Source organism: Aspergillus ruber (genome assembly GCF_000600275.1).
Source record: "Aspergillus ruber CBS 135680 unplaced genomic scaffold scaffold00014, whole genome shotgun sequence".
NCBI classification, from domain to species: Eukaryota; Fungi; Ascomycota; class Eurotiomycetes; order Eurotiales; family Aspergillaceae; genus Aspergillus; species Aspergillus ruber.
The window spans coordinates 1-128,493 of NW_024467310.1; the positions used below are offsets into that span (position 1 = coordinate 1).

General features: G+C 49.7%; 47 protein-coding genes across 47 annotated transcripts in view; 22 read left to right on the top strand and 25 right to left on the bottom strand.

Annotated features, from left to right (window-relative positions):
• Positions 1–1,732: 1,732 nt before the first annotated feature.
• EURHEDRAFT_412584 (uncharacterized protein) lies at positions 1,733–3,062 on the bottom strand. The gene is made up of 3 exons (XM_040781941.1): positions 2,722–3,062; positions 1,996–2,667; positions 1,733–1,942 (listed from the first exon to the last, which is right to left on the bottom strand). Exons 1-3 carry the CDS (start codon positions 2,928–2,930, stop codon positions 1,810–1,812), a joined length of 1,014 nt encoding a protein of 337 aa, XP_040638453.1. The 5' UTR covers positions 2,931–3,062; the 3' UTR covers positions 1,733–1,809.
• Positions 3,063–5,395: 2,333 nt separating this feature from the next.
• EURHEDRAFT_377780 (MFS general substrate transporter) lies at positions 5,396–7,027 on the top strand (the record flags this gene model as incomplete). The annotated part of the gene is made up of 1 exon (XM_040778999.1): positions 5,396–7,027. One exon carries the CDS (start codon positions 5,396–5,398, stop codon positions 7,025–7,027), a length of 1,632 nt encoding a protein of 543 aa, XP_040638454.1.
• Positions 7,028–9,069: 2,042 nt separating this feature from the next.
• EURHEDRAFT_515537 (GNAT family N-acetyltransferase) lies at positions 9,070–9,576 on the bottom strand (the record flags this gene model as incomplete). Its single annotated transcript, XM_040786390.1, has 1 exon — positions 9,070–9,576. One exon carries the CDS (start codon positions 9,574–9,576, stop codon positions 9,070–9,072), a length of 507 nt encoding a protein of 168 aa, XP_040638455.1.
• Positions 9,577–9,588: 12 nt separating this feature from the next.
• EURHEDRAFT_479185 (putative extracellular lipase) lies at positions 9,589–11,596 on the bottom strand. Its single transcript, XM_040785463.1, has 5 exons — positions 11,252–11,596; positions 11,054–11,205; positions 10,936–11,008; positions 10,718–10,889; positions 9,589–10,674 (listed from the first exon to the last, which is right to left on the bottom strand). Exons 1-5 carry the CDS (start codon positions 11,584–11,586, stop codon positions 9,640–9,642), a joined length of 1,767 nt encoding a protein of 588 aa, XP_040638456.1. The 5' UTR covers positions 11,587–11,596; the 3' UTR covers positions 9,589–9,639.
• A 368-nt stretch (positions 11,597–11,964) lies between these two features.
• Positions 11,965–14,341, top strand: EURHEDRAFT_537881 (putative MFS transporter; the record flags this gene model as incomplete). The annotated part of the gene is made up of 9 exons (XM_040787346.1): positions 11,965–12,225; positions 12,268–12,361; positions 12,408–12,483; positions 12,533–12,731; positions 12,778–12,978; positions 13,024–13,143; positions 13,198–13,440; positions 13,492–13,815; positions 13,873–14,341. The coding sequence occupies 9 exons, from the start codon at positions 11,965–11,967 to the stop codon at positions 13,897–13,899; spliced, it is 1,545 nt and encodes a 514-aa protein (XP_040638457.1). The 3' UTR covers positions 13,900–14,341.
• Positions 14,342–14,695: 354 nt separating this feature from the next.
• EURHEDRAFT_420232 (uncharacterized protein) lies at positions 14,696–15,140 on the top strand (the record flags this gene model as incomplete). Its single annotated transcript, XM_040783334.1, has 2 exons — positions 14,696–14,836; positions 14,889–15,140. Coding segments are annotated over 2 exons (393 nt in total), but the record flags the coding sequence as incomplete, so codon positions are not given.
• Positions 15,141–15,317: 177 nt separating this feature from the next.
• Positions 15,318–16,133, bottom strand: EURHEDRAFT_456526 (A4/G1 family peptidase; the record flags this gene model as incomplete). The annotated part of the gene is made up of 1 exon (XM_040784358.1): positions 15,318–16,133. The coding sequence occupies one exon, from the start codon at positions 16,131–16,133 to the stop codon at positions 15,318–15,320; it is 816 nt and encodes a 271-aa protein (XP_040638459.1).
• A 978-nt stretch (positions 16,134–17,111) lies between these two features.
• Positions 17,112–17,704, bottom strand: EURHEDRAFT_456627 (hemerythrin domain-containing protein; the record flags this gene model as incomplete). Its single annotated transcript, XM_040784363.1, has 2 exons — positions 17,112–17,534; positions 17,585–17,704. 2 exons carry the CDS (start codon positions 17,702–17,704, stop codon positions 17,112–17,114), a joined length of 543 nt encoding a protein of 180 aa, XP_040638460.1.
• Positions 17,705–18,433: 729 nt separating this feature from the next.
• erg9 (bifunctional farnesyl-diphosphate farnesyltransferase/squalene synthase) lies at positions 18,434–20,382 on the bottom strand. The gene is made up of 4 exons (XM_040781942.1): positions 19,992–20,382; positions 18,846–19,905; positions 18,612–18,794; positions 18,434–18,561 (listed from the first exon to the last, which is right to left on the bottom strand). Exons 1-4 carry the CDS (start codon positions 20,057–20,059, stop codon positions 18,442–18,444), a joined length of 1,431 nt encoding a protein of 476 aa, XP_040638461.1. The 5' UTR covers positions 20,060–20,382; the 3' UTR covers positions 18,434–18,441.
• Positions 20,383–20,753: 371 nt separating this feature from the next.
• Positions 20,754–22,406, top strand: EURHEDRAFT_456467 (DnaJ domain protein; the record flags this gene model as incomplete). Its single annotated transcript, XM_040784353.1, has 5 exons — positions 20,754–20,859; positions 20,918–20,961; positions 21,019–21,112; positions 21,171–22,207; positions 22,260–22,406. 5 exons carry the CDS (start codon positions 20,754–20,756, stop codon positions 22,404–22,406), a joined length of 1,428 nt encoding a protein of 475 aa, XP_040638462.1.
• Positions 22,407–23,560: 1,154 nt separating this feature from the next.
• EURHEDRAFT_456687 (putative zinc metalloprotease) lies at positions 23,561–26,803 on the top strand (the record flags this gene model as incomplete). Its single annotated transcript, XM_040784373.1, has 3 exons — positions 23,561–24,449; positions 24,500–26,571; positions 26,630–26,803. 3 exons carry the CDS (start codon positions 23,561–23,563, stop codon positions 26,801–26,803), a joined length of 3,135 nt encoding a protein of 1,044 aa, XP_040638463.1.
• Positions 26,804–26,979: 176 nt separating this feature from the next.
• EURHEDRAFT_377789 (mitochondrial 54S ribosomal protein bL34m) lies at positions 26,980–27,392 on the bottom strand (the record flags this gene model as incomplete). Its single annotated transcript, XM_040779000.1, has 2 exons — positions 26,980–27,289; positions 27,340–27,392. 2 exons carry the CDS (start codon positions 27,390–27,392, stop codon positions 26,980–26,982), a joined length of 363 nt encoding a protein of 120 aa, XP_040638464.1.
• Positions 27,393–27,574: 182 nt separating this feature from the next.
• EURHEDRAFT_412591 (uncharacterized protein) lies at positions 27,575–28,624 on the top strand. Its single transcript, XM_040781943.1, has one exon. The coding sequence runs from the start codon at positions 27,807–27,809 to the stop codon at positions 28,272–28,274; it is 468 nt and encodes a 155-aa protein (XP_040638465.1). The 5' UTR covers positions 27,575–27,806; the 3' UTR covers positions 28,275–28,624.
• Positions 28,422–30,023, bottom strand: EURHEDRAFT_515546 (zinc metalloprotease; the record flags this gene model as incomplete). The annotated part of the gene is made up of 5 exons (XM_040786391.1): positions 28,422–28,654; positions 28,708–28,900; positions 28,947–29,693; positions 29,758–29,940; positions 30,009–30,023. The coding sequence occupies 5 exons, from the start codon at positions 30,021–30,023 to the stop codon at positions 28,422–28,424; spliced, it is 1,371 nt and encodes a 456-aa protein (XP_040638466.1).
• A 576-nt stretch (positions 30,024–30,599) lies between these two features.
• On the bottom strand, positions 30,600–32,243 carry EURHEDRAFT_456558 (translation initiation factor eIF2 subunit gamma; the record flags this gene model as incomplete). Its single annotated transcript, XM_040784359.1, has 3 exons — positions 30,600–30,630; positions 30,680–31,666; positions 31,714–32,243. The coding sequence occupies 3 exons, from the start codon at positions 32,241–32,243 to the stop codon at positions 30,600–30,602; spliced, it is 1,548 nt and encodes a 515-aa protein (XP_040638467.1).
• Positions 32,244–32,843: 600 nt separating this feature from the next.
• EURHEDRAFT_402894 (putative 60S ribosome biogenesis protein Mak11) lies at positions 32,844–34,404 on the bottom strand (the record flags this gene model as incomplete). Its single annotated transcript, XM_040780175.1, has 2 exons — positions 32,844–33,428; positions 33,481–34,404. The coding sequence occupies 2 exons, from the start codon at positions 34,402–34,404 to the stop codon at positions 32,844–32,846; spliced, it is 1,509 nt and encodes a 502-aa protein (XP_040638468.1).
• Positions 34,405–34,562: 158 nt separating this feature from the next.
• On the top strand, positions 34,563–39,883 carry eaf1 (MYB and HSA domain protein). Its single transcript, XM_040781944.1, has 5 exons — positions 34,563–35,037; positions 35,139–35,282; positions 35,372–38,103; positions 38,154–38,311; positions 38,363–39,883. Exons 1-5 carry the CDS (start codon positions 34,994–34,996, stop codon positions 39,443–39,445), a joined length of 4,161 nt encoding a protein of 1,386 aa, XP_040638469.1. The 5' UTR covers positions 34,563–34,993; the 3' UTR covers positions 39,446–39,883.
• A 140-nt stretch (positions 39,884–40,023) lies between these two features.
• Positions 40,024–42,124, top strand: spp2 (spliceosome ATPase-activating subunit SPP2). The gene has a single exon (XM_040781945.1). The coding sequence runs from the start codon at positions 40,127–40,129 to the stop codon at positions 41,627–41,629; it is 1,503 nt and encodes a 500-aa protein (XP_040638470.1). The 5' UTR covers positions 40,024–40,126; the 3' UTR covers positions 41,630–42,124.
• On the bottom strand, positions 41,939–44,962 carry EURHEDRAFT_456631 (U3 snoRNA-associated protein UTP13; the record flags this gene model as incomplete). Its single annotated transcript, XM_040784366.1, has 3 exons — positions 41,939–44,649; positions 44,709–44,736; positions 44,789–44,962. 3 exons carry the CDS (start codon positions 44,960–44,962, stop codon positions 41,939–41,941), a joined length of 2,913 nt encoding a protein of 970 aa, XP_040638471.1.
• A 304-nt stretch (positions 44,963–45,266) lies between these two features.
• EURHEDRAFT_412599 (uncharacterized protein) lies at positions 45,267–48,151 on the top strand. Its single transcript, XM_040781946.1, has 4 exons — positions 45,267–45,427; positions 45,596–45,958; positions 46,010–46,254; positions 46,302–48,151. Exons 1-4 carry the CDS (start codon positions 45,392–45,394, stop codon positions 48,100–48,102), a joined length of 2,445 nt encoding a protein of 814 aa, XP_040638472.1. The 5' UTR covers positions 45,267–45,391; the 3' UTR covers positions 48,103–48,151.
• Positions 48,152–49,808: 1,657 nt separating this feature from the next.
• EURHEDRAFT_479227 (ubiquitin carboxyl-terminal hydrolase family protein) lies at positions 49,809–51,927 on the bottom strand. The gene is made up of 2 exons (XM_040785464.1): positions 51,233–51,927; positions 49,809–51,183 (listed from the first exon to the last, which is right to left on the bottom strand). The coding sequence occupies exons 1-2, from the start codon at positions 51,900–51,902 to the stop codon at positions 50,018–50,020; spliced, it is 1,836 nt and encodes a 611-aa protein (XP_040638473.1). The 5' UTR covers positions 51,903–51,927; the 3' UTR covers positions 49,809–50,017.
• Positions 51,928–52,104: 177 nt separating this feature from the next.
• Positions 52,105–53,168, bottom strand: pre1 (proteasome core particle subunit beta 4). The gene is made up of 4 exons (XM_040781947.1): positions 53,064–53,168; positions 52,848–53,005; positions 52,409–52,782; positions 52,105–52,356 (listed from the first exon to the last, which is right to left on the bottom strand). Coding segments are annotated over exons 1-4 (612 nt in total). The 5' UTR covers positions 53,066–53,168; the 3' UTR covers positions 52,105–52,278.
• A 203-nt stretch (positions 53,169–53,371) lies between these two features.
• On the top strand, positions 53,372–55,288 carry EURHEDRAFT_456983 (ribosomal RNA-processing protein RRP9; the record flags this gene model as incomplete). The annotated part of the gene is made up of 2 exons (XM_040784392.1): positions 53,372–53,737; positions 53,795–55,288. The coding sequence occupies 2 exons, from the start codon at positions 53,372–53,374 to the stop codon at positions 55,286–55,288; spliced, it is 1,860 nt and encodes a 619-aa protein (XP_040638475.1).
• A 259-nt stretch (positions 55,289–55,547) lies between these two features.
• Positions 55,548–57,314, bottom strand: EURHEDRAFT_479236 (sugar porter family MFS transporter; the record flags this gene model as incomplete). Its single annotated transcript, XM_040785465.1, has 2 exons — positions 55,548–56,998; positions 57,069–57,314. The coding sequence occupies 2 exons, from the start codon at positions 57,312–57,314 to the stop codon at positions 55,583–55,585; spliced, it is 1,662 nt and encodes a 553-aa protein (XP_040638476.1). The 3' UTR covers positions 55,548–55,582.
• Positions 57,315–58,088: 774 nt separating this feature from the next.
• EURHEDRAFT_377802 (aconitate hydratase) lies at positions 58,089–60,601 on the bottom strand (the record flags this gene model as incomplete). The annotated part of the gene is made up of 3 exons (XM_040779001.1): positions 58,089–59,919; positions 59,985–60,430; positions 60,497–60,601. 3 exons carry the CDS (start codon positions 60,599–60,601, stop codon positions 58,089–58,091), a joined length of 2,382 nt encoding a protein of 793 aa, XP_040638477.1.
• A 493-nt stretch (positions 60,602–61,094) lies between these two features.
• On the top strand, positions 61,095–61,840 carry EURHEDRAFT_515558 (RraA family protein; the record flags this gene model as incomplete). Its single annotated transcript, XM_040786392.1, has 2 exons — positions 61,095–61,148; positions 61,214–61,840. The coding sequence occupies 2 exons, from the start codon at positions 61,095–61,097 to the stop codon at positions 61,838–61,840; spliced, it is 681 nt and encodes a 226-aa protein (XP_040638478.1).
• Positions 61,841–61,887: 47 nt separating this feature from the next.
• Positions 61,888–64,636, bottom strand: EURHEDRAFT_70267 (uncharacterized protein). Its single transcript, XM_040787629.1, has 6 exons — positions 64,519–64,636; positions 64,371–64,468; positions 63,216–64,319; positions 62,242–63,158; positions 62,013–62,176; positions 61,888–61,938 (listed from the first exon to the last, which is right to left on the bottom strand). Exons 1-6 carry the CDS (start codon positions 64,597–64,599, stop codon positions 61,936–61,938), a joined length of 2,367 nt encoding a protein of 788 aa, XP_040638479.1. The 5' UTR covers positions 64,600–64,636; the 3' UTR covers positions 61,888–61,935.
• An 89-nt stretch (positions 64,637–64,725) lies between these two features.
• EURHEDRAFT_412607 (uncharacterized protein) lies at positions 64,726–66,126 on the bottom strand. Its single transcript, XM_040781948.1, has 2 exons — positions 65,692–66,126; positions 64,726–65,636 (listed from the first exon to the last, which is right to left on the bottom strand). The coding sequence occupies exons 1-2, from the start codon at positions 65,997–65,999 to the stop codon at positions 65,006–65,008; spliced, it is 939 nt and encodes a 312-aa protein (XP_040638480.1). The 5' UTR covers positions 66,000–66,126; the 3' UTR covers positions 64,726–65,005.
• A 1,690-nt stretch (positions 66,127–67,816) lies between these two features.
• Positions 67,817–68,925, top strand: EURHEDRAFT_500825 (uncharacterized protein; the record flags this gene model as incomplete). The annotated part of the gene is made up of 3 exons (XM_040785752.1): positions 67,817–67,898; positions 67,950–68,667; positions 68,757–68,925. 3 exons carry the CDS (start codon positions 67,817–67,819, stop codon positions 68,923–68,925), a joined length of 969 nt encoding a protein of 322 aa, XP_040638481.1.
• A 331-nt stretch (positions 68,926–69,256) lies between these two features.
• EURHEDRAFT_70337 (uncharacterized protein) lies at positions 69,257–71,029 on the bottom strand. The gene is made up of 4 exons (XM_040787630.1): positions 70,851–71,029; positions 70,660–70,779; positions 70,509–70,601; positions 69,257–70,458 (listed from the first exon to the last, which is right to left on the bottom strand). Exons 1-4 carry the CDS (start codon positions 70,935–70,937, stop codon positions 69,346–69,348), a joined length of 1,413 nt encoding a protein of 470 aa, XP_040638482.1. The 5' UTR covers positions 70,938–71,029; the 3' UTR covers positions 69,257–69,345.
• Positions 71,030–72,743: 1,714 nt separating this feature from the next.
• Positions 72,744–74,401, bottom strand: EURHEDRAFT_515563 (uncharacterized protein; the record flags this gene model as incomplete). Its single annotated transcript, XM_040786393.1, has 4 exons — positions 72,744–73,190; positions 73,244–73,586; positions 73,668–73,933; positions 74,345–74,401. 4 exons carry the CDS (start codon positions 74,399–74,401, stop codon positions 72,744–72,746), a joined length of 1,113 nt encoding a protein of 370 aa, XP_040638483.1.
• A 2,070-nt stretch (positions 74,402–76,471) lies between these two features.
• Positions 76,472–77,220, top strand: EURHEDRAFT_377810 (uncharacterized protein; the record flags this gene model as incomplete). The annotated part of the gene is made up of 4 exons (XM_040779002.1): positions 76,472–76,548; positions 76,813–76,920; positions 77,072–77,099; positions 77,185–77,220. 4 exons carry the CDS (start codon positions 76,472–76,474, stop codon positions 77,218–77,220), a joined length of 249 nt encoding a protein of 82 aa, XP_040638484.1.
• An 846-nt stretch (positions 77,221–78,066) lies between these two features.
• On the top strand, positions 78,067–81,312 carry EURHEDRAFT_377811 (MDM20/NAA25 family protein; the record flags this gene model as incomplete). The annotated part of the gene is made up of 8 exons (XM_040779003.1): positions 78,067–78,207; positions 78,317–78,592; positions 78,655–78,831; positions 78,885–79,225; positions 79,276–79,555; positions 79,613–80,357; positions 80,414–80,526; positions 80,575–81,312. 8 exons carry the CDS (start codon positions 78,067–78,069, stop codon positions 81,310–81,312), a joined length of 2,811 nt encoding a protein of 936 aa, XP_040638485.1.
• Positions 81,313–82,306: 994 nt separating this feature from the next.
• On the top strand, positions 82,307–84,199 carry EURHEDRAFT_479256 (uncharacterized protein). Its single transcript, XM_040785466.1, has 5 exons — positions 82,307–82,616; positions 82,667–82,771; positions 82,822–83,210; positions 83,287–83,382; positions 83,439–84,199. Exons 1-5 carry the CDS (start codon positions 82,413–82,415, stop codon positions 84,022–84,024), a joined length of 1,380 nt encoding a protein of 459 aa, XP_040638486.1. The 5' UTR covers positions 82,307–82,412; the 3' UTR covers positions 84,025–84,199.
• A 133-nt stretch (positions 84,200–84,332) lies between these two features.
• On the top strand, positions 84,333–85,568 carry EURHEDRAFT_523434 (transcription factor domain-containing protein; the record flags this gene model as incomplete). The annotated part of the gene is made up of 3 exons (XM_040786895.1): positions 84,333–84,787; positions 85,123–85,216; positions 85,273–85,568. The coding sequence occupies exons 1-3, from the start codon at positions 84,611–84,613 to the stop codon at positions 85,566–85,568; spliced, it is 567 nt and encodes a 188-aa protein (XP_040638487.1). The 5' UTR covers positions 84,333–84,610.
• Positions 85,569–85,998: 430 nt separating this feature from the next.
• Positions 85,999–86,879, top strand: EURHEDRAFT_523435 (uncharacterized protein). The gene is made up of 2 exons (XM_040786896.1): positions 85,999–86,679; positions 86,732–86,879. Exon 1 carries the CDS (start codon positions 86,135–86,137, stop codon positions 86,666–86,668), a length of 534 nt encoding a protein of 177 aa, XP_040638488.1. The 5' UTR covers positions 85,999–86,134; the 3' UTR covers positions 86,669–86,679; positions 86,732–86,879.
• Positions 86,880–87,106: 227 nt separating this feature from the next.
• EURHEDRAFT_412617 (2-deoxyribose-5-phosphate aldolase) lies at positions 87,107–88,059 on the top strand. Its single transcript, XM_040781949.1, has one exon. It carries the CDS (start codon positions 87,182–87,184, stop codon positions 87,944–87,946), a length of 765 nt encoding a protein of 254 aa, XP_040638489.1. The 5' UTR covers positions 87,107–87,181; the 3' UTR covers positions 87,947–88,059.
• A 574-nt stretch (positions 88,060–88,633) lies between these two features.
• Positions 88,634–90,352, top strand: EURHEDRAFT_377814 (60S ribosomal eL36 domain-containing protein; the record flags this gene model as incomplete). Its single annotated transcript, XM_040779004.1, has 4 exons — positions 88,634–88,764; positions 89,227–89,458; positions 89,747–89,932; positions 90,269–90,352. 4 exons carry the CDS (start codon positions 88,634–88,636, stop codon positions 90,350–90,352), a joined length of 633 nt encoding a protein of 210 aa, XP_040638490.1.
• A 1,121-nt stretch (positions 90,353–91,473) lies between these two features.
• On the bottom strand, positions 91,474–93,078 carry EURHEDRAFT_377815 (putative UBX domain protein; the record flags this gene model as incomplete). Its single annotated transcript, XM_040779005.1, has 2 exons — positions 91,474–92,890; positions 92,942–93,078. 2 exons carry the CDS (start codon positions 93,076–93,078, stop codon positions 91,474–91,476), a joined length of 1,554 nt encoding a protein of 517 aa, XP_040638491.1.
• A 259-nt stretch (positions 93,079–93,337) lies between these two features.
• pup3 (proteasome core particle subunit beta 3) lies at positions 93,338–94,548 on the top strand. The gene is made up of 4 exons (XM_040781950.1): positions 93,338–93,479; positions 93,561–93,579; positions 93,658–94,112; positions 94,174–94,548. The coding sequence occupies exons 1-4, from the start codon at positions 93,477–93,479 to the stop codon at positions 94,315–94,317; spliced, it is 621 nt and encodes a 206-aa protein (XP_040638492.1). The 5' UTR covers positions 93,338–93,476; the 3' UTR covers positions 94,318–94,548.
• EURHEDRAFT_402919 (uncharacterized protein) lies at positions 94,490–94,804 on the bottom strand (the record flags this gene model as incomplete). The annotated part of the gene is made up of 1 exon (XM_040780176.1): positions 94,490–94,804. The coding sequence occupies one exon, from the start codon at positions 94,802–94,804 to the stop codon at positions 94,490–94,492; it is 315 nt and encodes a 104-aa protein (XP_040638493.1).
• Positions 94,805–98,938: 4,134 nt separating this feature from the next.
• Positions 98,939–102,334, top strand: EURHEDRAFT_515568 (hybrid sensor histidine kinase/response regulator; the record flags this gene model as incomplete). Its single annotated transcript, XM_040786394.1, has 2 exons — positions 98,939–101,768; positions 102,267–102,334. 2 exons carry the CDS (start codon positions 98,939–98,941, stop codon positions 102,332–102,334), a joined length of 2,898 nt encoding a protein of 965 aa, XP_040638494.1.
• A 2,315-nt stretch (positions 102,335–104,649) lies between these two features.
• On the bottom strand, positions 104,650–105,966 carry EURHEDRAFT_402921 (uncharacterized protein; the record flags this gene model as incomplete). Its single annotated transcript, XM_040780177.1, has 2 exons — positions 104,650–105,678; positions 105,757–105,966. 2 exons carry the CDS (start codon positions 105,964–105,966, stop codon positions 104,650–104,652), a joined length of 1,239 nt encoding a protein of 412 aa, XP_040638495.1.
• An 11,326-nt stretch (positions 105,967–117,292) lies between these two features.
• Positions 117,293–120,305, bottom strand: ura7 (small subunit rRNA maturation protein UTP4; the record flags this gene model as incomplete). Its single annotated transcript, XM_040784393.1, has 3 exons — positions 117,293–118,906; positions 118,958–119,190; positions 119,249–120,305. The coding sequence occupies 3 exons, from the start codon at positions 120,303–120,305 to the stop codon at positions 117,293–117,295; spliced, it is 2,904 nt and encodes a 967-aa protein (XP_040638496.1).
• Positions 120,306–121,232: 927 nt separating this feature from the next.
• Positions 121,233–121,974, bottom strand: EURHEDRAFT_515571 (putative isochorismatase family hydrolase; the record flags this gene model as incomplete). The annotated part of the gene is made up of 3 exons (XM_040786395.1): positions 121,233–121,533; positions 121,588–121,856; positions 121,912–121,974. The coding sequence occupies 3 exons, from the start codon at positions 121,972–121,974 to the stop codon at positions 121,233–121,235; spliced, it is 633 nt and encodes a 210-aa protein (XP_040638497.1).
• An 829-nt stretch (positions 121,975–122,803) lies between these two features.
• On the top strand, positions 122,804–126,714 carry EURHEDRAFT_479275 (uncharacterized protein). Its single transcript, XM_040785467.1, has 5 exons — positions 122,804–124,629; positions 124,681–125,281; positions 125,330–126,155; positions 126,225–126,403; positions 126,458–126,714. Exons 1-4 carry the CDS (start codon positions 123,112–123,114, stop codon positions 126,325–126,327), a joined length of 3,048 nt encoding a protein of 1,015 aa, XP_040638498.1. The 5' UTR covers positions 122,804–123,111; the 3' UTR covers positions 126,328–126,403; positions 126,458–126,714.
• Positions 126,715–127,183: 469 nt separating this feature from the next.
• EURHEDRAFT_412631 (putative sarcosine oxidase) overlaps positions 127,184–128,493 on the bottom strand; it is a 1,319-nt gene continuing 9 nt past the window's right edge. Inside the window, exon 1 of the mRNA XM_040781951.1 lies at positions 127,184–128,493. This exon is cut by the window's right edge and continues 9 nt beyond it. Within this exon, the coding sequence (XP_040638499.1) occupies positions 127,303–128,439 (1,137 nt within the window). The 5' untranslated portion in view covers positions 128,440–128,493 and the 3' untranslated portion in view covers positions 127,184–127,302.

Genomic DNA, 128,493 nt, shown 5'->3' on the forward strand with positions numbered 1-128,493 from the left:
TCGAGGTGGATCAATAGTTGGTCCGATTACCGAGGCCGACAGATCCCTCATATACGGACACACTCGTTTAGATAGCCAAGCACTCATTCTACCATCTATGGTGTCTATAGGTATCAATGTTACCCTCCGTGTAATCTAAATTTCCTCTTCATATATAGCCTCGTGCAGTCCGGATAATCGACTCCCCGACTTCCCCGACTCGGAGTTTAACCGCCTTATTGGTTATCCGTTTCATGAGGCGGCGTGACCTGTGTACACGTGGAACTACCCCAGTGAGAATTGGGTCTTTAACTAGGTGAAAAGACACTCGGAACTTTCAACCCAATGCTCAAGGCGCTATAATTATGAACGTGCAAAATGCGAAGACCCAGAAATCATCCAGGAGTGGTTTGACTGTGTGCAACGTATGATACTTCAATACGGCATTGACCCTGATGATATCTACAACTTTGATGAGACTGGTTTTGCAATGGGTTTAACTGCTACTGCAAAAGTAATAACGAGATCTCTATACTATGGTCGGCAATCAGTGTTACAGCCTGGAAATCGTGAATGGACTACTGCAATTGAGGTCTAGCAGTGGCTTGAACTTGCTCATATCGGGAATATATATTGTGACTCGAATGCTATCAGTCTCCTTAGCCTCACATGGTGGGGCAAGCAAGCAAAAGTATTCCATGTGATCATTAGTGACTAATGATGCTCGTGTTGGCCATCTAATATCTGCAGAGCACTTTTGTCTCCCATGTGTATCAAACTTATGCAATTTGTTGAAAACGATAGCATAATCAAGGCGACTGATCAATGAGCAACGCTTAGAAACACCTGCAACACGCTGCACCATGACAAGAAGCAAATATGGAAGCACCCAATTCCGAAACTAGCGAACGCCAGCACATTGCGTGGCAGCATCTCATCTACTCGTTGCAGTTTTAGGACGCCCTTTGCTTGTCTAGGAATTTCCGTCTCTGTGACACCCTACCATTCCGGGTAAGTATCACTTTGTTATTTTAACCAATTTAACTGGGCCTATACAGATCACATAATGTATGAATATAAATGCATTATGCGGGTTCCCGAGAGCCCTCGCCGGATGTAGGTGACCTACCTCCCGAGACCGCCTCGGCTCATTCGCTTGCTTTGAATGACACAGGTGTGAAGAAAAATCGGATCTGGAAAATTCAGAGGCATGAATATGCGGCAAGCCGAGAATTATTACTGGCTACATTGGAATTGAAAAATTCGATGATGAAAGGCACGTTCAGATTACCCCCTTTCTCGGTTAGTACACTAGTAATGACTTGGGAAAAGTCAACACGAACTGCTTTGTGAGGAATTCTACAGGTTCAAGAGCCTTGGTGAAGAGATATAAATGCTGCACTGTTCGACAATATTCCAGTATAGAAATTGAAGCGTGAACTTGCTGACATAGGATCCGCACTTCACCCAACATGGAAATCAATATTCTCGTTTCAAGCGACAACAAGAAAGCTGGTCAATAAGGCACTTGCCACGATGGTCATTTTTATGCATCTCCGACGGTGCTCATTTTTTATGTTATTGGGAGTATTCACGCTGTCGATTTCACCAGTTCAGTGCCTTCTGACCAGGATGTGTTCTTTTTCCTTTATTATCTGGTCAATTTCCTCCAAGTTTCCTACTGATAGTTGCTTTCTGTCTTTCTTCTTTCAGCAGCAGCGTCTTCTTTGTAAGGTTGCTGTCCATTCCATACCTGGGTTTGGCGGCATGCTCCCAAGGAAGTTCATTGCGTTTTTCGTCATCATGTATCAATAGATAATTCCATAAATATCAAGCGTCCCTGTGCTTCATCACATACCACGTCAACTTTCCAAACCAGTCATCCGCATCGTCAAACGGCAACTGATCGTACTGTTCAGTCATTCGAACCACTCTCGAAGAAACAGGATCAGTACTGTACGGGCTACCCTAAGTCAACTATCTGCTCTTAAACAATCTGAGTCGGTCAATACTTACAAAATCCAAGTGACATCCCCATCATCCATGATTTTCTGCTCCCATTCTCTTTTCACTGGCTCCTCGACGGTGTTCCATAGCATTGCCGCAGGGTACTGGAGATCGGCGATGACCTGGCGAACGGGCACGTTTGGGTGGATGGAAACGACCAGCGTTTTGTCGTCAACTTCTAGAAATCCCTTTGGGTCGTCGAGCGAGGTGATTCCAAGGGTCTTGAGGGACTCGTTGCCGACGCCCTTGTTGACCGGGTCTTGGGTGTAACACTTGACTTTCCGTCCACCATTTTGCTGCTCGAGGATTTTCGCGATAGTCAGAAGTGCCATATGCTGCGTGAGCGCGTTTGCAGCTGACGGTCCAATGCCGTCCGCAAATTTAACGTCGAGACATGCAACTGGGCCAAGCGCAAACCCAACGATCTTTGTGATAGCAGCCACCTGGTTTGGAGTGAGCTTCTCAAGCTGCTGTGTAAGGTGCTTGCAGGTCTTGGATTGCTTCCAGGCTTCCCATTGGCGCTCGAATGCGGTTCTGACTTTCTCGACCGTGATATTGTCGTATTTGTAGTGAGATCCATAGGTAATCATCATGGTGCGCGTTCCCCATGAAACTTTATTCTCATCCGGATGCAAGGTTGTCAGGGTCTCAATACCGTTGTACTTTATGCGGACCGTATCCCTTTATTTGGTTAGTATCTGTTTCATTCCTTTTGGTATCACTATGAGTACTTACACGCTGTCCGCACACCAATCTGGGATCTCGAGGTCGTAGACATGTTCATTGTCCAGATAGTCCCTGATCACGACCTTATTTTCGCCCTTTTCGAGATGACGGTCGAGGTCTTCGAGCACGGCACGGGTGAAGAGCGGTTTCCCCTCATTGTAGAACTTGAGGGTCTTTTGCAGATCATTATCGGGGCTCATCTCGTCTGGGGACGCCATTCTGTAGTAGATGCGACTTGCCCCAGAAGCTAAAGCAAATTGGACTTGCAGAAGGAGATGAAGAGAGCCAGGAACGAAGGCGATGAGAAAAGCAAAAGAGGGAAACCTGGTAAGCGCCTATATCTGCGAGGCTGTGTGTTCTTAAATGGTAGAATATTAGCCGCTGTCTCTAAAGATAGCCGCTGAGATGTGATCCTCCAGGATGAATAGTTTTCATTCGTGTCGGTGGCTGAGGCGGTGCTTAGGGGCTTTCCATCAAGGAGTGAATGCCTGTTCGCCGGCCTTATTGGAGCTTAGAATGCTGAGATAAGTGAAAATGTTTCCAGCAATTTGGGTGGAATATCGGAGTATAAGCCATGTGTAGCCAGTAGGTTGTAATGATAATAACTTGATTATGGCCTATTAGACGAAACCTACATCGGTTTTGTTGCGGCCTCCTATATACAATCACCCTTCAAATAGCCTACAGTACGGTAGCAAACATGGTAAACAATGCATTAATAGGCCGTGAAGGTCTCTTGACCCTTGTCGACAGAAAGCGCATCATACAGCCCGGATGGAATTTTCAGTTTTGTTATACAAGCCAAGAAGTCGTCAACTGTCGGCTGGTTGATTGAAAGCAAATACACTATACCAGATACACACAATCTTGTCTCTTCAACATGTGTTCAGAATGGAACGACTAGTTACAAGAGAAGATAACACGCAGCTACTATCTTGCTAGATATCCATCGATGCTCTACGCCAGAAGAGAAGTTCTCTCCACACTTGATTGATGATTGCTGACATAGCTCAAGTGTTCATGTTCTTCCTCACATACCAACAAGCTTACCGAACACATTATCCACATTGTCGAGCAGCAGTTGCTCGTACACCTTCACCATATCGGGAACCCTCGAATAGACTAGATCCGTGCCGTACGATCTACCTCATCAGTATTAGATCACTGCACGACAATGCAACGAATGGCGAAAGCTCACTCATCCTGTAGCTCCTTCTCAACAAAATTCTAGAGAATAACTGCGAGCTTCCCGATATCGGCGATAACCTGCCGGATTGGTTGGTCGGGGCTAGCCGAGATACCAACGTCTCAGCATCGACCTCAGGAAGCCTTTAGGATCGCACGATGAGGTGATGCCGATTGATTCTAGGAACTCGTCTCAGCAGTCTCAGCATCATCTTTTGCTGGATCCTGTGCATAGCACTTGACTTTATTCCCATACTGCTTTTCCAAGATCCTCGCCATAGTCAGCATGGCCGCATGTTGCATAAGCGCACTTTTAGCTGCTACTCCAGTGCCAAATGCAGATTCTAGGTGAAAATAAGCAACTCCACCAGGGGCTAATACAACAATCTCACTGATAGCTATTGACTGCTTTGGGGTAAGTTTCCTTGGGCAGCTGGAATCGAGTGGGCTATTATCGAATTATCAAGTACAAGCTTTCCAGATTGAACATCGCTGTCCAACATAAGGTGGGTTCGTGCCTTGGTTCCTGCCAAGAAAAGGATCATGGTTATACCAATGGCTATACCATACCATAGCAAACGGACCGTTATTGCGGGTGTTACAACATGGCGCTCCGGGAAAATTACTGGATGGTTCTCACATTACAGATATAAGAACTTGGGAGATTAAGGACCACAAAAGCTGGACTCTCTCGCAACTCCGGTTCTCTCGCAACTTTAACATTTGTTTCGTCCAGCATGATGAGGGTTTGTTCACCAAGGTTGACCCTGATCCTCGAAGTATGAAAGAGGTCAAGGAATGGCAAGCCAAAGATCGGAGGGGGCTTCGAGATGTTGCGGAAACTCTGAAGCTCAACATCGAGGAGGTCTCTTTGGCTGCGATGAGACATCAGTCGACTAGGTTTGCACTCACTAGACAATCAGGCGAGAAGAAGCAAATCAACTTATATCGTCTTCGGGAGGACAATGGCAGCAGCGTTCTAATACTGGCAGCGAGAGAACGCTTGGAGTCAGCGTCACTAGCCTGAGCAGCAATGACTAAAAGGTTTCTGTCAGATTGAACTTGAGTGGCTTTCTGTTTAGTGGATAGACAAATTGGGCCATGGCAATCCTGAATGCAGCATGATTTCCATCTATATCGGTCAGTAGTGATACTTTAAACTGGTGTTGAAATGTCCTCTTCCTTGCTTTAAGCTCGATTTATTGTTTAGTAACAAGCTGGAAGGGACGAATAGAATTGCGTTTGCCGTTCTTACCACCAAAACTCCGCCGCAAGGTTTAGTGGTGATATCATCTAACAAACAAAACATACTGTATACGAATTCGGCATTTGTTCATGCTGTGAGGGGAAATCCCAGTGGCGATGTAACCTGCTGATATTCTTCTCTTTCCACTCTGTAATTTGTCTCCCTACTTTTCTTGACTATGTACACGCATTATAGTTGTCAATCGGAGATCGCGGTATAGATCTAGATCTGGAAACCAAACCGACAGCGACAATGCCTATCGATCCCATCGATCCGAGTCCACTCGAGAAAGACACAACTAATAGAGAAAAGGAACAGTTCGCACCGCGAAAGTCCCTCCCGGCCAGCGAGACCAACCAACCATCGGCATCCCATGCAGAAGACCCCGAGTATGCCGATAAAGAAACAAAAGAAATCCATCGAGGTGGAAAGCGTGAACTCCTCGAAGACGAATGTTACGATAAGCTTGGGTTCTGTTTCCCTTGGTACAAGAAGTGGGGTATTCTGTCCGTCATCTTTGCCGTGCAGATGTCGATGAATTTCAACACCGGTGTATACGCGAATGCTGTCCCGGGGTTAACAGAAGAATTTGGGATAAGTGACCAGGCGGCGCGGGTAGGGCAGATGATCTTTCTTGTAGCGTATGCATTCGGCTGTGAACTTTGGGCGCCATGGAGTGAGGAATTCGGTCGGTGGCCGATCATGCAGCTTAGTCTTTTCCTCGTGAATATCTGGCAGATTCCTTGCGCGGTGGCTCCAAACTTTGGGACTATCGTGGTGTGTCGGTTCCTGGGCGGGATCAGCTCAGCAGGAGGGTCGGTTACACTTGGAATGACGGCCGACATGTGGGAAGCGAATGATCAAGGTTATGCCGTTGCGTATGTGGTTTTATCATCCGTCGGGGGCTCAACAATTGGACCCTTTTTCGGAGGATTCATCGGCGAATATCTTTCATGGCACTGGGTGTTCTGGGTGCAACTGATATTCGGCGGGGTCACGCAAGCCCTGCACTTCTTCATCCCTGAAACACGCGCAACGATACTGATAGACCGGGAAGCTCGACGTCGCCGTAAGAATGGAGATGATGTATGGGGCCCGAACGAACTCAAAGAGCCGCGGTTGGAAGCAAAGGACGTGCTACGGATATGGCGCCGCCCATTCGAGATGTTCCTGCGCGAGCCGATTGTCCTATTCCTATCTCTTCTTTCAGGTTTCTCCGATGCTTTGATTTTTGTCTTTACTGAATCGTTCACCCTCGTTTTCACACAATGGGGCTTCAGCACCCTGGCAGTAGGAATGTCCTTTGGCTCAATCCTAATCGGCTATCTCATTGCCTACTTCATGTTCCTCCCGGATATCTGGCGCCAACAGCATATCCGACAATCAGAAGGGTCTGGCTCTCGACTTGCTGAACGTCGCCTTTTATTACTGCTCTTTATATGCCCGCTTGAGCCCATCGGTCTCCTAGGATTCGCCTGGACAACCATGGGTCCCGAATATACTCCTTGGATCGCCCCATGCATCTTCGCCTGTTTAATCGCCATGGCCAACTACGCCATCTACATGGCCACAATCGACTACATGGTCGCCGCCTACGGTCCATATTCAGCCTCTGCAACTGGAGGAAATGGCTTCGCGCGGGACTTCCTGGCTGGGATTGCTACCATGTATTCAACGCCGATGTATGAGAATATCGGGGGTAGACTTCATCTCCAATGGGCTAGTACATTGCTCGGGTGTATTGGGGTCTTAGTTATGATTCCGATTTACGTCTTTTACTGGAAGGGGCCGGCGATTAGGGCACGGAGCAAGTTTGCTCAGACACTTGAAGCGGATCGGCAGCAGCATCCGGGGCGTCGGGGTAGTTATCATAAAGGGTATTAGAGGTAGCAAATGGCATGTAAATTTGATTCCAACTTTCAAAAGGAATAGGGCATATTGTGTAAACGCGAAATAGCCGGTCTTTATTGCCTATCCCAATCGGCCTTTGGCTGCTTGACTGATGCTTTGCCTATTGCACGTTGTCAAATCGGCGTCATGCGCTTTAATTGAAAAAAAGAAAAAAAGAAAAGAAAAAACTTCTTTGAATATGCAGCAGGCTACAGCTCGACAGAGAGCAGCCTGTTAGAAAAGCGGCACACCTTTGATTAAATACATACGACTCCTAGACCAAATCATCCACCTACAACCATGTACTACAACCATTCATTTCGAGAATCATGCATCTCCCAGCATCCTTTTAAAGTACAAGTCGAAGGCCTTCTAAGATAATTTGAATGACGATGACGCCATCGAGCTCACCTATTCCACGCCTTTAATATAGCCAGCGAGTCTTCTTCCAATCAAGATGGTGAAGGGGCTTATTTTCAAAGCGGGAAACGACGCCACGCTACGACTCGAGATTGAGGATATCCTTGATGCCCAATTTATTCAGGAAATGGCTGTCGAAAGAGGAGGATTTCGGATGTCCTTCCCCTATGTGCTCATAAAGGGTACTAATTCCATACAATTAACATAAAGGTCAGTGGACTTGAGATTACACATACCCTTTTAAAGAGGGACTTAAGGAATGAGAAGCTTCTGATCTATTATCCACTTGCTAAGTCTATCAAAAGATTTGCTTTTTCTTGGTTTTGTTCATGAAATCGTGTTTGAGGAGGCATTCGCTTATACGGAGTTTTGGTACATCATTGGCGTACAAGGCTTGTTATACCATTTCTTCTCTACAATAAGACTCTCAGTAATCAGTCAACTGCAGTAAGACAGCATCCATAATGTAGTATGTGCGTATAAGGCTATCTGGTCTTTTTCTTTGTCCCTGTATTTCAATGGCCCCTGTGGGGTTCTACCAATGGCAGCCTGTTACGCATCCGGCGAGTACTGACTTCTCATCATTGCAAGTTGCCTTCACTTTGTACGGCATAGCTTCTTAATATCCTCAGATCAATCATCTTCTAGTGTTCGTGTTGGCGTGTAGTCCGTCGTGCCATGATACATTGTTTGTCAATGGCCTTTACATTGCTCGCTCGATCAAAGCTAGCAGTCTGATCTACCCTTTGCCGCAATGCCGCAATATTTTCTGGTCCAGCCCGGCAACAGCCTCTCAGAATAGCTCCTTCCCAGTCCCCTGGCTTCATTTTCTTCACGGTATCCCAGTGAACCTCATCCACCCCCTCTGTCGGAAACACACCGCAAAGCCACCACGGCTTTCGTCCCTTAGCCCCTAGGGGTATATCATGAACAGCCCCCCGTATCGCTTTCACCTCATCAGCCCTTCTCACTGTCTCAAAGACCACATACTTGACTCCATCCCACGCCGCATCGTCCTCCACAAACACCCTCAACCGCTCCCCGTGCCACGTCCTCAACGCATCCTCATTATTCATCTTCTCTGGATATAAGCTCGAATACTCCGCTGCAGCAGGTGACATAGCCGCCCCATATGGACCTAGCGATAATGCTACGCGAACCGACCTGTCAGGAAGTGCTGCAAACGCATCGCGTGCGAGCGGGATCGCAGAGCGCATATACCGCGCCGCATCATCACGCGTAAATCTGGGATCCGTGCGCGTGAAACCTTCGAAACTGGTTTGGTAGGTTGCTGTGAGAAGAATGTCTGTTCCTGCGGTCAAGAAGGAGCGGTGCACGGTGGTTAAAGTGGAGGGGGCAGAGAGGAGGAGGTGCGAGGATCAGAGGGGAGTTGAGGAGGTGAAGATGATGTTGTGAGGAGGGGACCCGAGGGTGGTTCCTAGGCCTCCGTCGAGGAGGAGGAATGGAAGCATTTGATGGATCAATTATCGTAATTATCGCTATGAACGGAGTAAATGGAGTACAGAGGTGGACGGTACCCCTCATCTTATCAACAACCCTTATCAGCCTCCACTAGGGCTCGACTCGAATAGCTTCAATATTTCCCAAAACAGAAACTAGCAACCCGACCACCGCAACCCCATAAAAACCGTCTGCTCCAACGGCGTGTCATAATACTTGTCGATAATCTCAAACCCAAATCGTCGATACAGTTTCTGCGCTGCCACCATCTCCGGCAGTGTATCGAGTCGCATCCCCTCGTATCCGAGATCCTTTGCTTGCTGGATAATCGCTGTGACTAGTTTTTCTCCGGTGCCGGTTCCTCTGGCTTGGGGCGTTACGTAGAGACGTTTCATTTCGCACCAGATGGGTGTGTTGTAGCGGAGGGCGACGCAGCCGATTAAGCCGTTGGGATTGGTGTTACTTGAAGTGGTATCGGTAACTTCAGCGAGTAATAAAGCTCCTCCTTGTGAGGAGGCATATTTTCCAGGAAACGAGGCGACTTCCTTTCGGAAGTTCTGAAAGGTGAGGTCGACACCGAGAGATTCGGCATACGCGGCAAACAGCGCGAGAACCTGCGAGTTCTCCTCGGGAAACCGAGCGTGTCTGATCGTAACTGGCATTTTATGCAGGTGGTATAGATGGTTGTTTGTTCTACAAGCAATGGATGTTAGAGATATACAGGCTTATGACTCATCCTCGATCCCACTCTTCGTCCACCAGAAATCGCACTCCCTCCGACTCCATTCATCGCCGGCCATTGTCGCCGCGACACCTTTGCCCTCACCTCCAGCGCGTTCATCATTACCTTCGCCAAAGATCATGATTTTCTTTCCTGATTTTTTGGATGCATCATATGCCTTCCATTCCGGCCGATGCGCATATCGCCCACCAATCGCATTCGGATCAGCCCGGACTATAAACGAGGTAAAGTATGCATGCAGTATCCCAGCGATTTCTTCTTGAGATTCAGATATCTCACGCACCTCCGGGTTAAGCGTCTCGTATGCCATTTGGTCGCCGTGGTTTGCGCCGCCCTGGACGGTTTTGTTTAGTGCCCAGCGGTAAAGGAATATCGGTGCCTCCTGACCAGTCGAGGCGAGCGTTGCTGTTTGCCTAACTGGGCATGCGTATGCGTAGTGTCCGTATGCAGCTTCGACGCGTTTGTACTGTGCTCCGACAGAGATGTTCCTTGTTTCGGCGTAGATTGAGGAAGTGTCAAGTGCTGGATCGGGGTATAGCTTGTTGATTTTCTGGAGGTCTTTCTCCGTATATGCGGGAAGGAGGGTATGGAAAAATGAGGTGAATTCATCGGACGTCGACATTGATTCTGGGACGTAGTATGTTCCTTCGTTGGTGTTGAAGCCCGTCAGGATAGGCATGCGGTTCCATTTCCCAGAGTGCCAGGCGTCGATGGGCCGCTGCTTGATGAGATCACCGTCGATAACGGGCTGGAAGGCCCAGCGAACACTGGGATTATATCGGTCAAAGATAGTGAATGAGGCGCTGGTTATGGCTTCTGGTGGTTGACTGCGAAGGCAGGTCATGATCTCGGAGACAGGATGGTCCGCGCATCCGGCTTCTTGGACAAACTCGTCAAATTGTTGCTCGTGTAGACGTGCATTGTAGGGATGTACGGCACGAGAAGTGACTGATCCAGATTCAATAATTGCGCGGTGGAAAAGCCCTTGCGTGTCGAGGTTCATGATATGATGCGCGATCTAGGACTGTCAGAAACGAACTATACCTAGACGAAAGACATACCGAATGCGCTCCAGCGGACAGTCCAAACAGTGTCACTTGCGACGGATCACCACCAAATGCCTCGATGTTTTCTTGTATCCATTGAAACAGCAGTATTTGGTCACGAAGTCCGAGATTCAGCACGCCTTCTTCGGCCGTAATCGTCGATGGGAGGAAACCAAGAGCTCCGACACTGTCACAGTCAATTGGGGTCAAATTCATCGCAGTGTCTCACTTACCGATAGTTGAAGCTAACGCCGATGAAAGGCTCCTCAGACCATCCCACCATCGAAGCCGTATTGTGCATCGATGCTTCTGCTGTTAGCAGCTACCCAATTGAAACCCAAGGAGGCTTACAAGTTCCCCGATTGTAGGCACCACCATGCACGTAGACTGCGACAGGGAGTTTCTTTCCGTTCGTCCCATGAGGTCGGAATACGTTGACCGTAAGGCAATCTTCGCTGGAGTGACTGTCGCCGCCGAACTTCAGTAGCTGCTTTCCAGGGCATCTAATCAGTTAGCATTGTTTTTCAGGTCGACGAGATTGGTGCTCACCTCGCACCGAACTGACTCGCATCCAAAACGTCGTCTGACCTCTCAATTGCGACTGGGGAGCGAAACCGTCTCTCTCCAAGTGGAGGAAGAGCATACGGGATTCCTCGAAAAGCATCAATCGGGTTCTTGAGTGTATCCCACAAAGTCACACCAACCACCGTCCCCTGCTTAACAGTAACTCTCGGCCTCGAGATAACAAACTCCCTTAACGGCTCCGGAATCCATGGCGAAGCCGCAATCTGAAATTGCGCAATAAGTCCCGACGACACTGAATACCCATGTGTCTTCTGCACACCCAGCAGAAGAATAGCCGGCAACACCGCCAGCAACAACATTTTGAACGAGAACATGACAATTGCAACACAATTGAGAAAAAAGTATTCGGGCATCGCCCGCATTATCACTGCCGCCAAGGACCGGACCTGGTGCTGGCGTGCTTATCCTCTTTCTCCACTCTGGCGTTATCTTGATAGATTGGATGCATGGTTTCTCCGCATCTTATCTCGGGGTGCAGAAATACGGCCGATACGATTTCATATCTTCATGGTGATAGTATAACCCTTTTCGGAAATGTTTCTGCTATCAAGCCAAGGAACTATTTTCTTGCTAAGATCATGGATGGCGATAACGTTGGGGCTATATACAACGTCTGTCCGGGGCGGCATTGTGTCCATCCATCTTCTACATAGCAGTGTACTAAAATGGCCACAGAAATGAAGGCCAGTGAAACAAAAGATCAGAAAAGCTATGCTCTATCAACAGTTACTCCCAGATATGATGATGTCGAAGATGGCCAGATAATCTCCACGCTTGACGAGGCAGAACTCTTTCTCCACGAGCATGGCATCACCCATGCACAAATGCAAGAGATGCTGAGTGACGAGACAAAATCCAAGAAGCTCCGACGACGGATCGACTGTATCCTTCTCCCGCTACTATGTGGGACGTACATTCTGCAGTATATTGATAAACAGGTATGTATTCTCACTCTGGGGAGGGGAATGGGGTTAATGGAGCAGGCGCTCTCATACAGTGCGGTGTTCGATCTCTTCGACAATGCGAATATCACCAGTGACCAGTATAGCTGGCTGACCAGTATTTTCTACTTCGGTACGGTTATTTCCCAGGAGTGAAAGGCGGGACACTGACGATTTAGGTTACCTCTTCTGGGAGTACCCGGCTAGTTACATCGCCCAGCGTTTGCCGGTTGGGACCGTTATTTCTACATTTGTGTAAGTTCTCTCACCCATCTCCTCTATCCTATAGGTACTGACTATGCAGTCTCTGCTGGGGCTCCATCCTCATGATAACAGCCAGTTCCCACAACTTCACCGGACTAGGAATTTGCCGTTTCCTGCTAGGCTGCTTCGAGGCCCCCATCACGCCGTGCTTCATGATGATCGTTGGCATGTGGTATCTACGACAAGAGCAGCCCTTCCGAGCAGGATGCTTTTACTGCTGCAACGGCGTTGGTGCAATGGTAAGCTTTCCTATCATATCAATCTACCCAGGGCTGACAGAACTAGGTCGGAGGCTTGATTACATACGGCATCGGCCAAATCGATAGCTTCCCCGTCTGGAAAGCTGTGTTTATGATCTGCGGTGGTGCGACGGTTATCTGGGGTGGGGTGTTGATGATTTTTCTTCCGAATAGCATTCTCTCATCGAAGGGGTTTACTGTTGAGGAGAAGGTTTTGCTTATTGGGAGGGGAAAGCACAATCAGACAGTAGGTTTTATATTGACGAAGGAAAAGCAACCTCTGACAAATTAGGGTATCCTAAACCGCTCTATCAAATGGCACCAAATCCGCGAGGCACTTATCGACCCGCAAGTTTGGATCCTTTTCCTCTTCACCTTGCTGAATGAGACCATCAATGGGGGTTTTGCCAACGTACGTATACTCCAACCTACCATCAACAACAACAGAGCTGACAAGTGACAACAGTTCGGAAAACTCATCATCAAAGGCCTCGTCGACAGCTCCCTTCTGACAACAACACTAGGCATCCCCCAAGGAGCCTTCCAGGTATTCTTCATTCTCTCAGGCTCCTACCTCGCAACACGGTTCAAGAACATCCGCACAATCATAATGGCCATCTATCTCATCCCCACCGTTCTCGGAATAAGCCTTCTCTGGAAATTTCCACGGGGTGAAAACCAATACGGCGTGCTTTTCGGCTACTATATTGTACACCCCACCCTTCTCAATCTTTTCTTTCCAGCAAGCTAACAGTACTAGACGGGATCCTTCGTCTCCTCCCTCGTACTCGCCCTCCAGATGCCCTCCAGCAACATGGGAGGCTACACCAAGCGCGTTACCTCCACCGCGCTCGTCTTTCTGGCCTACTGTATTGGGAACATCATCGGTCCGCACGCGTTTCTGTCAGACGAGGCTCCTGTGTATCCGACGGCATGTAAACTCGGTCTGGCTTGTGCGGTGACTCAAATTGCTTGTGCCCTGGGGTTGAGGGTGTTGCTGGTTCGGAGGAATCTGGTGAAGGAGAGGGGGATGAGTGTTGAGGGGTTGGGGGAAGAGGTTTTGACTGATTTGACTGATTTTGAGGTGAGTCTTGCTGCTGTGGTTGTGCTTTGGTTGGTGTTTTTGCTAATGATGGTGTAGAATACGAGGTTTCGGTATGTTTATTGAGTTGGTTGGGCGCTAGAATCTGTATAGCTTGTTGTGTATTTGGTTTGTGAGGGCTAAAGTATTCTTCGGGTATGGTAAATAGGTATGATTAATGACAGCTTCTTGTGTACGACATGGTAGAAGGACTTGACTGTAAACATTGCATTCTATATTCGCCAGTCGTTCTCCCCCAAGCGAACCCTCTTTATCTGATTATAGCGATTGCCTATCAAACATTTTACTGTTGTTCCCTCGAGTGACAATCATCGACACAGTGTCTCTTCTTAGTCACGGTCAGATCCCATGTGCCGATTCCAGAGCAGACTAAATATGCATCCCTCGGACCCTGTATATGCAAAGCATCTAGATCCCTACTATTCGGTGGCATCGAACCTCACGTAGCGTGGTGTACAAGATCATCCACTGCGACAATGCAAATCTCTGCTCACAAAGCACACGTCTGACACCCTGTTCGAGACAAGTCCTATAAAATACACGACGTTCTGGACTCTTTTTGCATACCGCAGTGTCCATCTTATCCTAAGCACCAATGACATTTGAATATGTACTAACAAGGCTGTGCGCGAGTCTAGACCGTTTAATGTGGTCTAAACGTGGATTTGGGTCCAGATGTATATAAGCCTCTTTTATACGGAGATGCTCTTTTCCTTTCATCTTTTTGATTTATTTTGCTTTTGTATGTTGTTGGACAGGTTGCATCGACACCAACATCCCCGTCAACCGCAAAATGCTCGTCCTTCACATTGACGACAAGTAACCCTCCCGTACAAACCAGAAAAAGAATGATGCTAACAGTAACAGCAAAGTAATGCAAAAAGTCCTCCTAAAACTGCTCTCCAGGCAAAACATAACCCACATCCCCATGCACAACCCCCGCGACGCCCTATCCTACCTCTCCGACCCACACAACCCGCGTCCGAATTTCATTTTTCTCAAGGTAACCCCCTTCCTACACCCGTATACAGCAAAAGTAAATGCTGAGAAGATAGATGCAAATTCCTGTAATGCATCCACAGGAATTCATCCATATCTTGCGCACACAACCGCCATTCGCAAATGATCCGGTTCTACGTGCGGCACCGGTGATAGGTATGGATGCGTCCAGGGTCCGGGAGAGTCGCGAGAAATTCATTCGTGAGTGGGGGTTTGATGATGTTATTCCGCGGCTGATGAAGATGAAGGTGTTGCGGGATGTGTTGTTGTATTGGTCGAGGAGGGAGGTGGTTGCGAATCAGGGTTCTGGTAGGCCAGGTGGTCCAGGTTATGGCTTCCAGCCGGTTTGGGGGCCGTTTCCGTTAAGGGGATATACGGGACCGAAGTCGCTGCTTTAGTTTGGAGGATTTAAATTTGTATTCAGATGCTAGTGAAAATATACAACGAATGGAAGAAATATGCAAGACAAAGAGAAAGAAAGAAACCTAGCCCGTATACTTCACGTTGAACTCCTCATCACTGATGATTGTCGTCTCGGTAATCACTCTATCCCCCTGCTTCAACTCGACGATCGACGCGTCCTTGACTCCGTAGACCTTGTTTCCACTCTGTGCCTGCGTCTCTGTGAACGTGACAGTCCCGAAATCAACCAAGTTCACCAGCTCACCACCAGACTGAAAGTCCTCGACGATCCATTCCGCATTCTCACCAGCAAGCACCGCCTTTTCCGTTGGTGCTCTGAGAATCTGCGTTGCCGTTTCGCCGGTCGATAGATTTTCGATTTGCACATAACCCCAGCTAGACGAGTACGCCTCAACGACGAGATTCACGACATCACCCGCCTTGAAATCCAGCTCGAAATCGTACGCGTAGTCCGGGTACCACTCGTACCACGCATCATAGCGCACGTTCCCATCCGCCTCGACGTAGAAGTCCACGCCCGTCTGCAAGATCGCCTCGCCGTATGTGTCGCCGTCGATTCCAACCCAAGCAGAGCCAGCTGTCACACTACCTTCTTTGGCCTCGCCGACGGCCTTTGGTTCCGGGACTGTGAAGGTGCCTGAGACGTAGTTCCAGGAGCCTTCTGGGGTTGCTTGTTCGTAGACGGCGCCGGCCCAGTTGTTGCTGTATTGGATGTTGGTTAAGGCTCGTTGGTCGGAGTCGGTGGTGGTAAGGCGCTGGTTGGGGTTTGATTGGCGGGAGGATATGCGGGCTTGCATGCGTTCTTTGAGGGTGCGTGGTGCTGCCAGGCTGCTGCTCACGAGGAGCGCGGTGGTAACGAAGGTGCTTAGGAACTTCATGGTGGCGGTGGTTAACAATACCGTCGTTTTTGAGAATAAACCGGAGTTGTGGAGGGTTGCTGGGTAATATCACGAAGCCCGATGGTTATAGGCAACAGTGTAAAGACCTGGCATGTACTTTATAGCTTTGTTGTTTTGATGTCCCAAAAAGGAAATATCCAAGCCCTGTCCGTATTCATACCGCATACCAGACAAGAGAAAATCATCGGGGAAAGTGCCCTTTTTGCCGGCTACGCGTGTACTTCTATCCACGAGATTGGTAAGACCACATTCCTGAGCTCAAAACAGCCACGAATTAAGCTCAGTCTGGGAAAGCAAGCCGCCATGAGGAATGGTGCGAGAATATCCTTCAGTGTCCATTTACATTTGTGCGCAAAGAATTTGGCAAATGTCTTTTCATTTGCGCGTGCTTTGCCGGCATATGACTGGTATGTGTGTCAGGACAAGCGAAGAAGTCGCGTACATTCCAACAGCCATTCTTCGGTCTCTATTCTGTTTATCACGCACTTCGTTATAAAAGAACAAAGGTGGTCAATCCCATAATGTATTCGTCTGACTGTTGTTTGCAGCCGCATACGCATGGGCTTGCATCGCAGCGCATCACAGGCCAAGTTTTATGCGGTAGATTCGTCACATCGCATGTAGGCTGCATTCGTATTCTTCATTGCTGCGAGTATATATATCCCATGATAGGGTGTAGCGTGACTGTTCTTCGCTTCGATCACGATTTGCACAAGTTGAGATAGCCAGACGTGACCACGAAAAGGACGGAAATAGAATGATTACACGATATTTCTCCATTTCCCGCTTCAATTATAGGAAATCGCACTCGTCTGCTCAAGTAGGCATTGAACTTTGCTCCCTCGGTCCCCTGGAGCTCTTTACAACAGTTCCTGATCAGCAGGAAGCAATGGATGACCAGATCCAGACAAAAGCTGCGAATGTATACTTTGCTCCATAAACCGTATACCAAATCACTCACATCGGCAACCCCGGCATCTCCCTCACCGTCCAATACCTCCTCATATTCCTCGCCCCCAAGGTCTCAACCTCCTCATCAAGATGCTTCCAAAGCACATCCCCAAAAGCATCCATCAACCTTTTCACCTCCGCCCTATCAAGCTCCACATCCCCCATTCGGCAATCCTCCAGATACCTCTCCAACTCCGCCAGTCCAGCATGGATCTTCTTATGCTGTTGTAGAAGATCTAATTCCTTACGGAACTCGGGCATTTTCTTCGCGAGGACAGGGAAGATGTGCTGTTCTTCAATGGAATGGTGGAAGTCGAGTTGGGAGCAGAAGGCGAGGCCGGTGAGGATGAGTTGTCGGGGGTGTTTTTGTTTGCCGGTAGGGGCGCAGGCGTTTTGGAGATCGTTCCAGACGAGGCGAAAATGGTTGTGCTGGGTATTGTTAGGGTGAGTTTGTTGGGGTTTTGGTTTGGTGGGCTTACAAACTGGTCCATTTGTACGGACAGGCGGTTGTAGACTTGAAAGTCTTTCATTGATAGCGGGGAGGGAGACTCGCCCTCTCCTGTGCCATTGCCAGCGGACTCGTTTCTTTTCTTTCCCATGATATCGACAGGTAAGTGAGTAGCAGCTGAGTTTGATGCGAAACGTGCTGGCGTCGAGGCAAATCCACGAAATGCCGGAAAAGCCTGTTGCAGTGCTCGCATAAATAACAGAATTTTCAGTAGGCTCTGATGGACTCCGGGTTTACTGGTGGACGCTGCGCTTCGAGAATAAAATATGAAGAAGGAAAACCTGGGGTCAAGGATATCGGCAAATAAAAAGCCGCCGATTTCCACGCGCCTCCGGGGTTGATCCGTCGTTACGATAACTGAACAGTAGAGTACGATGTAGTGTTAAAAAAATAAAAATGAGATTGCTACAGACCAGCTAATACTAGCTAATACGAAATGTTCCAGGTCCTCAATGGACGTGTGCCATTTCAGCATCCGAAGACACTGCAAAGACACAAATCTAGTACGTCGCTGGTCAGAGTAAACTCCGCTCAATATCAGCACTTCTTCGGCACAACCACAGTCATTGTCAGGCTGGATTGCAATTTGACATCCGTGCTAGGTGATCTAGAGGCAAAAACAGTCCGTACGAATCAGCGGATACCCCACGAGAATGGGTGAAAAGAAAAGAATCGTTATTAGAAAGTATATCGCTGTAGAGATGGCGTGAGTATAATAAACACAGGCGTATAGACATAAGCCATCTGCGAGCAAGGGGTAACCGAAGATGTACTAGCAATTAAGACAGTAAAGGGTCGTAACTCCGTAAGAAGGGTGCAAAAGCGAGTCTATAAATCTTGATGAATTTTTTGGGCCGAGCCAAGTTTCTGGGGGGGGCGGAAGTTGCCCTTCTTCAACTCCTGCCAAGCGAGATCGAAGCGTGCGCCCATGTACCAGGCAAATCCAGTCTGGGAATAATTAGTCGCATGTTGGTGATAACGGAGGCGTTCAAACTTACCATAGTCAGCGCAACAATCAACACAACGACGCCCATAAGGCCCATGATGAAGTAGACATCCTGGCGCGCTTCGGCTTCTTCCTTGGCCTTTTGTGCCTCCTCCTCAGTCACTGTATTAGTCAAGCGACGCTGAGCTTCCTCAGCGGACTGGCTTGGGAAGATGGTTTCGGCAAATTTCTCAATCTGTATTCGACGTTAGCGCTGAAAACGTGACCAAGAATCTTTCGAACTTACCCGTCCACAAACAAGACTGATTTTGAGGAAGTTGGGGTCCTTAGGAGAGTTCTTCTTGTGAATCCGACGAGCGTACCGGCGGAACACTTGGTAGACTAGACGCAGGTTCTGAGTGGACTCCATCATCAGTTGGCAAGCATCACCCTTGGTGATCTTGATGTTGCGCTGGAAGATTGCCGGGTTGCGGAAGCACAGTTCAAGGGTAGCGATGGCCATGGACTGAGGGATCGCACAGAAGTTGAACACGCTCTGCTCACGCAGACCAGCGAGATAGAAAAGACAGTCCTCGACGTGTTCTAGGGCGTTCAAAACCATCTCGGAGCTGCAGTTCAGGGCGATACCGAGGTTTTCCGGCTTGAACAAATCGTCAAAGTTGTCGACGTGCTTGGACCAAATCTCTTTGGGCCAAAAGCGGCGCCCGTCATCGTTGTCTTCCCTGATATCACGAATGATATTCGTCTTCTGCAGGAAAAGTCCCATGGATTTGTGAAGACGTTCGCGCTTCAATAGTGCCGGGTTGCCGAACTCGGCCTCGATGAACAGACGGGTCAGTCCTTCACCGACCAAACCGGCCACGTAGTAACAATACAGGTCGTACTGCTCAATGGTGACAACGCTTGCATCGTCCGATTCGGCCTTACGGGCGTAGTCGGCCATCCCGTTTCCCATCTTGTCGGTGATATCCCTGATGATTTCCTTATAGGCGGGCTTCAAGTTCTTGAACTCGGTGATGATGTTGTGAAACTGAACCAGCAGTTCACGGTCCTTCTCCTCTGGCCGGTTGCCGTTGAAGGTCCAGCCATCTTGTTCGAGGAAGTCCTTGAAGTCGCGCAGCAAAGGTTCCTTGGTCGCAAGGGGAATCGAGGTATCATCCTCGATGGTATCCAAACCACGCAAGATCAGGTAGAACAGACAGACGGGAAGCAGCAACTCGGGATGGAGTTCCTTGATAACAGCGCTAAAACTCCGGCTGGTCTTGTCAAGAAACTTGAAGCAGGTCTTTTGTGTTTCGGTTTCGTCCTTCTCTTTGCGTTCATGGACGGGGATGTGCCAGACTTTCCTATCATAAAAAGACAGTGGTCGCACGTCAGCATTGATACTTCTGTCGGAATTCAGGAACGCTCGAAGAAGACAGGGCAAACCAACCATTGCATTATGGCCCTCAATTCCGAGGGATGAAAAGAGTAGTAGAGAACATTTCCGATGAGGCCCATGGTGAACGGCCGGGGTTGAGTCGTGGGAAAGAAAAAATGGTACAACAAACAAGAGACCAATAGAGATCCTTGAACTCGAGTAAAAGGACGGGAAGATCTCGTGGAATGGGGAAGGAATTAAGCCAATAAGCAAAAGGACAAGTATGGTATTTGTACAATGGTCAAGTGTAGTGTACAACGCGCGGTGTAACAGAAGCACGCAAACACACAAGATAAGATAGGATCAATAAGATAGAAGAAAAGGGAGAGAAGAGGTATTACAGAGGATATGGACAACACAGAGAAAAAAGAGGAGAGAATTGAAAGGAGAAGAGGAAGAGGAAAAGGCAGCGAGAGAAGAGGGAAAGGAGGAAAACTCGGAGGTTTTATTGGCGTGGCTAGTGTGGATATAGTGGCTTGGCCGGCCATTGTGCGGTGACCGGTAATTACCCAGGCACGGACACTGATTGGAGATACAGGGCTGTGGCGCAGCCCGACGATACGGTACAGCACCGCCTGGCAAAAAGAGCCCCCACCATGACGAAAGGAAGAAAGTGTCAGGCAGAGAAGAAAAAAATTATGCTTTGATATCGTCTTCTCGACAGCCTACAGAAAACTTGTTGAGTACTGCTTCTACTGTCAAATATCTCACATCGGGGTGTGCAGCCCCTATCTCTCACTTTCGTTCTTTCTGTTGGCTTCGTTACTTCCCAAAATGGTTGCCGATACCAGCTACTACGATGCCCTGGGGGTACCGCCCACCGCCACACAAATCGAGATCAAGAAGGCTTATCGAAAGCTCGCTATCACGACGCATCCTGGTATGACACTGGGTTACCATACTGCCTGTTTGTGAACACCTATTGACCCTTTGGACAGATAAGAACCCCGGCGATGAAACCGCACATGCCCGATTCCAAGCCGTATGCGCCTTGCGAGATATCGTTCGCGATAATAGTATGACTAACAACATCAACTAGATCGGTGAAGCGTATCAAGTTCTCAGCGATGATGACCTGCGAAAGCGATATGACAAGTTTGGCAAGGAAGATGCGGTTCCTGGTGGTGGTTTCGGTTAGTCCTTCCCCATTCCAATTCTTGACGACATGGGTTAACGATAACACGCAAACAGAGGACCCGTCTGAGTTCTTCAGCATGATTTTCGGTGGCAGCGCTTTCGTTGACCTGATTGGAGAGATATCCCTCATGAAGGATCTGACCACCACGATGGATATCACCATGCAGCAGATGGAAGAGGACGAACTCGCCGCATCCGCAGAAGAGAAACTCCATCTCCACGAACAAGAAGCGAAGACTGGCGCCGCCCCTACCGAGGGTACCACTGCAGAGGGTGCAACCGCGCCAACCGCGGAGGGCACCACGACCACTGCCGCCGCTGCGGCACCGCAGGAACCGGAGAAGACTCCCCCTCGACGATACATAGGCCAGCAGGCGATCATGGACAAGTCAGAGGAAGAGGCACGCATGGAGGCAGCTGGTCTATCTCCGGAAGAAAAGGAACTTCGTAAAAAGGAGAAGAAGAAGGGTGGGTTGACCAAGGAACAGCAGGACCGTCTGACTGCATACGAGCTCGAGCGGAAGAAGGCGCGTGAAGAGCGGGTCAACACTCTGGCAACGAAGTTGATAGACAAGATTAGCGTGTGGACAGAGACCGATAAGAGTTCTGACGTGACGCATGCATTTGAGGAGAAGATCCGCCTCGAGGTTGAGAACTTGAAGATGGAGTCATTTGGTCTCGAGATTCTGCATGCTATTGGTGCGACGTACGTCCAGAAATCGACCTCTTTCCTCAAGTCTCAGAAGTTCCTGGGCATTTCCGGCTTCTTCTCTCGTCTAAAGGACAAGGGAACACTGGCCAAGGAAACTTGGACCACCATCTCGACGGCGATTGATGCACAGATGACCATGGAAGAGATGGCCAAGATGGAAGAGCGCGGTGGTGAGGAATGGACGGACGAAAAGAAGGCCGAGTATGAGAAGAAGGTCACCGGTAAGATCTTGGCCGCTGCATGGCGCGGAAGCAAGTTCGAGATCCAGAGCGTGCTGCGCGATGTGTGCGATCAAGTCCTGGGTGACAAGAGTATAAAGCTGGAGAAGCGTGTCGAGCGTGCGCATGCCTTGGTCCTTGCTGGTAACATCTATGCGAAGGTACGATCTTATGCATATAGTGTTCTGGAACGGTTACTTACTTTTTTTTTAGGCCGAACGTGATCCTGAAGAGGAGGGTGATTACATGGCCTTCGAACAGCTCATGACCGAAGCCATGCAAAAGAAAGGCAAAGAAGAAAAGAAGAAGAATAAGCACAAGTCGAAGCACGAGGATATAGACGAAGCCCATGCCGAATAGATGATACCTTGACGATTTTCACCTCCAGCAACTCTTAACAATCACACGGTCTAGGTCCTTTTGCGGTTCGTTCATTGCCTGTCTTTTTTGTCATCATTTTGGTTTTAGTTTATATTCCCAACGGTGGACGGCTGGTTTTGAAATCGGTCCCCTCATGTCACTTACTATATAAAGTCTATGGCTGCGATTTCCAGCTGGAATGGAACAGTGTACTTTCTTCCCTCTCCTGGTCTTTAGTTTTGTTTCGTTCCATTTGAGTTATAAGGAAGGCTGAATTGTAATTGATATATATATCGTCCGAGACATCAAGATGCTATAGCATTGACCAGTGTTCTGTATCCGTATCTTCAATCTTCGGTTGTTCCTACCGAGTATATATATTGTTCTTCTATTCCATCTGGATGTCTCTATGTTTCTCGTATTGACACTCCAGTCCGAGATGATATTTACATACGCGGGCGGAGCGAGTCCCTGTACGCAACCACAGAACAAGAGGACCAGATAAGAATAACAACGAAATCAAAGATCCGTAAAAGCACAGGCATTTTATCAACATACATATTCGTGGCATAGGGCAATCCATCACATGACTGTCTCTGCCTCAGGCTTCTGCGGGGCACAGATATCGACTCGTTCGGCGGCACCTCCAACAACCAGCCAACCAGCTTGGATAGAGAATCGTCTCTTTCTTTCATTCTTTCGAGGTGTTCCCTTTGCTCACAATAACCCCCGGGACGACTTCTTGCGGTCTTTGTCCAGAACTGACGTGCGCCAATTCCTGACCCGATCCTTCTTTTCTCAAGTAACGACGTCCGCACTTGCTCCCCGCAAAGAACTTCTGAGTTCTTACCAGTCGTCGTGGTGTTGTGGTATACCCTGCGAGGCCTGAGTCGGGCAAGATCTCGATTTATGTGAGTTATTCGATTGTGTTTGTCTGCATGTTTGCGAGAAGCATTGTGCAGTGCTTCTTCCGTCGACGTCACTGCGGATCTGAAAGTCTTTGTCCCTTTGGATGTGCATGGGAACGCAATTGCTTTGGCTGTATTCTGCTACGGTATATGGCTGACAGATTTGATAGACCATCAGTCTTGCGACGAACACTCCCTATCCCTTTTGCAAAAACGAGCCTGTCGTTCTCTCGTTCCATCGCCAACATGTCTCCCACGCACAGCCACTTTAAACTTCTTCAAAAGTTCAAGCCGGATTACTCCCCCAGCGAGTTCGTCCAATATGAATCAGAAAGAACCGGTATGAGGGTGGTGGTTATCGACCAAAAAGGTCCCAAGGTGTCTGGATACTTTGTGCTTGCTACGGAGATTCTCGACGACTCTGGCGCACCCCATACATTGGAGCACCTGTGTTTCATGGGCTCGCGCAACTACAGATACAAGGGATTCCTGGACAAACTGGCCACTCGAGTGTACTCGAACACCAACGCCTGGACAGCCACCGATCATACAGCCTACACATTGGACACAGCTGGATGGGAGGGATTCGCGCGGATTCTGCCCGTGTATCTGGAACATGTGATTGCGCCGACATTGACGGACGAAGGCTGCTACACAGAAGTGCACCATATCGATGCCACTGGCAACGATGCTGGTGTTGTGTACTCGGAGATGCAGGGTGTGCAAAACAACTCGGCTGAGTTGATGGACCTCACCGCGCGCCGGTTGATATATCCTTCTGACGTAGGATTCCGGTACGAGACTGGAGGAATGATGGAGCAGCTGCGCGTTCTTACGGCGGAGAGAATCAGGGAGTTCCATCGTGAGATGTACCAGCCACGGAATTTGTGCCTGATCATCACGGGAGAGGTGGACCATGAGAACATGTTGGAGACGCTGGATCAGTTCGAAGACACGATCCTCGATGTTATCCCAAGCCCCGATTCGCCGTTCAAGCGTCCTTGGACAGACTCCAAGCAGGCACCTGCGCTGGAGAAGTCAGTTACCAAGACAGTGGAATTCCCAGAAGAAGATGAGTCTTTTGGTGAGATTGAGATCAGATTCTTGGGACCGGATACCACCGATCCGATTCAGAGTGAGTATCCTGTTATCTTCTTTTTAAGAGCAATTGCTTACTGTCTTCAGGCGGCGCCCTTAATGTTGCGCTCCTGTACCTCGCCGGATCGTCTGCCTCTATCCTGGAGAATGTCCTCGTCGAAAAAGAGCAAGTGGCCAGTGCGGTCTACTACTCGACAGAGGAACGCCCGAACATCGAAATCCAGTTCCAGCTGACCAGTGTGGAAACAGACAAGCTCGAGCACGTTGAGCGGAGATTCTTCGAGGTTCTGAAGGATGCGATGGAAAAGCCAATCGACATGAAGTACCTGCAAGAGTGCATTGACCGGCAGCAGAAGATCTGGAAGTTCTCCACGGAAAGCTCTGCTTCTGCACTCGCAGAGTATGTCATCTCCGACTTCCTGTACGGCAAGCGTGACGGCTCGACGTTACTGGACGTTGCAAGTATGCGGGAGTATGAGGAGTTGGAGAAATGGCCTGAGCACCAGTGGCGGGACTTTATCAAGAAATGGATCTCTGATGCTCCTCACATTACCGTTCTCGGTGTTCCTTCAATGAAGATGTCTGACACCCTCAAGAAGGAGGAAGAGGCTCGAACTGCGAAGCAGAAGAAGCAGCTTGGCGAGAAGGGCTTGAAGGAACTGGCCGACAAGCTTGAGAAGGCCAAGGCGGAGAACGACAAGGAGATTCCGAAGGAGATGCTGGAAAAGTTTGATATCCCTGGGGTCGAGTCGATCCACTTTGTCGAGACTACGACTGCGCGGTCCGGTTCTGCCCTCAAGGCCGGTCGTCCTAACCATAAGGTCCAGAAGGTCGTGGACGCCGATGGCTCGGATATGCCCTTGTTCATTCACTTTGAGCACATCCCCAGCAACTTCGTCCAGATGTCCCTCCTTATCTCAGCCCAGTCGGTGCCTGTTCAACTTCGTCCCCTTCTGTCCGTCTACACGGAAGCGTTTTTCAACATTCCGATCCAGCGCGACGGAAAGACGATCAACTTTGAGCAGGTCGTTGTTGAACTAGAGAGAGATACAGTTGGCTACAGCATGGAGGGCGCCAGGTCATTCGGTAACTCGGAAATGCTGCGCATCTCCTTCCAGGTCGAGATGGAGAAGTACAGCACAGCCATCGCCTGGCTGCAGGAACTGTCGTGGAACACCATCTTCGATGTGGAAAGACTTCGCGCAATCACCAGTCGCCTGCTCGCCGACGTCCCCGATGCCAAACGCAGCGGTGACGACATGCTAGCAGCCGTGCATGTGATGGTTCACTACGCACCAGAATCCATCGTCCGCGCTCGCAGCACACTCGTCAAGGCCCGCTACCTCCGCCGCATCAAGAAGCAACTCACCGAGCAACCAGAGGCCGTCGTCGCACGCATGGAGGAAATCCGCAACGCCCTCTTCCAATTCTCAAACATCCGCGTCCTCGTCATCGCCGACCTCGAGAAACTCCCCAAACCAGTCTCCTCATGGAAACCCTTCGCGGAGCGCCTCGGCACCCCCGCTCCCCTCAAACCTATCACAGCCCGCCGCCCGCTAATGAGCGAGGTTGGCCAGAACCTCGGCGGCAAGTCTTACGTCGTGCCTATGCCAACAATCGACTCATCCTTCGCCTACGCCAGCGCACGAGGTCTGGATTCCTACGATGACCCGCGCCTCCCGCCCCTTCTCGTCGCCATCGCCTATATGAACGCCGTCGAGGGACCGCTGTGGGTTGCCGTCCGCGGCAAGGGCCTTGCTTACGGTACCAACTTTGCCTATAACATCGACACAGGGTTCGTCAACTTTGACGTGTACCGCTCGCCAAATGCGCACAAGGCGTTTGAGTCCAGCAAGCAGATCGTCGAGGATCATCTGTCCGGTGCCATTCCATTCGACCCGCTCATGCTTGAGGGCGCGATCAGCAGTATCGTGGTTAGCTTTGCGAACGAGCAGGCTACTATCGCGAACGCGGCGCAGGGCAGCTTTACCCAACAAGTGATGCGGGAGTTGCCTAGCGACTACAAGGAACGCGTATTGAGACAGGTTAGGGCGACTAGCGTGGAGGATGTCAAGAAGGCGTTGAGTGGGATTATTCTGCCGCTGTTTGAGCCCAGCACGGCGAACATTGTGATTACTTGTGCCACTGTTATGGAGGAGGTGCGTTTCTTCCCCTCACCCTCGTTTGAACGTGACCAATTGACTAACTTTTGTACAGAGCATCCAAAAAGGCATGCAAGCATCCGGCTTCACGCCTGAGGTGCGGCCGCTCAAGGACTTCGAGGATGATTACGGATTGAAGCCTGAGGGCGAAGAGGAGGAGTCCGAAGATGATGAGGATTACGAGACAGGGTCTGAAGAGGGTAGCGAAGAGGAGAGTGAAGAAGAGTAATGTATGCCTATAGCCTATAGATAGTGGTGGCTAGGAAATAGAAGTACCATGGTATACATCGAGAGAATAGAGTAATAAAACATAACATGACTAGAATGGTTATGATACATGAGTCCTATCCTATCCCTGATTCCGATTCCTTCCTGACCCGTATCGCAACACACCACCGGGAACGATTACCAACTCAACGCCTTCTTCCCCCTCTGCCTCCTCCTCATCAAAATCTTCCTCCCCCCACGTGAGCGTAGTCTCGCCAGGAACCCATGACGCCGCTTCTGTACTCGCCGCGAGGGATTGTAGGTGATCCGCTTTCCGGCGAGCGAGGCACTTGCTGAGAATTGCCGGGACGGGCTCTGGTTGAAGGCAGATGTGAGGGTGGATGTAAGTGGTGATAGTAATGTGGATGTAGATGTGATGGCGGTGGTCGGGGGAGAAGAGCGAGAGGTTAGGAGGGAGGAGAATGGGCGGAGAGACGTTGTGGTGAGACTGTGATTGTCAGTATGCTATATCTTCGTTGAAGCAATGGATGGACGTACGGAGTCTGGGCTCGCAGCGTCCTCAGCGCGGGGAGGGTTCTGCGGGAGAACATGGTGGCCGTCTCGGGTATATCCCAACACTGCTGGCTCTGTTGAAGGTAGCTCCTGTCTCTATACTGAGAGTGGTGACAGTGCGGGCAGTGATAGTAGTGGTGACTTTAGTGGTGGAGGCGGAGAGAAAATTGAAGCTCCGGCGCCGCAAACGCACGGACCCGCAGAATCTTTCTTCAGATTTCATACATTCACATTCATATACATACTCCAACTTCGTACACTTGACGGGTTTGTTTTGATAAAGGGGTTACAATTGCGTTCGCGTCGCATTGGACACTATCTATTTTCTATTCCCTACATTCCTCTCCTCGATCCTCGCGCATCTACACTCACCACACGAGACGAGTCTTGCGACATCCAACCTACACTACAACCACTCTTCTACGCTCCTGCGAAACAATCACACCGCTGCAATGTCAATCAACGGCCCCTCCCCCCTCCCCCCAACAACTCTAACAAGCAATACCCCCATCCCCCAATCCACCGCAAGCGCCTACCTCTCCGCGTACCTCGACCGCGCCTCTACAGACCCCGCGCTCCAGCCCAACGCCAGCATCAGCGAGCATGGCCCCGTCAGCCGCACGACAGCCTCCGCACCAAACCTCATCCTGCATAATCTCAAGCGCGTGCAGGCGGGGCTTGCGGGAGAGGTTCTTGGGCGGGATTTGACGATGATTAGGATGGAGCCGGAGCCCGAGAATGGAGAGGGGGTTTATGAGGCAGGGCAGGAGCAGGAGAGGGTTGTTGAGGAGAAGGAGAAGCCTGTTGATATGGAGATGATGGAGATGGATGGGGAGGGCGAGGGAGTTGATAAGGAGGAGAGAAAGAGGAAGAAGAAGGAGAGGAGGTTGGCAGAGAAAAAGGCTAAGGCTAGGGGTTGATTTGCTTATTGGGGGGGAGAAGTTGCATTGCGATTACGATTGTTTGGCATGGGTCTGCTTTACTGGCGCACGGATAGAGGAGTTTGTATCATAAATCAAAAGTTCATTCTTCACAGCTATTCAACCCCTGTATCAACACCTGAATCCTTACAGCTCCCGGTCACCAGCCTTAACAGGCTCCTCACTATCCTCCGACTTGAGGTCCGTGACCTTTCCACCCGTCCAGCCAAGCGCCTGGAGACGCTCGGAAAGGATAGGGTGGGAGTAGTGGTAGCTAGCGTACATCCAGTCCGCGTCCATGGTGCTCAAGTTCTGGATCTGCAACTTGAGCAGGGACTTGGCGAGTTGCTCGGAATAGCCGAGGTTTTGGGCGAATTCATCTACATATGTCAGTTTATTGCGATAATGACAAAGACACGAGAAGAGAACTTACCAGCTTGGAATTCAAATCTGCGGCTGAGAATGTTCATCAACAGCTTGATCACGGCGTCCATTGGTGCCAGAGCATCAGAGAACAGCAAGAATCCGATCATGATGGGCTGTTCGTTGAAGAAGCCGAAAGACTGGTACAAGGACTTGTTGTTGATAAAGACTGAGAAGAGCGCGAATATGTAGAACATGTGAGACTACATTATTAGCAATTGTCATATAGCGTTGAGGGCCGAAACTCACCTGAGCAATACCAAAAAGCTTGGTAGTGTGGCTCAAACTCCAGTGACCAAGTTCGTGACCCAAAACAGCAACGACCTCATCCGGCTCACTCTTCTCAATCAACGTGTCGTAGATAACAATGTGCTTTTTCCAGGGCAGACCGAAAAAGTACGCATTGCTGTGCGCACTCCGCTTGCTACCGTCGATGACATACAATTCCTGAAGCGGGAACTCCAACTTCCGGGCAAGGTTCTCAACACCCGTCTTCAGCTCACCAGGCTGCAAGGGCGACAGCTTGTTGAACAGCGGCAGGATAGCAATCGGATAGATCGTGATGGCGAAGACCTGAACGAACATACCAAACAGCCACAGATAGTAGAAGAACGAGTCACCAGCAAACTGAATAATCTTAAGCATCCCACTGATAATAGGAGTACCCAAGACAACCCCGAGCATCTGGCCCTTGAGCATATCCGTAACCCACAGCTTCAACGTCTGCTTGTTGAACCCGAACTTCTCCTCGAGAACGAACGTGCTGTAATACGAGACCGGAAGCGACAAAACCGTACTGAGAATATTGAAACCGAAGAGAAACACCAGTGTCTGGCAGATTTCACCTTGGAACCGAGCAGGGAGATACCGAGCGAGCGCGACACCAGCGACACTCCAGAGCTTGGGGAGCACGTCACCGTAGATGAACGCGAGATTCTGAACTTGACCGTAGAGACCAGCGACGAAACCGAACTTGGCTTTGGCGCGACCGTATGCCTACAGCAATAGCATTAGCATTGGCACTCGTTGTCTCTTTACTTCCCCTCCTTTGGTGACGTACCTGAGACTCATCGTAGACTTTTTGCGAAACTTCATTCTCAAGAACCTTGGGCGGCTTTGTCCGCTGCAGGACCTTGTACTGTCGGAAGGACAGAAACCCTTCCAACAGGTACTGGCCCAGCGAGAACCCGACTAGGACGGTCTTCCATGGAAAGAGTGGGCGGTCCAAAAGACGCGCCAGTTGCTACAATATCAACGCGTACCAGTTAGCCAGATTCACGCGAAAGACGAAAGTACAGAATAGCGACTCACCTCGAGTATCCACATGACGGACAGCAGCAACGCGAATGTTGAAGACGCAATGTTGAAGTTGGACGTGGAAAGGCGTTGTGTCCTCTTCGGGAAACGAGCCCAGGGTGACTAAGCAGTCAGCCTGACATACGATGTCAAAATATAGAGTAGATATGCTGGAATTGTCTAAATATAAACACTTAAGGTGTTACTGGAATGCCTATATTTTATGTTTTTCAAATTTGGGTGAGAATAAAATTAAGCGATGACTACGGCTACAGACGGAATATATAATCAAGACCGGACATGGGAGCATTATAAGACGACATAGAACAGCAAGAAATCTTTTCACATAGCAACTTCATAACACGCGTCAGCAAGTAGACCTCCTACTTCACCATCCCTCATCGTCCAGCCCGTCCAATCCATGCTGCCAGACATCCGGCTTCCCCTGGCCTGGGCTTTGGAGGTATAAATCCTTCAACATGGAACGAACCAGAATGGACTCTGCATTCTCTATACCGGGGTAATACCAAATGCTCGCGTCAACTCCTTCGTAACCGTGAAACTTTTCCCATCCTTTCCTTTTCTTTTCGTAATAGTGCAGTAAGTTTAGCTCAAGATGGGCTCGAGGGTGTTACCACTGAAATAAGTCAGCAATCATTCTGGAAATTCTCATGAAGGGTACTTACGCAACAATGTTTGCCCATCCAATCAAACGCCAGTGCTTGTCAATTCTCCGACTGATGGCAATCTTCTCTCCAACCTCTGTGCATGCCGGGCTGGTCAAGCTGAGTTTGGCGGCATCGGCCTTGACACCAACAACCTTGGCACCGGTGGCTGTAGATCCAATGTTAACCATGAGAACCTCGTTCTTTGTCAGCTTGGCAACCTTGGCCTGCTTGCCGTCGGCGGTCTTGACACCCAGCAGACGACGCAGCAAGAAGTAGTTGACTTCCAGTTCGGTGTAGATGGCGGGCAGACGGCCACGGTGACCCAGAACGAAACCAACGAGACGGTCCGCACGGCAGAGCGTAGGGTCGACACGAGTACCAACACCGATCAAACCACCAGGGACGGCGAACTTGAGGTCGTTGTGTTCGGCGAAGAGCGACACAACACGCGAGAAGATGGGACGGCACTGGATCTTGCCGTGCTCGTCCTTGGTGACCAGACCGGGACGGATCTCAATCTCGTCACCCAACTTGAGCACACCGGTCAAGATCGAACCACCAGCAACACCACCCTTGAGCTCGTCAATCTCCGCACCGGGCTTGTTAACGTCGAACGACCGAATAACCATCATGTGAGGCGAGGCGGTAAAGTCACGGAGGGGAACGGGGATGTGCGAGACAAGATGCTCGTTGACAGCGTCGATGTTGTATTTGAGCTGCGCGGAAATGGGAATAATGGGAGATCCGTCGGCAACAGTACCCCGAATGAACTTCAGGATGGATTGGTAGTGCTGCAAAGCTCCATCTTCCCTCATCAAGTCAACCTTGTTCTGCAGGATAATGATATGGCTGAGCTTCATGATCTCAATAGCAGCCAAGTGCTCCGAGGTCTGGGGCTGGGGGCAGGTTTCGTTTCCGGCAATCAACAGAAGGGCGGCGTCCATGACGGCGGCACCTGACAACATGGTACTCATCAGAATATCGTGTCCAGGGCAGTCGACGAACCTAGATTGTCAGCAAACAACCCGCATACACTGTAGAGGTAGACTTACGAAACATGTCTCAACAGCCTGTAGCGACCAGTGCATCCCTCTCTTTCACATGGCGGGTCGACCTCCTTCTCACTCTTGAAACTCTTGAAGCATGTCGGGCGAGGGCACTCAGGGCTGTCGCACTTGTAGATCTTGGCGTTGGCATAACCCAGCTTGATGGTGATATTGCGCTCCAACTCGTTCTTGAAACGGACGGTCTGCACCTCAGAGATAGCCTTGACAACGGTGGACTTTCCGTGAGCGACGTGACCGATAGTACCGATGTTGATGGTCGCCTGACGCGCGATAATCTCGGGGGTGAGGGGGTTGAGTGTGGACAGGTCGATAGTGTCTGGGTTCGGCTGCTCGGGCAGTTCTGGTCGCTGCGGCTGGTGAGTGGGCACGGCGCCCTTCTTCATGGCCGACTTGCTGGGCTTCTTCTCCTGGGGCTCGAGAGGCTCCTGCTCCTCAATCTCTTCCTGGCCGTTGGCGTTGATCATCGGCGAGCCGGGCTGGGACTCCTCATCGGAAAAATCGCCGTTGGTAGCCATATTTGCGGTGGTGTCGATGAAAAAATCTGCTGCGAGTGGCAGAAGACTCTGACCGGTAGTGACAGAGAGAGACGACGGCGGATTAAACGGAGGGGAGGTCAGTGATAGCCTCGTAGCGGTGGTGCGAGTAGTCAAAAGTGGTCGAGAATTGAAAATGGAGGAAATTTGCTGTATTGGGAGCGGGAGGCGATACGATACGCTTTGTCGGCGGTGGTGGGGTTTGTGCAGTGGAGCAGTAGTAGCAGTATGTGTCTGTAAGTATCGTCAATGTTATTGTTTAGAATGTTGGATGGTTTTCTAGATAGTTTTCAGGCGAATATAGAGCTTATGTATTACTATCACTCTTCTTGTCGATTCATATGTATATATATATATATATATATATATAACTTTTTTTTTAAAAAAATTTTTTATATGCATTTTTGCCTAGCTAAACACCTCCTGTGGTGAGTCACGGACCATCAGTACGACAACTGTGGGATTATAGAGATACAAGAGTTTACAATTTTAATCTATGTGGACGCATAACTTTTAATCGATTGAATGCTTTCTTCCAGTGCAGATTTATGAATACATCGTCGGGGTATATAGGACAGTTATCTACTCAACATCACTCTCTTCATCCGATGACTCCTCGCTCTCTCCGTCCTCGTCCTCCTCGTCCTCCTCGTCAAATTCCTCCAGTGTTGACTGATCCTCAACAGGCAGCATCACAAACGCCTTCATACAGGTAATCCGATTGCCAGTCTCGTACGTGTTCAGAAGCTCGCCAGCCTGGGGAGCAGTCGAAGTATTCTCCGAGTCATTCTGCTCTCGGAGCTCCTTGCCATCAACCAACCAGACACGGACGGCCCCGTCACTGTTTGCAGTCACCACAAGGAAGACATCCTTCTTAACCGTTGGCTCATCCTTCAAGTTGAAGACCTCAAAGTCCTTGATACGCCCAGGTAGACCGTTTGCCTTACCACCAAGCTGAGCAATGGGTTCCGCAAAAGGAATGGACGAGTCAGGGTCGTTTTCAGGCTCCCGTAGCTTCTTCGTAGAGTAAAAGATGACTCGTCCATCTTCCGTGGAAACGGCAAGCAAGTCACTCGCATCATCGGATGACGGGTCAATGTTGACATACTTCATCTGGTGAAGCTTACTCCGCGGGTTGGGCACAACTCTGCATGTCGGGATAGAATCCTGTCACCAGTCAGCTTTCTCTCCTAATTATTGTATACCAGGGACAACTTACAATACCAAAAACCACAGCACCCCACTCGAATGCGACGGCGAATTCTTCACCCTTCGAGTTCCATTCGATCTTCCGGCCTTCACCTGAGCTCCACTTGCCCTCCTTGACCGATTGGAGCATCTCCCTGGTAAAGTTCAATACACCGGCCTTCCTTCCCGTCACCAAGTTCCACAGTCTCATGCATTTTTCTCCTTTTCCAACACTGAGCATTAATTTCATACTCGGGTGCACTGCGAAGTCATTCACTCCAGAGGGAGATCCTCCCTCTGGTGCAGTGTCACCGCTGGGTCTTCCTTGGACCTTGGGACGAGGAGCTTTGATGGTCGACACCACGGTCCAATCGCGAGTCTTCGAAATGGAGATGGTGTTGTCATCGGCACAGGTCAAAAGTTTTGAGCGCGACGGGAAGCTCAGCCCAGAGATGCTGGCGGAATGATGTAGGAGGGAGCCCAGTTCGCGATTCTTCGGGTTCTCGAGAACCTTGCTTCCTGCTAGAGTAGGAACGGACGGATACTGATCGTTGACGGCTGGAGGCGCAGCAGACATGGAGTACAGGTTGATGCGCTCATCGGTACTACCACTGGCGAGGATAACACGAGGAGGCTCCGTCGAATCCGGTTTGGGTGCGGGAGACAAGGCGAGACACCGAATAGCCGAAGAATGTGCTTCGAACAGGAACGTATCGGCGAATTGTACCTGCGAAGGGCCAGTAGCAGACTCCTTGGTGTCTTTTGAAGTCAAAGCAGCTGCGGACACTCCTGCAGTGAATCCATGCAACACTCTCTCGTAGGAGCCGGTCACGATTTGCACATTGATGACCGGGACGAACGAGGATTCCTGGTTTGTCGCGGGTTTAGGGACCTTGGACGATTTGTCGGAGGACTGGACATCCTTGGCGGTTTCCTCTCTCTTGCGTTTAGCCATAATGATAAAGAATGAACGATATTTCTTTGCTTGGGTAGAGTTGTTCTGGAATGCTCTCCAGCTGCAACTTTTTTTTCTGCCGTGCGATAGCCAGGCGGTGATACTTGTAGCCTTATTGCCTGATCCGGATACGGTGTAACTGCCTCAGGCTGCAGTGGTATAAATGTAGTCATCATCGAGTCATAAAGTTACATAACTCCCCGAGGCAAGAATCATTTACACCTCAGGCATAAAGATTCCGGTCGCAAAAAGGGTTCAATACGTAACGATACCACCATTCCTTTGCACGAAACCAGCCATCCCCCCTATCCAATACCATACCATACAACAATACGAATACACTCACACCTCCCTCTCCCGTTGACCAAGTCCAAGTCCCCCAACGACTGCCCCGACGAAAGGAAAAAAAAAGAGAAAAAAAAACCCTTCAAGGCGAGCACTTCGTGTCTGGATTTTAGCATCGCATAACACCACCACAACGCCCTTTTTATCATTCTTGAGCGATTTATTCCTTCTGGATGACCTCGCTCAACCCATCCCCCTCGTTTTTAGCGCGTTAATCGGATGTTGTGCTGGTGAAATAGGCTCCATGCTCCGTGACGAGCTTCTCCGGTCCAAGAACGATGAAATCGCGTATGTATTAATTTTTTTAAATCTCACGCTTTTTTCTCTATCAAAAGATACCATTTTTGCCCATTTTCATGCATTGGTTGCTGACGGAGAATTATTTCAAGACGATGTTTGTTGTCGCGGAAGCGCAAATTGAGTGAGCTCTACTTTGCGACCGTGGGCTTAGCCGGCGCGACCGACGGCGCTTCGACCGATTCGCGATATCACCATAAGGAGCAGGCGTTTTTGGACGCCAACGACCTGGCCAAGTAAGTTGCTTATCCTTGTATTACTGTCTTCTCTTAATTTTTATTTCTTTCTATTTTCGCCCTGTATACATGCTAATTCATACATACAGAGGCCACCACTTTGATGAATCTACTCTTCCACCTCTGCCCAACTATGCTACTCTCTTACCACGGCCGGAGGCTAAGGAGGCAGGCCCCCCAGCAGCTGATGTTGGCGCAAAAGGACCACCATCGCAACTAGATGGTGTTTCTACGCCTGCCGGGGGTGCTGTCGACAAGGCACACCAGCATCCCCCTGTAAGGGTTAGGCCTGTCGCACATGCTGAGCAACCTGGCGTAGTTCAGTCTCACGCGCCGGGTCCCGCCCCCGAAACTGTGCAGGAAGTTGGCGTGCCGTCTCCTGCAGGTACTCATCCCGCCCGATTATCCATTTCAGAGCGGAAGGTTTCTGTGCCGGGGACGCCTCAGAGCACTCATGGTTTCGAATCGGCTGGGCCGACTCCGACGGCCGCTGTTCCTGAGAAGATCCATGACAAGCGTCCGTCGCTTGCTCTAGGGCATTCCAGCTATCCTCCTGATCAGCAACCTCTCTCCCCCGTATCTTCGGCTGGTCACTATTCTGGCCATACTTCTATTCCTACTACCACCTCTCCCGACACCAGTCCTGCTGAAGAAGCGACTGCCGCAGCGCAAGATGCCAGCCATAAACCGAAGCATGATACTTCTGTGCATGCACCGCCCGGCCTGGTTTCATCGACGCCAGACGAACAGCTTCGCTTGGAAGAAGCGCAGTCCATCCAGCATGCCAGCAAGTCTATTGATGACCCTGCCAGTGTCAATATCCCATCTTCGAACGAAATAATTCAGGTTTCGACTCCAAGTATACCAAAGGACCAACCAGCGCCACTGCCTTCTGAAGTGAAGAAACCTGATGGAGTTATTGAACCAGTGAATGACGCTCTGGTCCCGACACAGCCAGAAACACCACGACCGCCTGTCGATGCAGCTCCAAAGGCAACGCCGTCTGGCCCTACCGCATTGAAGAAGGCTCAAACAACGCCTGGGCCGCCTCCAGAGAGGATGACCACGCGAGTTTCTTCTGGTGCCATTCGCCACAAGTCTGTGTCTGAGATCTTAGGAGAAACACCAAAGCGTACGGTCTCTCCATCTGAGAAAGAGTCGCCACGGGCTGCCATGACTCCGGAGAAGAGCCCGCCCGAATCCCCGGCTCGAATGCGTTTCAAGGATCGCAAGGACCGCGAAAAGGAAAGGAGTAGACTCTCGACCGTTGTATTCCCGAAGCAGCAGCAACTACAGCAGCAACAGCAAGAGAAAGCTGATTCGTTGAATCTTGTGCGCCAAAACATCGGTGATCTGGCTAGGCTGAATGAGGAGCAGGACTATTTGTTTACCCTATTCCAGAGCAAGGCTTACGCTCCTCCTCGAGGCACTAACCTCGGCACACTTGTTGCCTCTGCGCACAAGACGCTGAGCACTAGCAATCATCTCGTCGAGTACCAGGAGCAAATGGATTGTCGCACTCTTCGTCGGATTTACGCGCTGCAGAATGCCAACAGATGGCCTCTTCGCCAGTACAAGCGTTCAATTGAGCCTCCGCGCCAAGGGACCCACTGGGATGTGCTTTTGGACCACATGAAGTGGATGCGAACGGACTTCCGGGAAGAACGCAAATGGAAGATCGCGGCTGCAAAATGCTGCGCGGACTGGTGCGCTGAATACATCAACAGCGACCCTGAGCACCAGACGTTGCTGCGTGTGCAGGCGAAGATTCCGTCTCGGAAGGCGGACGCGGAGGGAAGCCACAACCAGAAGACCGACATGATCTCGCCTCCCGAAATGGGCGACGAACCGATGGCAGGCGTCTCTCACCCTACTCCAGACCTAATTCCCTCAACAGAGGAAGATTCCGTGGACGAAGCTTTCAATGACGAACCGCGCCATGACTTACCTAATACTGTTGCACCTGCAGCTATCTTCTCATTGGGATCGGACGAATTCACATTCTCCCTCGATATGACACCGGCCGCTGAGAAAATTCTTGACGAACTCCCTATATACACCCCTGTCAATATCGCTCCCGATACCAAACTTCCGACATTCAAGGCCCCTCCTGATATTGCTTGGAAGACAGATATTCTCCCAGTCTCCAAGTATGCGACTGGCAAGATCCGTTTCAGCGAAGAAGGGCCGCCGAGAAAGCGAAGCCGCTACGACTATTCGCAATATGAACCAGAGGAGCCACCTTTGTTGGAGTGGACACCAGAACAGACCAACGTTGCTCTATTCCGACCGGAAAACCAGCCTATTCGCGACCGGATTCACCCTGGCCATTCTTTCCGACCGCCAACCGAATATCCTATGCCGTCTGTCGGGTTCTTTGAATCAAGGCAATCATCCCAGTGGACGTACGCAGAGGACGATGAGCTACGACGCCTTGTGAAGGATTATCCATACAACTGGTCGCTCATTTCCAGCTGCCTTTCGCCATCGTCACCGTTCACGTCTGGTGCAGAGAGAAGGACGCCGTGGGAATGTTTTGAGCGATGGATAGGGCTGGAAGGATTGCCAGCGGATATGTCCAAGACACCATATTTCCGGGCTTACCATCAGAGGCTGGAGACGGCGCAGCGAAACGTGCTCGCACAACAGCAGGCCGCCCAACAACAACAGGCACAGCAGCCAAACGCACCGCCGGTCCGTAGGAGGACAACACAACCTCTTCGAGTCGACCGCAGAAGGTCTTCTAAACACATTACTTTGCTTGATGGAATGCGCAAGTTGGCCAAGAAGCGGGAGACTATGCTTCAAAAGCAGCAACATGGTAAGTATCAAGTTCTTTTAGCGAAATTGATTGGCTAACATCTCTATTAGCTTCTCACCTGGCTTCGATGAGAAAGGTCAATGAGGCCAATCAACCGAAGCCCCCGATCACGACGCCTGCTGAGTTCAGTCGGCTAAAGTACGAGCGGGAAATGAAGCTGCAGGAGAGGCAAGAACAATACCGGCAGCAGATGATTGCACAACAAAGGGTAAGTGTTCATTTGTTCTAACACAGCAGTATGCCCGCTCACAGGAAACAGGCGAATCTGGCTGCTCAACGTGGGGGTCAAGTGCCCAACCAGCAACCAATGATAAACGGCCAAGCTGGAAGGAATCCAAACGGTATGCCTAATGGTGCACCTGGAATGCCAAACGGCGCACCGAATGGGATGCCGAATGGCATGGCAGCTAGCGTTAGTGTTAACCAAGGTCGTCCCATGCAAGGAATGCCTGGTGGCGCACCCGTCAATGGCCCCATGGCGCCGAATCCGATGGCGATGAAGATGATGCCCCAAGCGGGGATGCAGCAGACCACCGGTGGTCGACCCGGATTGCCGATGCAAACTTCTCCGGATAACACACGAGTCATCCGGGAGGCGAATCGTCTTCAAGAGCAGCAACGTATCCTGCAGTCTCGACAGCAACAGCCACAGCAAGCCCAGCAGCAATTTCATAATCCGCAGCAGTTTGGGCCGCAGGGATCTCACTCCCCCAATCTCAACATGCCAAACGTCAACGGCACGCCGAACAACCCCGCTATGATGGCAGCGCTTCAAGCCAATGGTGGAATCCAAAGCCCACCTTTCCACAACGGCACTCCCCAGGGGGTGTCTACGCCTTCTCCTCGGATGGGACAACCGAACCCGCTTTCCAGTGGATTGGTTCCGACTATCAGCAACATTCAAAGCCAAATCCAACGGGCTCATCCGAACATGCCTCCTGAACAAGTGACTAAACTGGCCACGGAGCGTCTACACCAGTACCAGCAGCAGCAACAACAGCGCATGTCTCAAGCCGCCATGAACGCCGCTGCGGGTAATATTGGCAGTGTCCAAGCCAACTATCAGGTGTCGCCCGACTTCCACCAGCCTCAAGCGGGAGCCAACGGCGGGCCTGGCATGCAGGTACCTCAAACGCAAGGATATTCGCCTATGATGCGAGTTCCGCAGACTGCCCAGCCGAACCGCGTAAATGCTGGGTCACCTGCCATGAACGGAGCCGTTGCTCAACAGAGTCGGAGTGCAACTCCACAGGCACAGCGCACGAGTAGTACTCAAGGGACCGCTGTTCCGGGTTCTAACAAAAGCCCGAACCTTCCACAAGCGCAAACCGCTACGAGCTGAGACTTCCATCCGCTTGGCCGATATCCTTACCTCACCTTTCTCTTTACGCTTCGATTGTACATATTGTTTTCACGAACGCTTTTTAAACCCCCTTCTTTTGATCATCCTTTCCGTTTCTCCCCACACTCGATCCGCAATGCGGATGTTATCCCACTGCTACTGCTACACCCTGATTTCTCCGTACCGCCTCACCTGTTGTCGTTACTTTGCCTTCTCTCCTCCCCGACTCACCTTACTTTGGCGCCTCTATTTTCATGTATTTGGCCACGCTTATTCCTGGATCTACCGGCATGTAGGTCCTTACAGGCGTTGGAGTGATAGTTTACTCTTTGGTACCAACACGTGTATTGATAATGCGATTAAGAACCGGAAGTACCTTCACAGTGTACCCGACCGGCCATTGGAATGAATTCAAGTCTAACAAGAATCAATTATTACGAAGTATGATTAGTGAATTGTAGTCTGATAAGCTGCTAATGTAGACGTGCTCGTAATGCAGCCGATCCAAGCGCGCGTTTAGGTTTCGAGGTCGCCACCGCTTTGAGCCGCCTCATAGCTCAAGCTCCAGACTCATTACCTTCTCTCTTTACTCGAGTTTTTGTTTCTTATAGAACGAGTCCATATGTCTCTATTTGGATACCATTATCAATTCTAGCCAAAATACAACAAAAGGCATCCACAATGTCACCACCACCCGAAGATACGAATGCCCCCAAAAAGCCCTTCTCCCTCTCCCTCTCAAGCACCTCCCAATCCAAAAAGACCCCCTTCAATCTCAAACCCTCCTCCCGCGACCCCCAAACACCAAATCGCGCTCTCCCCCGTCGCCCACATCACCTCCACCATGACGACGACTCCGACAACGACGACGAAACCCACCCAGCCGCTGAGGCCGTAACGGGTTTCGATACGCTTACTGGTGCAGCGATCGCGGCAGACGGGACCAAGATTAGCACCGAGAAGGAAAAGCTGGTTATACCCGTTGCGAGCGGGAATAGTTGGCGCGAGAAGGCTGGCGTTAATGTGCGAGCGAAGGGAAAGAATTTGCTTCCGAAGGAGGTGCAAGCGATTAGGGAGGCTGAGAAGAGGGGCGAGACGGCTGGAGATAATGTTGAGAGGGAGGGACCAAGTATGGCGTTTGGGATTAGTTTTGCGCAGCCTGGTCAAGGGGAGAAAGAGACTGGGGATGGGGATAAAGAGATGAACGATGCGGATAAGGAGCCGGCGCCTGCTGCTGAGGAGCGGAAACTGCGGACAGAAGATGAGATTGCGCTGCAGGCTCTTATTCGGGAGACTACTGGGGAGGTACAAAGGGGGTCAGATTTGGTTATTGAGTCTGCAAAACGCGATGAGGGTGAAGACATGGGCCCAGGATACGATGAGACGAACTCTTTCCGCGCTGATGTTGAGGCGCGTCCTGAGCCTGCAACATTGGACCAATACAATGCGATTCCTGTGGAGGAATTCGGCGCAGCATTACTACGGGGTATGGGCTGGAAAGACGGACAGTCGATTGGAAGGGGTAACTACGGCTCGACGGCGAATCCTACCCGTCCGCGTATCCCGGAACGGCGACCTGGTTTTCTTGGAATCGGAGCAAAAGATCCCTCTGGCGGTAAAGGCGCAGAGGTGGAACTGGGCGCTTGGGGCAAATCGTCAATGCGCAAGGGTGCTCGAAATGCCGAGAAAGAGGGTGGAGGGAGTACTGAGGGTGTTTATATGCCCATTATGATGCGGAACAAGCAGACGGGCGAATATGTCACCGAGGAAGAGCTTAGGGCTCTCCAGAAAGAGGCCAAATCTCGAAAAGTCGACAAGGATGATGAGTGGAAGGAGCGACGGGATCGCAATCTGGAAAAGAGCGGACGCGATAAGGACCGTGACCGTGACTACAAAAGACACGACTACGACAATGACGACCGATACGAAAGGCGGAAGGGATCTTCGCGACGAGATAGAGATAGAAGCTCTTCTGGCGATCGCTATTCAAAACGTGATCGGAGAGACAAAGATGATCGGTACTATCGGGACCGTGATAGCACAAAAGATCGCGAGAGGGAGAGGCGTCATCGGTATCGCGATGATGATCGGTACAGTTCTAGGCATTCTTCCTCCAGGCGTGATCGGGATCGGGACCGCGACAGTGACCGTGATTCGCACAGGAGGAGACGTGATGATCGATAGAGTGGCCTTTGGGGTACTTACAGACGAGGATGGAATTTATCCGACACAATTTCAGCATTTCAGAATTTCCCTGTATTATATTTATGCTTTAGATTGTCTATATACAATTGATACCCTTGCTGGCATGTCGATTGAGCCACGCTACTATCCTTGTATGGAAAAATTCGACCGTTCCATAACAATGTGCTCGATTTCACATACAGTAGACTCAAAAATTGTCTATAATTGCTTTTATATGTTCCCAATCCAATATCATAAACAATGCAAACAAATACTCCACAAATGCGCCATAGATATCACACCGTCATTTTATGCCCCAAGCATAAGCACATCTTTCTCCTCCCCATTAATCCCAGACCCAGGCTCCCCAAGTCCACCCAACCCAACACCCCCATCCATCTCGCCCAGAACCCATTCCACCAAGTAACTATCATCCGCCAACTCTTCAACCCGGCGATAATGCCGTTCCGTGTATGCAGCCAACGCCTGCAGGATATCCTCCATGCCGGCTGCGGTAGCCCTATCACCGCGCTTCGCCATACTCGACTTCGCAAGCTCGACGAATGTCGATGCGGGGTATGAGCGGAACAGTGCGAACAAGATACGCTGCGAAATACGCGCTGTCCGCGCGTTGGTGTTCCAATCCCGAAGACGAAGGAGGAGGGTCCGCAGATTCGACGGGTCAAGAGTCTGCAGGACCTCGTCGATGGAGGGGTCACCGGTTAGACTATTCTCGCGTGCGTCGCGATCTTCCTGTGTAGCGTAGGGATCATCAGCGACGTCGACGGCCTCGTTGAAGAGGGTCAGGAGACGGCCTGGGTGGTTGAGTTGGAGGGCGAGGGTGATAGCTTCGCGGTAGGCGCCGGCGCGAATGTAATTCTGGAGTTGTTGGTCTTGTTCGATGCGGAGGGAGTTGGCATTCACGGAGGCCGTGTAGGTGGCGGAGGTGGTGTCTGTCCAGACGGTTACTGTTGCGTCTGCGGAGCCAGAGGCGAGGGCGTAGGGGGAGGTGTTAGTGGTGTTCTTGTTGTCGAAGGGTTTGGTGTCTGTGCGGGAGCCGGAGGGGTAAGGGCTGGTGAGGGCCCAAACGCGATCTGTGTGGTTGTCGAGGGTGGTTTCAAGCTCGCCGGTGTACGGGGACCAGACCTTGACCAGACCATCGGCAGCTGCTGATGCGACAAGAGGACGGGCCTGTGCGGCAGCGGTGCTGCCGGATTGCTGTGCTTGGTCGTCCTCGTCCTCATCCTCGTCACCGCCTTTCTTGGAAAGGTCTGGAGGAGGGAGCCAGAGCACCTTAAGGACGCTGTTGGTGTGGCCTTCGAAAGTCAGCAGACAGCTGTAGTCTGCCAAACTCCAGATCTTGACGGTCTTGTCTCCAGATCCAGTAAGGACCAAGCCGCGGTTGGTACTCGTGCGGTTATCGGTGTTGAGGATGGGCGTGTCTTTGGGCGAGAAGCGAACAGACCAAACACCTCTCTTGTGGCCACGGAGAAGACCGATTGTGGTGCCGTCCTCGGCGGACCAGATCTTCACTGTACGGTCCTGCGAGGCGGACGCAAACAAGGTAGATGTGGGGTTCATGTCAAGAGCGTTGATGTCCTTTTCGTGCGCTTTCCGAGTGAAGGACGCCTTTGCAGAATGAGGCTTCGAAGACGTGAGCGGGGCGAGCTTGGCTGTCTCCCATCGCTTGATGGTGCGGTCTTGCGAACCAGTGAGCATGAACGACGGTGGGTGGTTCAATGGATCCTTGTAGGCAGGAGTACCGACAGGTGGTGGTACATGTGGGAGAGCAATAGCTCCGAGGGATTCGGCGTGACCTGTGAAGACTGCGAAGCAGGTATAAGACGACGTCTTGGGGTCGAGACGCCACAAACGTGCGGTGTTATCTTTGGCACCTGTTGCCAACCAGTGACCGGACCAGTCCACGTCAAGACAGATGATAATGTCGTCGTGACCCTCAAGATGAGTGACATCCGCGCCAAAATACTCCCCATCAACCGACGACCGGTCCTCAGACGGGCCTACCGACACCACTCTGATGCTTTCAGTATTTGTGGCTAGAGCCAGCATGGACCGGTCAGGTCCAACGTATGCAAGATCGATGATTTCGTCGTCGTTGCCGGAAATGCGCCTGGTAACAGCCAACGGCTCGAGAGTCGAGCCGGGTTTGAAGTCGGACAGAGATTTCAGAGAGTGAAAGCGGATGGTCTGATCGGCGTGAACAGTCATCACAAAGGGCATGCCAGGAGTATACTGAATGGAAACCACGGCTTCGAACTCCGATGCAGGTTCCTGCTCCTGAGTGACTTCACTTCCTCGATTGCAGTCCCACACACGGAGCCTACCATTCTCTCCACCGATCATGCACAGCTCGCTGTCTGTAAGGAAAGATGCAGCTTCAACGCTCTCCAGAACAGGGATAATTCTGCGTGTCTTCCATGTGCGCACATCCCAGACAATCACAGTTTTGTCACGGCTAGCCGACAGTAGGGCATTTTCCAAAGGCGAATATGACAGGCCCCGCACAACGGAAACATGGGACTCAAGGTTGGCGAGAGACTTTCTCTTGTTCAGATCCCAGATGCGCACTCTACCCTCCTCGCTTCCGGAAGCAAGACGGAATCCAGTGGGCGAGCCGATGGCAGCGTCCTCCATGTCTTCGTCATCGGAATCGGCAGCCTTTTTGGACTTCTTCTTCTTGGAAGTAGACTTGTTGTCACTGTCGCTCGTAGGGACTTCGAAGAAGCACAGAGCGGATACAACGCCTCCGTGACCGTGGAAAGTGTGCGTCGCAAACCCTCCCCGGATATCCCAGACTTTGATGGATCCGTCTGCTGCTCCGGTTGCTAACAATGTCCCGGTAGCGTCAACTGTGGTGGTAACGACAGGTGCGGTGTGAGGTTTGAGGGATCTGACAAGCGTCGCTTCAATTTGCGAAGCTTCGTCGAGAGGTGTGAGGGCGTAGATCCGCATCGACATGGATCGCGAGCAGGTAATGACATGAGAAGCCGAAGGAGTGACTAAAAATGGTTAGTTGACCGTTTCCCTCCATAATAGACTATCCAATGCAAGAACGTACTGGCTAGACTGGTGACGATTTCTCCATCCTATGCAACTGTTAGTCTGCGCAATTCGTCGCCTGACAATTGGAAAACTTACACCCTCCAGATTGGCAAGCTGGTCGCCAGACTCAAGATCCACAATAAGGACCTCTTCACCAACACATGCGGCCAGCAAACGGCCACTAGCATCCAGCGCAGTGCTCCCTCCGGTGTATATGGGGCGAAGCGTCCGCGACGCCTCAAAGGTCGTCTTCACGACGGCTTTCGACATGGTGTTTCGGGCTATTTCAAAGTAGAGTCACTAGAAAACTATCGCGCCATCCTATACTTCACGAGAAATGAGTTGTAAAACAAGTGCAACAACCTGCGTCGCTAATGACTGGTTGTTCACAGCTTCAACCGGGGAACTTTTCATCTTTTTTTCGATGCGTTTGGATCGTTTGCATTGTTTGGGAAGTTTGCATTACGGTTGAGATAAAGTTGGCATGTCCAACAAACGCGGCAAGCGCCCACGTGATTGCGGCGCCTGTTTCCGCGGTGTTCTTTGACAAACATCTATCATCATCGCTAATATTGTCCACGATAATAGCTTGGTATTGCTAGCTTGCTGCGGCTTTCTAACTCTTTGTTTGTATCTGTGTTGCATAGTGCTATGAGTACCTCGATAATTCGTTGACGGTGACCCGAGTCTAGTTGCAAAATGGGGCGACAGGCTTATCTGAATCGGCTCGCTTTGGTAGGCTTTCCATATTTTCTTTGTAGCTTCAAAATTTTCGATATGCTTCTGTTTTGCTGTACTCCCAAAGACTATGTTCCAAGGATAGTTGGTTGTATAAAATAGCATTTTTTTTCCTTCCATGATCTCATACACTGAGCCTTTTTTGGCCTATACTGACTATTTAAGGGCCGATCTCCGTACGAACCCCCAGAGCGTGCTCCCAGCCCGCCAGATGAGCCGGTTTCCGGATACCGGGAGCCTAGTATCCATGCAGATGGCTACGTGCAGCGCTATGATGACCGAGGACATCCGGTAAATCCTGAATCCAAGGCACTCGGGAAGGAATTGCGAAAGGCCAAGAATGACATCTTGTCAACCATGGGCGTTGTCGTTAGCGGCGAAGATGGAGGGGATGGAACGCCCAATGAGCAGCAGAAAATCAACATGATAGCTGCCGAGAACGACTATGGATTGGTTATGGCAACCTTAGATCAGGTGTCTGTTTTCCTGGGTTCGTGGTGGACGTCATCACTTACAGGGCGGATACAGGTAGTCTACTTCACTTGAAGTGCTCGAGATTCTCAGGCTGACTGTGCTCAGACATTTAAAAGCTACACTCATGTTCCTTTGACGCATATCATAAACTATGAGCGTGATTCTATTGGAATTGCCGGTTTCTACTTTGCTGGGATTCCGGCGTGGACTGTGTCGACCTGCCTGTCCATCTGTCGACACCATCCTCTAGAGCGGTTGATTCTATTTCTACAGAGTCACCTAACGCAATATTCTCCTAACGAGTTTTGTACTAAGATCATACAAGCTTCATTCACCACAGTACACTATGCGTATGTAAAGTTTCTCGGTTCGTGAAATTGCTACTAATACCTAATAGGACGAGGGGGGTTTTACTAGTTCTAGCCGTACAGACATACATGTACTCTCTTTTACAATCTCTGCACCTTGTCCACCCATATTGCATGCCGAGCACCAGTTTCTTTGTGCCATTTGGCGAACTTGCACCGACACAACTCCTCTCTTTGCCGGCAAACCTCTCCTTTGACTCGTTGGCCAAGTTCTGTATGGGTATCTTGAAGACACCCTCGCTTTTGGTTTACTTATACGTCTACTTGCGTCCCATAGTTGAAATTAGGCTCTACCGGTTGATTCGCCGACGGCTACCAAAGCCTAGCCTTGCTGATGAGCTCTCTATCCGGGTGGCTTTTGAGAATGACCTCATTGATTGGATGGTGCCAACACTCGGCCGCAGGGCAGAAGAAGAGAATCGTCGTGGTAGTCTGACGTTTTATGAGGATATTAAGTATGAATTATCTGTTCTTCGGAACTGGGCACTTTCATGGTTCGGTTTCAAACGGGCACAAGCACTGAGTCATCTAGACAACGCTTCCCAGAGAGAAGAGAGAATTGAATCATTACGCCAGTGCATTGAAGAATTGCAGAATGGGCCAGGGGAAGTGCAAACCCGAACAAATCAGCGAGAGCGTCCACAGCCATTAGCAGAACGAACTCCTGCTAGGAATGGAGGCATTTGGCCTAGTTCGACCACTCCGAATCTTTCCGTACAAACTTCTGGGCCAGGAACCAGCTTTCATGGGGATCGTATTCTGCAGAATGAAGAAAATCGGGTTTCGCAGTCGCCTGACGCTATGAGCACTGATATCTTCTCAGACATGCCTCCGTTGGAAGGGACAAATGCTACTATAAATGAAGACGAGACACATCAAATGGTCGATGCCGAACAATCTCGAAATCAAGATGAAAATCGACGGTTTTCGCGTTCCAATACCCTCTTCTCTCGGCCATCCTCTCCCGAGACGTCCCCTCCGACTTCGCCTCGAGTACGTGCTTCGTTGATCCATCAGAGCTCGGACATTATCACGATGCAGCTGGAATTGCTGGGAAATCGCAATACACATGGCCAAGGACAAGCAAACCTCCGACCCAGAAACGCCAACTTGGGCGAATTACCAGCAGATCGCAGATCGGTCACGGAGTTTCTGGACTCTCTTCTGCCAAATACAGACCAGAATCTTGCTACGATATTGAATGACGCAGTGGACAGCGACGGCCTGTCTAACGTGACTGCAGGGGCTTCTCAAATCTTGCCCGATGCCCCATCTGCTCCTACCTCCCAGGATCAACCAGCAGAAGAAGCTGATTCAGGACTTGCCAACATACTGCCCGACAATAACGAGGAGCAAACGCTAGAAGAAGCTCTCAACGACCCACTTGGTCCCGAATATGATGACGAGAACCGCTCAAACCCGGAACTCCCTCTCCCAGCGCCAAATGCGCACCCTCGACAACTGACCGGACCACCCGGCTCCCCTGCGCACAGGGTGACAATTCTCTCATCCCACCCAGTCGACTCCCTCGCCTCACATCTTGCATCGATGCTGACGACTGTGATCTTCCTCCCGCTTGAATCCATTTACCTCCGCTCTCTGGCGTCCTCGTTTCTCTCATCGCGAGACTCGTCTTCTGCTCTCCTCTCTGACGTCCGCACCTTTGGTGCATGGGGCGGAGGGGGCTCCCGAACTGGCATTCTTACCTATGTTGGCAAAATGGCTCTTATGGTGAGCGTACAAGCTGCAGTAAATGCAAGCGTGTGGGGTATCATATCTGGTGCTGCTATCAGAATCGGAAAGAAGTTCTGTGGCTGGGGAAGTTTATAAAACGAACTGGTGAAAAGGTCACATGCATGATCACCATTATGTACTATAATATGCAAAAAAAAAAAAAAAAAAAAAAAAAAAAAAAAAAAAACACAAATCATTCCCTCAAACATGACCTCCTCTATAACACGACACCGTGTACTCTCAAGTATTCTCCGTCAACCCCATGACATTTCCAAACAAATCATTGGCATCTTCCTGCACTTCCCCATTCCCAACATCCACAAGTCTTTTAACTCCAAATGACTTTGCGAGGAAATACTGATGCACAACTTCCGGCACAACAGGGATATAGTTTAGCACCCGCTGCTAACAGATGCATCGTGGAAACACCAAACGCGTCGTCCTGCGCGTCGCCAAGATGCGTTAGAATCTTCGTCGCACCCTCGCCGGATACACCGTACGCGGACGTGCAAAAGGGGCTCATGGACCAGTACACGTTTCGTCGATAGCCAGGAAGGCGCTCGATGTTATTCCTGGCCCAGCCAAGGCACTTATTGTGGAGACAAACACCCGAGTCTTCATATACGATCACGACGGTATGGAGGCCTCGTGTGCGCCAGGAGGGTGCGACTGAGAGAACGAAGATTTTCTCTTATTTTATATCGCAGGTAATCGGTAGGATGTAACGCGCCTGGCTGGTTGAGGGCTCTGAATTGAGCTTTTTGGAATTAGATTGGGTTTATGTGTTGTACTTTGAGGGAGTATCTCCGAGGCCTACTGCTGCACCGCACGATAAAGCGTACTTGTACTTCGTACAGTCGGAGAATTGAGCTATTGTCAACATTAAACGAATGTCTTCTTCAGTCACCGTTGCTTAGCCTGGTCATCCTCAGGTCAGTGACTCAAGTACTTTAATTATGCGTATTGAGACTTTATACTGAGCTTCGGTCTCCGTCAAGCGATGTTCTTATTACTATCGATCAAGGGAAGAGAACGGATGGCAGTTGTAAAATGGCAACATTGTGAATCTATTAAGGACGCTGCCTATATGTCAAGGCAAATACACATTGCATCACTATCTGGTATGTGTTATGCACAGAAGAAAAGGTGCTGGATGATTTATTACTTTGCGTCTCGCTAAGCAGAAAATCGCCTACTACGCAAACCCAGACTTTCGTACCTATTCGACCACTGATTACTGTTCTATTAGATCCTGTTCCAACATACTACCGCTTCCAGTCAACACGAGCTTAACAAAAGCAGAATTCGAGATGCCCTGGGCATCACAGTTGAGAAACCTATTGATGTTGAACAGAATTTCTTCACACTCCACTACCGTTGGTAAGATGATGATACTAACGCAGAGCAAGATGAGAAATTCTTCCATGCTCTTGCCAAACTTCTGGGCTTCCCAGACCCTGGATTCTATCTCATTCCTCAAGACGGCCTGCACGCAACTCCTTTGAGCGGAGAGATGGCGACCTTCTGCATCCACCATGTCATGTCCGTTGTCGCCACTTGATCTTCCAGATGGGTTGAGCTTGGTCCATTCATTGTATGCTGCCGTTCTATGGCAGCTTACGGAACTTGAAAGACAGTTCTTATAACATCTGCAGATAGGTCCTCGTAGTGGCACTAGACGAGTTGGCCGAAAAGGTGCCGCAACACCAACCTGGTGCGATTGAGTCAAAAGGCTAGGCAGGACAATGCTATCTCAATGACACTGGAAAATGGACTAGAAAGCCAGCATACAGAATAACAAAGAAAGGATTGATAGGTTGAAGATAAAATCCGGGCGAGCATGGAAACGACAGGAGTGGAAAGCTGAGGGAAGCCCTACGCTGTATATCAATAGCATTGGCCGCAATAAAGTGAATGCTTCACTTGTATGAACTTTATGGAAAAGATGGTATGTATTTCGTATTACAGTAAAAAATATAGCCACGAATAACTCGTCTCTTGGTTTTGATATCTACCTAGCCGTCCTCTTCCCCTTCTTATTCCCCGTCCCAGGAACCTTTCTCCGCTCCCAAACCATCAAATACCCCTCCTTCGTGAAAAGCGTCTCGCTCTCCGCCCTCTTAACAACCAAATCCTGAACCTCCAGCCACTCCGGTCCCTTTGCTTCACCGCCACGCTTGCTCGTTTGCCGCTTATTCTCCGCCTCCATCGCTTTGTCATGCAGCTGCACGAGCCAGTTGACTCTCTCGGTACCGGCACCGGCACCAGTCGAGGATACGCCCGAAGCGGCGTTGACGCCTTTCTCAGCTGCTTCATCTCCAGCGCCGGGTGCGGCGACGGTAGGGTCGAGGATGACGTTTGCCACGAGGTCGTAGAGAATGGGCTCCCCGGGGGGCCAAATGGAAGGGTTAGGCTCTACATAGGGAGACATGTCGAGGGAGCGGGTTGAGGGGAAGGTGACGATGGTGGGGTTTCGTTCTGAGACGAAGCGGTTTTTGCTGAAGCGCTTGACATGAAAGAGGAGATACGGTGGGAGGGGGTGTAAGAGGCGGTGCCGGACACGGTGTGCGAGTTTTTCGGATGCGGTGATACCGTTGTATTTGTTCAACAGGTTCGTCAGAGGAACTTGAGGGATAATTGATTCTCGGTTGGAGGACTGGAAGAGGGGAGTTGGTGGGAGATCAAGGGTGAGAATGAGGAAGGGAGTGGTCTGGCTGTTGATGGAGCCAGACTCGGTGAACACCAGACGAGCATTCTGGGTATCCGAATGCGCCGTGATAGCCTGGCTTTCGATTTTGAGATGACCTTGGAACGCCGCCTGTACCACACTCGTTGGTGTTGACGAAGGCTTTTTCGCACCCCCAAGGGAGAGATGCAGGTTGTTCAAGAACCAGGACAAGAAATCAACTGGATCGGATTGCTGGGTGAGCGTGAAGCGCTTTGATGACCGTAATGCGATCTCCTGGAGCAGCTCGTGTGGCGATACGTGCGATCGGAATGCTTTGGGGTTCCAAAGCTTTCGGACGAGAGTACTGAACCGGAGTGCTAGTTGTGGTGTGCCTGGCGTAGGGAACTCGTGTAGAAGAAAGAAATTGCGAATAGGATGGACATGCGCCAGAAGTTGAACCACCACGTTCAGGTAATCGTTCGCTTTGATGTTGTTCATACCGACGAAACCTAACGGTGTTAGTATGATTCCTCCCTGCGCATGGTCTCTCAGACGTACCTGGTCTATAACGGCGTCCCGATAGATCGAAAGCATCTCGGACCTCCCTGTCTAGCTTCGAGACATCCTCCTTCGTAAAGTGCGGATCCACGACATATTTGATGTCATCCAAACTCCGGTTCTTAACCTCATATCCCTCCGGTAGCACATAAACCTTCTTCGTTCCCATGTTGACAAAAACGTGATGTCCGACCTCAAGAGCATGGAAATAGGCATGCGACTTGGGCCCTCTGCCCGTATAGTACTTCCCGCAAACCAAACAAGCGTAGACATTGATATTTGACAAGCTAACAGAGCACAACTTCTCAAAATCAAAGTCGAGAATCCCGCGGTTGATCGTATCGAGGTAGAGGTCACTGTATCCCTCCATAGGCTCGGACTGCCGTTTCGGGGCCGCGATGGCCGACGCATCCTCGTCGATATCCGATTCGTCCTCATCACCCCGCTCAGCTTCATTCAACGCCTCTCCTTCCTTATCCGCCGCAGCTAAGACATTCTCTCCGTTGCGATCATGTTGTTCGAGGTCCTGGCCGTTGGCGCGTTCCGCAGGCACAGCTCCGTTGCGGGGATCGTCTTCGGGGAGTTCGTCCTCCACGCGTGCTCTTTTGGAGGCTGGAGACCCGACCGGTTGGCCTTCTTCTAGCGGTAAGTCTGCTGATCGTTTTGACATGACGGCAATTGTGTTGTGGTGGATTGGATATAAGTAAAAAGCTGCGTTGCGAAATCGTCAAGTCGCGGTTGCAAGCTAGATGCAAACAGAGCAAACAAGTCGGTCAGATCAAACAAGACAAACAAAGCAAACTGTCAACAATATGACGCAGTGCAGAGACGATATCAAGACACTTGAGTTTACAGTTATTACAGCAGAAACACCACGCGGTAATATCGTTTTATTTGTTCTACTGAGTAACTGGCGATTACATGCCCGTCAAAATCATGGCAATACCTTCCATGCAACCGATTTCATAAAAGAAGCGTCCCATAATAAGTAAAAAAAAAAGGAAAGTTTCGAGAAACGTGGTATGATACAACAACGCTGGAATCGATTAAGCGCTCGTGACGATTCGGTTATTGTCAAAGTCTACCTCCTTCACGCCGTCTTTCGAGATAACCTTGACCAAAACCTAGAAGACCACGTCAGTCATTGAACAAATGTGTATGGGGATAGGCACGTACACCCTTGTAGTCAATCGGTAGTCGGCGCTTCAGTTCATCGGTACACATCTCGAGGAGCTTCAAGCCTTGCTCCAGATTAATATCGGGGTGGTGGTGTTTGTCGAGAATGGACAAGCAGTAGAACTGTGCGTAACCATGGGCGGCATAAGGCACCGGAGCCAGCGAAGCGAGGTAATCCACCCAATACAGACTTGGTTCTTGTGAAATCGGATCCATTCCACCAAGCAGCAAGTTGACCATGTAAGGACTCCGCGATCTCAAACTCCGTGCCAATTCTCCCCGGACAAAGTTGGCCACCGCGTTAGGACTTAGTTCGGCATCGTTCCGCATCGTGTATAGTTGGATATTCGCTTGGATATATTCGGCGAATTGCACTATCCAAGACAAATAGATTAGCTTGGGTAGTCCTCCAAGATACCATATCTCGACCTCCGCTCACCTGTGTCTCCCGCCTCCCCCGAGAAAGCCATGACGGTGCTCTTGTTCAACTGCCGTGTCTTATCATCTTCAGCCTTGATAATTGTCGGCCCGCGCATTGTGGCCTTGGAGGCGGCCAGAATGACAAAGTCTTTGCCGGTGATACCAAGTAGAACCTCCCTGTAGGTGTCAGTGATCTCACCATGATCATCGAGCAGGTATCAAAAGAGAAGCTTACATGTTTGCTTGTCCGTTTAGGTAGTAAGATCAAGAGAGAGAAAGTAATAAGCTGAAAAGAACAGTAAATATTAAGTGAAGCTGCTCTGGAGCTGGTCGCTGGAGCTGCTGAAGTTGGGCGCGGAGCTGTCCTGCTGAGTCAGCGCCTGGCTGCGTCCAAACGGGTCACCGCCTGCACGTGCACTGACCAGCGGCAGAAAAAAAAGAAAAAGAATCAAAGTTGAAAAAACAGCAAGAGTCCCCGTGAGGCGTCCTATTCGCAGCGAATTCTTCTCAGTGACTCCTACCGCACAATCGCTGAATCCCGCCATGTCGTCGTTTTTTACAGTACCCGCTTCCCAGAAAAAACGAAAGAGGGAGGACCGCGCCGCAGCTCCGGGGTCAAAAAAGCGAGGTGTTGATGCAAATGGCGATTCCGGCGCTAAGGGTCAAGGCGCAAGACAACAGAGAGACGAGTCCGTCTCGGGGAGCGACATTGATGATGATGAGGCCAACGCGGCATCAGTGTCCGAGGAGGAGAGTGGCTCGGACGACGAAGGCGAGACGGCCGGCGAACGGAGGTTGAAGCTTGCGGAACGATATTTGGAGAATGTCCGGGATGAAGTGGATGAGGTTGGCTTCGATGCAGCTGAGATTGACCGGGATTTGATTGCGGAGAGGTTAAAAGAGGATGTGGTATGTTTTGTCTGCCCCCCACTGGGCCACACGGAGGTGACTAACTGCTTTGCACAGGATGAATTCAAAGGGCGAGGATATCGCCAGATTGCTTCAGATTTGGCATTTTCGTCAGCATCTCACTCGTTCTTCCGTGCCGATACTCAGTCGACTACCTCTATTGCCATCCATTCGCCGTTTGTATACACCGTTTCCAAAGATAAGACCTTGATTAAATGGGAACTCGCTACTCCCGAAAGCCCTACAATCCCGTCGGAAAATTCGAAACGACCCCCAAGGCCGCAGCGAAAGAAGCCCAAGAAAGTGAAGTACGTCCGAGGTGTACAAAAGGTGGAGGAGACCGGTGAAGACCAAGGCCATACGAAGAGCATCCTGTCGCTTGCTGTGTCGCCATCAGGGAAGTTTTTGGCTACCGGTGGAGAGGACAATAAATTGATCATCTGGGACGCAGCGACGTTGACACCGTTGAAGACATTTACGCAACACCGCGACACCGTTAGTGGACTTGCCTTTGCCCGGCACATTTCCACCATGAGCTCGGGCGAACAGTTGTTCTCTGGATCGTATGACCGTACAATCAAGACATGGTCTGTGAGCAGTGCTGGACATGCTTATGTGGAAACTCTTTTTGGTCACCAAGACAATGTATCTTCGCTGGCGGCCATGACCATCGACCAGTGCATCAGTGTCGGCGCCCGGGACCGCACTGCTCGACTGTGGAAGGTGGTGGAAGAAGCACAGCTCGTCTTCCGCGGTGGAGCTTCCAGAAATGCGGCATATCATGAGAACAATCTGGACTGCATTGCCCCTCTCCCACCCAGCCATTTTGTCACTGGCTCCGACTCAGGGTCTTTGGCCCTGTGGTCCATCCACAAAAAGAAGCCGCTACATGTCATCCCTCTCGCTCACGGCCTCGACCCTATACCTCCTCTCGAAGATCTCTCACCGGAACTCGATCAGCAAACAGCTGCAACCAACTCTCGATACCTCCGCCCCATGCCCCGCTGGATTACCGCCCTGACTACTGTCCCTGGCACAGATATCGTTCTCAGCGGTAGCTGGGACGGCTGGATCCGAGCGTGGAAAATTTCAGAAGACAAGAGGGTCATCCTCCCGCTGGGCACAGTCGGAGGCAGCGCCTCCTCGGAACCCGATACCCCCTCTTTCCAACTGAAACAGAATCTCGCATTCGATGCCACGACCGAGGACGACAACATGGCAGTTGATAACGCCCCCGTATCGCAGTCAAGTGCCGCGAAGGAAGCCGAACCGCTCATCAAGGGCGTCATCAACGACATTGCCGTCTTCGAACGCCGGGGTGACACCGCCAGACCAGACCAACCTCTCGAGTCGAAATCCAAGTCCAAGTCGAAGGAACCCGAGACAAAAGGCCTGTGTATTGTCGCTGCCATCGGGAAAGAACACCGGCTCGGCCGCTGGAAATGCTACAACAACAATTTCCAGGATGGTCCTACTCCTGAAGGCCGGAATGGTGCTGTGGTGTTTGAAGTTCCGTTCACGGCTTTCCAGACGAAGAAGGCCTCTTCGTAGCCTCCCAACTAATAGAATAAAGAGGAGTGTATCGTTTATGTGCATAATAAAAAGGGGGCTTCTCATGTTTATCCGGCGTTGGAATTGTATGTTGCATGTATGTATATATGCTTGGATAGCTCGATGTCACTATGTTCAAACCATCTACAGTCACATGACAAACGTAGTTAGCCCTAACAGGGTGCATTGGAATTAACCAGGCGTATCATCCAGATCCATTCAAATATCAGTGGTCATATCCTATTCATAACATAGAAATCCCGAAACCATACAAAGCAAAAAGCAAATAAACATCTACCTCCGACTAACCTCCACATTCTCAATCCTCTCATCCTTCAACTTCTCAGACAACTGCCTCTCCAAATCAACCTCACCCTCACCCTCAACTTCCTTACCCACAAAGTCACCGCCCACCCCTCCCTCGGGAACCCTCGCAAACCCAATCCTCCACCACGGCAACGAAAACAACTCATCTGTCCCCTCCATACTCCTCCCCTTACACTCCGGAAATGCAAAGAAGACCCAAACCGTCCCGACAAACGTAAATGCCGCAAATAACGCAAACGGCCCATACGCATGCATACTCAGCGTCATATTCGGAAATCCGCGTGTGATTCCAAAGTTCAGCAGATTCTGGAATATGAACGCGATGCCTACTACTGTTCCTCGTATACTTGTGGGACAGATCTCGGATGCTGTGAGTGAGAATGCGGGTGCCCAGCCGAAGCCGTAACCGATTGCGAAGATGCAGATTGCTACGATGGCGACCCATGCTGCTGGGGAGGGGGAGGGGGAGGTGGAAGACGATATGTCTGTTGTGCCTAGGAAGGCGGCGAGGTAGATTAGGCAGATGAGGTTTGTTATTGAGCCGATGAGGAGGAGGGGGCGGCGGCCGAAACGGTCTGTTAATGCAAAGGCATATAAAAAGACAGAGGCTAGTTTGATGCAGCCGTAGATGGCCGTGAAGAGGAGGACCTGGCGATCGTTAAGGCCGATGGACTGGAGAATCGTGGGTGCATAATAAGTGATGGAATTTCCGCCGGAAAAGATGAAGAACAGCTGAATTAGGGTTACGAAAAGGACGACCTTGCGGGTCGGGGGGTGGTGGGTGCAGAGCTTCATTAAGGATTTTGTGTTGTCCCAGGCACCCTGGGATTCAGCATTGGCGGACATTTTAGCGCGGAGCTCGGCCATTTCTCTGGCGAAGTACTCGGTGTTCTCATCGAGGCCGCCGCGAAGTCGAGAGAGGCTGGTTTTGGCTGCTTCGAGGCGGCCGCGCATCATTAGGTATCGGGGACTTTCGGGGAAGAATGGCAGGCCCAAAAATAGCATGATGGCTGGGATTAGCTGTAGGATCATAGTGGCTCGCCATTGCCAGTTGGATTCTGCTGATATGACGGACTGGGAAGCGTAGTTTATCCAGTAACTTCCTGCAACGCCAGCCATGATATTCACATTGTAGAATGTTGTCATCATTCCTCGAAGCTCCAGTGGAGCTACTTCTGATATGTAGATAGGGCCGACTGACATTCCAGAACCAGAGCCTATTCCGGACAGAATTCTCCCGACAAGCAGTTCAGACAAGGACCCGAAGTTGGCAGCCATGAGAATGGACCCAATTGTATAGAAAATAGCCGAAAAGAGGATAACTGGCTTGCGTCCGCGTCGTTCGCCGAGAGGACCTGCGATAATAACCCCGAGAACTTGGCCCTATCCAAGAAAACAAGAGAGCATTAGCATTTATCCCAACCTCAAAGCCAATACAAGCAGGGGCACAAACTAATATCATAGACGACACAACCCACCCCTTGTGATTGGATTCGGTATCAGCAGGAATATCCGTCCATCCAAACTCCTTCACAAACGGGTCAAGCTTCATCGCCCCTGAGATATTTGCCGTATTAAACCCATGCAGCCCTCCACAATAGGATGCCCAAATCGTCGCCAGCCAGATATATGGCTTTCTCGCAGGGAGAGGGACACGCTGCAAAGCATCTTTGGAAAGACCGCCGCCGCCGGCGCCCATTGTCGAATGCCAATGTAGTCAAAAATGGAAATAACACGACGCTGGAACTAATATAAACAATACAGCCAAGAAACGAGAATCTGGAGTGCAGAGGTCAAGCTTGGCGGCTGGATAATGAATGCAGATTGAGGGTACGGCAATGAGACCCTTAAATATTTTCTCCAGAACCTGGCGTTCCTTCCAACCCCAGCTAGACGCATTCTGATTCCCGGTAGTCCTCCTGTACAGGCCCATGCGCTACGCTACAAGACAGACAGTCAACCGAGAAGCGAGCACAAGGGTGGTAATCGACACTGAGTGCAGACATACGAAGCCTGGATAGATCCGAAGAGGTGGAGTTGCGTCACCTCAGAGCCGTCGATGGCATGTCATGGAGTAGTCCGGGGTTCTGGAGTGCCCCGGGCTAAATTGCTGATTATCGACTGTGACTTGTAATCGTTGGCTGGAGAGGGACTAAGCTTTGTGGGGTATGGCAGGTATTTACTTAATGGAATCACTGAAATCACACCGGGGAAGGAATGTTGGCTTGCTTCCACCATTTGAGAATAGGTTAATCTTCTTGGGTAGTCACCGCAAAAGCCATGGCTTTGCATTCAGTAATACAGCTAGAGCTATTTATATAATATTCTAAAACTGCTGTGCTTGTAAATTTGCATTTAAACGTGGTTAGGGGCACCGTGTATGGGTACAGCAGACCGATATATGCATACCAAAACAAAAAGTGCACTGAAGACAGAATAAAAATGCATTTATCTCTATCACTCTACTACGCACCTACCTCGCCCTAATCTTAATATAATTCAGTGCACTCCCCGCCTTCAGCCACTGAATTTGCCCACTATGATAGCTATGATTCAACCTCGCCTCCCAAGCCTCTCCCTCCCTTGGAGTAACCCTCATCGTAATCTGTCTCCCAGGCTGCAACTCACTCTTTTCCACCCCAATCAACCGGATCCGATCCCCATCCTGGATTCTATCATAATCAGCAACATCGTCAAAAGTAAGCGGCAACATGCCCTGCTTTTTCAGGTTCGTCTCGTGGATACGCGCAAATGAGCGAGCGATGATCGCCACGCCGCCTAGATACCGTGGTTCTAGGGCAGCGTGTTCGCGGGAGGAACCTTCTCCGTAGTTGTGGTCGCCGATGATACACCAGTGGATGCCTCTTTGCTGTAAGTCGCGAGCGACTTCGGGTACGACGCTAACTTCAGAGGTTAGGGGGTGTCTGGTGTGTCCCAGCATCTGCGGGTCGCTGGGAAGGTAAGCGTTTGTGGCTGTTGTGAGCATATTGTTGCTGATATTCTCGAGGTGGCCGCGATATTTGTACCAAGGACCAGCGGGGGATATGTGGTCGGTTGTGCATTTCCCCTGGACTTTGATGAGGAGTTGCATATCATCTGCGCATCCGGTCTGCCAGGCTGGGAAGGGCGTCAGGAGTTGAAGGCGGTCGGATTGGGGGTCAACGATGACGGATTCGGAGGAACCATCTGCCAGTGGCTCTTGGAAGGTTTGCGCACCAGTCTTGAAATCAAGGGGAAGCTCGCGACCAACAGGAGGGTTGAACTGAAAGGGCTCTTGAGTTCCTTCCTGAGGAATTTTATCAGTGATAGGGTTGAAATCAAGACGACCCGCATATGCGAAGGCCGTGACCAATTCAGGCGATGTAACGAACGAATGAGTAGCAGGGTTACTGTCATGTCGGCCAACAAAGTTACGGTTGAAACTGGAGATAACCGAGTTCTTCTCCTTCCCACGCACGTCAACATCTCTCCGATCCCAGGACCCAACACAAGGACCGCAGGAACTGCTGAGCACGACAGCCCCGGCATCCTGGAGCTCCTCGAAAATCCCATCTGCTTCGGCAGTTGCACGGATCTTCTCGCTTCCCGGGGTCAAGAGGAAAGGTGTTTTGAAGTTGGTTAGTCCTGCGGCACGGGCCTGGCGGACTAGTTGACGAGCTTTGTCCAGGTCCTCGTAAGAGCTGTTGGTGCAGCTGCCCACCATGGCGTGGCTCAATTCCTTTGGCCAGTCGCTATCTAACACTACTGACTTCAGTTGGGAAATTGGGTGTGCGAGATCTGGCGTGAATGGCCCGTTGACGTGAGGTTCAAGTTCGTTTAAGTCGATCTCGATGACCTGATCATAGTAGTTGTCAGATCCTTCATCTGCCGTCAGAAGGACATCCTTAACCACATTCGCCGCGCCAGCAGCATAAGCACGACCAGTCGCCGAGAGATACCGCGCAATAGCCTCCGAGTGAGGAAAAATACACGACGTTGACCCAATCTCAGCAGACATATTACAGATAGTCGCCATAGCCGTCGCGCCCAGGGTTTCAGTTCCCGGCCCGAAAAACTCAATCACGCGTCCTTTCCCGCCAGACACACCGAGGATTCCAGCAAGCTTGCAGATGATGTCTTTCGTCGATGTCCAGCCTTGGAGTTGGCCTGTAAGACGGACTCCAACAACCTTTGGCGCTACCAATTCCCACGGCATTCCGGACATGGCATCTACTGCATCGGCCCCTCCAACCCCGATCCCGAGCATGCCCATTCCCCCGGCGTTGGGAGTATGCGAGTCGGTTCCGATGATCAACCCACCTGGTCTTGATAGTTACCGAAGAGTCAGCTTCTAGATAATCCACCATGACACGGAAGTTGAACAGCATACACAGCATAGTTTTCAAAAATGACTGTATGAATAATCCCCGATCCCGGTTTCCAGAACCCAATCCCATACTTCTTAGAAGCGCTACTCAGAAAGTCATATACTTCCGCATGCTCACCCAAAGCCCGTCGCATATCTTCATCCGCACCTTTCTCAGAGATAATCAAGTGATCGCTATGTACGGTCGTCGGTACCGCAACCTTTGGGAGCCCTGCGCTGATGAACTGTAACAAAGCCATGGTCGCGGTGGCATCGTGGCAAGCAACGCGGTCTGGCCGTAGTTCCAAGATCGTCTTCCCTCGTTCAATGGCTTCTAGTGACCAGGAACGGTCTCTGTTTGTTATGAGGTGGCTGTAGAGCAGTTTCTCAGTTAGGGTTAAGGGTCGTTTCGAACCCTGCTTCAACGCATCGAGGTTGTAGGTCTGTTTGCCATAATTCACGCCGAGAATCTTGTTCGGGGTCTTGTCAATATTCATTCACAAAGATTTCTGCGCCAATAGAAATTAAGTACGTACCTGAGGCTGGTTCTCATGTGTCGCAAACCGTCTGACAGTGACGACGTTATTCAAACATTGGCCTGGCCGCGCTGTCCGCACTGACTGAGAGAGATATCTGCGCATTTTGCAAGCTCGTCACTGATTGCATAGGATAGTAGTTTGATTAGGATATAGGACTAGTCAAAGTGAAATGCGACAAATTCACGCGCAGAAAACCATTGGCGATCACCGCCGACTTCGTCCTGGCGACTTCGGTTCCAGATCTCAAGAAAATCGACATCTTGCCTCGGATAATTATGTTTGACGCGATACTGTTGGTGGAAACCTCTTAGGATCTATCCGATGGGGAATGGAACGTTCCGAGAGCCCCCCCCCTGGACTAGTCCACCGGAGCGCTCCGGGGTGAAACGCGGAGGCACCCAGAGGGAAATGCGGAGTACGGTCTATGGAGAGGGTATTTTCATCGGCAATGCGGTCCAGGGATCTCCCACTTCATCATGAGACAGTGCGACGACCGGAGATGATTGCGTTGTCGGAGGAAGGCTGATATATGCGATGTCTTCTGTCATCCTTAATCACTCACCAGGAGAAGCTCCTATACTCATACATCATAGCAATGGCTGTGCCGTCGAGATTTGTAAAAGCCCTCCGGGGGTTTGCCTCTTGTGACGTGAGTCTTTCAAGCCACCAGAAACGCAAGGAGAATGACAGGTAGCTGACATACAATCAATCAAGATCGGAGATGCACTCGTCAAGCTCAAAGTCCCCCATGGCGGTTACCTATCCGGCCTCAAGATGTTCTCCCCAGGTCTTCTTGCCCCGAACCACAAAATCTTCGGTCCTGCATATACAGTGCGCATGGTGGCCGCCGCAGACAAAACCTCCCCAACGCCACCAACCCATTTCGCCGACTCCATCCCCAAAGACGCGGTTGTCTTCGTCTCCCAGCCAAAAGGGCTCATCAGTGCTTGTTGGGGAGGACTCATGAGCACTCGTGCGCGAGCACTTGGAGCTGCAGGAATCGTGATTGATGGTCGTTTCCGGGATATTGCTGAGCACCGCAAGCTGGGAATGGGTCTTTTTGCACGTGGGGTTAGTATTCTTGGATCGAATACCTTCACGCGTTCATCCGAGTTGAATATCTCCGTGTCGTATGAGAATGTGGAGATTGGTGGAGAAGTCACCGTTCGGCCTGGCGACTATATCATGGGTGATGCGGACGGAGTCGTAGTCGTGCCTGAAGGAAAAATAGAAGAGTGTGTGCATCTCTGCCAGGAACGATATGACATCGATGAAGAGACACGGCGGTGCTTGGAGCAAGGAGAACCAATGGGCCTTACTATCAAGAGGTTGAGGAAGTAGTTGATATACAGTAGTCACAAATGCAAAACATAATCCCTATCAAAGAGTATACCGTCTGGGATTTCTATTTCCTTTTAAACATGGTAAGTGGTGCGTTACTAGACATTGAAATTATCAGTCAATCTCAATCGAGATAGCAGAGCCTGTGCTCTCGTAGATGCCAAGTACTTACAGACCCAGAAAACGGATCCCAACCCCAGTCACCCTGCAGATATTCAGACAAGAAATGCTCCATCGCAGGGTCAATGGCAAGAACTTCAGGACCGTCTGCCGACAAGCCATCACCAAGTAATGTGGAATGGTCAACATTGCCAATTGACAATTCGAACCCGTGTACTTGTTGTAAATTGATAATTAGCATAAGAAGGACATACCAAACAATGAGTAAGATCGCGACTCACACATGGCATTATGAGCTCCAGCATCCCGAGAACCCGAGAACTGCACCGATGGCTCTATTTGGCTTTGGGGTGCCACGGGCTCTAAATTTGAGGCAAATGATGATGGCGCGGGGTGATATGTCCCGGTTATTGGAGTTGCCGATATGGTACGACTCTCCAAGTTTCGTAATCCCTTTATAGTAAGATCCATGACCTTCTCAAAACTCTCCTTGCCTTTGCGCACAGAAGGCCACCATTGACCACCAATACTGAGTAGATTTGAGCACGTTCGAAGATTTCGCAAGGCATCATCAAAAGGGATCGTAGTTTGGAGATTGCGAGATGCCCATATGCAGTAAATGATTGTAGCACCCGAGGAGAAGATTCCATGGATGTTGCGCCAGCTGTAGTATAACTGTTCTTTATTGTTCAGGTAGTTGTAGATGCGTAGTCGTCGGCTTGAGCTTTGGTAACATAAAGACAGGGCTTGTTGAGTTGGCGAGCGAAAGACTTGTGATGGCTGGTAGAGTAAGGTAATTGCTGCGTGGTATTGTAACTCAAGCTTGAGGTTCTCGCAGTGGAGAATCAGAGATTCTTCTGTGTCCATCCTTGGCACGGCACTCGATGAATCATTTAGCCACTTATCGAGATCTGATTTGATGCGTTGTTGGATCTTGTCGAGATCTGTAGGCCAGATAATGCTGTTTACCTGCGAAGGCAGATGGTAGAATAAGAGCTTTATTTCCGAAATGTATAGGTCCAGTTGAAAGCGGCGGACGGTAAACGCCAGATACTCCGCTGACGGTAGATGCAAATTCAGGTCACCGTCAGTTGTAACTGGAGTATCATTGCTCGCCAGGTCATCCATCGTCGGCCGTCGTACATCGAAGGTTTCGTCTCGAATCCCTAGCGGACGACCTTGGATTGTTGAAATGGACCTAGATAGTGTCAGCATGCCCGCGCTCGTTGATGGATTATCTGAGGGGTGTAACTACCGATCGAGTGAATAGACAGTGTAGAATATAAGCCTACGGACCGCAAGAGCAACAGGTGGGAGATCAGATGGGTTATTCGGTTCACGATGCAAACCCAAGTCAACACAATGCGACATGGCAATATGTACCAAAGTCCAGATATTAAGGCCAGCAGGTTCAGTCATGCCCTGAATAGCCAGTAGCAAGATCCCTTGTAACGCCGGAACCGAGATGTTGGAGAAGCACTCCGAAGCCGCAAGCATTGCCATGCGATAGAATCGTATCGGGGGGTAATCAAAGTTCTTCTTCCGTGTGAGAACAGTCGCTGCGAGAGAAAACACCATGAAGACGTGGAATACAGCAAAAGAGATTGAAATGGGTGTACATTCATGACCATCCAAGACATCCATCTTGCCATTGTAAGGAAAGGGTTTGATATCTCGGAGCCAGCCATTTTGATCTAGTCGTCCGGGATCATACCCACGCTGAGCACAAGCATGCAATGCATTATAAGCGTTAATCAACGAAGTCGGATAAAGAAATGGGTGGTCGATTTGAATATACTGAAAGTAAACTGCTAGTAACTGATCCGCGTCTTCAGGGGAGGGAAGCTCCCGTTCTAGACCCGTATAAAGCGAATGATACACCTCACTCGGACGATTCGGAGATGCCATACGACGTAGTCGGCGCGTTGCAGGAGGCGGAGCCGGCCCAGGCGCCTCGCCAGCTCCGATCAGCTTCATAAAAAGCAGTCCTGAAGATGACCCGAGATAATGCTTCTGCCTTGAGTCGGATTGCAGCGAGAGCATCCCCAAATCCATGGCCACGGTGCGTGCTTCGACTAACGGAGGCCGTTCAATCTCTAATTCTTCCATCGAAGCATGGGATCGCTTCCCTGTAGCAGGTCCTGCTACTGTGCTAGCCACTTCTGTATTCAAAGAAGCTGCACGCAGTGGAGTATCACTGGCTGCGCTTCCGGGGCTTTGATACGACGGCCATGGCAGCGATAGACCCTCAAAGGGATCCGTATCTATCTGGGGACCTTTGGTCAAGTCGAAACTTGGATCTAGAACCCGGATTTTTTGCTCAAGCCACTTGATACGCGAGCAGCATTTGACGATATAACTGTTTCGTATATCAGAGATGCTTTTGCAACAGATTATGCCAGATACTCACTCGCGCGGTATAGGCAGGTCATTATTCCGAGAGTCCACATCGACACAGGAAACATTTGCACGCGCACAATTCCCACAGGCCGGGAGACTTCCATCACACTGTTCTTGATGTTAGTAGTATCCAACATGACATAACACATTGGCCGTACCTTGACACGTTTGGCTCGGCATCTGCAACAAGCTACGCGGACCTTCTTTGCATGCTGTGGTCCAGTACCTGGAGGATCCATCACCGTTCTAACTGGTGGTGAGGACGCTTGTGTTGGTAGGTATCGTAAGTAATGTCGAATATGGAGAAGTACGCGATGGGCACCTGCGTTTGTGGAGAAGCTTGGCATCTATGCATAGTGTATTTATGTATGCACAATTTTATGCCTTCTCACTGGTTGTGCATGTGGTATGGTTTGTCTGACAGTTGCCCTCAATATCTTGGCTACATCTCTTCTACTAAATCCCGGCAGAGCTTGCCGATGATAATACAGGTCCTCAATTGGTCAAGTGAGCTATTGCCAGTGAGAAGCGCCCAATGCAATCATTCTAACGTATGTACATGACATTAATTATTACAGGATAATAGAGCTTGACACGAGAAAGAAACTCAGAAACATGGGTATATATACATAATGTAAAACTCAATCATCCAGAAAGCTCTGCAATGTGGTTATGTCTCCTGTTGTCTCCTTGCAACTCAGCCGGCGGTGGCTGCGGCGTGAATTTCGTGGACGTATTCTCTAATTCCGACCTAGCAGCAGGAACAGGACCGTAATAAGGCGCTGCGCCTTGGCTTGGATAAGGATGCGTGTTTGCAGGTGCGGCAGCTGCTGCCATATCAGGAGCGGCGTTCTTCTTGCTGACAGCGCGACGGCGGAGGAACCAAAATGCGAGCAGAGCAAAGATGGCGAGGGCGCCGACACCGACACCAACGCCAACACCGATCTTCCCTCCTGTCGATAGGCCGCTTGACCCGGAATCTGATGCGGCTGAGTCTGAGGTCGATGTTGCGGTTGCTCCGGTGTCGGTGCTGGGTGGGTCGGCACCCGTGGTGGTTGCGGATACGAACAAGCTAGAGTCTGTTGCTTGGAGTTGGATGGAGATGGGTTGTGCCCACATGGTCAATGGTCCCGAGACCTGTGTTCCTTGGTTCGACTTTGGATCGCGGACGGAGACGATGGTGGAGCTAGACGATGGGAGAGTGCTGAGACATCCTGCGTAGATGGCCGAGGGCAAGTCGGAATATAACATTGTCGAGGTATAATACGAATAGTCTCTGCGAGGAACTGTTAGCGTCGTTCGAGTGCATAACAGACAAAGACTTCACGTACGAGTAACAGCAAACGGCCGAAGTGGTCTTCCCGTCAATGTGTACATCCGCGGAGGTGTAGCCCACTGGACACCAACCCGGGCTGTAGACCTGGGGTACTTGGGCTCTTCCCGACATGGCGAACCCGGTCGGGAAACAGGAACTGACAACCGAGACGACATTTTGCAACAGCAAGCCATTTAGTTTGTCGTTGTAGGCGGACGGTTCGTACTGCCAATCAGTCGCGCATTGTGTTGGTGGTGTGAAGACGGTAGTCAGGGGAATTGTGGTCGTTGAGGTGCTACTGCTGGTTGTACTAGTGGCTGACATCTTGGACCGTGGTGTGTTTAATCCCGTCTAGTTGAACATCCAAGTCGGATATCGAAATTGGAGCCAGTACCCAGACCACCGGGAGATGCACACTGTACGGAGTAAGAAGAGAATAGAAACACGAGACTTGGCAAAAAGGAGATGAGGCTCAATCAAATATAAACAGCTCAGCAACGCCGAGACTCCGAAAGCACACAGTCATTCACAATCACACTTTTTTTAGCGTTGTCTTTTTGCACCGCCAGAACCGGCGTTGATAAGCCAACAGCCCGTATCCGGCACCAGTTCAATTCTTCCCATTGGCGTGTGCTGCTTGACAATGTTGAATCTACGGCCCGAACTAGCATAGTGTTGAATCCTGACGGATGCATACTAACGAAGTTCGGCAAACCAAATGTCAATCCCCGGTGGGGGTGGTCGAAACCTGACTCGGTAAATTGGCGAGAGGCCAATAGCCGTAGAAATGGCAAATTAGCATAACTAAGATTCAGCCACGTTAAGGCCTGAAGAAGATGGGATTGGTAACTAGAGAGCGCTGAGGTGATTGGCGTGGCTGATATTTTCCCCTCCACTTGTCTGCCTTGACTGATAGGATGTTGTATCCAACAGAGAACGGGCCTCAATTTATGTGGACATGACTGATCTAGTCTCAGGAAAGATCCTATTTGTTCTATAAGTTAAACTGTAACAAGTGTGTCTTGGACTTGATCGTATCGAATGGTATTGTTGCATAAACAGTTACCACACCTGCTAGTGCACCCGCGATCACCGTGTTCATGGACTGGAGAGCACCGGCATTATCTCTGGAAAATATGGCATCCATCTGCCCAAGGAAGAACCGATAACTGGTAAACCGCACCATCACATTAGCTGATTGTTTCAGCGTCACTGGTATCACACCGCGGTATAGCCCAGACACACCCTCTTGCGCAAGACAAGTCCGAATTGCGTGAGTGGTAGAACGGTACACTCACGGGCCGGCCTGGTCATCGATGATCTTGGTCTTCAGTGTCTCCCCGGGTGTGACAACGAGTACGCTTTCCGCAATACCTGCCAGCAACCCGGCTCCTAGGTTACCTAGGAGGGTTGTCTTCGTTTTCCCAGAAACGGTTTCAGTGGGCATAAAGCGCGAGACGGTATCAAATGTCACGAATCGAACCCCGGAGTTGGATGCGTTGGAGATACAGAAAGCTAGACTTCCAGTGTATAACCGGGAAAGCCCATCTTGTCGAAAAGTACTCGTCAATAACCGGAGGGGCGATTGGCGGACGGTCGTGCCGTTCTCTTGAAATAGCTGTTGGCGGGTTTCGAGGTATTCCGTGGGATACTGATATAGTCAGCTTTGACAGTCTGCAAAGGTGACACCAGGTCCAGACCGTAGGGAGACTCTCCACACCACCGGCAGCACCGCCGGCAATGATTAATTGCCACGATGAGACTGCATTTTTTTGAGGACATTATACCATATATCACGTAGAGATGTCAAGTTTAGGGCATGCCCGATCCGACCAATTGGCAGTATACGACATTTATACTAAACAAACCAGATAATATAGCTTATATTGGCAATCAAGACGCACTTCGGAATAACATGCCTCTTCTAACCAACCATCTTCATCCGACTTAGTCGCTCATGGCTGACTAGGAACGTTCCGAAACCGTCGTGGAGTGCCCGGAGCGCTCCGTGAGGGGATAACCCCAACATCATGAGACGAGAACATAGATTGCCGAAGTGAGCGAGTATGTAGTACGCAATACATATAATATTAGGGACTCGCATGCAAGATGCGATCAAGTAAACATCGACTTCAGTCAAAATGACCATCGCATACACCAACACCATCGCCTCCGACCTCTTCCCCAATGGAGGATGGGACGTCCATCACCACATCTTTGACCGTACGCCATACCCATACAACCTCCCTTGATAGCAATACTGAATAATTACAGCAAAGAAATTCACTTACGCCCCCGACCGCCACCTAACCCCACCCCCCGCAACAATCCCCCAATTTCTCGTCTTCAAATCCCGCCTCGGTATCACAAACTCCGTCCTAACCCACGGCCTCTCCTACGGCGCAGACTGCACCTCCCTAAAATCCTTCGTCGCAGAACTCAACACCACCGCGCCGGCTACAAGGGGCGTTGGCGTTATCGATCCATCCACTGTAACGGGTGATGAGTTGAGTGCTATGCATGCTGCTGGTGTGCGCGGCATACGCGTGAATCTGTACAAGTACCAAGCGATGCATGATGTGGAGAGTCAAAAGACCGCGCTACGGGAACATGCACGCGCTATTCGAGGCCATATTGATGCGAAGCGGTGGAGTCTGGCGTTTACACATACGCATCCTGAGTTTTGGGGCGAACTCAGCCCTATCGTGGAAGAGGTCTTGGTGCCAGCGGGGATTGCGTTGGTGACTGACCACTTTGCGTTACTTAAGGGGGGTAGCATGCTTAACATCAATTCGGAGAATGGGAAGGTGGATGTGACACAGCAGCCTGGGTTCAGGGAGATATTGGAGTTAGTCTGTGCCGGACATCTTTACATCAAGCTTAGTGCGCCATATCGGGTGAGTAGTCTGGCGCCGGGGTACGAGGATTTGAGGCCGGTGGTGAGGGCTTTTGTGGAGGCGAACCCGGAGCGGATTCTTTGGGGGAGTGATTGGTATGTTTTTTTTTTTTTTTTTTTTTTTTTTTTTTTTTTTTTTTTTTTTCACTATTTTCGTGATGTTGGGAGTGGTGCTAACTGGAAAGGCCGCATACGCCGCATATGAAAGTGCGGACGCGCGAGGAAGCGTTGCGCGAGACAGAGTACCTGGTCGTTGATGATTTGGCGTGGTTGAAGAGTCTACGGTCGTGGTTGTCGACTGAAGAATGGCATCTTATGATGGTCTCGAACCCGAAAACGCTGTACGGTTGGTAAGATCTAGATGGTGTGGTAAACGCTACCAAGCATGTCCAATGATGCACTATCTATTAATAATATATTGAAACCAAGGCTTTTCGCCTACCGATAGTCTCGGATTAACGCCATAAAGTACATTCCATGAAAGCAACCATGATTCCTCGCTGAGACTCCAATTCCAAAACAATGCAAAGAGGGGTATTTGTGTGAAGTTTTCTTAAAATCATAATGTCTGCCGAATTGCTGTTTTCTATAAGCCATACCCGAGCGCCGTATTGCTGAATCCCAAAGAAAATGAATAAAAGAACGAATCGCAGAGGCCCACTGCCAGCAATCATGACCAAACCAATCATCGTAAAACTCTATAATCTTCGTTAGTGGAGCGGTCGTACACTTGAAGTGCGAAATCGATCCGCTAAAGGTAATGGACTCGAGAGATCAATAGGCTCCGTTGATTCGACCCCTTGTCCTTCTGGACGGTGCCACTGGCCCTTCGTCAGAGTCGTCAGAGTCGTCAGGATCATTGAAACTGTCGGAATCTTTACTGTCGTCCGAAATATCAATTGTATTGTGAGCCGATGACCCCGCCGTGTTAGAACGCGTGCTGCGCTGGTTACTCCCAAGACGCCCTCTCACGTCAGTACCTCTCCTCAAAGTGCCGTTTGGCCCTGGAACTAGTCGTCGGAGTCCAGTCACAGGTGGCCGGATGGGATCATCGTCATCGTCATCATCATCATCATCATCTTCTTCTTCTTCCTCTTCCTCTTCTTCTTCTTCGTCGCCATTACCGCTGTCATCGTCTTCTGAACCCTCGTCCATGGAGGAGAAGCTGGCATATCCATCTTCCTGAGTCATCGGAATTTCGGAACCCGTATGCGAATCGTGATCTTGTGCGCTATGATCCTGACTATTGTAGACCTGTGTGTTGAACCCATGACCGCCAACCACTGTGGTCGGGTCTGATCCAGTATCGTACTCGACATGCTCATCATCGTCGATAAAAGATTCCATGTCCGTATCATCGTACTCATTGCGTAATTCCGGATCTTCGTCTTCACTGTCGCCAATTACCCGTGTATTACGCCAGCCGAGAGATCCAGAAGGACGACTGAAAGATCCAGGGGGGAAAAAAGAGGCGAATATTCCATGGTCGCCATGGAAGGCATCGGCGCCGTCGAAATCATCCTGGGCTTCTTCTTCAAAAAAATCGGCCATTTCCGAATTTTCCTCTGTGCCACTCCATTGTGAATCACCCGCATCAGAATCTAAATCTCCAATGTATCCGCAGTGTCCGCACTCAACATCATCTTCAAGTTCCCAGCCGCATTGTGGACAGCGGATAACGTTGTCTTCAAGGTCGACAATAGGCTGCGTAATTGGCGGGTGTCTGAATGCGCCCCGGAATAACCCCCCCTCCCGTGGATGCTCGTTCTTCTTGTCCTGGTCAACCTTGTCGGATTCTTCGCGTTGGTTCTTGACGTGATCTGCGGTGGTCTCTCCCTTTTCAAGAAGTTCGGCGCGGCTCATCCATGACTGTACTATTGCACGAACCTAGATGATGTTAAACATAACCCCTCGAACGTCTATTTCTATAGACATACCAAATAAGCCGGCGCCGGCTGTGCTACAACCGGGGTTCGACAGTCTGGACATGTTTTATTCGACCTTCCTTCGGAAAACCACGATGTCAAACACTAGTGAGTGTCAGAGACATAACCATCAAGCAAAAGTGTCAAGCAGAAGGGAACTGACGGTGTAACAGAAAGTATGTCCGCAGGCGAGAGTGAAAGGTTCGTATAACGGTCTAATGCAAATTCCACATTGTATAAACGGCCGCAGGTCGTCCACGTGTCCCTGTAATGTTTGGAGGAGCTATGAATGAAATGTCAGCGACTGCACACAGATTTAATACCCCAAACCCTGATACAAAAGATCCAACTTACTCCGGACTCTACCTCCAAGTTCTTCGTAGTTGGCGTGCCATTTGCATTTGCGCTTATGGCAGTTTTGGAGCTCGTTGGTTTGGGCATTTGGTAGGCTCAACGAAGGATCGTTCTCGAAAGAAAATATCCGAAGGGAAAAATCAGCCGCACTGGGCCGAGTATAGATGTGAATGGTTCGGATCAATCAAAGTCACGTCGGGCATGCCGGAGCAGCCCACTGAAGAACTGCAGAGACTGTAGCGAAGTAACGCGAATGAATGAAGTCAGGAAAGTTAGGTAAACGAAAGGAGAGACTTGACAATCGTCGAGCAAGCGCCGTAACAGTGACACCCACGTCTTGGGGAGAGTAGTCGTGTCGGGCGACGTGAACATGACTTTCTTTCTTTGTGGACAAACTAAATAAACACTACAAACAGTGCAAACATGAGGAACAGGTGACCTCCGCGGTAAACTCCCGCGTCGACCTCGGGAAACGGAAAAGTAAAACAGGGAAATAATATCCATTTGTTCTCCTCTTTTCCTCTCTTCTCCTTTCTTTCTTCCGTCTCTCAGAATCCCCTTTCTCCAAGACTACTAATTACTGTTCGCAAAGGGATTTTTTGTGAGCGTTGGGGTTTAAGAGGAGGAATCTGGTATGGAACCTATCCATCATCCTTCTAATGCTACTTTGGTCTACTCCATACAGTGATCAGGACTCCTTTCAACCGAGTACTACCAGAATAGACGACTAATTGTTGCTTGCTCACTCACCTTGCTTTTCAGCATGTTTCGGGGGCTCCTCAGACAGCTGACACTTTCACTAACTCGTCTTTTTAACGTTTCTGACCAGCAATAGCCGACAGCGTACTTTTGCTATGGGCCGAAATTGACGCACGAGGCTCGCTGGGTAGTCGCCATGCATGCATATTATTTCGCTTACGTTATTATTGGTCTTTCTTGCAGCTATAACAGTGTGGAGGAATGGTGGCGTTAGTTTGACTATATGGTGGTATCGATGGTCTGGCTCCTAACCGTGCGGTGGTTCGATGCAGGTTTTTATCGCTCCGTTGTATATCTGCAAGAGGAGGGGGGATATATTAACTGGATGCAAGGTCTCTTGCTGCGGTTCGAGCTGGCTTTGGCTGCCCCTCATCTCCTCGCTGACCGAACCGACCATCATTCTTTTATCTCGGATCCTTGAGGCCTGCCTCGAATTAACTGATCATCCGCTCAGATCATCACCTTAGTTCATAGGTAGTCAGTGTCGTCTTCAGCATCGTCGTCTTCTGTCGTTCAACCTCTATCTCCAGCTATGTGGTTCTGGCTGGTAAGACATCTGGACACTCGTTTTTATATAGACCTGGGAGATCCTGGCAGTACGCCGGTGTGCTAAGCAGATAGGTTACAGTCTTCTCTTCCTCGCGAAGAAGATTGTTCATTTGCTAATTGCCAACGGAATGCCTCAACGGCATATCCGATCATCTTCTTGATATACCACAGGATTTATGTTCAGCTTTTAGGGTCAGTCAGCAATCAATTTCGGAAGATACAACAAATGAAACGGGTTTTTGTTACAAAATCAACGACTTTTTTCAATTATCTACTTCGCACATTATCTATTTCAGTAAATACATTGAACGGCCATTTCCCATGCGACAAGACGCCAAAAGGATACTGCCTGAGCGCCAGGGAGAAAAAGAGTCGGAAAGAGAATTGATGGCCCAATATGCAACGATTATCCGAGCCGCAAGCCCGATAGCAGTCATCATCAGTCGTCAGTCATCAGGAAATAATAAAACAGGCATCTATAATGGAGAAAATGGATGGGATGCAAAAACAGGGGATAATGAAAATGCAAGAACGCAGAAATATGCCGGAAGGGTGTAGCGCTTATCGAATGGGGCTTTTTTCATTTTACTCCTCGCTACCAGCAGCACCGCGCCGCCGGGAGAGCTCCTGCTTGGTGTGCTCGGAGATCAAGTGGCTGTCGCCAATAACACCCTTCTTGACAAGCTCGTTAGGAACGATTTCACGCTCCATGTGCTCAAGGAACTCGATCTGTTCACGGATGAAGTCCCTCACACCGCGGGTGTCGAAAGCACGGTTGGCACGCTTCTGGTCACGCATATACCGGTTGACGTTGCGGCAACGCTCCTCGAGCATCTCGAAGCGGTACTCGGCGAACTGGTGGTACAACTCGTTGAGGTTGGAAACGGCACGGACGGTGGTGAGGACGGTGTCGTCCTTGATTGCGGCGGAGCGAGGGCGGAACGAAGTCACCATACTGATACGCTCGGTAGTTCCCAGGGCACGGAGAGCCTGGTGCTCGATGTAACGACCTTGGAGGATGACAGCGGATCCCTGAAGAGGTTTGTTAACTTGCGTGATGATAACCTGGATACTCATGAACTTACCCTCTGGGGTCCGCGGACCTTGGTAACCTCACCATCACCCTTTCTCAGGGCAGTCTCGCCACCAACCATGTCAGTGCAGTCCGAAAGCATGGTCACGCAAACAAAGGGGTAGCTGTCGGTGTGCCAGTCGACAATGGGGCTCTCGTCTTCCCAGTTAACGCCAGCAGCAGCCTGCTCCTTGATATAGGCGAGTGCGCGAGCCTTCTCCTCCTCGCTAGTGACAGACAGGTTCACATGTCCAATTTCGAAGTCCATCGCCGGCACAAGGTCAACACCAGCAATCTTCGAGATGATGGCAAGGGTCTCGGGGTTCTTCCAGGCATCGTACACGAAAGGAGCGCAACTTTATGGAGGAATCAGACATTAGCATCAACCGGTCTACAAGGACGATGGATTCCAACTTGGCAGGGCAAGGGATACTCACTCAGGAGCAAAGCCTCTTAGCTGGCTCTGTGCAAGGTCACTAGAGTATTCGTGTTTGGCCTTGACTTCCTGGCTCAAGACCTCCTTCCGCATCTGCTCGACGGCCTCTTCGGAGAACAACGGGAACGGCTCAGAAACACCAACGTGCGAAACACCACGGCTGTTAGGGTATCCGAGCTCGTTCATCGTGTACACCTTGGAGGGAGGAGTGTGTTGCAGGTGCTTGGCCGGGTCGAAGGTAACCTGGGGGGTCTCCGAGGCGGGTGACTTAGGGGGGGTCTCCGCGCCGTTGAGCTGGAGGCGTGCCACGGAGGTGGAAGTGATAGTCTCTGCGGTCGCCATTGTTCTACGCTAATATGAGCCGCGATGCACTTTTGTGTCGAAATAGGTTTCTATGTGTTCCGGACGGCAAGGCGACTTACTCGACTGGATGGTGGAAGAAAATTTTTCAGAAGAATCCCAAGTGGGGGGAGGGCAGGGAGGAGATACGATAAGATATGGAATCGGGGCCTTTTGGGAGGCTTTTTTAAGATGGGCTTGTTGAAAATGGGATGACGACGGTGAACCAGGGTGTTGAAAAAGCACGACGGGTGGGAAAAGGACGAAGCCAAAAGCCGTTCCAAAAGGGGGTATTTATATCTACTCCGTATAGACCCAGTACCTCGCGATGGGCCGTACCTGGAGGGGCGCGGATGTGGAATTGTGTGCGAATTCTTCGACCATCTGCTTAATCATGCTTGGCCTGTGCTTTTTTCATTTTTTGACACGATTCTTCCACTTTCTACGGGGTGACTAGGACAAGGCCCCACGTTCCCAAAACTTCCGAGTACCGTCGGGTGGTTCTATTCACGCGATCATTGTCATGGTTACTACAATGGCGGTGGAATGATTGATATATGCAGGCTTGCGGAGTACTACGAGGGAGTGAATTGGGCGCCCTGGAAAATGTTGCAGTGTTCGACTCGGTGCATAATACACAGGAAATTCCGGACGACGAAGTGGCGCTTCTGGAATGTTTATTCAAGGACCAATCAGCGTTTACCAGGGAAAAAAGGTTTCTATGGACAAACAAAAGGGGAAAGGCCAGAAAAATCTTCAGCCATGCGCGCGGTCCGACGAAGTTCCTCTCAGGGTGAGTTACGGGTTTGGGAAATCCGGACCAGACTTACAGCAGCACTAGGCCCAAGGCTCGCCTGATGGAGATTCACGGCTCCCTCCCGCTCGATTGTTACGCAAAGCGGTTATGCGAACAGCGTCCCCGAAATGGGATAGTGCCACGATTTGATGGAGACGTGCGTTGCCTTTTTCGGATGGCAGTCACAGGCAGCGCTACCGCTGAAGATCAGATTACTGCACAGACTGCAGAGTACAGATGTAGTCGACGTTCAGCACATGGGCGCCAAGGACTTTTGCCTAGACTGCGTTAAGAGAAGAAGAATGAGTTTCGGCAAATTGTCTATCTAAGGAGATGTTCCGAGTATGAGCTACCTTGTGTTTCCTTATTTCCAAGACCAGGCTTGCTACCCGAGGAAGTCTACGCGCCGTACGGAGTACGGCACTAAATTATAATTCTCCCAGGCACTGTTTCTAGCTAAAACACACGTCCTACACCATAGTGCATGGTGCGATGCGATGCAGAATATGGAGTATATATGCACATACCGCTTCCAGCAGATTCAAAGCCATCCAACATCTCTCAATCAACCAGAAAAAATAATGCAGTTTAAAAACGAGGCTATCCACTTTCTGGCAAATAACAGAACAATTTCGGGCCATAAAGTTTCGTGACGGGCGCTGAGGGTCACCTTTATCTCACAACCGGCCTACAGGAACCCTGGCTCGAGCAGGGGCGGGGCCTCGGTTTACATTAGAGTGGCGCTTCTTGTTGGAGGATGGATTGAGAGAGAATTGGACCGGCCGTAGTAAGTGTGTCGCAGATGTATGGCTCCAGATTGGGATTTTTTTTTTTTTTTTTTATACCCCGGGCCGGTCAGCATTCGCCAATTGCTTCGCTTTTCTACTACTCCGGATTTAGATTGATAACGAATTTGCCGGTAACATGTCAACGGCAATGCGAGCAACAGGAACAACGGAGCAATGGAAGGGGTTGGCAGGCTGAAGGAAGCACCGGAAGGAAGAAAATTTTGAACGATGGATCATCTTGAGGAGGGGTAAGACCGTGAGGAGAAAGAGGAGCCTACGCCAGCATTGACCCGAACCATCTCGTTCTTGTCCTTCTCGTGTCTCCGTGGATATGCGGTGCGTATGCGCGTGTGGCAATATGGTGCCGTGGCAACAGAGACGATTGCAGTGTGCGTATTCAAGTCACTAGGACTGACGGGATTTGTGCGAGTTCACGGTTCGGGTGGCATTTTGACTCGTTAGCGCCAGTCTAGTCGTACAGTACGAAAAGTACGATGACGGACTAGAAAAATTTTCACTATGGAGAAGTATCTGCACGACTAATCAAAGCGCATTACGGAGTACCTACAGGTACCTATATACTGTACATAGCAGTATCCTAGTCTGTACTATATAGCCAAGCATTCTTAAATCCAATCTACAAATCCTTATCACTGCAGAGCCTCCTCACTTACCTCGTTGGGCCAAAAAATGAAGCCATTCAAAAACCGTCTGTCTCTCCGCGCCAAGCGCGGCATTTCCTCGGTGAAATGCCGGCGTGCCGCGGTATCCGATCGGCGGGCGCCGGGTTGTTCCGAGGTCGTGGGGGACTTCATGCCTCATGTTACTTGTAGAGTATGTACTACGGCGTAGTTGGTTAAGGATTGATACTGAGGATCCATTATGGCTTCGAATGAGAATGAGCAGAGGCAGACTTTGCCGGTGGAGAATGTGAATAAGACGGAGAGGAAGTTTTCTCAGTATGTGCCTTTTTTGTATCGCTTTTGCTTGAGTACATTGTCGAGGCGTGGTGATCAGAGTCGGATGTTGGTTATCGTACCGGAGTCAAGCCAATTTCAAGACGACGGCTATCGTCGTACTCCAAGCATGCATTGATACAGAGCGCATTGATACATCCGTCCGTCCGACTACCACCATTAGCGGCTGATCCACTGTTGTACCAACACAATGTGCTCATCTAACGTGATTCTGACTGACAGATGCTAATTACCGTTTGCGAACAGCAAGAGCGCCAGCGAGTACTATGATCCGTGTCAGGACTTTGCGGACCGGAGTCTCAAGTGTATGAGACGGAATGGCTTTGATAAGGAAATGTGTGGGGATTATTTTCAGTGAGTATATCTTTGCTATCTGCGTTGGTATTTTGGTTTCTATATTAGGGCAGCTGGATTAAGCGTTCTGTGTGTTGCGTCGGGGCTATGGTTGATTGCCCTTGGCACTGTATGTTGTTCGATATTGTGTATGTGCTAACGATGTCTGCAGAGCTTATCGGGACTGTAAGAAGACCTGGGTGAGTCACCTGTATAGAATTTCGATGCCAAGGGATCAAGTCTAGCCGATGTTCATGGAAGAGTATATCTGCTAACATATTGCAGATGACGCAGAAAAGGTTTGGCTCTAGCCAGAAGTAACAAGAACCATTACTCTCTTATCGATGATTGTCAGCCTCAATCGCTCCGTTGGTTGCAAGCGCCGTGATATCAGGCGGATACTCTTCTATCAGTGTTCCGAAAGCTGCGTTCTCCATAGTCCTGTCTTCCGATGATGCTGAGTTCGGGTTCCAGGGCATGGGATTTGTTCGTCCGGCGACGACAACGAACCAGGGCTATGAGTTTTCTGCTCAAATGGATACCCTTCCAGGTACCGGGTGCTGTCTGGGAACTCTGCCTGTTTGCCATGAAACTGGGTTCTTTCTTGATATCCCGATTGCTCGAAGGGCTAGACAAGATGATACTGTATTCTTGAACTATGTGTATACTACTAGTTGTGCTTCAATATACCCATTTCCTATCGTGTTTTCCGCATGAAATTTGGTATGTGCAGTCCTTTGTACGAATCAACATCTTAACCTTCTTGGCAAGATATATATATATATCTGTAATGCCCACAGTGGATGATGTACATGATGAGCATGTCTGGAACTAACTTGCAATAAAGTATCCCTAACAATTGAATTTTCAGAAACTAAAACATATTTTATCACCAAGTACAGACACTCACATTCTTTTACTTGACGTCCATAGTTGTAGTATGTAGTCAACCCACCACCGCCTTCACTCCCCGCCGACAAAAAAAGCACCCGTAAATCGGAATATCAACTTCCCCTCCATATCGCTTTTAATTCTCCATTCGCACGCGTGTGCTGTGCCCCGTCGCAGCATACGAATACCCTTTTTTTTATTACCTCCGCACTGCTTCCGAATCAAACGGGGTATAAATCGCACAGATAGAGCACCCAGCCCGAGCCCGACCTCGCCATGGTGTCGACCACCAACGACGCTGTCTTCCAGCGGCGCAATAACCAAATTCAGGATGCCATTGATGCGCAGAATCTCAAGCAGGCGCTGCAGCTTATCGAGAAGCGCATGAAGAAGGGGGAGGATACGAGGTTTTTGAAGGTGTGTTTATAACTTGTGGCTGTGTTTTCGGGTTGTTTGCTGTACATACAATCACAATAGAAATCAGCTTTGCTTTTCTGTTCGTATCGCTAATAGTATTGCTGAATAGGCATGGAAAGCCCATATTCTCTTCCGCCATGCCGACGAAGCCCACCACAAGCGTGGAGTGACCGAGACTCTCGAACTATGCAAAGCCGAACCCCCCGCGACGGACCTCGAGACCCTCGATATCCTCCAGCAGACCTTGGAAAAGATGAGCGACCAGGAAGATACCAAGCAGGTACTCTGGGAAAAGGCCGCGAAGGCTAAGCCGCAGGATCTGGAGATTCAGATGCGGTGGTTTACATATGCGTTTGAGAATGATGATTGGAAGTCTGCGCAGAAGGTTTGTCTGGGTTGAGAAGATTATATTGTTTTGGTATGGGGCTGATATATTTGGATTTGCAGGCTGCCATGAGTCTCCAGAGTAACTTCTCAAAGACGCGAAAGTACTACTTCTGGGCCGTCTTCCTCTGCCATCTTACCGCTACCGATTCGAAGAGCTCGGAAGCTGAGAAGAAGCTCTTTGGTACTCTGGCATACCGCATGGCTTCTAAAGCTGCCGAAAGCGTTCCTTCCGATCCCGTATGCTCTCCATTGTCTACCGTGCTACAGCATGATAATAACAATTGCAACAGAAAGAATCGCCCAGCCCACCGAAAGCCATCCAAACAACCGAAGAACTACTGCTGCTTGTCAAGATCCTTGAGACCCAAGACCGTCACCCCGAGGTCGTGAAACTTCTTGACAGCGAAAACCTCGGACTCAATTCGCAGATCGTCCAGAATGATTGGACTTTTGTCGGAACCAAGGTGGAGAGTCTGGAGAAGGCTGGAATGTGGACCGAGGGTCTTGCCTACACGAAGAGCTTGCTCGCAATCCCCACCGATGAGAATGAGCGGAAGGCTCTGCAGGAGCGTGATGACTGGGCTGTCTGGAATTTGCTTGTTGCGTCTGTTCGGAACATCAACAACACAGAGTAAGTACATTCCTTCCTAAGTCATAGGTTAATCGACTGACAGACACAAGGACGACTACTGAGGCGCAAAACTTCATCAAAGTCTTCCTCAACGCAGTGCCCAAATCTCGCAACGCGCAGCTGGCTCAATTGGACCTGATTCATTGGGGTGTTCAGTCGAGCAATTTGACGAAGGATGACCTTTATTCTGCCAGCCAAGAGTACTTTGACTGGAATAAGAGCAAGCTTTACTGCTTCGGTGACCTTCAAAAGTATCTCCCTGAACTGGAAAAGGATGGATTGTCCAAGTTTGTCGAGTACACGCTCAAGACGCAAGAGAGCGAAAGTAACGTACGTTCAGACGAATCTTTTCTCGATTTATTTTTGTAGCCAGCTGACATTGAATAGGTCTCTCCATTCAAAGGCGTTGCGGTTATCAACGCCCTTAAGTTGGAGTATTGCTTCCAACTGTCGTCTGACGAGGCCAGCGTTACAACGCAAATGTCCGAAGACTACATTGCCCGCTGCCTGAAGACCTACAATGAACTTCGTAGCCCGAACCAGAAATCAGACGAATCCGTGATCGAGAGCCAACCGAGCGACGACCTTTGCTTGCTCGCCGCGATGAGCTTGATGCGTTTCGGACACGAAGGCGAACAAATCACAGACACCGCTCTTATTCGCGCAGCCGGAATTCTGGATCGCCTGCTTGTCGACTCGCCTCACAATTACCAGGCATTGCTGTTGCTGGTACGGATCTACCTCCGCCTCGGTGCCGGTTCTCTCGCTCTGAAGACCTTCAGCAAGCTCTCCGTCAAGCAGTTCCAGTTCGAAACTGTCGCCCACAACCTTTTCACCCGCATTGCAACCGTTCACCCACACTCGGCACCACCGATCGAAGGTGCAGAATACAAGGACTTTGACCCGCAAATCGCCCTCATGCAGGGCTTAAACTTCTACCGCAATGCAGATATCACGACCATCCGGAACAGATCGAATGGGTTGGATTTAGGCAGTTACGTGAACGTGGAGGGCACCATAGATCTTCAAAGACGCCTGAAGAACAGTATTTGCCGGAGGATATATGCGTTGGAAGTGAAGCGTACGCAGAGGTTGGTCGGAGGGAAACCTGTGGGGCGCTACGATGAGATTGGTAAGTTTACTATTTATACTAGTGAGTTGAACCATGCTTACCAGATAACGCTGCAGCAAACGACGAGTCTCCTATGTATGACCAGCGGAAATTTGACGCGTTCATGAATTGCGAGGCTCCCGGGAAGCCAACGTTCGAAGAGCGGATGCGCTTGGGTCCATTGCCTCAGGTAGGTCACGTTCGATATGATGCTTGACTGGCGGCTAATAGGATATAGGAACCATGGGTTAAGTCGAGCCGGGTAACAGATCGGCTGTTCGGGCTCATCAAGGAACTGGCTGCTCAAAGACCCGTGTCTGTGGAGGCTGCATTGTCCAGCCTCGACGAGATTCTTGGATCGGATCCAGAATTCGATAGGACCCCTGCAGAGGTCGAGACCACGAAGAACCATCTGAACCTGTTGAAGGTGGTTTCTCACCTGGGTGGATCGAAATCGATTACTCCTGAAGAAGTCGAAGGATCGCTATCGCAAGTGGAGGAATGGCTAAGCTCGAAGACTCAGTACCTCGCACCAAACGACAACAAGACATCCCCGATCATTTCCAACACAGCTATCACTTTCCACTCAGAGTATCCCTCCGCACCATCTTGGAGATTCCTCCATGAAACATCCCTCATCCTCGAAACCCTCAAAGCTGTCTCGCAATTAACAGTCATCGCATCGAAGAAGGGCACTAAATCCGCCATGCTGCCCAAGGACCGTATAGAGCAACTGACAACGTCTGTCCGTCAAGCTCACGAGAGCGTAAGGACGAACATTCGGAACCTCAAGTCCCGTATCTCTGAACCCGGCGTGCTGAGTGCTTTGATCAATCTAGTTCTCAGTGGCACGACCGGTGAGCTTCGCGATGCTCTGGAGAAGACCTTCGATACCTCGGCATTGGAAGTTTTTGCTGGAGAGCTGATGGAAAGCTGGGAAGAAGGATTGGAGGGGTTAGTCGGAGTGAGTTTGTGAGCGGGAGCTGCAAAAAGAAAACGTATGCGCATAGATGAATGAATATAATGCTGAACTCCGGACAGGTAGCAGCCTACCTGTACCGGTATGAATAATGGCATGAACAAACCTGTCCCAGCGTTCCTCAGTTATAGACTATCACATTGCTACGATTAATGAAGTCATATGATAGTTCGTAAAACCAAGTCAACAAACGCCAGCACTATTTGGTGCAAGTAACCTAGGCGAGGGTTACTGGTGCATCACATCGGGGAGATACCACAGTACCCGAGTTGACTAACCAGAAGAGAGCAGGCCGGTTTACGACGAGAGAAGTATGTAACCTGCTAATCTTCTGCAAGTCGTACAGATGGTGCTGCGTTTCCGGATTTGAGGTTATACAGGCGCTTCTCCGGCCTTGCGGCTTAGGTCTTGTGAATTGGATGGCTGGTAGCTGCTGTGCGGTACTTTTGGGGGCGATCTATGCAGCATTTCTTCTTCGCCTGAATATTCCAAATAATATCCTTTGTCATGGGTACATGCATCGGATACCTCGAAGGCCTGATCCTCATTTTCGACAGGCAAACCATGCCACCGACTCCAATAAAAAGCAATATCATGCATCTGATCCACGGGCAAACCCCATCCTCACAGACCACAAACCCACTCATTAACATTCAACCGTTACACCGACATGCAGCAAAGCGCAAAATCCAACTTTCCTTCTGCTCTCCATAATCCTCTCCAGCCAGTCAACCATGTCCGCTCCCAATCGGCCCGTTTATTTTCCTCACTCACCTTGGACGTTGTACGACTGCAAGCTGCCATTCCATCCCCCAGAGAGGAGAAGCCGGGAACTTTGACAATGGCAAGAAAGCCGGCTGCGGTGTGGTCATTGCTTGAGCCCTTGATAAACGGGTCCTGGCCCTGTGAACCTGGTTCAACCTCGGTGACTATTACTGCTTGCTGGTCAGTTGACTTGACTTGTCGTCATTGTCATATGTTTTTTTCATGAATAGGATGCTGGATGCTTTTCTATCTTGATACTTTGAAGGGTAGGAGCTGAGCTTCTTCATTTTTATACCATCAAAAATTTGTCTGAACTTGAACGTCTATGATCCATGGCTCCCATTACGAATAACGGCCCTGCGCCGTCAACAGAAACCCTCACCTATGACTATCGGAATTCAATGCGAGGATGGGATATTGTCACCCAAGTGGTATGTCTGGTAATTAGCACGATTTGCGTGGCACTGCGAATGTTTTCAAAGGTGTTCATTGTACGGGAGACGATAGCGGAAGATTGGACTTGCTTGTTGGCCTGGGTATGTTTTCATCATGTCGTTCAAGATCTTCAGAAACTTACGGAGACTAGCTCGGCCTCATTGGCTATGGAGTCATATGCTTCGAGGCCGACAAGCATGGTAGTGGTATCCATCAATGGCTGGTAGCCGAGTCTGACGCCAGAGATTTCTCCAAGGTAGGTCAACCCCAACAAGTACCAAAGGAAGAAAAACTAACACCGCAAAGATCGCAAACATCGCGCAAATCGCCTACGGCCCCCTAATCTTCATCACCAAACTCTCCCTCCTCCTCCTCTACATCCGCATCTTCACAACCGCCGTCAAGAAAACAACAAGATACATGATTATCCAGCTCCTCATCTGGTTCAACTTCTTCTTCTACCTAGCCGACACCATTGTCAAGATTTTCGAGTGCACGCCGCGGCATAAGATCTGGGAGAAAAATGCGGAGGGGTCATGTATCAACATCAACATTCCGATTCTGGTGACCTCGGCTATCAATGTGGCGTCGGACTTCATGATCCTGTTGCTTCCAATTGCTTGCGTGTTGAAACTGAAGCTGATGACTAGGACGAAGAAGCTGGGGGTGTTGGCGATTTTTGCGGCAGGTTCATTGTATGTGCTCATCCCCATCCCCCATCCCCTGTTCCCCGTGTCTGGTATGCCATTATCGTTGCTAAAAAGAAAACAGCGGCTGTTGCGCCAGCGTCGTCAGACTAGTCTTCAGCGTCAAGAACAGTAACACCGCCGACAAGACCCATGACTGGTTTCCCGAATTTCTCTGGACGTAAGTCCCCCTCCCTTAAAAAGAAAATTCATTCACATCACGCTGACCAGCTACAGAACAGCAGAAGTCACCTGTGGTATCATCGCCAGCTGCCTCCCCGCCCTACAAGTCCGCTACCTCTTCCGAAGAGCCGCAACCCAACTCTCCTGCTTCAGCGAAGCAAGCACCAGCAGTTCAAGGAGACACCACCACAACAACAGCCCCAGCCAGTTACAACAGCAGAACAAAAAGTCACCGCGTAGGTGGATGGAGATAGAGGACAACGAGGTTCTTAAATACAGTGCCTGGGAGTTAGAGGGTGATTACTCAACCCACAACGATAGCAACGACAACTCGAATAACGGCAGTAACACCACCACCAAGAGCAATGCAAATATAAGTGACAAAACTAGCTCTAATAACACAAATATAAATACCAGCAGCAATAACACCACCGAACTCCGAAGCCCCGCAGAAAGCCAAAGCCAGATCTTCCAGGGCGCTTCCTACTCAACAGCAGAAGCGAAAGCAGATGCAACGCCGTTGGCGTCAACTGGAGCATCGCCTGATGCGTCATGCGTGGATATTGAGAAGGCATATCCGTCGCAGGGGATTCTGAGGACTATTGAAGTGGATGTTGAGTCTGCGCCGGGGGACAGATGAAGTGATGGCTGTATGTTGACATGTACTGTGTATGACACTACGGCTGATGGCTGTTTGATGATTATGATGAGACGGTAATCTAATATATAATCCTGGCGTATTGGGGTTATCTGTATGCCAGATTAATTTATTTACTGGTGCTCTTGATATACTCGAGGGCTCCGTTTCTCCGGATCCATTGCCTGATTCGGCATTCCTTCCACCGGAACGAATTACCGATCTAGGTTGCGTGTATCTTGTTTATGTCGAACAATACTCTTTCCAAATACTCTATAGCATAGCAAAATGAACCCCCAATACTTCACTACCTGAAATCAATTCTCGTGCACCATTTTTATTTTCTGGTTTTATATCCTTGTCGAACTAAGGTGTATGACAGCGTGACATCCAACGTCCATGTACGCTATGTGTTAGAGCTGGTGCCGACTGCATTGCTCCCGGGGAGGGAAATTGGAGGACTTATGTACTTCCCGAATACGAGCGGCCAGTGAAACGGGCTCGGTTGGAGGGTGCTGATGGTTCTGTTGCTGGGGTTTCGGCAGTGTCGCTGGAGAGTCAGACTGGGAGTTTTGTGGATTTGGAATCGATGGCTAAAGATCGATCTAATTTGGGTGAATCTGGAGAAAGGAATGCCTCACTTGATGCTGTGGATGAGAAGGATAACGATGAGGATGATGATGGAATAAAGGACGTTCCTCAAACAGCCGGCAGCGGTGCCCAGCGGCTGGGTCGTTCAAGTTCTACTATATCCCCTGTAGACGGAGTAAGTAGTCCGGTATAGTCCATCTACTAAGGATCAACCTATCTAGGTATTCCGCCTCTATAAAAAAAGATACCCCTGAGATACTCGCAAGAGATGCAATACCAGGCGGCCGGCGTAATCACGATGCTTCGAATGACAGCATAGCCAGGGCACTACCCCGGATGAGACGACCATTAGCACCAACTTCCAGCGTGGCAGAACTAACCTTGCTGTTCCCGAATTACAAGGCAGCTGCTCTACTGATGGATACATACTTTGACCGCGTACACTGGTTCATGCTTCTCTTCCATCAAGATGAGTTTCGGCAGAGATGGCAGTTATTGTACAGACAACAGCGGAGCCATCACCATTCTACTGCGGAAAATCTAGGGTTCATCAGCACTTTCCCCATCGTCATTGCGATTGGACTTCAATATGCTGGTGCGCATCGTAAGTACCTTATTGCTACTTATCAGGTTGATGCGATGTACTGCAGACTCGCATAGTCGCCGCTATCCGCGAGAGATTGCTGGATATCATGGCCCTCGGAACGTTGGAAGCAGCACAGACCTGTGTTTTATTGGGGACATACTATCTATTCCATGGCGATCCGGGACTCGCATGGCCCGTCTGCGGCTGCGCTCTTCGCATCGCGCAGGCACTGCATCTCCATCGAAAGCTGCGGCTTCTAAGCACGGATAATGAACGACCATCAATGGCATGGCGGAACGAAAACGAGACCCGCAAGCAATGCCGGTGGGCTATTTACGAGATTGAGACCTTTTGCTCCATGTCCTGTTGATATCTGCATTCTATCAACGATGCCGATTGCGACGTAGAGCCGCTGGATCCGTCTGCTAAATTGCCAGCTGCGCAGCCGCCGGCGTCTTCTAATGAACTGCTTCAATGTGAGACTACTCTACTGACTTATGAGTATCTCATGTCCAAGTTGTTAGTCATCACCAATGAGATATAGAGTCAGTTGTACTGTGTTGGATCGGCGTCGGCGAATAATCTTGCTGTGAAACCAAGATTGTCTTCTCAACATCTGGTGCGGAAGGTTGCTTCTATCAACCAAAACTTAGAAGCATGGAGAGCAGACATTCCGCCTTTGTTACAGGCTCACCGGAATTTATCATCGCAGGTATTTGGCTATGCCTCCTGCGAAGAAGTTGACTTGCACATAGGCGCATCCGACCCGGTGTTCGAGAGCCACATCTTCCAACTCCAAGCGTTGACCCTCCAATTAGCCTAGAAAACGCGCGGATCATCGTTAACAGACCCCTACTCTCTTTCCGATTAGTAATTCGCTCGAATACGGCAAAAGATCAGCCACATCCAGATCCCAACGACCTATTCACACAATCAATGCAAGCATGCCGCGACGCCGCCATCAACATCTCCAAAGCCTCCTCAATACCCATCATGGACCTTGTCGCAGATACCTACGCAGCTGCATTCATCAGCATCCACACTTTCACTGCCGGTCTCACGTTGGGTTTACTAAACAGCATCGACCCGTTGAGTTCGCAATCGCACGAGGCTAAAGTAGGGTTGCAGAGATTGATGGTTATTCAGGCGAAGTTGAAGAAGCGCTCGCCGTTGTCTGCGCAGGGGTTGGAGATTTTTCAGCGCTTGGCGAGGCATGTTTTGGAGGAGTTAGGCGCTATGCTTGCTGTTCCTGGTGTTGAGTCTGTGGGTGCTTCAGGTGGGCAGGCAGGTCGTTATGAGCATTGTCGTGCTATGGCGGAGGAAGATCCTCGTCCACAACAGCCAGACTCATTGATCAGTACTAAAACCTATTTACCAGTGATTACGAGGCCTGAGGAGACTTCTCGATCCGTAACAAATGACACGGCATTCCAGTACATTCCCGATACAGCCCTATCACACCGTAGCTGAATTTGAAAAAGGTATGCCATCTACCCCTTTCATTATCTCAATCAGAGCTAAACCTAAGTATAGTGATGCTCCCACCATCTCCATTTTGCACTTCTCAAGCAGAGCAGGGTTCCGATAATCTCGCCTGGCCGTTGGATGATGATGTGTTTCCGTCGTTGGAGCAAGCGTGGATATGAGGATTGGATAGTTTTACGCTTCCAGAGTAGATTGGCACGCTATATAGTGTTTAATTAACAACCTGGTGGCATGATATTGATCAAATTATCCTAGGCACTTTCCTCCTCCTGAGGCAACTATCTGCCTGAGTGATTAACCAGTGATTCAAATTTCCTGTTTGGGCATCCACCGGAACTGCATGCAATGTTGCGTTGTACAACCCCAGATACTTAAACCAAGGCGATCCCCATCTACCCCATAAAATCAAAAATACAATCCCCTCTTGTTTGTACAAAACCTAGCAACAAAACGGTCACTGGAATCCCAATCAAGGATAACACCATCAAAACCACCAAAATGCCCAATACCATAACCGTATCCGTCCCCCAAATCGCTAAAATGATCGACTACTCCCTCCTCCACCCCACCCTAACCGACGCCGACGTCCTTTCGGGCCTCCAAAATGCCCGCGACACCCACGTCGCAACAGCCTGCATAAAACCCTACCACATCCCGCTCGCGCGACAAGAACTCGACGGAACTGACGTCCTCATCTGTCCAGTAATCGGCTTCCCGCATGGCAACAGCACAACTGAAATTAAAGTTGCTGAGGCTACCGCTGCAGCAAGAGCTGGCGGTGCTGAGATCGATATGGTTGTGAATGTGGGCAAGGTGCTTAGTGGTGATTGGGGGTATGTGCGGAATGAGATCGAGAAGATCAACAAGGCTGTCATGGACAACGGGGCAACACTCAAGGTTATTTTCGAAAACGACTACCTAAAACCAGAGCACATCATCCAACTATGCAAGATCTGCACGGAAGTAGGCGCCGCCTTTGTCAAGACATCCACAGGCTATGGCTTCGTGAAGCAGGCGGATGGATCATATAACTACAAGGGCGCTACCGTTGAGCATTTGAAGCTGATGAAGGAGAATGTTGGGGAGGAGGTGCAGATTAAGGCGGCTGGGGGTGTTCGGACGTTGGATGATTTGTTGCATGCTAGGAGCTTGGGGGTTAATCGGGTTGGCGCGTCGGCGGCTGTGGCTATTTTGGAGGAGGCGAGGAGGAGGGGGATTGGGGGTGATCCGGTTGAGGTTTCGTTTAAGTTGATGGGAGAGTGAAAGTAGCCGGTATAGTGTATTTATCAAAGGCTGTTTCGAGAGCTAGTCGCTTAAGAGATCGATAGTGATCTGTGACATTGCCCACCCTAATTGAGCCCGGTGATTATCTGCGTTCGAACGACTGCTAAAAACTAGCTACAACTGTATCAAGTTCGATCATTCTTATGCCAATTATCGATCCAATATCTGTACATAATTGGCCTTTATGAGGCTGGAGAAACCTTCGGCGGTCGTCTACAAACAGTACGCCAAAGGTCGCTGTCTGAGAGAGGACTATAAGATCTTGGATAAAGCTTACGGACAGAGATCTTCGTCCAGTCCACATCGTATATCTGGCATCCGTTAATCAAAGAATAACACTCTTTCTCACCGTCATCATTAGGCCAGGGGCCACGTCTGGCTTCTTCTTCCTGGCGGTCCCACCGCAAATTCATGCTAATAATATATGCGGATGGACTGCAGCTGTCTGAGGCCCTCCAAGCACTCAGTACTAGCCCTACTAGAACAGAATCGACGGACTCAATGTCGATGAATATGGGGAGTTTACGACTGATAAACGCAGGTTCAAATGCGCCGTGGAGAGAGCGCATCAGATCTCGATGTCGTCTATTTCCTTAGCGAGGCTGGTTTATATTGCACAGAAAAGTGGCAGAGTGAAACAGGGAATGGAGAATGGAAGTTTTCTAAATGTCTAACACCATCTACCGAACACCCTTCCATAGCGGGATCCTCCTAGATCATCCACGGATGCCGCGCCGTCGCCTTCTGGGTTGTATTGAGGAGGCCGATGCAAGCGAGTCCCTTGAGCCTGTCCATGAGTTGGTTCCATCATTCAGGGTCATCATAGTAGCAGGTGCGGTACATGAAGAAGCCCCATTTCGTTTCATTGATGTTCAAAAAATGCTCTTGAATGCAGGTTGCGCCGGTGCGTGCGAAGGATAATTACAGTATATCGATGAATCGCATTGAAAGACTACATTGAAGCAATAAACTGATTACAGGACCCGAGCCTTAGTGAAGTATTCTACTATTTGGTCGAGTGAAAGACAAAATAATATTCATGATGCTTTTTTGGTACGGAGTACGACCCCGAGATTCTACGCAGCTCTCTTGTCGCTGGCAACTCGTAATAACAGGCTACGCTTATATATGCGGGATTCCAGTTTGTCTAAATGCTGTAAATGCCATAGCAACGCATACATGATGTTAATGTACCTCGAAGTTGTAGGTCGTCTACTCCGTAGTAGTCCAAATCCGGTAATCCACGTTAACCCCATCAGGAAACAAAGTCAACCAATCAAAGAGCATGCCCTAAGCCCTATTCCTCGCTACGCACCACGGCGGGCGGCCAACCAAAAATCCGCAAAGTGTATCGCGAATCCAACCGCACCGACGAGCCTTCGACTTCGACAACTCCCTTCAGCAACCACCGTCGTCGCCAATCCCAAGTCATCAACCGTCGTGATGGCGCAGGAACGTTCCGGAATCGTGGTTGGTCTCAACAAGGGCCACGTACGTTAATTCTCCCCGTGTCACTCGTTTTTTCTGTGTTGGATTGGAATTTTTCTTGCGGTATCCGGCCAAGTCGAGCTCGGAGGGATTTGGTTCTGTTTGCGATGGAGGGATATGCCTGGAGACAAATAAATGGAGAGGAAGAGGAGGATGTTGGTGTTTGAAAGGATCATCGCGAACGACCAAAATTTTCCGGCTCAAATTGGCAGGATAAAGCATGAAATCTTATCAATTCGAAATCAACAAATCCCCCCCGAAACGTTTGACTGACCTAGATCTCGTCTATAGAAAACCACCCCTCTCAACACTCCCAAGACCAAGATCAGCCGCACCAAGGGCCAGTCTTCCCGCCGCACTGCCTTCGTCCGCGAGATCACCCGCGAGGTTGTCGGTCTTGCCCCCTATGAGCGTCGTATCATTGAACTCCTGAGAAACACTCAGGACAAGCGCGCTCGTAAGCTCGCTAAGAAGAGGGTACGTTTTCGGATCCGATGGTTTGAATGGTTTGGTGGTTTGTGTCTTGTTGCTCGTTCGGTCGGTTTGGTTTTTTTTGGAGGAAAATATTCGACTGTGTTTCCGGTCTTACCGATGATGGATGCGATTCTACCACTCCGATGACCGTAAAATCCGACATTTCGACATGTACGTGACGGATACGACATCCACTCGACAACGATATCTACGACCACCGACAACGCGGTACGACACCGAAAACCGACAACGAGCAAGCAGCAGGACAGCAACCAAACCAAACCAGCTCGAACCCCATTGTCAAGCACGATGAACATCGCTAACATTCTTTTTCTACAGCTCGGTACCTTCACCCGTGGCAAGAGAAAGGTTGAGGACATGCAGACCGTCATCGCCGAGTCCCGTCGTGTTGGTGGACACTAAAAATTTCCGCTATCTTGATCCCTTTACTCGATGTCCTTTTTTTATTTCCCATCCGTGTTGTTTTATTTCCCCGACAAATAGAAATGGAATTTCTTCCCGGGAACGGAACGAGATAACGAAAATTTTTAAGTGAGGAATTGGGTTGCTTGCTGTAATGGCAATGGCAAATGGCATGGCGTGGTTGAGAATGGGAGTTCGATTATGAAATTAAAAAAAAGTTTTAATGAACGAGTTTTCCCATTCAGTTGTTTTCTGAAGTCGTGACTTCGGAATCGAATTGATACCTTTTCTCTATTTGTTTTACTTTGGTCTTCGCGTTATCTCTCCCTCGGTGTCATTTGCATTACGGCTCCATTGCTCCTATGCCTCTATTCTTGGTTCATCTTCGTAGTCATGTATGGCTCACTTTGTGGGCGGTCAACGACGAAGGAAAGTCGTTCAAGTCTGCGCATCCAGCTAGCAGATATACTCGATCTTATACTTCAGCATAATAGTAGTCCGCATGCATAACCGTATCGATGCCACCTGCATCCGAGAACGTTCGAAGACCTTGCAATATTTCAAAGCTGGATTAATAAAAATGAGGCTTTTCATCTGCCACATCTGCTACTACTGTGACGACCCCTCGCGATGGACCCAATTCATAGCCGTGGCGGAGAGGAGGATGAATCCTATCCTCTGATTAATGGCTGCCGGATGTATGAAGTGGGCTGGACAAAGGTCTGCGTGCTAATCTTCATTCACGATTGTGTATAGTCTGCTCTTGGCCAATGACCTCTGACGTTTTGTTTATAAACGACCGCCAGAGACTCGGTCGAATGCTTGGGCGTCGTAATCTATTAGGATAGGGCAGAAGCTGGGTTATAGCGTTATGGTCAAAGAATGGCTGGTTGGAATACAATACATCAGGTATTAGGTTCAGAATTTGCCTCTAGAATGGGAAACCATCTCGAGCCATTTGGTTGCTAGAATGAAGTAGGTTAAGAACGCTCATGATGTTTATTAGAATGCAACTCCTGGCAACTATTTCGCCTTGGTTTTGTATGTAATGAAGAACAAAAGCATTTACGAAGCCGCCACGTGCATCAATAATCATTAAATGTGTCTATGCATCAACGCTATCATTTCTTCCCAGGTAACTTGAGCCACTTGGGCAGAGTTCCTGGTTTCCGCGCAGGTTTCTCACCTTGACGCTGCTCTGTGGCTCCCACTCTCGAACTACCAGCGGGCTCATCTGGCACAGCGGCTGGTTGTTCGACTCTGAGTTGCTGTGCCTGAGATTGGAGCTCCGACTTCAAGAGACTGGTTCTACTCCCCCGCACAGCCGAAGAGACAGTCGGGTCCCAAGAGAAGCTAACAAGCACCCGTCCGACCATGTTCAGGTTTTTGATTAACAAAGAACGCTCCGAGTCAGGGACCACATTCTGAAGCTTCTTTCCTGCACCGGGACCTAGACCTCCAGCAGCGGGAAAGACTGCGAGAAGGAATTTCTCCCGCACAAATGGCTCTGCCAAACAGCTTCTCACAAAATCGTAAAGAGACTTGCCCGTATCCGATTGACCAAACTTGGACATTACCTGGCTCTGGTCGGGAAGCCGGACTTTAACGTCGACTTCCTTCACAGATGCCAACCTTTCTGCCTCTGCTGATTCCTTTGCGGCGATTTCTGCATCTGTTGGCAAACGCTGTGGTCGAGAGGTCTCGTTTAGACGGCGCTGGTGAGCTTGTGCGTGCTCAACTGATGGAACATAGTCATTGTCATTGTAGGCTAATTGAGCAGACTGGGGTGTGCTGCTGGTGGGAGGAGAGAAAACTGTTATGGGACGAGAGGCCGCCGTTGGATTTGGGGTTGGCTGGGTAGAAGTAGCGGCGGGTGGTGGAGCGACGTGAGAGGGCTGTTCGGGGACGGCGGGAGAAGGTTGAGGAGGTTCACCACTCGGTTCGATGTCTGTTGGCTGCTCATCGCGTGTTGCCCGATCCGGCACGGGTTGCTCTTGTGTCGCTGCCGTTGTCGTCGCTGCCGTTGTCGTCGCTGCCATGTCGTCTTCAACCACTTTGAAGTAATCTTGGATCTTGACCATAGCTACCTCCAGAGGCTCCTCTGTGCGCCGGAAACTCAGTCTCAACAAAACATTCCCACTATTGAAACCAAGCTGTGCCAGTGACTTCTGAAGATCTGCAAATGTCGACATTTCTCGTCCCATGGTCTGCAACACGGGAATCTCGTAGAACAACCTTCCTGCGCCCGTACCGCCATTATCTGTTGAGGGGACACCACGTGCTGTAAGATTCCGTGTCGACCCTCCTCCTGCAACACCTGCCTCGAACTTCCGTAAGATATGCCATAACGTTGTAGAGCTGGGAAATCTATCCAAAAGACGACCGCTGGGAAGTCCGCGTGCTTCTGATTCGGGTAGTTGTATAGCGACCGTGACGACGGAGGGCGATCGAGAAAGCTGTACGAGCTCGAGTTTAGCGCCGGAGGTGAGTCCCGTGAGACGGAAGGCAAGTGAGAGGTCCAACTGTTTACTGTTGTGTCTTTTTATTGTCAGTTAGTATACTTTTTCTCCGTGCTCGTGGAGCACTTACTTCAGGCCACATTGGCTAGGTTCCGCACCCAGCTTAGTACAGGCTTCTTGTAAAACATCAGTTAGATATTTGCCAGGGGAGGTTTTGATAGTAGCTCTTCGAGCAGTCGAGTCTATGACTACGACGTGAGAGCTCATGGCGATTTGCGGGGCAGATTGGAAGGCAGGAAGGGATGAGTGTTTGTCTGTCTGCTTCTATTCAAATTATATATGCGAGGATAAGCTTAACAAGGAATAATACAGAAGCTTTAAGAAAGAAAAAGATATAGAAAATATTGAAGCTGGGGAAGGGAGAAGAAGAGCAACGAGAAGTGACTGACAGTAGCGTCATCGCTGGCTGCGGCTCTGCCCGCGCGTAGAGAGCTTCGATTGCTGGAGCGGAAGCATCACCACCACCACAACCTCCTCCTCCTCCAACCTCCATCACCTCTCCTGTTGTCACGCCATCCACCACGTTTTTGCGGTCCGGAGCTGCTATTCTGCTCTGTGATACTTCTTCCAAGCTACTCGTCCATTGATTTTGACTCAAATTCACCATGGTATGTCGTATCCAGCTACCTATGGCTGCTCAAAGCAACCACACCAATCCAAGCTGACGAATTTCATTTTCATCATTACAGAGCAATCCTTTCAGTATCAGTATGCTGCCCGCTCGATTTTACTCCCCCTCCTTTCCCTGTCGCCCGTCAGATAACTGATACGATTACTTGTTGACAGATGGCGGTGCCTGCGTGGCCATGGTGGGCAAGGACTGCGTCGCCATTGCCTGCGATCTTCGTCTCGGTATGCAGTCGTTGACTGTGTCGAACAACTTCCCCAAGATCTTCAACTACGCCCCCTCGACCTTCCTCGGATTGACCGGCCTGGCCACCGATGTCAACACTGTCTCAGATCTGTTTCGCTACAAGGTTAACATGTACCGACTTCGGGAGGAACGCAACATTGCACCACAGACGTTTGCCAACCTAGTCAGTTCGTCGTTGTATGAGAGACGGTTCGGTCCTTTCTTTGTCAGTCCTGTGGTGGCCGGAATCAATGAGACAACAAATCAGCCATTTATTTGCGGGTTCGACAGTATCGGCTGTATTGATTTCGCCAAGGACTTTATTGTCAGTGGAACAGCCAGTGATCAATTGTTTGGTACCTGTGAAGGTCTATGGGAACCAGGATTGGTGAGTTGCTCTTCGGCCTTAAATCCGTGTTTGTCGATTATCTAACGTATCCGCGAAATAGAGCCCCGATGACCTATTCGAAACGATTTCCCAAGCCCTCCTCAGTGCTGTTGACAGAGACGCCCTTTCGGGCTGGGGTGCTCAGGTGTACATCATAGAGAAGGACAAGGTGACCAAGCGTCTCCTTAAGGGACGACAGGACTAGATGCATATTGTGTTCGGGGTTTCATTTCCTTTAACGACGTTCTGTGTTCATTTAATCTCATATTACACAATTCACGCAGCTAATGGCGTATGGTTTGGATGTTCCATTGTCCATCAACTTTTCTTTGATACGATGTTGTCTATCAGGCATTCTCCAGTCTATATAATTTGTCTTATGGGATTTTAGCGATCCTCGGCAGCCGTTGATACATAGCATCCCAAAAATCACCGCTTGTGAGAAGACAGTAAAATCTTGGGTAGAGTTTACGGACAAAGACCTTTGTCCAACCAACATCGTACATCCGACAGCCATTAATCGGGGGATGGCCCTGATCATCAGGTTCAAATTCCATATCCTCTACGCCCTCAGGCAGCGGACCACGGACATTTATCCTCATCCCGGCCATCCCGCTTAGTTGGACTGAGGATATTGGTACGAGCGCAGTTTTTGGACCGCTCCATGAGCTGATTCTAGCATTCCTAGTCATCGTAGAAGTAGGCGCGGTAGATTATAAAACTCCATTTCTCCTCTGCATATTCTTGAATATATCCACGGATGTTGGACGCGTCGGCACGGTTATGCATATGAATGACTACCATGGCATTGAATTGAACAAGCAAGTGTCTCTGCTAGCCGTCCAGTCATCGATATACTGGATGGGCAGAGATTTGAATTCTCCGCCGCCAACTACGCTTAGCAACCCAAATATTCCCTGAACATTGATACCTTCTCAATCCACTTTATTCTACAAATGGCTCGAGATGATCGTCCTCGGCATTCATGCATTTTCCAAATCTAATAAGCTGTATACTTCTGTACCCCAAGCCAGTCAGTCATTTCCAGTCATATGCAGCATCTTCCTATATAGTAACCGGGATTTCAGCGGTCTTTTATAAACAATACGCCAAAGATCATTGCCTGGAAGGAGACAACATAACCTTGGGTACAGCTGATTGACAGAGATCTTTGTCCAGCCCACGTCGTACATCTGACAGTCATTAATTGGAGGATAATGCTCTTCTTCTTCTTCTTCTTCTTCTTCTTCTTCTTCTTCTTCTTGGCCTGCTGATCACAACTAATTTCCTCAACCGCTGGTCCCACCACCGCATATTCATGACAATAAGACACTGTCTGATTGCAGGAATCATCAGTTCTTCATGTACTCAGAGCTTGTCCTACAAGGACAGAGCCAGCACAGTCTTGTTGATGAAGATAGAATGCCCTGGGAGGACAAGGCTAGGGGGGCAGGCGCCATAGATGGACTGCATTAGGTCTCGGTGTCGTCTAACAACGTCAATATATATCTGCTCCTTTCAAATTGATGGGATCACTATATAATTAACCGTCTAGCCTCATCTATAGAACATCTATCCATAGCTGGATCTTCTTGGATATTCCATTCTAGGTCATCGATGATCGCAGCGCCATCCCCTTCTAGGTCAAGATCTGAATTGAGGAGCTTGCGGCGGGCAAATTCCTTTAGCCTGCCCATGGACTGGATACATCTTGCAGGGTTATGATAGTAGCAGGTGTGGTAGATGAAGAAGCCCCATTTTTGCTGATTGATGTCTTGAGGACGCTCGCGGACGCGGGTTGCATCGGTGCGGTCGTACATGCGAAGAACTACCATATTGTTAAATCATACGCTCGACTATCTCTACGCTTAGCGACCCAAATATCTCCCAAACTTTAACTTGAAGCATAGTACAGTACTCACATTCGTCAAATAAGTATCTCATGGCTATTGGTGATGAAAAGAGATAGTACAGCTGAATGAAGTGCGGCAATGCGCGTGGAAAAACCAATTCCACAAGCGCTCCAAAACTCCAAAACAAATAGAAACTTGGGAAAATAGAGAAGTACATGAGGGCCCGAATGAGAAAGAAAGAAACCCCCCACAGCCTACCGTTCAAAAGTTGTGTCGTGCGGAAATCTTGAGGCAGTTGTTGTAGAGAAATCGAGAGCCCTACACGATAGTACAAAAATATGCTCACCGTAACACAACACGCTGTACCAAAGAGTCCGACCAAAGCACAAATGGAACCGGGTTGGTTATGGCAGGCTACGAGGCCTCACAGATTGCGCTTCGAGCCTAAGGCTTCAAAAATTCGATTACTTGGCTCCTGTGGCTATCGTGGCTGCCGGCCTGAAGCCCAGAGGATAGGACTTGTTGGTTCCAGTTACATCACCACCAGGTGGGAATGGCGCCTGGTCTGAATGGCCCTTCGGAGCGTGGTATCTTGATTAGACACTTTGACCCATCTAGAAACAGTTTGCAGCTGTATCCAATGTTGTTTGCAGAATACAGATCAATATGTATGTTGACAAAGAATTATAGAACCTTCGAACTGTAATGATGCTTGACGGATGTGAGCGTGACACTCGGCCATCAGCCATTCGGAGTTCTAGCTGCGATAACACTGAAATCTTCCTCTGCCACAAAATATGTGCTTGGTCACGAAGTCTCCCAGGTCGACACCGCCCAGGAGGCGGTCAATTACCTCGCTCCCCGCAGTCGTTCGAGACAAAGTCGAAAGCCACGGGGAGGGCCTGCTGCCCATTTGGTGGCTGGACCAGCTTCCCAATTGAGGGATTTGCCTGTGACCGAAAACGGAGGACAATTTCATCCGTCATGTCGACCCTAAACTTGCGGTAGGCTCCGCGCTTTTCCACTCTGCAGTGGATGTCAGGCCCCCCCGGCTGGAGGCGAACAGACTTCGTCGAATGTTTTGCAGATGCTTCTGTTACACTGAAAATCCAGTTCCTGCTCGTTGTTCCCCAACTCTGGGAGGAAAGCGGGCCCATCACAGCATAGGGCCTTTTTGGTACCCCCCTGGAACGAAGTATGATTGTCAGATTCTGCCAAGGTCATAGAGATCAATAGAAACGAAGCTTAACAGTATATCGAGACCTACGGTGGCAGGGATTTTGCACTTCGCTGTATGTCTTTACTGCCACATGTGTTTTGGACGCAATCCCCCTCGCTACCCAGTGGCAGCTATCAATTTTTGAAGGCTCGTCGATAAGCCCAGTTTTCAGACCAGTGACCACGGTGCCGTGGCCCTACGTACAGTATTGTGGATCAGCGACAGCGCCGTGCCCTTTCAGACAACCTCCACTGCAGGTGCTGAGACACGATCAGCTCGCTGGCAGGGCATTGGCCGTCGCAATCCGAGTTCCCACCACATCAAAACATGTGGGAGCATAAGGTTTGCTCTGTGTTGCATGACAATGGCTGGATGGTGACCAAGACTAAATAAGCGAAGTCAGGCTTGCTAGGCTCGGGTGGTGTGTCTGTGTTCGCGAGGAAGAGCAACAGAGCGCAAAGCCGTGCGCAAGCCTGAGAATTGCTCTGGATGGCCAGACCTGCAATTCTCAAAGACCATTTCAAAGCTACTCCGTACTTCTTTGGGTCCAGATACTGGGCCTGGAAGTCTTAACGGTGAGCGTTGGTAGTCATCCATGTATCGGGCGGTTCGAGAGTTGATTGTTGCCAGTCCCCAGCTGCTGTTCGATATTCCCCTAGACTTAATGCTGACTGAAGTGAATACTTTAGTTTGGAATGAGGATGTTTAATGGAGTGTATTCACAGTCAGGTGTCTTCTGCGGTGAAACAGATCACCGACTGCCCTGTGCGGCCGATTGGTCTAGAATCGGGGGTCACTCGGCATGCCTTGCAGTGCTGTTAATGGCAATAAACGCGATGTTAACAACTTAACAGATATACTGAACAAACACTAGCACTAGTAATGCATATACTTTGTATACATACTCTGCACCTAGGAAGACCATGTTGGTGTCTGACTGTATTCCGCGCGGCAGTCTAGACCGGGGGATCTGCCAACTGGCCCGGGTTTGAGAATCTGAGGCCCCTCCGGCTCTCATTTTCCTCTTTTTCGTTTCTCTCTCTTTTCATCTCATCCTCTCCTCCGTCTCTTCCTTCTATCCATCCTTTTTCCTCTGCTTCTCCTATCCTAGTATTCCCATCATCTTCATCCTTTATTTCTCCCTCCGACTGCTTCTCTTCTGACCTTTTTTCCGATTCGGCCCCCCAGGCAGCGCCCCTCGTGGAAGCAGTCGACTTGTTTACTTCTCCAGGGGTTTTTCTCTATTCAAATATTATTCTTTTAATCTCAACCAGCGTTTATTGTGATATCCCTTTTCTTCTTCTTCTTCTTCTCTTCTCGTTTAACATCTTTGAACCTTTTTCGTCTCTTTTTAATCTTCGACCGCAAGGCTGGGAACCAAAATCGGCTCAGGAACAGAACCACCAGAACCAGCCATAATAAACCGTCCATGTTTTAGCTTTCCAGAGCCACCAAATCCCTCGATCCTAACCTTGGATCTGCTGTATGTCCTCGACCAATCGACCCAAATATACGGATAATGGCCGGCTTTCACCTCCGTCTGCGTTGATCCTCCGATCGCTAATGGTCTCGCCGTGACCTTCTCTCCAGCCTGTCTCGAAAAGGAAGCCATGCTCTGTGTTTTGTCCAGAGGTCCATTTTGTGAACCGCTAATCTCTCGCAAAAGCACTGTCGTCACTTGGCGTCCGCCTATACCTTGATTTGATCCTCTCCCTTTCTTCCCATCTCAAATTCGCCCTTTTCATAGACACACCATGCCCGACTCCCTTGAGCCGGAGTGGTCAAATTCCTTTCGATCCGGTCGCAACATGTCGTGTCTCCCGTGCAAATCAGAATGCTTGTCTGAACCGACCTCTACCTTCCGTGCCGATTCCTCCAACCTGGACCAGCATCCGAACAGAAGCTATTTCGAGCAAGCACAGATCACCGCAACGGAACGCCTGGCAAACCTGAAACAGGAATTACGGTCGTTGGACGCGGAAGTCTTTTGGACTCGTCTCATGGAATCCGTCACCTCCATCTGCGGCGCGCAATACGGTTTCGTGGCCCGGAGAGTTGTCGAAGGTGAGCCCACCAGTGGCGTTGGTGGGAAACGACCCAGCCTGTTCGGCTTCGCATTCTACTACAACGATGGATACCATACTGTTGGCATGCACCACGACCGTTATCTTGCTTGCGGCAATCCATTGTCCCACATGGACCACGAGAAACCGTGTCTGATTCCCGACAACCTACCATCTTTCGTGTCCTTTGGCTTAGACAGACTACCTTTTACCGCGGAGGGATACTTGGCTGTTCCGCTTTTTTCGGACCGGAAATGCTTGGCCCATCTGGGTCTGATGTGGTCCGAGTCAGGCCTGCGGAAACGCAGTCTTTCCTGGCCGTTCCTGGAGATGGTTCTCAACTCCTTGGAAGGTCTGGTGGTTCAGCGGATTCGCGAGGCCCACGGCGGAAAAGCGCCCCGGAAAGAGCCCAAACCCATCGCTGCGGCGCAACCGACCATGGATGATTTGCATGCCACCCTTCTCCACGGATCGACCGACTTTTCCGCTCAACCGCTCAAACCATACGCAAGAAGCCTCTCTCACGAACTGCGGACTCCGATGCAGGGTGTAGTGGGCATGCTGGACGTCATGCACGCGACCGTGCGGGAGGCTCTCGAAGGCAAGCATTCGATGAGGACAAGTTCCGTCTTTCAATCCTTGAAAGAAAGCATTGAGATGGTCCAGGACAGCGCTCGCCGGGCGGTAGAAGCGGCAGACAACGTGGTCCACGCGTACGACCTCAACATGCAGGTGCCCCAAACGCCACAGGTCGAACGGGACAACGAGTTCTTTGGCGGTACTCCAACGCAGTCACCAGTCGCCCCATACGATGGCGGGCGTCCCAACATCTTCATCGAGGGGAATAATATCACAGTGAATCCCTACAAACGACGGCGCAGTAACCCGCCAGAATACCATGGGATGCAACCGCCGAAGCAAAAGATCGTTCGGATGTCGTCTCGGAAAGGATTGTCTCCGCGAAGCGAAGAGGTTAAGAATGCGGTCCACGAGAGCGATAAAATTGTCCATGCAACGCCGGCGCGCCAGATCGAAGCCGTCATGGCCAACATGGTGGACCCACGTCCTTCATTGGCTGTTCGACGATCGGCACCGCACCTCCTTCTGGAAGGCATTAATGTCAATCTGAAGGGACCCGCAATCAGACATACTAAGCTTCGCGACTTGCTTCGTCTGGTCATCAATGAATCCCTCCATGTCGGCGGTCGACCCGAGTTTGCCTCGAGCCATGCTACCGAACTGGGAGAGAAGATCGAAATCCGTTCCCGGTCTTGCAATGGAGAAATTGTTCCCAAAGTCATCAACTGGTTGGTTGATTCTGCGTTGCCAGACACCCTGCTCGTTGACGATCGAGACCTGGCCAAACTGATTTCGTGTGTCTTCCTGAACGCCGTCAAGTTCACCAACACCGGTACCATTACCGTTTCAGCAACCATCGGCCGCAAACCCAACGATGTACGGATCACTGTTCAAGATACCGGACCTGGGATTCCGGAAGCTTTCCTGCCTAAACTGTTCAAGCCTTTTGCTCGGGAAGACGCTTCCATCACTCGCAGTAAAGATGGCTTAGGCTTGGGACTTCTCGTGGCAAAAGGCCTCGCCAGAAAGATGGGTGGTGATCTCGTCTGTGTCCGGTCTTGTACTACCGGCCCGGATCATGGGTCTGTGTTCGAGATCAGAGTACCCGTCAACCAAGAAGCTTGCAAAGGATTGATGACTCCGGAAAAAGTCGTGACACCGCCACAACTCACTGATTCGTCACGTCTGAGTAGCGGAAGCACCAGCTCCTCTTCTTTTCTATCCCCTTGCAATCGTATTTCCAGTCAACCTATCCAACAGCCGTCTCCTGCTCTGTCGGAGGAACCATCATCATCGCATTCGCCAGCCCCCAAGCCCAAATCTTCGATCAATGGCGACGCATACGACAGCGCTCTGGGACAGAAACACCCCCTCACATTCTTAGTCGCCGAAGACAACCAAATCAATCGGCGCGTCCTTGTGCACATGCTGAAGAAACTCGGCTACCGCGAAGTCTACGAAGCCTGTAACGGCAACGAAGCCGTACGGGTCATGCAAGAGACTCTCACCTCGCACCGTGCAACCCTTATGCCACCCGGCGGCCCGACAATGACCCCCGAGAGCCCGGGAGAATTTCCTATCCCGGACAAACAAAATCATCAGAAGAACCTAAAGCCGGTCGATATCATCCTGATGGATCTGTGGATGCCAGAGATGGATGGCTACGAGGCAACTTCTAAGATTCTGCAATTAATAGATGGGTACCACGGGCAAATTCCTCCTAATCCTCGACGAAATTCGGATATTCCCTCGAATTTGAATTCGACGCTGCCTAATAATACATCAGGAGTTCAACTCCCGCCATCCCCGACGGTCTTAGCGGTCAGCGCGGATGTAACGGACGAAGCACTCAGCCGTGCATCCAAGGTCGGGATGAAGGGGTATATGACCAAACCGTATAAACTAACAGATCTCGAACGGCTAATCATCGAGTTCTGTGCCGGTGGCGGTCGTACCCCTGAACCATGAAATGAATGAACATACATGACTTGATATCACATTCTTTTTATTTCATTCTTCGATATATAGCTTCATTTCTTCATTTCTTCTCTTTTTCCTTTTTTATATCTTTCTTTTTGATCGATATGATCCGTTTTGGTTTGGTCTTTCTTACGGGCGTAAGCCCGATTCGGATTGTATTTAAGAGCGAAGTTCCTGCCCTCGGTGGTACTGTTAATAATGATTCATGACATACATATACTTAGAATCGATATTTGCCTGGTTATAATTCTCGTGCGGAGTAGAATTGACTTTGCTTGTTAGTCAAAGTGTTGAGTAGAGTGGGCAAGCACATACTTGTTTAAGGCACCTGATATGACAGATCCACCCATTGTTGATATCCATAATAAGATATTGCAACATCCCTACGGTGTAGTGGTATAGTGGTGTATATCAAGACTTTCTTCCTACGGTAAGTCCCTGCTCGAATCTCAAACCCTAGCACCACCGGCACCACGACCACAACACAACAAGGATTCCACCATGACCACATTCAAGGCTCGATCATAACATAAATCCTTTGTCGTGCACTTACGGAAAATCAATCCACTGGCTGATTGAAAGAACCGAGAAATCAAGTAGACGGCTTGTTTCATCTACGAAGTCGATTCCTCCGAGCAAAGCCCGTTAGATGTGCATTTTGCGAGAGGAACCCCTTAAGAAATGGGTGTAGCATAGTGAAGAGCGCCATGAACATAGGCAGTCGCGCGCAGTATCTATATTCTCAGTCTCTAGGTATGCTGAGATAAGTTGATCGGTATCCTCGAGTACGTCAATCTGTTTGGATCGGCTGGAAGAGGGTTGGTATAGGATAGTTCCTGGGTTCATTGAATTAGTACAGGTCTGGTCCAATCAAACTTTATGCCATAGAGTAAGTAGTGATCAGTGAAATGATAGGAGGACGGGGCATGACTTGATAGGATTCATATTCCCTGTTATCAACGCGGTTGCCCCAGGTTGTACTGACCACAAACCGGGTGGTCCTTTGGATTGGCTCGGGGCAACCTGTACTCGTCTCCCCATCTGGACCTGAGGACCCATTATTTAGATACCCTATTAGTATATAATCACCTCTCCTATTAATCCCCCTCCCCAAAGTCTGTACTATTCCTCCATATAAAGTTCCCTGTCCCATAAGTTCAGTTGGGGGGGTTCTGGGCTCGTTTATCTGTCAGTGAGGCCACTCTAAAGGAGAAGGATGTTCGATGGCTTGCTCTTTATAAAAGTAGTGAGCTCGACCTGCCAAAACTTAACCATATCCGCCCGAAGACCGACCTTCGACTGCTCGATTTCTTCTTCGCAATACTGAATCCTGGACCGATAGAACCTGCATCGTCTTATCAGTTTCGGTCTATCTTTTTTTGTGCGGTACATAGTATTCATCCACTCCGAGCACCGTACTTGACATAGCAAATTGGATCTATAATAGCATCCTCATGCCACTACCTATCATAGCTTTCAACCATGTCTTGCTGTACATATTCCGGAGTGATGGCGTAGTCAAAAAGGGATCGATCATTTGTTGGCGTTGGCGTTGGCGTTGGCGTTGGCGTTGGCAGTCTTCACACGATCCATTGGTATTCTAAGAGTTGCATTCTTGCAGTTTGATACGTTGGGTAGGTCGTATCAGCAGCCATGACGAACGAGAAAGACGAAGGGTACTACGAGGACGGACAAGTATGAGATAATTCGTCTTGACCTTTCCGGCCCTAGATCTGGTCCAGAGACCACGCGCCATGTCTGAGCGTTTGAACTTCAACGCCAAAGCAGGCTCCGGGGACTTATATTACTGCAAAGGAAAGACACGAAACAAACGCCTTTGGCTGGTCTCGCTTTTATCTAGCATTGCATCTGCAGCCCGAGTACGCAATGTACACAAGAATGAACATTCTCAAGCCTCTACAATCAGAAATAGAAATGAGAAGTCCATAAAGTAAATTCTTAACTTCTCCAGACAGTCACAATAGCTATCTGCAACTCTCGAATTTTAATCCGTACAAGAGGTCGATGAAAACACATGGGTATAGCAATCTGAAACCTCCACCTATCCCGCAAGAAAAGGGAAAAGAAAAGATTTTTAAGCCGTTTTCCTTGTTTTTTTGGGTGGCGTATCCGTTGTTTCTTTCTGTGTTTTTTTATTTATTTTTTATAGTTTGGAACCGTTCCCGGATGACCTTGGTGGCCTGCGAGAAGACGGTTGCGAACCATATCAACATGTTCGTTTTGGTATGGTAGGTGAAGGCGAGGGGGAAGGGGAAGGGAGGGGATAACGAGGTAGGGTAGAGGGGCATCAAACAAAGGAAAGGGGAGTTTAAAAAAAAAAAAAAAAAAAAAAACATATTTCGAGGGCAACAAGATAGTGGTCCCTATTAACGCATGCCAAATACAAGATCTCGCCACCACCAACTAGGGTGCTTGCAAAAAAACAAAATGGGGAGAATGCAGAAACAATATGACAAAGAATATGCAATTTATAACTCGAACGGCTCGCGCTGCAAATGCTAGATATGAGAATAAATGCTTCTTGGAAACAACACCCAAGTAGATGATGGTTTGCGAAATGAAAATGAAACAGCGAATAAAATGGGTATGCAGTTTTAAAACATATAAACGAAAAGAGATGGCCCATACTCAACTCACTCGAGTCCGGAGACCATGATGAACGGAAAAAGAAGTGTATGTTTCAAGGACAGACCGGAGATAAAAAGACTCGGGTCGAATGGATATGACACAAATCGCAGACATCGCAAGGATGAGAATCTCCATCGGTCCAGCTGATCGGGCTAGAATTCTCAACTTCCGCTCCGGCATTGCCACGTCCGGGTTTAAAAGCCCGTCTGGAAAGCGATCTGAGGCTGCGGCTGGAATTGTTGGACATACGTGGCCTCCGCTTGATGATAAGGTTGGGAAGTCACGTACTGCATGGTAGGCGGGGGAGTCGGCGATGCGCACATAGCTCCCTTAACGAAGTGAGAGTTGCCAGCATGGGCAAATGCCTCATTCTCGGGAGTGATGGGCGGCGTGAGGTAGCCTGCCATGTCCGAAAGATGGTTGTTCTTTTGCGGAGTGGCCAGGCCAATCTCTCCATGGTACGGCTTCGATTCTGCGGGAACTTCAGACGGAGGAGAAGGCGGGGTGTAGCTGGAAATGGAAGCCTGGCGGGCCAGGAACTGTTCGAGGAGCTTCGAAACCCTGGAGTAGTGGGCCGACGAGTACTTCCGGGCCAAGACCTGAGACGGCTGGTGAAGCTGTTGTGAGAGCCCAACCAGGGTCATCGAATCGTATTGAGCAGCCCACTCGGTATGACGAGGCTGAGGACGGTTAAGGATGCAGCGAGAGAGAGCCAACGATGCACGGGCAAGGTCCGACGGAGGCTTGGAGACGAACTCGCGGTGAAACAAGGCAATTTCCAGGATGTAAAGAGCCAAGTGCTCAACCTCAGGCTCGTAAGGCGAGTCCATGACGGCGACTTGAAGAAAGCTGTCCACGGTCGGGTGTCCAATGGTCCAACCCAAGGTCTGCAGAACGTGCCATTCCATTTGGATGAACATGTCGTCATCGTACAACGAGCAGCACATCGACTTCAGCTCCTTGATGGTAGGCACACGATCCTTCTTGTCGCCATACTTGGCGGCAATGAGGAGGGCTGCGCATCCAACGAGCTGATAATGTCTCTTGTACACCACACGCTTGGAGCAGTATCGGTCCAGAAGGTTGATGGTGAGGAACAGCGTTGTAGGAAGAAGTTGGAAGGCAGTGTGTGCTTCGATCAGGAAGTCTAAAAGGTAAGGGCGCATGAACCATTGGATCTCGGTTTGAATATCGATCGATTCCACGTCCGGAAGAGTAGTAGCCTGTCAAAAGTACGATTCCAACGGTCAGCCCCTTTTTCCTTGACTCAGGAGTTACACACGGCCCAAGGGACGACTCACTTCCATATCCAACATGTGAGACACAATATCCTCACGCAGTTCATCACTGGTCATTTTGGATAGTTCATCCGCAATGGCATATTGACGTTCACGGGCAATGAGCCTGGCATGTTCCTTGGGGTCCATCCGGGGTACACGGAAGTCGTCGTATGTCTCCACGAAGAAGCTATCGCAAGGCTGGTAGCTGGATGCAGGGCGATGAAAAGCCATAGTGTCGAAAAGAATAGGATACTCAAGTCGGATAATAATTAGGTGTGCAGGGTATTAGAGAATGAGCGGAACCTGACAAAGAGCCGTGTCTATCAGGTAACGACGGAATTAAGAGAATGACAGTCGTCGAAGATTAGGTGTAAGAATAATGAACGAAATTAGTTGGGCGTATTAAAGAATGACCAGTAGAGACGATAGTCTGGATACTGTGAATAAAAAGGCGGAAAAGAAGGCCAGTTAACCGGACCTGAAAACCTGTCGCCAGAGCTGGGACCACCGTATTAGTAACCGAGTATTAAAATAGATTAAAGATTAGAGAATTAGGCGTAATAAAAAGGAGAGAAATTTGCACGGCAATGAACGAATCAAGATGATAAAGGCGAAGAAAGTGTAAAGTGCAATAACAAAAGACTTTAAACGAGTGTGAAGGAAGGCATAAAACAAGTGTACTGAAGGTGGAAGGGAGAGGCCCTCCTTGAAGAGGAAAACGACGAGTACTAACCCAGATAAAGGCCTTCGGGCAGAGGGCACTTGTACAACCCTTACCGTGACGGCGAGTCTGGCATCTAGGCTGAATGGAAACAAAGGAATGGCCTGTCAAACTGGAGACTGGATACCAGACCACGAGGCAAAGGACGAGTCAACGTCTTCACCCCTAGGAACTGGCGCTTGAAGAATTGCGCCCCTTTGTGTACTCGAGAATGTGGAACAGGATACCCTATGAAGGGGGGAGGGAAATCGTCAGGGGAGGAGCAATGGGCAAGAAAAAAGAATGGTCACCACGTACAGCTCGCGGAGCAGCGTCTTTCTCACTCTCACTTCTTCTCTCTTATGCAGTGACGGTTATCGTTGAAGCGACGTCGTGGGATAGGGAAAGGCGTTCAACGGGCAAAATCCACATTAAAGGGGTGTAAAAATTCTTCGTTGACCTGAGAGACAGAAAACCCGATGTTAGCCAAGAAGATTCTTCAGAGATGCTGCAACATCGAGAAACCAGAAACGCCCGTGGACTGAGATTGGTATATTTCAGGTATGTGATGACGGTCTTCGAGGCATGCTCCACTGTCCAATACATTCCCCGTCAAGCGACCCCAGAACCCCTTTCATCTCTCCATTCAAGTTATACGGCCAAATGGTACTTTTCAAGCTATCCAGAGGAATTATCACCTGGGCTCCCTTCCCATTGTGTACTCCGTACACCTGGCCGGGTGTCCAAGATCGATGGCATATGCATTCCAATTGACACGTTTCATTTCTTTCCTCTTTACCAACACATGGCATTATGGGCAACGGCAATTCCAGCAGCTCTCTTCCAACTTGGGACTCCGAGACTTGAGGAGAGGGGTTCGATAGTGCACGGCGGAAACCGGGGAAATGCTTCGACCAGCCATTGCGGACAATACTCGAATTCGCAACACGAACGAAGCATTGTGACCACACAGGCAACATCCTGACGACCAATTCGACCATCGAACAGGCACAAAGCGGACGAAATATACTCAAACACCACTTCTGATATACACCACAAAAAGGGACGGAAGAAAAAAATTATTCCTCACCTTTCACCGACTCACAACCGAATCATGTACACCGAAAACGATCACTGGTGGTTTTCAAATCTGGAGAATTGTCCGAAAGAAAAGAAACCACCCTGTTCTGTCGCTCTTCTAGCCGGCAGAAGCTGAATCAGGGGAATCTGAACCGTCGAGGTCACGAATCGGATAAGGACAGCGGCGGTAAAGACTTCAGGGGGGAGGTTCGGCGTTTGAGCTAACAAACGTCGAAGGGCGAGGTCGAAGCGAGATGCTCAACTCGAGCACTGGTTCAGCAAGGCAGAAGAGAGGTCGACTATTCAATCGACCAGAATCTCGACTTTTGCCTGTAGGGCCAGTCTCAGAACTCTCCGAAAAAGGGAATTAGCGGGGAGGTGGTGGAAGAGGAAAGGGAGAAAGAGAGGTGGGAAAGAGAATAGAAGAGAAAGAAGAAAGAAGAAGAAAAGGAGGAGAGAAAAGCTAAGGAATTGTCTCTCTCTCCAAGCGGGTGTGGAAGAGGAAAAGGGAAGAGAGAAACGAAGAATTAAAGAGGCTCGACAGAGAAAGAGGATCGCTGCAGCTTACAGTCACTAGTAGTTTGTATGTATGTACGAGTATGTATGTATGTTCGTACGGTAAGTATTGTATGTACGTACCAGGTTGGAGGTGTGTATGATACAGCGAGTTGATCGACCGGATCCGCCACTTCTGCTTCACACCGTCTGATCCGGAGTTCTTCTAGCAAAATCATGGAAAGGGAGGATGTGAAACAGAATAGACTCAATTCCTGACCTGCTCACCAACCACGCCATGCAGGAACAGAGGCACAGTTGGACAGTTGAGTATGGCCAGTGTGACTGGACGAGAAAACAGTAAGCCGATACCAATTGGTAGTTACTAGCCCTTACTGTATGTGTGTATCTGAGTATTGTACTTTATGTACGTCTACACTACTGAATGAAGCCAGCTTCAAGTATACAAGTCCAAGTAAAGCGGTCATCTATTCACCAGATACCATGAACGACTAGCAAAGAAGACGGTCAATTCCTTGGATGCATTGGAGTTAGATTGCCCTCTCCTTTGTTACCTCGCTTTCCTTCCAGCCCGGCGGCCGCCTTTTCCTAGTGGAGAGGGCTGATCTCCGGTCATTTTTAATATCTCATTATTCTTTTCTTTCTCCCTGATTCTTCGACCCCAGGAAAATACACCTCGGTGTTGTCATCACCGGCATACGGAGTACATTCAATTTCAGTGTGATTGCGGTCTACACAGGGCAATGATAGTCTATTTCTGACTAGCAGCGAACGAAGGCAGCAATTCCACTCATTACATAGTCGCACGACCAAAACTGGTTCATACCGGAGTAGCATAGTAACCAGGACATTACCCGAAATATCCTTCCCCTAATATTGCTACTATTATTGTTGTGTCTGTTATTATTATCGTCACCTCCGGAGTACGGGGTACCAACTTAGTAGCTTACTGGTCCCGTACCCGGCCGTTCCCATTAACCAGAGCAGCACGGTCGCTCCTGGTCAAAGTCGATGATTGCTTCCTTGACGCCAGAAATCATGGTCGGCCATGGTTGCACTTCTCTCTTTTTCTTTTTGCCTCGCGTGTATTTTCCCGCAGCCAATCCTCGGCGGTCATTCATGTCTTGGTCTTTTAGGGGCTGATCCTACTACAACATAACAGGGATTATTCTGTCTATCTATCGAACAGTTACCGGTGTATCCGTCCTTTGCTTTTTTTTTTTTTTTTCCGCTCTCATTGATCAATCACCTCTAGTTTAGAGGGTTGACCTGGCAAAGGCAGACCAATTGCTGGCTAAGACTGATGAAACCCTCTCTCCCGTCAAACGCACATGAAATCAAGTCACCCATGGCACCGATCCTATTTAACTCTCTTTGGTTGCGATCTGACTTGGACGCGTCCCGGTCACCGTCAAGGTACAAGTGCTTTACAGGTAGTAAACATTTCTTTTACCGGGTCGTACTTGTATGTAGTCGTGATTAATTCGCGTCTGAGCGCGATAGGTTTCGTATTGCACGCTATGTTGCCTATCTCGACTCGGGGCTAGATTATCATGGACGTCAGTCATCCCCGGATTTGAGATTATGGGAACTGTCAAGTTCTTGCTGTTCTGTTTGAAGCAATATCACAGACGAGTTCCTTGCGTTTCCATTCTTGTCGTTCTTGACCCCTAGCAATATCCGAATACGGAGTCTGATGCAAATAAATCGCGTTTGCCACTTTATGGTATGTTGATCTTACATTCGGCAAAAGCCCATGAAACATCAAGTCAAGGGATCTACTACTACGGGGTAGTGTATCATCAGGAAAGCTTGGACGAGAGAAGCCATCATACCATTGCATCACCGACTGGTGAACGAGATAAAGATGCAACTCAAACTAGCTCAAGCTATGGTTCGGAATATTCGATCCTTCATATTCCGTAGTTACCGTACAAGTACAGAGTACAAATACTCGTACACGTAGAACAGTGGCCAGCCTGAATTGATGTCTCGCAATCGCAGGCCCATTTAGTGGTTCTCCTTGGTCTATCTTAAACCTTCTGGTCACACCATCGGATATGAACGACAGGCTCGCCAACCAACCAACCAACCAGTCTGTCAGCGAGAAATAAGAAATCGATGGATCATTATTTTTGGAAATTGAATCAGCACATCTCGCATGCGGATTGGGCCGGGTTGGCCTCCGGGGCGCGATGGAGTCATGTATGTATGCACATCACGATTCCGGCGTTAAGGGGTTCCAGCATTCAATATCTACAAGTCCTCCCGTACAGGCAATTCCTGGCTGAAAATGTAGTCAAATGTTGTACGGAGTATGGTTTAGGATAGTAGAAACTATCATTTTGCTGTCGCCCCTTTGTTGCTTCGTCAACAATAGTCGCTAGGCCACCATCCCCCGTTAGCTCCTGGCCAGGATGGCGTCAATAGGGATCGGTCAATAACCTGGATCCTGCAATAACTCCCACGTTGCCCCTGGCTGGGTCTCGTATTGCAGGGTACAAGTCGAGTGCATAATTATGCTTCACTATTCCGTAGAAAACTCCGTGCAGAATGCTCGGGGTGACTACCTACGGGTCCTGGATATATATTCGGGGTACAGAACATCACTTCATCAAGAGTAACTCACCGTACTCCGTACGATACCATAACCATCGTTTATACTCTCGTAGTTCTTGATCATCAGGAACAGAACAGTAACCTCTCCTATTCATCCCCTTGCTGCGTACCTGCATTTATCGTAGTTACATGGAGGACTATCTTGCGTTCCTTGCTGTTAACACCATTGAAGGACTGTGGTACCGTACATTTATGCATTGTCTCCCCTGGCATCTAAATAAAATAAAACTACCACTGTTCTTGTAAAAGTTCTCCTGTTACGTACGTTGCCCTCGGTAAGGTGGCAGATATATATGCACTGCACTCCAGATACCTCGTTGTTGTATAGCCCAACAATTCTGCACAATTACACATCTTTAGCGTCTTGCGATTTAGCGATAGTGCCATCCTATTGAACCCATCAAAACACACCGTAATACAAGTACTTTTTTCCCGGTGTATCTGTATACATACAAGCGCTCCGTTTTACACCGCTCAGACAAGACAAGGCTGCCACCCATACACCGTAAACTCTGTACTTGTACAAGTACTTCGTACACCGTACAGTGACTGGAAGAAAAGAACAAAGACATCCACAGCGGAGCCTACAAAAAAAAAAAAAAAAAAGAGAGCCCACTTAGCCTTAGCAGCCCCGTTCCTACCAGAAAGCAGCAATATAATATCCAAGCCGATTCTAAGGCTGGTTGTCATAGAAAAAGAAGAATTATGGAAACATGAAAAGTTCTGCAGCCCCGCAATTTCGACCGGGCCGATGCTGTACCAGTACGAGCACAGACAGTACAGAATCCTACAAGTAGGACCTTTATCGAGATGATGAAAGCTAGTTACTGCTTTGAGATTCTTTAGGTTTTCAATTATCTATCGTCCCTTCTGTCAAAAAGTACCTGAACAGCTTGCAATGCCGCGTCGAAGTAGCGGTAGCCCCGGAGACGAGCGCAAGCGGGGAATTTCACTAGGATGCATACACGTAGAACAAAACGGAGTGCGATGGACTTGCTCCCGGAAATCGAGTATGCGGTGTGGTATGGACGTTGAAACCTTTTTTTCGGCTGTCAATAGTGGCCATTAACGGTTGGGAATAAAAGTACCCGGCATACAGATGTATCTCTACAGTATCCTACAGCAGCCTACAGGATACATACAGAGTGCAGTGTACTTGTACGTGTACAGACTGCATCCCAAAGCCTTGGATATATGATGGTATCGAACAACTATCGGATTGGATGGTAGTCTAGTTTTCCGTGCGATATTTCCGTGGATAGATCAGCTTTGATGAATTATTTCCGTCCAATGGTACCCGGATTCTATAGCATTCTGTACGTAGTACAAGTACACGCTGTGCCCTGATCATTCACTAGACCACTTTTCTATATGAAATCTCAACATATGTATGTCAGAATGGTGGGATACTGGTAATGTACCGAAGCCACGGAGTATACACAGATACTGGCCAGTACCGCTTTTTTTTCGACGTAAACCGAGCACATACAGAGACTACGCTAGTTTCTTGTACCGGTTGGATCCGCTGAAACAAAGACGAGTATTTGAGTATCTGAACCGAATTTGAGATAGATTCTGGTATTATTTGATTCAATTGAGATCATTCGAAGTTGAGAGCGATGAAACAGTTGCCAAAGTATACAGAGTCAGGACGTCATAAGCACATACATAGCAATCACGACTCGAAGATATACATCGCACAAGTAAGTGTTCCAATGGTTCTCTACAGCAACTCTACCGATTGATACTGTACCATCCCGCCGAATATAAGCTATGGAGCTGTCATGAAAAGAAGAATTTTCTCTCCAATGCAACGAATGAAAACGGTCCCAAAGTAAGAGACACACAACAATTTTAAGACAATATAACCCTTTCAAGAATCTTCACTGGGGCCTCCGGAGCAATGAACCATGGTTCATTCAATTTTTCTTTTTCTTCCGACGTCTTCCATAACGGTCATTTCCAGATTGATATTGGGAGCTCCGAGTCTGTCCCTGTGTACAGTCTGTAAGTGTGCGATACGTACAGGGTAACTTATACATTCAAACTTTCCATACCACATACAGGCTGTACACACTAATCCGGGAATGTGTTAGCGCGAACACTAGTCGGACCCGACAGTAGCGCGGGCCCACTTTACGCGCTAGCCTGAAGAGGCTAAATTGGAGCTTCTTCGCAACTTAAGCCGCATTCATCTTTGCCGCGGTGAGATTTCGATGGAGATTGAATTTATTCACTGAGTACAGAGTAAGGTACGGTGATGCTGGATCGCTAGAGAAATACATTACATGCCTATGAAGTGTTGATGGGGCAGTGAACGCGAGTGTTGGCGGTGTCGGAGGCACCGCATGAATGCGGTGCCTCCGACACTCTGCCAATGCCTTCGTTATGGCAAGTGAAACGAGTCTGCTGTGCCAATATTTGGCAATGCCAACAACGCGAGCTAGCGCGCGGTAGCTGATGATCATGTGATTCTCTTAGATCATACCCAGAGTAAGTTACCTAGCTACTCCATAGTAGTAGTACTGTTCGTGAGGCAGTATCATAACGTCATTGACGGGTATTTCGCGTCCCACGTTTCAACTGCGATTCTGGAATTGCGCGTTCAAGATCTCCATCGATTACTGGTACTTGTTTGTACAAGTAAGTACAAGTACTCCGGTGTACTATATCCCTTTACCGATGGCAGTGGCTGACCTCCCCTGTAATACTACCAATAAACCTACCCAAAAGGGAACATGACATAATGCACCATCGGGGATGCTTGGCGCCGAATCCGCGAGATGGCCTCGACACGCGCTGATTCGACCGACGCGCCATTGCCGATCGGAGCCTGTTAAATTGGCTCGAACATGGGGGAGTAGTCTAGACGAGCCAACAGGAAGGTTGCCACGGAGTCCACGCATAGTACGAGTACCTTCCCAGCTGAGCGAGACGAGCAGAGCTGTTCACTCAGAAGCCAGAACGATTCAGAAGGAAGAGAAACACGTGATCGCCTAGAAACGATAGACAAAGCTCCCTAAACCTGTTATCTCCCAACGCCAGGGCCACTACTACCCCTTTGAGCCACCTCCTGAACCGGAACCAGCAAACAAAGCGCTGGATTTGCCTTGGCTTACGGTACACACGGAGCTGAAATGTTAACATACGGAGTACGAATACCAATGCGGATGCGCCCGATCAGGCTATATGTCTCGATTTCCGAGCCGTGAATTATTGACGGCAATTTCCCAGAATAGATTAGGATACGGATGATGTTGGTTCATTGTTGGTGCCCGGACTATGATCCGAAACACGTGTCTGTTGGGACTATTCGAGAGTAATCCGAATGTCTGGAGTTCATAACTCCTGAGTATGGTGTACGGAAGTACCATTAGTTGCTGATGGCTGTACTCTGTAAGAGGTGGGATCATCAACCGGAAATAGATGCTGGTTCAATTGCAAACACCGTGAATCAATTCAAAGTTCCGTTCATGCTGTACGGGGTACGGAAGTACATGGCTGATATATATGCAGATAGTTACCTTGCGAGATTGCCATACGGTCGCAGATTGACACGCTTGATCCAGATTATCATGTCTGTCTGATCCAGAAAACATTGGGTTCCTACGTGGGGGTTCTTTGAGCCTTGAACGATGGGATGCCAAGTTGTGCGGTCGGAATTTAATTCCTCAGGCCGTGCAAGACATACCCTTGAGGACCGTCTGTCGATGTACGGATATCGACAGGAGATCTGACACCATCGTGGTAACGTTGTAGGACCTGTCGCTGGTTTAGCGCTCATCTCTGGCAAGAATACACGTCCTGCATCGATCTGACCAGAGGTAATGTGTATGCTTACCTGAACATCTACAACTGGCTATCGTTCTGCCACGATCAAGTTCAACATGACTCGAGAAACTGAGCATCGACAACCAATGGATTACTGCCAGGGAAGACCTCACGTTCTACAGCACAAGACTAGACAGACATACAGGTCTGAATTTCTAGCCCAAGCGCTTCCAAGATGAGACAAAGAAACGCTTATTTCACGGTAACGCTCTGTGCTACCATGTACTACAGAGCCAGGACGTGGGTGTCTAGGATGTACTCCGTATATGCACACAAAGAGTTCTTACTCTTCTCATGGCCAATGGACTAGACACTGGCCGTAAGTTCAGAGTATGTAACGGGCAATTCCCAGCGCAGACCTAAATTTCAGCTCATATTATATTAATTTGCACCCTCTAATTCCAACAGAAACGACTACTGCACGCTTCGTATTTGCTCAGTAATACGGAGCACCACCATCGGCATTGTACTTGTATGCACAGGATGACAGCCACTTTTAGCTAAAGAAGGCAAAATACTCGAAATACAACTCACCTCATAGCCACCCAAAACTAGCCGCCATAGATAAATTACCCTCCTACCCCCCCCAACCAATCCCCCATCAGCCCAAGCCTCAGCCTCAGCCTCGCCATCCCCGTCAACATGCATAATCAATCCAAATATACCATCCTTCCCGCTCCTCTCATATTCTAAATGCTTACATACATACAATACTAACCAAGGATGACTTCTGCCCTATCATTGGGTAACTGGTGCACTCGATCTGCCACACCTACATTTATGCCAGTTACCTGAAACGACTAGAGCGAGTGACGTGGCGGGATGGGAGGGGGTTGATTAGCGACGGGGTTTTCCGGGGTGGACTTGGATATGTACATGTACATATGTATGTACGGAGTGCATGGGGTGCTTTGAGATCTATGTGTCGATTGCGACTGCGAATGTGAGCGTATTTGTGGTTGAGTGTTCGTATCTGCGTTGTTTGCGCTCAGCCCATGCCAGTAATTGTCACGAATAAGCAAATTGGTCGTACTAAAAGAAGGAATAACAAAGTGCATGTGTAGTCAGTATTTTGATAGTAGCTGATGACTATCAAAACCCGATATTAGTTACCCTATTCTGGCGGGTGATATTAGTTAGAACCAACTGTCAATAGTACTGTAATGTGTGAACTAGCCAAAAGCGTAACTCGCATCAATCTAAACGAAGAGCCCAGAGGTAGTTAGTGAACAGTCATCTAGGATCTTGTACATAGATATCTTCGCAAAATCCTATTTCTTATAATAACTTGGCTCTACAATAAACCGCGAGGGCTTGAGTATTGCTACTCTATACACGCTCTATACACCTACTAGAGATCTCGAAAGCCGGGGCACCAAATGCAATCCTGGAATAAATTGGCTAAACCCAGTCAAAACAAACCACCATTCGGACAAGATGGTCGTTGACTAGTACGAAAAGATACATGCGCAATCTGCAAGCGCACAACAGAAGAATTCACTGATTATGTCAACGAGATTGCACCGGGTCTCCTAGCCAGTCTGATACATAACCATTTTCTAAAACCGTACACAAGGCCATAATGCCTCTTGCACCTACGGCCGTGGTGAAGCCGGTGAGGCGAAAGCCGTTGCCTAAAGAGAGGAACTTCTCTTGATGCGGAACAATGTATCCCATTAGGACCTCATCTTGTCCATAGAAAAACCGCAGCCCTAAGATGTAGACACTGTCGTTGAACTTGCGAAATGCCACAGCAATACTCTTGGTTGGTGAGGAAGGCAGCGTAAAAGCCTGCTCGTAGATCCGTCAACATGGGATTCCTGTGGGAAAATTATGGCGATTAGGACGCGGTGCAAAGTCACCACTGATAGTTTTCCATTCTCCATCTCTCGGGCCTTGGTCATCGAAGTCCAAAGCTCCTTTCACCATCAGCCCTGCGTATTCATGCCATTCAATCCACACTCTGGTATCAACAGAGGCTGACAAATAGACTTCATAGAGACGCTCCACAAGAATCTCGTCTGGACATACCATCCACTGAATTACTTCCCAGCAAGCATCATGGAACAAGGACCCCGGAAGCGGACGTTCACAGCACCCGATTAGCGGCGAGAACCAATTATCATGTGAGAGTACGCAGTGTCATGCTCGGCTTTCTGGATGGGATGGAGCTGTACATGCATCATATGGGACGCCGCTTATATAGCCTCCAACGCCGGTTAGGTAGGGGTGGCTGGATGGGATGGAGTCGTAGATGTAGCGGATTGTCTGGGTTAGTCTTGGTTTGCTCAAGATTGGTACTTGTTTTTGGTAAGTGAGGGAAGAAGTTCGACGGACTCGCTCGAAAGTCTTGGTACTAGGTGTGCCTCCGGAAATGGTAGGGGATTTTTGCACCGCAGATGATACAACGAGAATCACCGTCTTCCATAGTCACTGTCAGAATAGAGATATTTCAAGGTAGCCTTGCAAGGGTCGTAAGAAGAAAAGTGTGGAATAGTGTCAACTCAGCTAGTAATGCACTATTCGCAGCCTTTTATGATAGCCATTGAATCCATCCAAGACAGCAGATTAGTCGTCGACTATACATAGCCTTCCTGACACGATACGAGAAAATGAGAAGAAAGGAAGTCAAAAGTGCGACGAGGCTGAATTTGCCGTGTCACCTGATCCAATTCTATTCGCCGTATGTACAAATCAGATTTTTGGTGCAAAAGGATGCTCGAACAAGAATTAGAAAGTGGTGGTGTTGGACCTTGCTAGATATACTTCCATCCAAAATAATTACCCGATCTAATATTTTCCATTCACCCCTTATGAGTAATCCCGCACATAACGACCAGGCAGCTCAATATCCCACGTCGGCCGTTCAATAACGGCAACCTCAAGACTGCCATCTTTCTTGCTCTCCTCCTCGGCCTCATCGGCCAGTGGCACGATACCCAAGATATCACGGTACTTGTAGGTATGCCACCACCGGCGCGGAGCCTGGGTAATGCGATTGGCAAGTTTTTGCGCGGCGGGTGTTTCGAGCTCTTGAACTCCGGCCTTGCGTGGCGTTGCCGTTGGCGTGTCTGCAACCAGTCCATTAATAGCGGGGAACCGTTTATCCTGTTTACCCTTTTTGGGTGTTGTAACAGCATGGTCTCCCATGTTGCCCTCTCGTCGAAGTCGAGCCAGGCCCGCGTCGTTGCTGGCCGCGTATGCCTCGTCGTGATCGTAAGCATCCTCGTCCTCGCCATCTGCGCCGTGCGGGAGCTCCTTGTCCATCGAGATCCACTCGCCCTGCGACTCGTCGGCTCCAACGACCTTGCGATACTTGGGGTCGAAGTAGATGTCTGCCTGGGCCAGGGGTATCCGATCACCAGCACCGGTGTTGGGTTTCTTGCGGTCGTTCTCGCCATCCTCTTGTGCCTGGCGCTTGCGCTTTTGCGCCGAGGTGGCCTTGGCTGCTTGGCTTTGGGCTTGATCGGAGGCTTCGAATTCCTCCGGAGAAGGGAAGTCGTGCTTCAGGTCAAACATCCACAGCCATGAGGAGCCGTATAGCCAGAGTCGTTCGCGGCCTTCTGACAGATCCCATAAGCAGCCCATGGCACGGTCCTTGACACCCTTGAACTCTGCGGGGAGATACGCCTTGGGGTTTCTCCGGGACCACTCTGAGAGTTTGCCATCGAGAGCTTCGAACTCCACCAATTGATGCTCACTTGTAAGTGCCATCAACCGGTTTTCTGTCGTAGATTGTGCATCGTCGTTCGTGCCGTTCGTCAAAATCTTGTCGTCTGCCTTTCTCTGATGACGGAACGACATCAGAACCACTCCTCCCTTGAGACGAGGGATGGGCGACTCTGCAGCAGCGAGACGCCATCGCTCGCCTTCGATGACGGGCTGCTCATCCTCATCATCTGACGATTCGTCGTCCGACTCTGCAGCCCCGTTGGTCTTGGACGCGGGTCTTGACTCTGTCGTCTGTTCCAACACCCAGCTATCAATGCATCCAGCCAAGTCACCAACGGCCAATATGTTGCTATTGTCCGAGAATACGACGCATCGAATTGTCCGCTCGAACTCGCCCAGGGTTCCGTGAGACGTTTTCTCGTGTCGGATGTGTCGCGCAGCGCGGTTGAGTTTCGTGAGTTGAGGCAGAAATTGAGGCTTTTCTTGTGGGGAGGACGCAGGTTTGAGTCTTGCAAGGTAGATATCGCTGTTGGGGCGGACCACAGAGATCCATCGGCTGTCAGGGGAAACAGCCACGACTCGGGCTCCGTCGTCGGAGAAGGCGGCGGGAACATCCAGCTTTTGTATACGTAGAGCTCCTCTTTCGTCGCCCTTGCGCCGTCTGACGGAGAAGACTTTGACGTCGGAAATCGTAGCAACAACGAGGATCTTTCCGTCGGAGGAGAGCATAGCTGAAGTGATGTTTTCCTCGCCCTGTTATATCGTTAGAACCATCGTTCGCCTCATTATTTGTCCAACCCTTACCTGAACCAACACCTTTCCGACGAGTCGATGCCTCTGTCCATCGACGTTCTCAAATGAAGATGTAGGACCACGCGACACGCGCCAGATGCTGATCTCTCTATCCCAGAAGCTCATGACCAGCCGAGACGAAGGAGAAGAAGCAAGCTGAGGGATTTGAGGAAGATTCGATAGCTTTCTGTGGTGCTCTTTACCGAACTCGCGTAGGGGCAAAACAACTGGCGTAGCATCCGGGCCTATAATAACCGAAAACTTAGACTTGAGTAGTAATTGGGACAGAGCATCAGGACATACCTCCAGACACGATGAAACTGATCTCCTTTGTCTCGTAGACCGCAAAAGTCTTGACATCGTGGGTATGGTATCTTCGGTGCATCACCTCGGCCCAACGGGCTTTCTTGTCGCCCTTTTCTCCTTCCTTCTTCTTGTAGACAACGGTGCGTTGGTCAGCGCCTCCGCTGACAACTGTGTCGCCATTTGCACCCACGGCGACATCCAGCACATCCGCCATATGGCCCTGGACCCGTTGAATGAGAGAGTAGTTCTTTGCATCCCAGAAGCGGATTTCACCAGCAGAGTCACCGGAAACGATGGTACCGTCGGGAAGGCACTTGACGGACCAAACCAACAATTCCTTCGGACCACCCGCTGGGCCCTTACCCAGCGAGATTGTTCTCAGAAGCTGACCATTCCGAATGTCAAACAGACGGATCGAACTATCAGCGTAGCCAGCCACGATGGTATTGCGATTCTGGAACGTAACACTGAGGACTCTCGCTCTCTTAGTGGACGGCCGCATCAGCCGCAGGAATTTCAGATCATTATCGGCAGTCGACAAGATCACAATCGATCCGTCTGCACAGCCCGCTGCAAGGTGCTGTCCCGTATATTCTCCCTCCGCCGGAGGCAGTAACTTCCCATCCTTGCCTCGCTGCGTCGCCTGCCACCTGGGCTGCGCCGCCAAGCACCAGATTTCACCGTAGTTTCCACTCGAATGCCGCATCGGGCGACCCTGCTCGATATCCCACTCAGTCACAGCCGTCGAGTATCCGATACTGAACAGGCGCAGGCGGCCGGGAAACTTGACGCCGTCTGGTCCTTCTTCGGGAGGGTCGAGCGTCCACGTGAGCCCTTCAATGCTCCGGTCTTTTCCTCCACGTAAGACTGTCTCTTGGAACCAGGCGCCGCGTAGGGGGTTCCAGATCTCGATGTCGCCATTTGCGCGACCAACCGCGAGTCGGAGGGTAGGGACACCTCGTCCGGCAACGCCGGCGGATGGAGGGTGAGAAAATGCGAGCGCATTAATCGCCTGGGGGTTGAAGGGAACGAAGCGACAGCGGTGGATATCCATGGTGATGGTTTATATTGTGAGATGTATCGAATGTATCGAAGTCCGCGAAAATCGTCACGAGATTTTTTCTTGCCTTGAAAACGAAGAGAAAAGACAGAACGTTTGAAAAACAGTCTAACCCGGCTCAATATAGAGAGCCAAATCGCTTAGGCAAACATTCTAATCAACAACGGAATAAATAAGAGGGATTGAGGTCGAGAAATAGCGGCGATGCCAAAGCTCGAGGTCGGCTTGGTCGATGTTCTTTTTTTTTTTTTTTTACGCCAGACCCGGACCCGCTTTTCGCGGTGAGTCACGTGCACGTTTCCGCCGACAACTTTGTATAGCTTCATCTTATCCTGAAAGGGAAGCAGTCGGCATACTATAAACACGCGGTTTTATGTAACTGATATATGTACTTCATCCACAGCCATCACCTGATTCGGATTTGGCATCGACGATACATGTAAACCTGCACTCCTTTATGACAACGGCTTCTTCTTTTCTCCCCTCCAGATTCGACATTCTCGTCTTTTGTCCATCTAGTTTAGATGGGAATACCACTCGTTATTATCTATTAGAACCTGATTATCGCGGTTATTGAGAACGGGGCCCATCCTGAAAATGGCAAATGGCAGTTCTGGGGACGCAAAAGAAACGAAGTCTAGAAGCGACATTTAACAGCTGGCAGGTGTTGAAATGAACCTTGCTGGGAATGCCAGTGTGATCTACGATTTCTTTAGCTTGGATGTCTTCCAGCCGCTTTAGCTGGTGGGAGTGACTCATAACTCCCTGGAGAATCGACCCGGTGCTTTAGCTGAAGTCGAAGAAGTCCGTCAGGATATCAGAGATGTGGCCATGAGTCTTCAATATGATAGGCAATAACATTCATTTCTAATGCCAGAGATCAGGTGCACGGGTTGCCAACCGCAGCCCGAACGGGGCTATCTACTGATTTGCATTCTTGCTCACAGATTCATAACTCTGCATCAAGCACCAATACCCAGGGACGTGATCGCGCCAAATCTCACCGAAACCCGCAACATCGTTGCGCCAGTCCCTATGGAGCTCCGCAGCAACAGCCGCCCAATTAAGCAACTGGCAGCCTGCCTGGGCCATCCGTTTATGGGCCGCCTCCCTCGTATGTTCCGCAAACGTACCCGAGGCGTCGGTAACGACGAAGACGTCGTATCCTTCCTCAATCAAGCTGAGAGCAGGAAAAGCAACACAGATTTCAGTCAAGACACCACTGCAATCCAACATGTTAGGCTAGGTCTTGAAATGCTTTTCAGGGCTTAGATACCTAATGACAATCTGCTTCTTACCCATCTTCTTCACAGCCTGCGCAAAGTCCTCGTTATCCATGGCGTTGATTTGGCCCGGGCGTGGGACCACAGTCGCGTTAGGAAGCCCATCGTAAAGCTCCTTGACAAGCGGACCGTTCGGGCCTGTCTCGAACGAGCTGGTTAGAATCGATGGGACCCTGAAATAGTCGGCCACTTTGACGAGCCCTGAAACATTGGTTTTGAATTCATTCGGCTCGAAATCGCGGACTAGCTGGATGAGGCCAGTCTTTCTTGAGGTCAATCACCAAGCTATGTTGGTCCAGAGACAATAGGTAGCTTACCTGGTGGTCAACGAATAGGAAGACGCAGTCGTCTTTGTTGAGGCGTTTATACGCTGGAGGCATCGTGGACGGATTGGTGATGGATTAATCAATATATCAGAAGAGGGTGTTTTGTGAGCATATGGTTGTAACCAATCATCTCATAGCTACATCATCTCTGAGCCATGCTAACGCGTAATGATGCTAATGCATTTAGACCTTATCCAGCACTAACGGATTCAAAATTGCAGCTATCACCCATGGCCGACTAGCAGTGTCTACACTACCTGAATACGCTTAGCACTAGCCAGTTGACTCAAGGGTCTAAACTGAAATCATAGAATGCATCTCGTTAGCGTCGTCAATCGACCGAAGAACGAAGCTATATTGAGGGCCGGATTGAGATGTGCCCCCGAAGCAAGACCCATGGCAAATACGAATAAAGGAAGCGTGAAAACCACAATCGTAGTCCCGGTTATGCCAGGTACAACGGGGCTTAACTCAGCAACAGGTACTGATCTACTCTAGTCCACCATATCGCCACCCGGAGGAACCCCTTCAAAGATAAAATATCACTGAATGGGACCAAACGGAGCCGCATCAGGATGTTTCTTCGATATCTCTTGATCTGTGCAATTGCTTTATTCTGAGAGCCCTTGATTGTCACCGATGCGGCCGGAAAAAGGAACCGAGCAATTCGGCGTAGGTATCTCGCCCTGGGTTACCTCGCCAGAAATCGACTCGAGACAGCATAGGCGACATGGTAGCGCTTACACTGAGGAAGGGAACCAACTTGGACTAAGTATAACTGGCTTCGATTTCATCGGCTCTACTTATCGAGAAGACCCACAATTTCGGCCGACCGCAATAAGTCATCATTAGTCAATCTTAAGTTGACCTCATTGATTTGATTCTTAAGTCTACTAGTATTCCCGGGTTCAGCCTATTCTCTCGTGGTGGGCATAATATGTCGCCTAGTCGTTAAAATACCGAGCATGAGCTACGGGGGGGGCATCTTTCCAATATCGCAGATACTCTGGTAATATGCTAACGATCTCACGATGATTATAAAAGGATCCACTTAGACCGCCGAGAACGGGTTGAAAAAATTGATCTGAACAGAACCAAGCTGAAAAATTCGCGTAATCTCTAGTGATGTGTAAAGAAGATACCAAAGCTAGATAACTACGGTATCTTAGTTCATTTCGGATTCTCCCTTCTATGGGAGGATCAACAACTATGGCAATCGAGACATCGTCAATGCGCTCCGGCAGTCATAATGATGGACCTCTCCCGGACCGAACGCCATCGTCAAGGTCGGGATCCTTGCCTAAACCTCTGGGACATGCCTTCCAAGCAACTACGAGACGCCTGCAGCTCAAGTCGGTCTTGGCCCAACTCACTTTGGACCGGCACACTATTATGATGGCTATCAAATCATCGATACCACCCACTATCCTTTTATGTGCCATTCAGTCAAACGCATGGATCAATCTCTTTCAGACCCAGGCCTATTTAGCCGCAATCATGTCCACCTGTGTTCTGCCGACTCTTCCTCGGGCAAGGCTGATTGAGTACAATTTTCAACTCGCGTTTGTAGTTACCGTGTCATACTGCTGGGTGCTCCTTGGCGGCTGGTCTGGCTTGCAAGCCAGAAAACACACTACTAATGGCCCCGAGGAGCTGAAGGCTTACAACTCGTCAGCTGAAGCTATCGCCGCTATCTTCTTAATGTTTTGGACATGGTGTGTTTTCACGCTGAAGTCAACTTTTCCTACCTGGGCCATACAGTGCACCTGGGCTGGCATCTTTGCAGTCGTTACGCTACCAACCGTTGCTCAAGCTTCTAGTATGCAGGAAATCATTGCTCAGACTAGCACTGTCTTTGAGGTTTTTCTGGTGGGGCAGGCCGTGGGATTCGTCAATGCTCTCGTTGTATTCCCGCAAAGCTGCAGAGGAGTTTTCAGGAAGGATATGAGAGCCTGTCTTGACGGATTAGTTGCTATTATGCAGGCTCAGAAAAGATGCATAGAAGACTTCCGATCAAGGAGAATATCTGCCGAAGGAGAAGATGAAAGAAACAACTCTGTCCATCAACTCCAGAACGCGCTACAGCTTTTCATTAATAGCATCGTCAAGGCTCGTGGTGATGTCGAGTATGCCGAGCGTGAGATGTCCTGGGACCGCCTTGACCACCAGCAACTCGAGCATATTGCCTCGATGTTGGTAGACCTTATCGCCCCGGCATCTGGGCTAGGCTCAGCTGCAAACATGCTGCAGCTGGCAGTTGATAAGGAATATAATTCGTCTAACGACACCGGAGGGGTGAATAGCAATGCTGAGGCAGGCCATAATGCGGAGAGCGAAGAATACTGGCATCGCCTTGAGGGGGAAATGCATGAACAATCTTACAGAATATCAGAGGCTATAATTGAAGGAGTGGAGCACGCCAAACTTCGACTGGAGTTGACAAAGGAGCGTTCCTTGTTTGGCAGAGTTCATGCGAGAAAGACTGACGAGGAGAGCCAGAAGTTTCCAATGAAACCTGGAGAAGCCAGTTTCCTCGAATCATATCGAGACGTCTTCGACAAGTGTTGTGTTCTAGGACAAGATACGTATGGCACGGATGGAGAAAAGCTGCTTGACTATTACATCCGACACAGACCACAGGTTGAAGACCTGAGCCAAGTTACTTCAGAAGCACATCCTAACACCCTACGCTATTTTTTATTGCTCCATGTAAGTGGTGGAAAACGGGTGTGCGCCCACAGCATTAGCTAATTATCACAGTCACATACTCTCCTTTCATTACTAGGAGACGAATTCCTCAAACTCCTTCTTTTTACCGAGGAGTGCCATGCACACCCGAAGCGTCTACTTATTCCGCGGCTTAGACACCTTAGATATTGGCTCAAAGTATTGGTCCACATTGCAGGTACCCGACCAGGTAGTACTTACCAAAGTATGGATCCTCAAACAAACGTCGAACTTGGTTCCACATTCTACGATCGAAAGGATCCTGACCATCTCCCGCCTGCCAACCTCATGGAGTCCTTTGGAGACAAGATTCGCAAGATTAACGCCGTCTTTCGCACCAATCATGCAGCATACGGGCTTCGAGGTGTCTGTGCCGTTATGACCATAAGCATTATGGCGTTCCTTCGTGATTCGCAGAGTTTCTATTCTAGACAGCGATTTCTCTGGGCATTGTTTGCCATTGTGCTTTCTATGGGCCGCACTGCTGGATCGTCAACCTTCCTTTTACTGTGTCGTATACTTGGTACTATTGCCTCTATGATAGCGAGCTACATCATTTGGTACATTGTCGACCAAAAGACCCCTGGTATTTTGGTCTTCGTCTGGCTGTGGTTTACTGTCATAGGATTTTTCAGTAAGTCGTACCCATACGGCAAGATTGTCCTCAAAACTAATTTTCTAGTGATCAAATTCCCTAAATTCTTCAGCGTATGGTTCGTTGCCCTCATTACCGCCATCGTGATGATAGCAAATGAACTCCAAGTCCGTCAGCTAGGAGCAGAAATAGTTTCTAAATCCGGACAAGCCGTCTACGCACCATACATCATCTTCCCCTACCGACTTGCCATCGTCGCGCTCGGCGTCGTTGTCGCGTACTTCTGGACACTCTTTCCATATCCCCTATCCGAACATTCTGAACTCCGCGAAGAAGTGGCCAAATCCATGTACATTCTAGCGAATTTCAGCCAATCCACCCAACAAACGATCCTCGCGAGACTCCACGGCACCTCGGGCGACCTGAATGACAAAACCAGCCCCGGCTTCCACCTCCAAACCGCGCGCCGCCGCATTTTCCGCAAATATCAAACCATGAGCACCAGTGCAAAAACATATTACAGCTTCCTCGACTGGGAGTTCTCCCTCGGCGGTCGTTTCCCCAAGAAAACATACGGCGAAATCCTCGCCATTCTCGAGCGCGTCAGCAGCTACCTGACCCTCTCGGGCTATGTGTCTCTGGCGCTTGAACGGACTCCTACCTGGTGGGCCGCCGACCAGAACGATACAGCTCAAGCACACCTTACTCCCGGGGGTGTTACGACGAGAATGATCATTTTGCATTCTGCACTGAGCCGGGTCCATCCGCTGCCGCCGCAGATGAGGGAGTTGGAAATCCCGAATCTGAACGAGCTTTTGACTAGGGATGTACCCACGGAAGAAGGGTTTGCGGCCGCAGCTTTGATCCATACCGTTAACTGGTATTTGATTCGTGATGTAAATCGGCTCACGCAGTAAGTAGACCTGTTGCATCGCTACAAGTATACTTGTATGACTGACACCCTTTTCTCTTTCTTGAGCAGGCTGGTGAGAGAGCTCGTTGGGGAGCTTGATTTTTCATTTGCTGTTGATACCCCGACCCTTGTCACTGTATCAACTATCGATAGGACAAAGAAGGAGGGTTAGGAAGGGCCCAAATATCCCGAGCAAGGGGAGTGAGCGAACAGTCCAGCGTGAAACAGCGCCATGTAGTTCCTGATAAGTGAGTCCAGTCCAGTCCTCCCTCTTAGCATCCAGACAAGCTAATAATGACCAGATCATTTTTACAATTCACCTTGCTAAGCCTGACCCGTTCTTTGCCATGGTCAGCTTGTCAGCATACCCAGTTAAATCATGGAGAAAATGCTCTCCCTGCCAACGGCGATCAGAACTGAAAATATATACCGGAATCTCTTGTATTTATTTGTTTCATGATGAGGCCTTCCTTTGGGTAAGTCCCGACGTTGACGAGCAGTAAATTATCGTATGTCCTGCCTATATTCTAGTGTTAAATAACTAATACTATTATCTCCCTCCTCAAACATTCTATTGCCCCATTGTAAAAATACTTAGGTAATTTCTGTTCCTATGAAGGGAGGATCGTTTTCACCAGCACAATGAGATCCAAAATTAGGGTTGTAGAGCTCTTGGTATGTACCAAGAAAAAAAAAAAAAAAACTAGGCAGCAGGGAATATAGCTCATTTTGAACATCCTCTTTTGGTTGGATTCAGGCTGCTCAGAAAATTAAGTATGTATGCCGCATATTGAATAGTGAGCGTCAAGCAACTTGAAGGAACGAACGAGTATACAGCCGTCCACCAGGGCAACAGACCAGATCACTCGATTTACGTTACGACGCAATAAGAATATCAGGTGTATAGTATGGGCGCTGCTTGTTTCCAATGAATGAAGCGCATTGTCGAGTTGGAAGTAGAGCTGTGGATAATATACTGTCAGAGGGGTGAAATAAAAGAAGCTTGACTGCTATATTGATGGAAGGTGTGGGGAAACATATGCGTTACTATCTACCTAGCTATCATAATCTCGGGGCTGCCCTGAAGGGTGTCTCCTGACATATCAGCCATCCGCTTCACAGACCTGGATCATACACTACCATTCAATTATAGTTTGCTAGAGCCGGCTGGACTCGGCACGGGAAATTTGGAGATATCATCACTCGTCTCCCCGTCAATTGCGAGCTCTGCCACCACTCGACCGATAGCAGGAGCGAACTTGAATGCGTGTCCATTACCCAGAGCTATAATAATGTCTGGGTGCTTTTCCAATGATCCTATGATAAACTGGCGATCCGGCGTGATGGCGTACTGACAGGTTACTGTACGCAGGGCCTGACCATGGTCGGGTATGATAGTGTCCATGAAACCCGTCAGCGTCTTGAGCAGCTCCGGCGAGTGAACAAATGTACGATGGTCGGGGGCCATAATATTCTGTTGGGCATCCTGGCCTGCCTTGATGGTTGGCTCCCCATAGGTCGGAAATCCATAGAACCATTTCTCGCCGCCCCATATCCACACGGGGAACCGCTCAGAGTCGAAACGAGCTGAGTCTGTCGGCTTGAAGTAGGTGATTTGCTCCTGCATGACTGACAGCGGGATCTCAGCACCAAGAGGTCCAAGAAGCTTGTTTATCCAGGCGTCGGCCGCAAGGATCACTTTGCCAGCTCGGACTCGACCATTGGACGTTTCGATGACCACGCAGTCGCCATCCGGGGTCACTCTGTCCACTCGAGTCTTCTCTCTCAAGACAGCCCCATTGGCGCGAGCTTGGTATTGCATAGTAGTGACCGATTTGGAGGCATGAGCGATACCAGTATCTGCCGTGTACACGGCATCAATTTCATCGGGAATCTTGAACCCGGGCCAGCGTCGATTGACTTCCTTTGAATCAAGAAGCTCGTAAGGAACACCATTGGCGTCTAAGCTTTTTGTAAAGTCGCTGGAGGGAGTTGGCCCTCCCCTGGGAAGGAATACAACGCCGCCGGTTATGTTCAGCAGCTGTAGACCAGATCGCTTTTCCAAGTCTGCCCAGTCTTTGTACGCCGATCTTGCGAGTGAAACAAACTCAGGGGAGCCGTATGAGGTCCTGATAATCCGTGAAGTGTCATGTGATGCTCCGCGTACGTGACCGAACTCGAATTGTTCGAAGCCAATGACTTTAGAACCTTTGATGGCTGCTTGGTATGCTGCTGCGCTTCCAAGGGCACCAAGGCCAACAACTGCAATGTCAAACCGTTCCATGGTTGTTTCTTGGGTAATGGACAAGTAAAATTGAAAAGAAAAGAGTTGAAACAC

Coding starts and splice junctions, on each gene's coding strand:
- EURHEDRAFT_412584 (XM_040781941.1), bottom strand. CDS start 2,930: ATGGCGTCCCCAGACGAGATGAGCCCCGATAATGATCTGCAAAAGACC. Junction 2,668..2,721: donor GATTGGTGTGCGGACAGCGT/GTAAGTACTCAT, acceptor AACCAAATAAAG/GGATACGGTCCGCATAAAGT. Junction 1,943..1,995: donor GGGGATGTCACTTGGATTTT/GTAAGTATTGAC, acceptor GACTTAGGGTAG/CCCGTACAGTACTGATCCTG.
- EURHEDRAFT_479185 (XM_040785463.1), bottom strand. CDS start 11,586: ATGTTGTTGCTGGCGGTGTTGCCGGCTATTCTTCTGCTGGGTGTGCAG. Junction 10,890..10,935: donor GGCGTTAGCTTCAACTATCG/GTAAGTGAGACA, acceptor TGACTGTGACAG/TGTCGGAGCTCTTGGTTTCC. Junction 10,675..10,717: donor TGTCCGCTGGAGCGCATTCG/GTATGTCTTTCG, acceptor TGACAGTCCTAG/ATCGCGCATCATATCATGAA.
- erg9 (XM_040781942.1), bottom strand. CDS start 20,059: ATGGGCCTCATCGGAAATGTTCTCTACTACTCTTTTCATCCCTCGGAA. Junction 19,906..19,991: donor TTGAGGGCCATAATGCAATG/GTTGGTTTGCCC, acceptor TTTTTATGATAG/GAAAGTCTGGCACATCCCCG. Junction 18,562..18,611: donor TGATTGTTGCGCTGACTATG/GTAAGTTTGAAC, acceptor AATTATTCCCAG/ACTGGATTTGCCTGGTACAT.
- EURHEDRAFT_412591 (XM_040781943.1), top strand. CDS start 27,807: ATGTCAATCAACGGCCCCTCCCCCCTCCCCCCAACAACTCTAACAAGC.
- eaf1 (XM_040781944.1), top strand. CDS start 34,994: ATGCTCCGTGACGAGCTTCTCCGGTCCAAGAACGATGAAATCGC. Junction 35,038..35,138: donor TCCAAGAACGATGAAATCGC/GTATGTATTAAT, acceptor AATTATTTCAAG/ACGATGTTTGTTGTCGCGGA. Junction 35,283..35,371: donor GACGCCAACGACCTGGCCAA/GTAAGTTGCTTA, acceptor TCATACATACAG/AGGCCACCACTTTGATGAAT.
- spp2 (XM_040781945.1), top strand. CDS start 40,127: ATGTCACCACCACCCGAAGATACGAATGCCCCCAAAAAGCCCTTCTCC.
- EURHEDRAFT_412599 (XM_040781946.1), top strand. CDS start 45,392: ATGGGGCGACAGGCTTATCTGAATCGGCTCGCTTTG. Junction 45,428..45,595: donor ATCTGAATCGGCTCGCTTTG/GTAGGCTTTCCA, acceptor TGACTATTTAAG/GGCCGATCTCCGTACGAACC. Junction 45,959..46,009: donor CACTTACAGGGCGGATACAG/GTAGTCTACTTC, acceptor GACTGTGCTCAG/ACATTTAAAAGCTACACTCA.
- EURHEDRAFT_479227 (XM_040785464.1), bottom strand. CDS start 51,902: ATGTCAAAACGATCAGCAGACTTACCGCTAGAAGAAGGCCAACCGGTC. Junction 51,184..51,232: donor GGGACGCCGTTATAGACCAG/GTACGTCTGAGA, acceptor TAACACCGTTAG/GTTTCGTCGGTATGAACAAC.
- pre1 (XM_040781947.1), bottom strand. Junction 52,783..52,847: donor GGGGGAGGCGGGAGACACAG/GTGAGCGGAGGT, acceptor TGTCTTGGATAG/TGCAATTCGCCGAATATATC. Junction 52,357..52,408: donor TACCGATTGACTACAAGGGT/GTACGTGCCTAT, acceptor GTGGTCTTCTAG/GTTTTGGTCAAGGTTATCTC.
- EURHEDRAFT_70267 (XM_040787629.1), bottom strand. CDS start 64,599: ATGGATCCTCCAGGTACTGGACCACAGCATGCAAAGAAGGTCCGCGTA. Junction 64,469..64,518: donor GCCGAGCCAAACGTGTCAAG/GTACGGCCAATG, acceptor CATCAAGAACAG/TGTGATGGAAGTCTCCCGGC. Junction 63,159..63,215: donor ACTGTCTATTCACTCGATCG/GTAGTTACACCC, acceptor GACACTATCTAG/GTCCATTTCAACAATCCAAG.
- EURHEDRAFT_412607 (XM_040781948.1), bottom strand. CDS start 65,999: ATGTCAGCCACTAGTACAACCAGCAGTAGCACCTCAACGACCACAATT. Junction 65,637..65,691: donor TCGGCCGTTTGCTGTTACTC/GTACGTGAAGTC, acceptor AGTTCCTCGCAG/AGACTATTCGTATTATACCT.
- EURHEDRAFT_70337 (XM_040787630.1), bottom strand. CDS start 70,937: ATGCCCAAACCAACGAGCTCCAAAACTGCCATAAGCGCAAATGCAAAT. Junction 70,602..70,659: donor GACATACTTTCTGTTACACC/GTCAGTTCCCTT, acceptor GACACTCACTAG/TGTTTGACATCGTGGTTTTC. Junction 70,459..70,508: donor AGCCGGCGCCGGCTTATTTG/GTATGTCTATAG, acceptor AACATCATCTAG/GTTCGTGCAATAGTACAGTC.
- EURHEDRAFT_479256 (XM_040785466.1), top strand. CDS start 82,413: ATGGCTCCCATTACGAATAACGGCCCTGCGCCGTCAACAGAAACCCTC. Junction 82,617..82,666: donor GGACTTGCTTGTTGGCCTGG/GTATGTTTTCAT, acceptor TACGGAGACTAG/CTCGGCCTCATTGGCTATGG. Junction 83,383..83,438: donor TTTCCCGAATTTCTCTGGAC/GTAAGTCCCCCT, acceptor GACCAGCTACAG/AACAGCAGAAGTCACCTGTG.
- EURHEDRAFT_523435 (XM_040786896.1), top strand. CDS start 86,135: ATGCAAGCATGCCGCGACGCCGCCATCAACATCTCCAAAGCCTCCTCA.
- EURHEDRAFT_412617 (XM_040781949.1), top strand. CDS start 87,182: ATGCCCAATACCATAACCGTATCCGTCCCCCAAATCGCTAAAATGATC.
- pup3 (XM_040781950.1), top strand. Junction 94,113..94,173: donor GTCTATGGGAACCAGGATTG/GTGAGTTGCTCT, acceptor TCCGCGAAATAG/AGCCCCGATGACCTATTCGA.
- EURHEDRAFT_479275 (XM_040785467.1), top strand. CDS start 123,112: ATGGGAGGATCAACAACTATGGCAATCGAGACATCGTCAATGCGCTCC. Junction 124,630..124,680: donor GCTATTTTTTATTGCTCCAT/GTAAGTGGTGGA, acceptor TAATTATCACAG/TCACATACTCTCCTTTCATT. Junction 125,282..125,329: donor TACTGTCATAGGATTTTTCA/GTAAGTCGTACC, acceptor CTAATTTTCTAG/TGATCAAATTCCCTAAATTC.